The 144,179-nt window shown below is 43.6% G+C and overlaps 1 protein-coding gene, 1 non-coding gene and 2 pseudogenes across 2 annotated transcripts; 1 reads left to right on the forward strand and 3 right to left on the reverse strand.

The window, feature by feature from the left end:
- Positions 1 to 9,250: 9,250 nt before the first annotated feature.
- On the reverse strand, positions 9,251 to 9,376 carry LOC123456984. Its single transcript, XR_006634838.1, has one exon. It is a non-coding gene; the product is annotated as a small nucleolar RNA SNORA26 (small nucleolar RNA).
- A 10,388-nt stretch (positions 9,377 to 19,764) lies between these two features.
- LOC101594281 lies at positions 19,765 to 20,528 on the forward strand (annotated as a pseudogene).
- A 25,301-nt stretch (positions 20,529 to 45,829) lies between these two features.
- Positions 45,830 to 48,239, reverse strand: Cxcr3 (C-X-C motif chemokine receptor 3). Its single transcript, XM_004660914.2, has 2 exons — positions 48,228 to 48,239; positions 45,830 to 46,960 (listed from the first exon to the last, which is right to left on the reverse strand). The coding sequence occupies exons 1-2, from the start codon at positions 48,237 to 48,239 to the stop codon at positions 45,830 to 45,832; spliced, it is 1,143 nt and encodes a 380-aa protein (XP_004660971.1).
- Positions 48,240 to 50,889: 2,650 nt separating this feature from the next.
- LOC101599666 lies at positions 50,890 to 110,853 on the reverse strand (annotated as a pseudogene).
- Positions 110,854 to 144,179: the final 33,326 nt, after the last annotated feature.

The raw sequence follows: 144,179 nt of genomic DNA on the forward strand, positions 1-144,179 counted from the left end.
GGAAGTTACACGGGAGTGGGGGACTGGAGGCTTGGGTGGGGTGAGCTATGGTGGATCCCCGGCCCAACGGTTGGTTAAGTCGGGGGCCTTGGGCTGACCGGAGCTGGCACACCGGGTAAGGAAGCCATAAGTGCGGTAAGGTCGAAGTTAGCGGTTTGGGGCTGGCTGGAGCTGGTGGGGGGGGGGGCGGTCAAGGAAGCCAGAAGTATTAGGGGGTTTTGGCTGGCTGGAACTGGTGTGGGCCAGGTGTGTGTGGGGGGGGCAAGGACCCAGTTATGGTACGGTCGAAATTGGGGGTTTTGGGCTGGCTGGAGCTGCTGTCTGGGGGGAGGGGGCGGGCAAGGAAGCTAGAAGTATGGTACGGTCGAAGTTAGGGGCTTTGGGCTGGCTGGAATTGGTGTGGGCTGGGCTGGTGGGGCAAGGAACCAGATATGGTACGGTCGAAGTTGGGGGTTTTGGGCTGGCTGGAGCTGCTGTCTGGGGGGAGGGGGCGGGCAAGGAGGCCAGAAGTATGGTGCGGTCGAAGTTAGGGGTTTTGGGCTGGCTGGAGCTGGTGTTTGTGTGCTGGGGGGGGGGGAGGTTGCAAAGAAGCTAGAAGTGTGGTGCGTTTAAAGTTAGGGGTTTTGGCTGACTGGAACTGGTGTGGGTATAGGGGGGGAGTGGCAAGGAAACCCAAATTGTGGTAAGGTTCAAGTTAGGGGGTTTGGGCTTGCTGGAGCTGGTACGTGTGGGGGGTAAGGAAGCCAGAAGTGTGGTGCGGTCGAAGTTAGTGGTTTTAGGCTGGCTGGAGCTGCTGTGTATGGGGGTGGGGTGCAGGAAGCCAGATGTGGTACGGTCGAAGTTAGGGGTCTTTGGGCTGGCTGGAGCTGGTGTGTGTGTGTGTGTGTGTGTGTGTGTGTGTGTGTGTGTGTGTGTGGCGGGGGGTCAAGGAAGCCCGAAGTGTGGTATGGTTGAAGTTTGGGGGTTTGAGCTGATTGGAGCTGTTGTGTGTGTGGGAGGGGGCTAGGAAGCTCCAAGTGTGGTATGGTTGAAGTTAGGGGGTTTTGGCTAACTGGAACAGGTGTGTGTGTGGGGGGGGCAAGGAACCAGATGTGGTATGGTCTAAGTTAGGGATATAAGCTGGCTGGAGCTGGTGTGTGTGTGTGGGGGGGGCAAGGAATCCCGAAGTGTGCTGCTGTCAAAGTTAGGGGATTTGGGCCGACTGGAACTGGTGTGTGTCTGTGGGGGTGACAATGAAGCCCGAAGTTGGTACTGTCGAAGTTAGGGTGTTTGGGGTGACTGGAACTGGTGTGTGTGGGGTGCATGGAAGCCAGATGGGGTACAGTCAAAGTTTAGGGGGTTTCGGGTGGCTGGAGCTGGTGTGGGGGAGGCAAGTAAGCCCGAAGTGTGGTATGGTCATAGTTAGGAGATTTGGGCTGGCTGGAGCTGGTGTGTGTGGTGGTGGGGGGAAGTCAAGGAAGCCCAGAGTGTGGTATGGTCAAAAGTTAGGGGTGGGTTTTGGGGTGACTGGAACTTGTGTGTATGTGGTGGGGGCAATGAAGGCCGAAGCGTGATACGGTCGAAGTTAAGGGGTTTGGACTGAGTGGTGTGTGGAGGGGTGCATGGAAGCTGCATGTGGTATGGTCTAAGTTAGGGATTTTCGGTGGGCTGGAGATGGTGTGGGGGAGGCAAGGAAGCCAGAAGTGTGGTGTGGTAGACGTTAGGGGTTTGGCCTGGCTGGAGCTGGTGTTTGTGTGCGGGGGGGGGGGGGGGGTTCCAAGGAAGATAGAATTGTGGTGCGTTCAAAGTTAGGGGATTTGGGCTGGCTGGAGCTGGTGTGTGTGGTGGTGGGGGGAAGTCAAGGAAGCCCAAAGTGTGGTAAGGTCGAAGTTAGGGGGTTTGGGCTGATTGGAGCTGGTGTGTGTTGGGCGGCCAAGGAAGCCCTATGTGTGGTGCAGTCAAAGTTAGGGGTGGGTTTTGGGCTGACTGGAACTTGTGTGTGTGGGGTGGGGGCAATGAAGCCCCAATTGGGTTTGGTACAGTCGAAGTTAGGGGGTTTGGGCTGAGTGGAACTGGTGTGTGGAGGGGTTCATGGAAGCCACAGGTGGTATGGCCTAAGTTAGGGGTTTTCGGTTGGCTGGAGCTGGGGTACAGGAGGCAGGTAAGCCCAAGTGTGGAATGGTTGAAGTTAGGGGGTTTGGGCTGGCTGGAGCTGTTGTGTTTGGGGGGGGGCAAGGAAGCCAGAAGTGTGGTGCGGTCAAAGTTAGGGGTTTGGGGTTGACTGGAACTGGTATGTTGGGGGGGGCAAGGAACCAGATGTGGTACGGTTGAAGTTAGGGGTTTTGGGCTGGCTGGAGCTGGTGTGTGTGTTTGGGGGGGGGGGGTCAAGGAAGCCAAAAGTGTGGTGCAGCCAAAGTTAGGGGTTTTGGGCTGGCTGGAGCTGGTGTGGGAGGGGCAAGGATGCCCGAAGTGTCTTACCATCATAGTTAGGTGTTTTGGGCTGGCTGGAACTGGAATTGGGGGGGGGGCCAAGCAAGCCAGAAGTGTGATACAGTCCAAGTTAGGGGGTTTGGGCTGGCTGGAGCTGGTGTGTGTGTGGGCAAGGAAGCCCGAAGTGTGGTATGGTTGAAGTTAGGGATTTTGGCTGACTGGAACAGGTGTGGGTGTGTGTGAGGGGTACAAGGAAGCCCGAATTGTGGTAAGGTCGAAGTTAGGGGGTTTGGGCTTGCTGGAGCTGGTATGTGGAGGGGGTGAGGGCGTAAGGAAGCCAGAAGTGTGGTGCAGTCAAAGTTAGGGGTTTTGGGCTGGCTGGAGCTGGTGTGTGTGTGTGGGGGGTGGTCAAGGAAGGCAGAAGTGTGGTATGGTTGAAGTTAGGGGGCTTGGGTTGACTGGAACTAGTGCATGTGGGGGGGGCAAGGAAGTCAGATGTGTGGTTGGTCGAAGTTAGGGGTTTGGGTTGACTGGAACTGGTGAATGTGTGTGTATGGGGTCATGGAAGGCAGACGTGTGGTATGGTAGAAGTTAGGGGGTTTGGGTTGACGAACTGGTGTGTGTAGGGGAGGGGGTCAAGGAAGCCAGAAGTATGGTGCGGTCGAAGTTAGGGGTTTTGAGCTGGCTGGAGCTGGTGTGTGTGTGTGGGGGGGTCATGGAAGGCAGAAGTGTGGTATGGTTGAAGTTAGGGGTTTGGGTTGACTTTAACTAGTGAATGTGTGTGTGTGGGGGGGGGGCAAGGAAGCCAGATGTGTGGTTGGTCGAAGTTAGGCGGTTTGGGTTGACTAGAACTGGTGAATGTGTGTATATGGGGGTCATGGAAGGCAGAAGTGTGGTATGGTAGAAGTTAGGGGGTTTGGGTTGACTGGAACTGGTGTTGTAGGGGAGGGCATCAAGGAAGCCAGAAGTATGGTGCGGTCGAAGTTAGGGGTTTTGAGCTGGCTGGAGCCGGTGTGTGCGTGGGGGCCAAGGAAGTCATGACTGTGGTGGGGTTGAAGTTATGGGGTTTGGGCTGGCTGGAACTGGTGTGTGTGTTTGGGGGGGCAAGGAACCAGATGTTGTATGGTCGAAGTTAGGGATATAAGCTGGCTGGAGCTGGTGTGTGTGGGTGGGGGCAAGGAAGCCCGAAGTGTGGTGCGGTCAAAGTTAGGGGGTTTGGGCCGACTGGAACTGGTGTGTGTGTCTGTGGGGGTGGCAGTGAAGCCCGAAGTTGGTACGGTCGAAGTTAGGGTGTTTGGGCTGAGTGGAACTGGTGGGGTGCATGGAAGCCACATGTGGTATGGTCTAAGTTAGGGGTTTTCATCTGGCTGGAGATGGTGTGGGGTGGCAGGTAAGCCTGAAGTGTGGAATGGTCAAAGTTAGGGGGTTTGGGCTGGCTGGAGCTGGTGTGTTTTGGGGGGCCAAGGAAGCCAGAAATGTGGTGTGGTCAAAGTTAGGGGTTTTGGGCTGACTGGAACTAGTTGTGTGTGTGTGGGGGGGGCAAGGAACCAGATGTGGTGTGGTTGAAGTTAGGGGTTTTGGGCTGGCTGGAGCTGGTGGGGGGGGTGCAAGGAAGTCTGAACTGTGGTAGTTAAAGTTAGGGGTTTTGGGCTGGCTGGAACTGGGATTCCGGGGGGGGGGGTGGCAATAAAGCCAGAAGTGTGGTACGGTCATAGTTAGGGGGTTTGGGCTCACTGGAACTAGTGTGTGTTTGGGGAGAAGCAAGGAAGCCAGAAGCGTAGTATGGTCGAAGTTAAGGGTTTTGGGGCTGACAGGAACTGGTGTGTGCTTTTGGGGGGAGCAAGAAAGCCCAAAGTGTGGTACAAAGTTAGGGGATTTTGGCTGAGTAGAACTGGTGTGTGTGTGTGGGGGGCATGGAAGACAGATTTGGTATGGTCGAAGTTAGCGGGTTTCGGCTGGCTGGAGCTGGTGTGGGGGGGTGGGGGCAAGGAAACCATAAGTGTGGTATGTTCAAAATTAGGGGTTTTGGGCTGGCTGGAACTGGGATTTGGGGGGTGGCAAGAAAGCCAGAAGTATGGTAAGGTTGAAGTTAGGGGGTTTGGGCTGACTGGAACTTGTGTGTGTGGGGGGGGTGTAAGGAAGCCAAATATGTGTTGTGGTCAATGTTAGGGCTTTGGGGATGGCTGGAGCTGGTGTTTGTGTGTGTGTGTGGGGGGGTGTGCAAGGAAGCCCAAAGTGTATGGTCGAAGTTAGGGGATTTGGTGCTGACTGGTACTGGTGTGCGGGGAGGGGGCAGGGAAGGCAGAAGTGTGGTATGGTCGAATTAGGGGTTTTGGGCTCTTGGAGCTGGTGTGTATATGGGGGGGGGAATGAAGCCAGAAGTGTGGTACCATCAAAGTTAGGGGTTTTGGGCTGGCTAGAGCTGGTGTTTGTGTGCCGGAGGGGGTGGGGGCAAGGAAGCTAGAAGTGTAATGCGTTCGAACTTAGGGGTTTTAGGCTGGCTAGAGCTGGTATGTGTGTGGGGGGGGTTAAGGAAGCTAGAAGTGTGGTGTGGTCGAATTTAGGGGTTTGGGGCTGGCTGGAGCTGGTGTGCGTGGGGGGCAAGGAAGCTTGAGGTGTGGTATGGTCGAAGTTAGGGGTTTTGGCCTGGATGGAGCTGGTGTGAGTGTGTGCGGGGGGGGGGGGCAATGAAGCCAGAAGTGTGGTACGGTCGAAGTTAGGGGGATTGGGCTGGCTGGAGCTGGTGGGGGTGGGACAAGGAAGCCAGATGTGGTAAGGACAAAGTTGGGGGCTTGCGCTGACTTGAGGTGGTGTTTGGTAGTGGGGAGGAAGTTTGAAGTGCTGTAAGGTCGAAGTTAGGGTGTTTGTGCTGGCTGGAACTGTTGTGTGTGGGGGGTGGTAAGGAAACCAGAAGTGTGGTACATTTTAGGTTGGAGGGGGTTAGGCTGACTGGAGCTTGTGTGGTAGTGAGGAAGCCAGAAGTTGTAAGGTAGAAGTTGGCGGGAGTAGACAGCAGCAGGCTGGCTGACTTGTGTAGTACTGAGAAGGCTCGAAGCCTGACTGGTGAAAGCTAAGAAGGCAGGAATGGTGGCAGGTTTAGGTTTTGGCGAGAATCCTCTTAGGAGACAGAGGCGGGTCTAATGAGGTGGGGGGGGGAGGAAGAGGGGCGGGCATGGCTTGTAGACTGGAGCCAATGGAGAACTAGAGTGAGTGAGTGATGGGGTGGGGGCGGGGCCCGGAAGGTGGGCGGGGTCAGAGCCATGTGCTGGCACTGGAAGGCCGGAGGCCTACAGCCTGATGAGGGTGAAAGGCCGCCACTTTACAGAAGCAGCATTTCTTTGGGGTGTGACCCATCAATGGCAGATCAGCAGGGTGAGGGGATGAGAACCATTTGAGGGGATAATGAATAGGGGGTTAGAGTTGGTGGGGAAAATGTATATCTCCGTTGTCTTTTGGGGGGTAAGGATGGGGGTGTTGACAGTTCTGCTCTAGCACAGGCTTTGCTCGGGTGTGTGTGTGTTTGGGATGGCCTTGAACTCCTGCCTCAGCTTTTTAAGTGTTGTGATTTATAGGAATGCTGGTAGCTCAGCCTTCTTTTTTTCTTTCTTTTATTAAAATCTGCTTTTAGAAATTAAAGGAAAAAATTTTCCCCCTTAGGAGAAGACCTTACTAGATTAGGCTGGTGTGGAACTCAGTGATCTTTCTGTCTCCAAATGTTGGGATTACACAAGTGTGCCACTGCACCCATCCTTTTTGCCACACTGTTTTTTTGCTTTTTTTTTTTTTTTAATTGAGGCAGGATCTGGCCTGGAACTTGACAGCCTCCTGCCTAAGCCTTCTTGCCTCAGCTTTATGGTTGCCGAAATTAAGAGGCATGCATATCTGTAGCCTGGCCTTTTAGTTGTGTGTGTGTGTGTGTTTTCTAGGTAGGGTTTTGCTGTAGGCCAGGCTGACCTGGAATTCACATGTAGTTTCAGGGTGGCCTTATGCTCACTGCAATTCTCCTACCTTTGCCTCCCAATTACTGGGATTAAAGTCTTGGCCACCATGCCCAGTTTTGTTTTTTTTTTTTTTAATTTGTTTGAGAGAGAGGAAGAGGCAGATAGAAAGAGAGAATGGGCATGCCATTCTCTGCAGGGCCTTTAGCCACTGCAAATGATCTCCAGGTACTACGTGCCACTTGTGCATCTGGTTTACGTGGGTCTTGGGGAATCAAACCAGGGTACTTAGGCTTCAAAGGCAAATGCCTTAACTGCTAAACCATTTCCTCAGCCTGTTTTTTTTTTAATTTAATTTTTTTCTTTAGTGACAGAGCCTTGCTATATTGCTCAGACAGAAAATCCTGGGCTCCATCTATCTAGAACTACATAGACTGGCTACTGAACCCATTGCTTCTAGAGTTTTCATCCAAGAAAAAAATAAATAAATAAAACTTAAATGTCTTTGAACATCATACCAAGTTGTTCATCTGAAGTATTTTCCTGTAAAATTTGGAGATACAGTAAAATTAGTTCTTAAATCAAAAAAATAAGGTCATGTAGCTATCCAAAGATAACCACAGAATCTGGAAATGTTGCCTTGGTTCCGAATTCTGTTTTTTTTTTTTTTAAAGTTTATCTTTATCTTGACTATAGACATGGACAAGTCCGAAGAAAAGCCCAGCCAGTCTGGCCAGGCAACCCCCGGAGATGATGATGATTGGTAAGGTTTTAAAAGTTCGTTCTTCTTAGTTTAGTCTTATTCTCTCAAACAATTTTTTTTGAGAATAATATATGCATTTATTCAGATAACAGCAGGATTTCTACTGCTAATGCTCATGACCACCTTCAAACAATTTTTTAAAGTATATGATTATTTCATTTAGGATCTTCATAGTATACATACTATGCAGATATGTTATAACATGGCTAATATTTCTGTTTTTCTGAGATGATGTCTTGCTCTGTAGCCCAGACTGGCCTTGAATTTGAGATTTTACTACATCGACTTCCCAAGTACTGGCACTTCAGGCCTAGGCCACCATGCTCAGCTAACATGGTTAATCATAAATGGAGAATTGTAAAGAAAGAAGGATCTTAGGGATGTAGGATTTCAGCCTCCTACACAGTATATAGTCTGTGTAACAACTCTGTTATACAGGAGTAATTTCTAGAAAGTTAATCTAAAGAAATTCCAGCCTATTATAGTTGTGTAACTCCTACTCCACTGTTGATAGTGTTGCCCCTCACAGAGACCCAGATGAAGTATTTGTCACCATGAAAGGAAATACTTTAAAATACTTGTGTCTTCAGAGTTACTTATTTGCACATGTGTGTGTACAGGCACACTTGAACTTCTTGCTGCAGATGAGCAACAGAAGCTTGTGCCATTTTTTGTTTGTTTGTTTGTTTTTTGAGGTGGGTCTCCCTTTAAGTCAGGTTGACATGGAATTCACTGTGTAGTTTCAGGTTGGCCTTGAGCTCACAGCAATCAGCAGTACTCCTACCTCTGCCTCTCAAGTGCTGGGATTAAAGGTGTACACCACCACACTTGGCTTGTGCCAATCTTTTGTATCTGGCTTACATGGGTGGCTTGGGAATTGAACTTGGGCCAGCAGGGTTTTCAGTCAAGCACTTTTAACTGCCGCGTCATCTTCCTAGTCCCTATATTTCTCTTTTGAAACATTGAAATACTTTTCTCCTTTATAATATAGTGTATTGTGTATAAGAAGGTACAGATTTAAGGACGGAAGGTTGGGAATAGGATACAGAAAACTTAGTTCATGATAAAAATGACATTTGAAATGAGTAGGGGGAAATGGACTCTCTCTCTTGGTGCCAATCTCTCTCTCTTTCTACCCCCCCCTGCCATTTTCTCTCTCAAATAAATATTTTTTTAAAAAGTGTTGTATTCTTTCTTGATCACTCCTTATGCCAAAATAAGGTTCACACAGATTTAAAAATAGACAAAGTAAATGTGGGCTGGAGAGATGGCTTAGCGATTAAGGCATTTGCCTGCAAAATCAAAGGACCCAGGTTTGATTCCTCAGAACCCATATAAGCTGTATGCACAAGATGGCATATGCATCTGGAGTTTGCAGTGACTAGAGGCCCTGGCATGCCCATTAAAAAATAAGAAAAAATAAATGTAACTACTGAAGATGAAAGAAAATAAGGCAGCTATGGTGGCTCACACCCTTAATCCCAGCTAAGGGAGTCTACATCAGGATTGCCAAGCAGTTGAGGCCACCTGGCCTACATAGATAGTTACAGGCTAGCCTGACCTACAGTATGAGACTCTGTCTTAAGTATTTTTTTAATAGTTTTTTCTCATTTTTCCAATTTGTAGTTTATTATTATTATTGTTTTTTATGAGGTAGAGTCTCACTGTAGCCCAGGCTGACCTGGAACTCACTCTGCAGTCCAAGACTGGCTTCAAACTCACAGAGATCCTCTTGCCTTTTCTTCCTGAGTGCTAGTATTGAAGGCGTGTAACATCATGTCTGGCTTATTTTATTATTGTTATTATTTTGGGGTTTTGAGGTAGGGTCTTGCATTAGCCCAGGCTGACCTGGAATTCACTGTGGAGTCTCACAGTGGCCTTGAACTCATGGTGATCCTCCTATCTCTGCCTCCCAAGTGCTGGAATTAAAGGAGTCTGCCACCACACCCAACTTGCTTATTTTTCTGACTTTGTTTTGTTTTGTTTTTGAGGTAGGGTCTTACTCTGGCCTAGGCTGACCTGGGATTCACTATGTAGTCTTAGGGTGGCCTCGAACTCACAGTGATTCCCCTACCTCTGCCTCCCCAGTGCTGGGATTAAAGGTGTGCACCACCACGCCTGGCTCTGACTTATTTTTTTAACCTGTGACTCCAGGCAGGATACAAAGAGGAGTTGGTTTGCCATCTCTTCTCTGGGTTTTCTGGAGATTTATTTCCTTTACCCTTTTGTGTTAGCCTCTTAAAGTACTTGTACCTTAAAAGGGCACAGGAAAGGCTGTTTTTTTTTTTAAATTTTTATTAGATATGGACATTTTGTATATAAACAACACATGTTGGTCCCATCCTTTCCCTCTGTCTCTGTGCAAAATGTCCCAACTTGTGGCTCTAACAATCTTTCTGCCCCCTCTTCCTCAAAATTCTCTGAGACATGCTGGGAGCATTTTAAGTCTACTTTGGTGTGGGCACTTAGGAGCCTATGGATCTCTGGTAGGTGTTGAGTGTCCTCATTGTCTATCTCCATCACCCTTGTACTGATATTCGATTCACTAAAAAAGCAGCACTCTTGCTCATCTCCCCAGTTCCTCTGGTTTCAGCTGGGGCCAGGGTGGAGTGCACTGGGTTGTTTATCTCCTCGAGTCCAGCTCCCATCTGAAAAAGAGAAGCAGATTCTCCAACAGAGAATGAAGTCAGCACCAGTTAAATGGGATAACCATTATTATTATTTTTTCAAGGTAGAGTCTCACTCTAGCTCAGGCTGACCTGGAATTCACTATGTACTCTTAGGGTGGCCTTGAACTCATAGCAATCCTCCTACCTCTGCCTCCCAAGTGCTGGGATTAAAGGCGTGTGCCACCATGCCCGGTCATAACCATTATTAATGTAGAGAGAATTTAAAGGTGTAGACTTGATTATAGCCCAAGGTTAGTGGAAGCTTGGCAGTGGAAAGCAGAATCATTATCTGGATATGATTCTGATTTGTTTCACAGTTAAAGGTGGGTGCTATCACACCTGGATTTTCCCAATAATTACTGAAGTATAAGTTTGAATTTAATATTAGAAGATATAAGGGTGGGCTGAAGAGATGGTTTAGCAGTGAAGGCACTTGGCCTGGGAAGCCTAAGGTCCCGGGTTTGGTTCTCCAGGTCCCAGGTAAGCCAGATGCACATGTGGCATATGCGTCTGGAGTTCATTTGCAGTGGCTAGAGGCCCTGGCACACCCATTCTCTCTCTCTATCACTCTCTCTCTCTCTGTCTCTAATAAATAAACAAAAATAAATCTTTAAATTAAAAGGTATAGAGTTGGGCATAGTGGTGCATGCCTTTAATATCAGCACTAAGTGGGTGGATTGCTATGAGTTCAAGGCCACCTTGAGACTACATAGTGAATTCCAGGACAGCCTGGGCTAGAGCAAGACTCTGCCTTGAGAAAAAAAAAAAAGGCAGAAGGGTAGCAAATAAAAGTTGGAAAATATTTACATTGTGTATAATAATGGGCTATTTTTTTCTCAATCTACAAAGAACTTTTACAGTTAACTTTCTTTGTAGAAAGTCTTATCTGTAGCCCAGTTTGACCTGGAGCTCACTGTTGTAGACATATACCACCATGCTGGGCTACAAGTCAATACTTTTATTTGAAAAGGCCAGGTGTGGTGGTGCATGCTTTTAATCCCAGCACCTTGGAGGTAGAAGCAGGGGAATCAGGAGTTAAAAGTCATCCTGAGCCCCTATCTCAAAAAGGGGGCAGTGGAGAAATGGCTTAGCAGTTAAAGCATTTGTCCACAAAGCCAAAGTACAAAGGTTCAATTCCCCAGGACCCATGTAAGCCAGATGCAGAAGGTGGTGCATGCATCTGGAATTCATCTGCAGTGGCTGGAGGCCCTGGTGTGCCCATTCTCTCCCTCTCTCTCTAGCTCTACCGCTTCTCTCTCTCTCATAAATAAATAAATAAAAATAAAAATGTCTTAAGGGGAGGGGGACTGGAGAGATGGCTCAGCCATTAAGGCTGTTGCCTGCAAAGCCTAAGAACCCAGATTTTATTCCCCAGAGATAATGGGCACATCAGGGCTTCTAACCACTGCAAACAAACTCCAGACGCATCTGTCACCTTGTGCATCTGGCTTATGTGGGTCCTGGGGAATGGAACCTGGGTCCTTTAGGGCTTTTAGGTAAGCACCATAACCACTAAGCCATTTTTCCAGCTCTCAATTTTTTTAAAGGCAAAAATGTGGTGGACATGGTGGCACAAGGCTTTAGTCTGAGCATTCTAGAAGCTGAGGTAGGAGAATTGCCATTATTTTGAGGCCTACCTGGAGCTGGGGCTGGGGCGAGTGAGTTTCATGCCAGCCTGTGCTAGAGTGAGACCCTGCCCTGAAAAAAAATTAGAAAAAAGGCAAAAAAGCTGGATGCAGTGGTTCACACCTGAAATTCCAGCACCTGGGAGGCTGAGGTAAGATCACTTGTGAGTTCAGAGCCAGCCTTAGGAGAACAGGACCTTGCCTCAAAGAACAATGAGAACAATAAACAAACTGCAAACAAGTAATGGGCAAAGGATTGTTAGAAGTTAGCTTAGTGAAAAGAGGGAAATGGCCCATAGTGGTTTATTGTTTCTAATTACAGGTGAATAGTTTTGTTATTGAAACAAGTTCTTGCTTTATAGCCCTGGCTGGCCTCAAACTCTCAGCCAAGCCTCCTGCCTCAGCTTCCTGAGGGCTGACATTACAAAAGTGTTCCATCATGCCTGGCTTTCTTTTTTTTTAATTTTTTTTTGTTCATTTTTATTTACTTATTTGAGTGTGACAGAGAGAGAAAGAGACAGCGAGAGAGAGAGAGAGAGAATGGGCGCGCCAGGGCTTCCAGCCACTGCTAATGAACTCCAGACGCATGCTCCCCTTGTGCATCTGGCTAATGTGGGTCCTGGGGAATCAAGCATGTATGTGCATGTATGTATGTAATGTGTGTCCCCATGTGGCACCTCATCAATTTAATCTGTGGCAGGATGTGCTTGTTGTATGTAGTCTCAGGTGACCTCAAACTTGCAGTGATCTGCCTACCTCTTCCTCCCAAGTGCTGGGATTAAAGACTAATAGGTCTTAATTTAAAATGGGGAGAATAGGGCTGGTGACATGATTTAGTGGTTAAGGTGCTTGTCTGTGAAGCCTAAGGACTCAAGTTGGGCTTTCCAGGTCCCATGTAAGCCAGATGCACAGTGATGCAAGGTTGCATATGTGCACAAGGGGTTGCACATGTCTGAGTTTGATTGTAGTGGCTGGAGGCCAGTTTGTTGGGCTTGCCCCCAAAAAGTGGGGGAGGTGGATAATAGGCCAGGCGTGGCACTTGGGAGGCAGAGGCAGGAGGATTGCTGAGTTCAAGGCCACCCTGAGACTATATAGTAAGTTCAGGTCAGCCTGGGCCAGAGTGAGACCCTACCTTGAAAAACCAAAAAAATAAAATAAAATAAAATAAAATGGGGAGAATGGGTTGGAAAGATGGCTTAGTGGCTAAGGTGCTTGCCTGTGAAGTTTAAGGACTCAATCTGGACATAGTAAATTTCTGGTCAGCCTGGGGTAAAGTGAGACACTAGCTCAAAAACAAAATCTAGGCCTGGTAGTTCATTCCTGCAATTCAAGCATTTGGAAGGTTGAATGAGGAAGATTGTTGTGAATTTGATGTCAGCCTGGGCTACAGTGTGAAGTTCTGTTAAAAAAAAAAAAAGTAAGTTCAATTTTTTTCTGTTAAAATAGCAAAGTTAAAGCATTTATTTTTATTATAGAAATCCTGTTGGCAATCTTTTTAGAAGTGACTAAATTGTACCAAGAACTAAAAATGGTAGCATACTGATTTTTAAAATGTTTTATTTGAGAGAGAGAGAGAGAGAGAATGCGCATACCAGGGCCTCTAGCCACTGCAAGTAAACTCCAGGTGCATGTACCATCTTGTGCATCTGGCTCCCCCCCCCCCTGTAAGCCAACCTGTAATTCACCATGTAGTCTCAGGCTGGCTTCAAACTCACGTGATCTTCCTATCTCTGCCTCTGTAGTGCTGGGCTTAAAGGTGTGCTCCACCACACCCAGCCTAGCTGTTTTTTGTTTTTTTTTTCTTTTTGTTGTTTTTTTTTGCCTTCATGTTTTGAGATCTGGTCTTTATAGCCCAGGCTGGCCTCAAACTCAAGATTCTGCTTCCCTTGATTATGGAATTATAGGCATGAAGCACTACCACACCCAGCTGGATGTACTTTTGTTGTTACTTGGGGGTTTGTCCCAGAGTGTCACTCATGGTAGGCAGCATTTTACCACTGAGCTACATTTTGTGACTTTTAAAATTTATTTTCAAGCAGAGAGAGAATGGACACACAATGTCTGCATAGCCCAAGTTACTTATTTGTGTATATCTATGTGTATATGGACAGACAAGGGTTTCCTGCTACTTCATACCAACTCCAAATGCATGTGCCACTTCGTACATCTGACTTTATGTGGGTACAAGAGAACTGAATCCAAACCAGCAGGCTTTGCATGCAAGTGGCTTTCGTAGCTTAGCCATCTCCCCAGCCTCATGCATAAGTTCTTAATGCCCTACAGACCTTTTTGCATTCCAGAAAGTGATTACATAGAGACTACATAGTGAATTACACATCAGCCCTGTACTAAAGCTAGACCCTACCTGGAAAAAAATTAGAAATAAACTAATTAGGTTCTTTGCATTTATTTGAATTTTTAAAAATATATTTTTATTTATTTATTTTTGGTTTTCTGAGATAGGGTCTCTAGCTCAGGTTGACCTCAAATTCATTATGTAGTCTCAGGGTGGCCTTGAACTCACAACAATCCTCCTAACTCTGCCTCCCAAGTGCTGGGATTAAAGGTATGCACCACTATGCCTGGCTATTTTTATTTTATTTATTGAGAAAGAGAGAAAGAAAGAAAGAAAAAAGGAAAGAAAATGGGTGTCCAGGGCCTCCAGCCACTGTAAACTCCAGTTGCTTGCACCTCCTTGTGCATCTGGCTTACATGGTCCTGTAGAGTCCAACTGGGATCCTTTGGCTTTGCAGACAAATTCCTTAATTGCTAAGCCATCTCTCCAGCCCTTATTTGAAATTTTTGACATTTGGGTGCTTACGTTGTTGGAGATCTTACTTTGAGACCTTATTTTTAAAAAATCTTATCTTTTCTTCAGTTACATTCTTACTTTGGATACAAGCAGTAGTGAAGAGTCATGTAAGTAGAGTCCTGTTACAACAACAATGTTGAAGTGTCTTTGGGACATTTGACATAAACTGGTACTAGGTTTGCCTCCTCTAGTGCTCTCTCTGGGCTAGAAATGAAGTTTTATTTCCCCAGTGTCAAAAACAGAGAAAAAGACCATTGAGCTTCATTTCCAGTTTGTTTACCCCCCCCCCCACACCCCCCTTTGTTTTGGCCTGTGGTTCTCTTTTCTTATTTCCTCTGTGGTCTTTCCTGAGGTGTAAATACTCTCCCCCTTTCACTTCCTTTACTATTGGAGATGGAAATGGAATCGAGGGCCTTAGTATGCTAGGCAATGCCCCTAAGCTACAACTTGTTTTAGGTAAATGCAAAGTTTATTTGTCCTAATCAGTGGACTGGGTTTTGGAAGGTCATGCCTCAGGCTGCCAGATTTTATCATGCTTACTACTTAATAGTCTCCTTTTCTCTGATTTAGTTACATCTGATAAGGAAGCATTGAAGAGACCTTCCAGGTAAATAGAATTATTAAAATGATTTCTTTTAAAAAGGAATCTCTTCATTGTTCTGATTAAGAAGATATAAAAATAAATATATTTCTTCTATGAACTTTGTGGTACTCAGTAGGATCATAGTGGTTATTTGGCTTTATAACCAATTTCTGAATATTAGATGCCTTTTCCTGGCTCATTGTCTGTTTTAGTTTCTTCTTCCTTTTTCCTTTAAAAATTTTTGTGCTTTAAAAAATTATTTTAGAGAGAGCGAGAGCAAGACAGAGAATGGGTATGCCAGGGCCTTCAGCCACTGCAAATGAGCTCCAGATGAATGCACCACCTTGTGCATCTGGCTTACATGGGTCCTGTAGAATCTAACCTGGGTTTTTATTAAATTTTGAAAGAGTCTCACTATGAAGCTCTGAGTGGCCTGGAACTAGCTGTGTAGACCAGGCTGGCCTTGAACTTGGAGCAGTACTCCTGCCTTTGCCTCCTGAGTGCTAGGGTCACAGGCATGCATCACCATGCCTGACTAATTTGTTCTTCAAAATGTGTTTGAACTGTATCTTAGTTTTCAGTCTCCACTGGTCAAAAAAAGTGTATACCTTGCCTGATCTTATCCTGTTCTGACCCAGTTTACACACCACCTCTAGGTAAATCTCCTGAGGCACTGCTTTGGCTGCCCAACTCAAATAGACTTCATTGTATAAAAAATCAAGCTGTTTGGCCTCATATTTAACTTTTTTATTATTTACTTATTTGAGAGAGAGGGAATGAAAATGAGTGGACCAGGGCCTTTAGCTACTGCAAGCGAACTTCAGACACATTGCACCACCTTGTGCATCTGGCTTATGTGGGTCCTGGGGAATTGAACCCGGTTCCTTTGGGTTTGCAGGCAAGCACCTTAACCACTAAGCCATATCTCCAGCCCTGATCTAATACTTACATCTTTCAGTGATCTGACCTTAAGCTATCTTCTAGCCATAATTCCTAAGCTACCTTCTACATTGCCCCCCCCCCCGCCCCCCACAGGCCGATTCTCACTCTAGCTCAGGCTGACCTAAGTCTCACTCTGTAGCTCCAGGCTGGCCTTAAAGTCACTGTGATCCTCCTACCTCATCTGAACCCTAGGTGGTCCAGGTTACTGCTGGGCATGACCCATGGCAGAGCAGTTTGTCCATTAGAATTGAGTGCTGGCTTCAGGCTGCACAGTGGTGCTGAGGAAAAGCCTCTGCCCTAAGGTTGCCTCTCAGTGGCTCTTTCCACCTGCTCAGATAAGCATCTCAATGTTGAGGAAGAATGATAATCATTTATACTGTTGTCTCCCCTTGCAGCAAAATTATTTTAGTATATGCAATCTGACAGAGCCCAGTTCACTTAGTATATTACAAGAGCCTCCTTTTGAAAGGTTGTGCGATTGAGGGATAGATTTATAGAAGGATAGAAAGTCAGGAATAATGGAACAACTGAGTAGTTCCAATGATGGGGAACATAATTAGAGCAGGAAACAGTCTAAAAATTGACAAGTGATTATGTTTATTATAGAAAAGATCCAAAGAGCCATGAAGAGAAGAATGCTGTATTCATGTTTCTTTTTAATTTTTTCCCTTTTTATCACTCAGCTGCGTGGTAATTGATTCAGACTCTGAAGATGAGTCTGGCCCTGAGAAAAAGAAAGCGAAGATATGGGAAGTTAGCAGCGAAGGCAAGTATACTTACTACTTACTAGCCCCTGCAAATGAACTCCAGATTCTGGCTTTATATGGGTCCCGGGGAATCAAGTCTGAATCCTTTGGCTTTGTAGGCACGTGTGTTAACTATTAAGCCATCTCTCCAGCCCAGTAACTGTTTCTTAGCTGTGATTTGTGATGTTTAATTTGTGCCTCATAACCTGCTGATGTTCAGTGTATAAGGAAGAAATAGAGTATATCTATGAATCATTCTTTCTCTTGAATTTCAGATGAGGCTTTGGAAGAGAATCTTGACACTGAAGAGCAGCCCACCACCGTGAAGCCTCAGGAAGTTATTGTTATTGATGATAATGGCAAAAGCAAGATCGGTGTGAAGGGTTCTAAAGTTAAAGAAGGGAAATCCAGTGATAAAGGTCTCATTTTAAAAATTAAACAAGAGGTAGAGGAATGTGCTATTTCTCAATATGGTTCACCTGATGATGATGACAAGGAAGGGGATCTTGATCCTGAGGCTGAGCTAGAAATCTCAGCTAAAACGTCATCTGGTGGAGAGGCTGTGTCTGAGGTGGAACAACCAGTGAAAAGGGATGGAAAAATCAGAGATGTATATGTGTGTCCTGATATGCCAGATATGCCACATGCGTCCAGCCCACCAAGTGAGCCTGATGTGCCAGTCTTTCCAATTAGTCCTGAGAGATTACTGAAAACTCCTAGGGGCAAAAAGAAACATCCACCCAAGTAAAAAGGATATTTTTGTAAATGAAAGCACTCATATTTTTCAGGCTAGCATTTGTCATCAGTTCCTCCCCCTTGAAGTGCTTTCTTTATGAACCTGTTAGGATGATAATCCTGTTTTTTCTTAGGGCCCTAGTTAATTCCTGTGTGCTGTCATAACTTAGGGTGGCTCCTTTTCTGAGACTCCCCAAATTTCAAAAATTTATTTTGTTAAGCACCAGTTACACTGTATTGTAAAATGTTGTAATCTGTCCACTAAGTAGTCTGTTCATAGGAGGTCTCTTTATTTATTATTTAAGGGTCTAGCCTCATGATTACCATGTAACAGATATTTAATAAATTTGTTAAATAAAGGAGTAACACTAACTATTGGTTCCTAAGTCTCCAGAATTATTGGCAATGTGGGTCCTAGGTGAAGGTACTTGCAAAATGGGTGGTGTTACTAGGAAAATGGGATACACTATATCATTTCTTAGACTGCACTCACATCAGTTGTTCATGCAACCTGACTTCTAACAATATACTCATGGACCCACATGACAGTCCTCCATACCTGTGACAGAATCTTTTTTAAAAATTTTTATTAGCATTTTCCATGATTATATTTAAAAAAATCCCATGGTAATTCCCCCCACACACACTTTCCCCTTTGAAATTCCATTCTCCATCATGTGACAGAATCTTACCCACCTTACTCTGCTGGTGGCTAGTGGTTTTCCTAGATGGAGTCACTCAGAAGACAGCAGTCTAGCCTTCCAGGGCTTCCCTTTGTCAGCTGCTGATGGTACCAGCAATTTTCAGGGTACAACTCAACTATTATCCTTTCAGCTCCTAGTGGACGACAAAAGCGGGAGCTTTCCCAGAAGAAGCCCATTACTGAACAATGCAAGATTGGGTATGTACTGCTTGTACTCAGTAGAACTGGAATTCATCACACACCTGTTGCATGTTTGCCAGTCCACTAGGCACTGGAGGGAGGGCTTCAAGGGCATGAAGGAGTTTTGAGAGGCACAAAGTTTCTGATCTTGAATGGTAGAGCACATGAAGGGTAAGGAGGCCATCTGCTGGTTTCTCTCCAGCCAACTACCAAGCCTGGGTACTTAAATAAAGAGCTCAGCAGCAGTCCCCACAGCAGTTCTGGCCTCTAAAATTTCCCTTGTTCTTAAACTCAGGTCAAAGAAATACATGTAGCCAAACAAGACACTTGTTTTAAGCCAGCAGTTTGTACCCAAACAAGGTGTAAACTGCTGGGCATGGTGTCACATGCCTGTAATTCCAGAACTTGGGAGGTGGAGGTAGGAAAATTGGGAGTTCAAACCCAGCCTCAACTACATAATGAGTTCAAGGATGGCTTAGGATACATGAGACTCCATCTCACAAAACAATAGCATGAAAGACAAATAGTGGGTATGGTGAGAAGGCAGAGCTAATATGTTCTGATCTGCTAGAATTGGTGGGGGAGTGGTCAAGAAGGCCTTCCAGGTTTTTCTAGTGCTTTGAGTGTAATTCCTTTTACTGTGTATATTGTCTGGTGTTGGGCAATGTTAGGTATAGAACCTTGGGCCTTGGGCATACTGTCCTATGAATTTTCAAAACTTAAATGCTAGGATGAAACCCTATTTTAAAAGTGTTAGGATGAAATGGATTGCTTGGAGTTATCTTAGTTTTATTAGGTTGTATATAGTTAATACCAAAACATCAAGTAATCACTTAGGCCAAAGACATGTTAATTCTTTTTTTAAATTTTTTTTGTTTATTCTTATTTATTTGAGAGCGACAGAGAGAGAAAGAGGCGGCGGGGGGGGGGGGGTGGGGAGAGAATGGATGTGCCAGGGCCTTCAGCCACTGCAAACAAGCTCCAGACCCATGTGCCCCCTTGTGCATCAGGCTAATGTGGGTCCTGGGGAATCGAGCCTCGAACAGGGGTCACAGGTAAGCGCTTAACCACTAAGCCATCTCTTCAGCTCCAACATGTTAATTCTTAAAGCACAATATCAACACATTTTCTCATGTGGATTCTAACAACATCCTATCATGTGTGGTGGCCAATCCCAGCACTCAGGAGGTAGGAGGATTGCTGTGAGTTTGAGGCCAGCCTGAGACTACATAGTGAATTCCAAGTAATACTGTACTAGAGCAAGACTCTACCTTGAAAAACAAAAACAAAATGAAATATATAAGCATAATTTTCTGTTTCTACATTCATTTATATCTGAACTGTCTTACAGAAGGAAATCTATTTGAAGAACCATATTTTATGTGTGAATAAACATGTTTTTTATTTTCTTTTTAAAAATTCTTTTTATTATTTATTTGCAAACATAGAGATAGAAAAGAGACAGAATGAATGGATGCACCAGGGCCTCTAGCTGTTGCAAAAGTACTCCAAACCTTGTGTATCTTGCTTTACATGGGTATTGGGAAATGGAGCCTTTGCAAGCAAGCATCTTAACCGCTGAGCCATCTCACCAGACCTTCATTTTATCTTTTTTCTTTTGTATTTTTTTTTTTAAATTATTGGCCGCCTCAGCCCAACATGGCGATGCACAACAAGACGGCGCCGCCGCAGATCTCCGACACCCGGCCGGAGCTGGCGGAGCTGGTGAAACGGAAGCAAGAGCTGGCGGAAACACTTGCAAACTTGGAGAGACAGATCTATGCTTTTGAAGGAAGCTACCTGAAAGACAGATGTATGGCAATATTATTCGTGGCTGGGATCGTTATCTGACCAACCAAAAAAACTCCAATAGCAAAAACGATAGGAGAAACCGGAAGTTTAAGGAAGCTGAACTACTCTTTAGCAAATCTTCTGTTACTTCGGCAGCTGCAGTTAAGTGCATTGGCAGGAGTTCAGGACCAGTTCATTGAAAAGAGGGAGCCAGGCAGTGGCACCGAAAGCGACACTTCTCCAGACTTCCATAATCAGGAGAACGAGCCTACCCAGGAGGACCCTGAGGATCTGGACGGGTCTGTGCAGGGAGTGAAACCTCAGAAGGCTGCCTCCTCTACCTCCTCAGGAAGTCATCACAGCAGCCACAAAAAACGGAAGAATAAAAACCGGCACAGGTATGTATATTAGGTTAGGCTGGGAAGTTTTTTAAAAAAACAGAAAAACGTGATGGAGGATTGATTTGAAGTTAAACAAAAAGCCCCGAGCTGACTATTAGAAGACTCAGTAGCAGAAGTTTCCAGGCTGTAGAGCTCTGCCTCCCCTCTCTGACCTCACAGAGATAATGTCCCTCACCTGACTGTGTGGCCATCCTCCTCTGCTCTCCCAGACCCGGTGCCTGTGACTTTGAGTAGTTTGTTCTAAGTGTGGTGACAAACACGTTATTTCTGTAAGATATCAAATCACTTGTTCTGTGCCATTGTTAAGAACTGCAGGAAGACCAGTACACGGTCGCAATCCCTCCAGCCCTCTTTTGTATTTTTTAAGTTTATTTTTATTTTTTATTTTGTTTTCAAGGTGTAGGATCTTGTTCTAGCCCCAGCTGACCTGGAATTCATTGTGTAGTCTCTGGGTGACCTTGAACTCACAGTGATCCTCCTACCTCTGCCTCCTGAGTGCTGAAACTAAAGGCGTGCACCTCCATACCCAGCTTTTAAAAATTCTTATTTTTTTTTCTTTTTCTTTCTTTCTTTTCTTTTTTCTTTTTGAGGTAGGATCTTGCTCTAGCCCAAGTGGACATGGATTTCACTAGGCATAGGTTGGCCTTGAATTTACAAATGATAATTCTACCTCAGCCTCTTGAGTGTGGGATTAAAGGCTTCTGCTGGGGTGGCACAAGGTGCCAAGACAAATCTCAGTTTATCAGAAATTTGTGGATCAATATCAACGAATACTTCTCTCCATCCTTGTGGTGTTTTCTTCTGGAACATCCTGTAGATCGGTACCAGGAGATTGTAATCCCAGACTTAGTAACACCTTTCATGTATTCCAAGTACTCAGCATCTTTTTTTTTTTAATTTTTTTTATTTATTTATTTGAGAGCGACAGACACAGAGAGAAAGACAGATAGAGGAAGAGAGAGAATGGGCGCACCAGGGCTTCCAGCCTCTGCAAAGGAACTCCAGACGCGTGCGCCCCCTTGTGCGTCTGGCTAACGTGGGACCTGGGGAACCGAGCCTCAAACCGGGGTCCTTAGGCTTCACAGGCAAGCGCTTAACCGCTACGCCATCTCTCCAGCCCCTCAGCATCTTTTTCCAAAGGAATCTTCTCCTTAGTCAGAGTCAGTACTTGGATCTCACTTAATTTTTGGCTCACCTCTACTAGACGAATTGAAATGTCAAAAATTTTCAGCACAGATCCAAGCTGACTGAACACCCTCAAAATATCTCCAGTGAGAGTTCCCTGGCCTGGGCCCAGTTTCACCAGCTGAAAAGCTGCACTTTTTCTAGAGGCTATCCATTCACTTATAAACCATATCCCTAAGTAGCTCCCCAAAGATCTGACTGATTTCAGGTGAGGTAATGAAATTTTTTCTCCTAGCATGTCACGGTGCACATAATATCCTGGCGCGCGCCGCCTGGCTCAGCAGCCTCGCGGACGACCGCACCACAACGTCCACGCAGAATGTCCAGTGCAGCCGCGCGATCGGCCCTCGCGGGGAGGGAGGTGCGGGACTGCCGCCACTTCCGGGAGACTGCTCCGGGCCAGTCCAAGATCTTTTAACTGAACCATAATACCAAAAAGTACCACCCCCAAACCCATAATGGCATAGAATAAACATTCACACTGCGAGAGTTTGAGAGGTTGAGATATCAGATTGTCTGGAGGAGGTGTGGCTCCTGCTTCTTTTTATTATTTTGTTTATTTTTATTAATTTAATTTAATTTAATTTATTTGCAAGCAAAGAGATAGAGAATGAGTGTGCCAGGGCCTCCAGATGCATGCACCACTTTGTGCATCTGGCTTTATGTGGGTGCTGGGAACTGAAACCTGGGTCCTTAGGCTTTGTAGGCAAGCACCTTAACTGCAAAGACATCTTGTTATCTTGCTGCTTTTTTTAAATTCATTTTTATTTATTTATTTGAGAGTGACAGAGAGAGAAAGAGGCAGATAGAGAGAGAAAGAGAGAGAATGGGCACACCAGGGCCTCCAGCCACTGTAAATGAAATCCAGATGTGTGCGCCCCCTTGTGCATCTGGCTAACATGGGCCCTGGGGAAGTGAGCCTTAAACCAGGGACCTTAGGCTTTACAGGCTAACCGCTTAACCGCTAAGCCATTTCTCCAGCCCCTTTTTGTTGTTTTTTTTAAAGAGAGAGTGGGCATGCCAGGGCCTCAGCCACTGCAATTGAACTCCAAATGCTTGTGCCACCTACTGCTCATGTGTGACTTTGCACTTGTGTTACCTTTGTGTGTCTGACTTATGTGGGGTCTGGAGAGAGATTGAACATGGGTCTTTAGGTTTTTCAGGAAAGTGCCTCAACTGCTAAGCTATCTCTTCAGCTTGCATCCTGCTTTTTTTTCCCCCTTTTGTTTGGTTTTTTGAAGTAGGGTCTCACACTAGCCCAGGCTGACCTGGAATTCATTGTGTAGTCTCAGAGTGGCCTTGAACTCACAGCGATCCTCCTACCCCTGCCTCCTGGGTGCTGGGATTAAAGGCATGCGCCACCACACCCAGCTCAGACAAATTTCTTAACCTCATTGCCTGTTTCTTCATCTGTAAAATGGAGCCAATTATAATAGTACAGTCATCTGTCTATATCTACAAGGAACTGGCTCTAGTATTGCCCTCTCACCCCCCACCATAAATGATCAAAGCCTAAAGATGCTCACATCCTGAGAGAAAATGGAATGGTGTAGTATTTGCTTACAACTTAAAACCTTCTATATGCTTTAGATCACCTCTTTCATCCATGATACTGACTACAATAGAAATATTATGTAAATGGTTATATTACATAGAGAATAATGGAAAAAATCTGGACATATTTCAAATATTTTCATTTTTTTTGGTTTGGCTTTTTTTTTTAATTTTTTTTTGATTTTTTTATTTATTTATTTGAGAGCAACAGACAGAGAAGGAGGCAGAGAGAGAGAGAGAGAGAGAGAGACAGACAATGGGCACGCCAGGGCTACCAGCCACTGCAAATGAACTCCAGACGCGTGCGCCCCCTTGTGCATCTGGTGCATCTGGCTAACATGGGACCTGGGGAACCGAGCCTCGAACCGGGGTCCTTAGGCTTCACAGGCAAGCGCTTAACCGCTAAGCCATCTCTCCAGCCCGGCTTTTTTTTTTTTTTTTTTTTTTTGAGGTAGGGTCTCACTCTAGTCCAGGCTGACCTGGAATTCACTATGGAGTCTCAGGGTGGCCTCGAACTCATGGCAATCCTCCTACCTCTGCCTCCCGAGTGATGGGATTAAAGGCATGCGCCATCCTGCCCGGCTGCTCAAATATTTTCTATTCTCATTACAGAACCCATGGATACAGGGACACATGTACTTAATTTCCTCAGAATTATTTTTAGGGCTACAAAAGTTAAAATTCATAAAGTATTTTGAACAGGGCCTAAGGCATAGAACACTATTATTTGTGGTAATAGATGGCTTTGGGAGTCAGACTGAAGGAAGTTAAATTTAAATCAGCAGACACAACTACACAGGAATATGATGTGACATGAAGTGACTGCTGGAAAAAGTTAAGCTGACAGTAGCATGGCTGTGTAGCTTGGATTGGAAAGAATCTACAGGCAGCATTCTGTTCATTCTTTTTGTTTGTTATACTGGGATTAAGCCCAGGCCTTCCTGCTTGTTAGGCAAGTGCTCTACCACTGAGCTCACACCTTCAGCCCTAGGTCATGGGTTTTCTGTTTATCAGATTTTATAGTCCCTGGTGACAAGACTTACCAGAAGGAAGTTCTAATATCCTAAAGGTTCTCAAGCCTTTGGGGTCCTTCCTGCTGACAGTGATGTTATATCAGATGAGCAGAGCCTCAGAGTATTCTGAGTTGCATTTCCAGTGCTTCCTGGTCAGTCATGTACACAGGTTTCTGGCTTGCCCACCTCAACAGGCTTATGCTTTTCACTTTGGCTGCCCTAAACTTGGCTCCCTATGTTTGAACACAAAAAAGGCCTATATTCATGTGGTCTCAACAATCTTCTTTGTGTTCTGATTACCTATTAATTGTGTTTAAACTTCTATGTGGCTTTCATGTTCTGTAGAATGTTTAGATTTGCATACTGCCTAACTAGATTGCTCCCCAGTGTACTCTGAGTCAAAAACCTAGGGGAGAAAGTTCCTCTTGCTTTTTTACTAGAGGGAGAATAGCTCTTATTTTCTGATCTGCTTAGAGTTTCCTTTGGAGTAAAAAATAAAAAGAATTGATTTCTAATTCTTTCTGTTTGCTTTTCATTCTCAGTTGCCAGAGAAAATAGAAGTAAGTTGGAATAAAAGGATATGGCAAACTGCTGGTGTCTGCATCACTGTTGAGAGAATTGAACCGAAAAGGAAGTGCTATGCCAAAATTGAAATTTCTCCGAGAGTCTGTGATTCTGCAGGTAATTACAAGAGTATGAAGTTTTTCCTGAGTACACTAGCCTTCTAATGTACCTGTGAAATTACTCTTAGCTGGCAGACTGTGTCACAACTTGAATTGTCATTTCCAGGTGGCCAGGTTTACTTAGAAGGTATTACTATTGGATATCTCACCATTCTAGGAATCCAACATGTCAGATTCTCCCACTAGGTCTTTCTGCATGTTACCCTTTCCAGAGCCAGCATCTCCATTCCCAGTAGCTGAGGGTCGAAAATCCCCTGATGAGTCATCAAACCTTCTTTCTCTATCTTTGTCTTCAACCAAGTATGGACCGTTATCCACTCCTTTGCCTGGCTGTCTGTGCTCAGTCGTAAGACTTAAGTCTTACCTCTGCCTCCAAAGTGCTGGGATTAAAGGCATGTACCACCACGCCCGGCCGTATTGTCTTTTTGCTAAGAAACCTATCTCAATGCTGAGAGCCTGGCTTCACTTGACTCATCTTGCTTCTTACAATTCCACTGCTAGCATAAGCTTCAACTAAATTCTCCTCACACTGGCCCTCAAAATTCTCCCCATGCTTTCCTAGCACCATTCCTTACTTGGCTCACATTTTTCACTTTCTCCCACCCATATTGGGTATTAAACCCAGGGCTCTGCACAGGCTACAGAAGTGTTTATCATTGAATTATGCCACTAGCCCTCATTAACTCTTAAGAAATCAATACTTTTTCTTTTTTTAATTGACGGCATCCATAATTATAGACAATAAACCATGATAATTCCCTCCCCCCTTCACCTTCACCTTTGCAACTCCACTCTCCATCATATCCCCTCCCCCTCTCAATTAGTCTCTTTTATTTTGATGTCATCATATTTTCCTCCTATTGTACTGGTCTTGTGTAGGTAGTGCCAAGCACAGGTCATGGATATCCAGGCCATTTTGTGTCTGGATGAGTGCACTGTAAGGAGTCCTAGCCTCCCTTTGGCTCTTACATTCTTTCCGCCACCTCTTCTGCAATGGACCCTGAGCCTTGAAAGGTGTGATAGAGATGTTTCAGTGCTGAGCACTCCTCTGTTACTTCTTCTCAGGACTGTGGTGCTTTTGAATCATCCCAGAGGTCACCGCTATCTGAAAAGAGAAGTTTCTATAACCAAAAATGAGAGTAGCATTAATATATGGGTATCAACATTAGGAAAAGTGCTTACCAGGCAGTTTGGTGAACATAATATATTCATTTAGCCAGACACCAGCATGTGTTACACCCCTAGGGCTCATGACTTCCCCTATCATAGGTTTTCAGTATTAGGCATGTATTCCCTCCCATGGGGGTGAGCCTGCAGTCCAATAAGAGAGCAATTGGTTTCCCCCATAACAGACATGCCACTACTGCACCCATTGGTTCATTTCGCCTGGCTGGCCAAACTTAAGGCTTGCAGTGTCCACTGTTATTTATCTTCACTGATGATATCTCTCTCTCCTATAGAGCTGCATGCAATAGATTTTTTTCCAGCTTTCTGTCCACTGGTCTCCAGGGAGCAGGTTTTCAGCTTAGCTCCAGCAGGATTTCTTCGTGACCTTGCAGCCCAAGCCTGTGGAGTCTTCAGCAATAGGGTCTTACCAACTATTCCTGGTGGGAAACCAAGAGGATTGGCAATGGCTTGTAATATTTTGGGGGCATCAGGGACCTCCCTAGCCAACAACTCACAGGAAGGTATCCCATCCCTGACACTGAAAATTTTCTAACAATCTATGGCTTCTGGGTGTGCCATTGTCTAAAAGAGTAGGTTACCAAACTGCTTATTCATAGTCTCTTAGGATACTCCCTGGTGCTCACTGGTTAGGATTTGGCACTCTCTCATAGCCTCTTAGATTTTTATTTAACCTCCCCCTACCCTTCCTTTACTCAGTCTCTTCCCCTGGCCTTTTTATCTATAGTAATTTGTTTATCTACTTACATATATATACAATATCATCCTCTTATGTTCTCCTCTCTCTTCCCTGCTTTCTAGCTTACTGGCCTCTGCTGTTGAGTTTTATTCTAACTCACAAGTCCAAACATTTGTAGCTAGTATCCACATGAGAGAGAGAACATATGGTGCTTAGCTTTCTGGGCTTGGGTTACCTCACTAAGTATAATCCTTTCCAGGTTCATCCATTTCCCTGCAGATTTCATAATTTTGTTTTTCTTTACCACTGAATAGAACTCCATTGTGTAAATGTACCATTCATCAGTTGAGGGACATCCAGGCTGGTTCCATTTCCTAGCTATTGTGAATAGAGCAGCAATAAACATGGATATGCAGGTATCTCTAAGGTAGTGTGATGAGTCCTTAGGATATATGCCTAGGAGTGGTAGAGCTGGGTTATATGGTAAATCCATTTTTAGCTGTCTCAGGGGCCTCCACACTGATTTCCACAATGGCTACATTCAGTTTACAGTTTACATTCCCACTAATGGTGTAGAAAGGTTCTTCCTCTTTTCCCACATCATAGCCAGCATTTATTGTCATTTAAAAATATTTTTAAATTTTTATTTATTTATTCATTTGATAGAGAAAGAGGGAGAGGGAAAGAGAGAGGGAGAAAGGGCACACTAGGGCATCCATCCACTGTAAACGAACTCCAGATGCATGTTCCACCTTGTGCATCTGGCTTATGTGGGTCCTGAGGAATCAAACCTGAGTCCTTTGGCTTTGCAGAGAAGTACCTTAACTGCTAAGCCATCTCTCCAGGCTTGTCATGTATTTTCTTGATGATAACCATTCTGACAGGAATGAGATAGAATTTCATTGTAATTTTTTTGTTTTTGTTTTTAGAGGGAGGGTCTTGCTCTAGCCCAGGCTGATGTGGAATTCACTGTGTAGTCTCAGCATGGCCCCAAACTCATGGTGATCCTCCTACCTCTGCCTCCCAAATGTGCCACCATGCCCAGCTTCAAGGTAGTTTTGTTTGCATTTCTCTGATGGCTAAGGATGCAGAACATTTTTTTAGATGTTTGTAGGCCATCTGTATTTCTTCCTTTAAGAACTCTCTATTTAGTTCCATAGCCCATTGTTTTTTTTTCTTTTATTTATTTATTTATTTGAGAGCGACAGACACAAAGAGAAAGACAGATAGAGGGAGAGAGAGAGAATGGGCGCGCCAGGGCTTCCAGCCTCTGCAAACAAACTCCAGACGCGTGCACCCCCTTGTGCATCTGGCTAATGTGGGACCTGGGGAACCGAGCCTCGAACCGGGGTCCTTAGGCTTCACAGGCAAGTGCTTAACCGCTAAGCCATCTCTCCAGCCCAGCCCATTGTTTTAATTGGGTTTTTTGAGTTCTTTGTATGTCCTAGATATTAATCCTCTGTCAGATGCATAGGTGGCAAAGATTTTCTCCCATTCTGTAGTTTGTTTCTTTGCTCTATTCATGGTGTCCTTTGCTGTACAAAAGCTTTGCAATTTCATGAGGTCCCAGTGGTTGATTAGTGGTTTTACTTCCTGAACAACTGGGGTTATATTAAGAAAGTCGGTACCAAAAAACAAATTGTAAAGGCCGGACATGGTGGTGCACACCTTTAATCCCAGCACTTGGAAGCCAGAGGTAGGAAGATTGCTGTGAGTTCGAGGCCACCCTGAGACTCCATAGTGAATTCTAGGTCAGTGTAGGCTAGAGTAAGACCCTACCTCGAACCTCCCCCCCAAAAAAAAACAAAGCCATTGCCAATGCCAGTATGTTGCAGGGTTTTCTGTATTTTTTCCTCTAGCAGTAACAGAGTTTTGGGTCTGATATTAAGGTGTTTTATCCATTTGGACTTAATTCTTGTGTGTGGAGTGAGATAAGGATCAATTTTTATCTTTATACAACATATATATGCAGTTTTCCCAAAACCATTTGTTAAAGAAGCTATCTTTTCTCCAATGAATATTTTTGTCAAAGATCAGGTGGCTGTAGCTGCTTGGACTTAATATCTGGGTCCTCTGTTCTGTTCTGTTGATCTATGTGTTTGTTTTTGTGCTAGTACCATACTGTTTTTGTTACCATGGCTCTGTAATATAGGTTAAAATCAGGTATGGTGATACCACCAGCCTTCTTTTTATTGCTCAAAATTGTTTTTGGTATTCAAGGTTTTTTGTGCTTCCAAATGAATTTTAGGATTGTTTTTTCCATTTCTGCGAAGAATGCCAATGGAATATTGATGGGGGTTGTACTAAAAGTGTAGATTGCTTATAGTAAGATTGACATTTTCACAATATTGATTCTTCCAATTCAAGAACAAGGGATGTCTTTCCATTTCTTAGTGTCTTCTGCAATTTCTGTCTTGAGTGTTTTAAAGTTTTCATTGTAGAGATCCTTCACTTCCTTAGTTAGGTTTATTCCAAGATACTTCATTTATTTTTCATTTATTTATTTTGGTTTGTTTTGTTTTTCTTTTTTTTAATATTTTTTGTTCATTTATTTATTTATTTATTTGAGAGTGTCAGACACAGAGAGAAAGATAGATAGAGGGAGAGAGAGAGAATGGGCGCGCCAGGGCTTCCAGCCACTGCAAACGAACTCCAGACGCGTGCGCCCTCTTGCGCATCTGGCTAACGTGGGACCTGGGGAATTCAGCCTTGAACCTGGGTCCTTAGGCCTCACAGGCAAGCGCTTAACTGCTAAGCCATCTCTCCAGCCCTGTTTTGTTTTTCAAGGTAGGGTCTCACTTTAGCATAGGCTGACCTCGAATTCACTGTGTAGTCTCAGGGTGGCCTGGAACTCACGGTGATCCTCCTACCTCTGCCTTCCGAGTGCTGGGATTAAAGGCATGTGCCACCTGCCTGGCTTCCAACATACTTTATTTTTTTTGAGGCAATTGTGAATGGGAGTGATTCCCTGATTTCATGTTTTGTTGTTAGTATATAGGAAAGCTACTGATTTCTGTGTGTTCATTTTGTATCCTACTATGTTGCTAAAAGTGTTTATCAGCTCTAACAGTTTTCTGGTAGAGTCTTTAGGGTTGTTTATGTATAGAATCATATCATCTGCAAATAATGATAATTTGATCTTTTTCTTTCCAATTTGTGTCCCTTCTATGTATATCTTTTGCCTTATTGCTATAGTTAAGACTTCCAGTACTTTATTAAATAAAAGTAGGGCCAGGTGTGCTGGCACACACCTTTAATCTCAGCACTCGGGAGACAGAGGTAGGAGGATCACCATGAGTTCCAGGATACACTGAGACTACATAGTGAATTCCAGGTCAGCCTGAGCTAGAGTGAGGCCCTACCTCAGAAAAACTAAAATAATAATAATAATAAAAAAATAAATAAATAAAAGTAGGGACAGTGGAACCCTTGTCTTGTTCCTGATTTTATTGGAAAAGCTTCAAGTTTTGGCTGTAGGTTTGTCATAAATAGCCTTTACTATGTTGAGATATGTTCCTTCTATTCCCAGTTTCTGTAGGTGTTTTACCATGAAGGGATGTTGGATTTTGTTAAATGCCTTTTCTGCATCTGTTGAGATAATCATATGATTTTTGTCCTTCAGTCCATTTATATTGTGTATTACATTTATTATTTTGTATTTGTTTATTTATTTAATTAATTTATTTGAGAGCAATAGACAGAGAGAAAGGCAGATAGAGAATAGGCGCACCAGGGCCTCTAGCCACTGCAAACGAACTCCAGATGCATGTGCCCCCTGTACATCTGGATAGCATGGGTCCTGGGGAATCGAGCCTTGAACCGGGGTCCTTAGGCTCCCCAGGCAAGTGCTTAACCGCTAAGCCATCTCTCCAGCCCTTATTTTGTATTTGTTAAACCATCCCTACATCTCTGGGATAAGACTTACTTGGTTGGGGTGAATGATCTTCTTGATATATTCTTGTATTGTATTCTTCTGTGAAGATCTGGTGAAATTCAGCAGTAGATCCATCTGGGCCTAGACTTTTTATAAAATTTTTATTTATTTATTTGAGAGAGGAAGAGAGAATGGGAGCATCAAGGCTTTAGCTGTTGTAAATGAACTCCAGATGCATGTGCCAATTTATGCATCTGTCTTACGTGGGTCCTGAGGAATCGAACCTGGGTCCTTTGGCTTTGCAGGCAAGCACCTTAATCACTAAGCCAGCTTTCCAACTTTGCACCTAGATTTTTTTTTTTTTTTGTTAGGAGATTATTTTTTCTTTTTGGCTTTTTGAGGTAAGGTCTCACTCTAGCTGAGGCTGACCTAGAATTCATTATGTCGTCTCAGGCTGGCTTAGAACTCATGGTGAGCCTCCTACCTCTGCCTCCCAAGTGATGGGATTAAAGGTGTATACCACCATACCTGGCAGGGGATTTTTAAACTTTTTTTTTTTATTGACAACTTCCATGATTGTAAACAATATCCCATGGTAATTCCCTCCCCCCCAACTTTCCTCTTTGAAACTCCATTCTCCTTCATTTCCCCTTCCCCTCTCAATTACCCTCTCTCTTTTATTTATTTATTTATTTATTATTAATATTTTCTATGATTATAAAAAAATATCCCATGGTAATACCCTCCCCCCACTTTCCCCTTTGAAATTCCATTCTCCATCATATTACCTCCCCATCTCAATCACTGTACTTACATATATACAATAACAACCTATTAAGTACCCTCTTCCCTTCCTTTCTCTTCCCTTTATATCTCCTTTTTAACTTACTGGCCTCTGCTACTAAGTATTTTCCTTCTCACGCAGAAGCCCAATCATCTGTACCTAGGATCCACATATGAGAGAACATGTGATGTTTGGTTTTCTGGGCCTGGGTTACCTCACTTAGTATAATCCTTTCCAGGTCCATCCATTTTTCTGCAAACTTCATAACTTCATTTTTCTTTACTGCTGAGTAGAACTCCATTGTATAAATGTGCCACATCTAGCTGGGCGTGGTGGCGCACGCCTTTAATCCCAGCACTTGGGAGGCAGAGGTAGGAGGATTGCCATGAGTTCAAGGCCACCCTGAGATGACAGAGTTAATTCCAGGTCAGCCTGGACCAGAGTGAGACCCTACATCGAAAAACCAAAAAAAAAAAAAAAAAAAGTGCCACATCTTCATTATCCACTCATCAGTTGAGGGACATTTAGGCTGGTTCCATTTCCCAGCTATTATAAATTGAGCAGCAATAAAACATGGTTGAGCACGTACTTCTAAGGAAATGAGATGAGTCCTTCGGATATATGCCTAGGAGTGCTATAGCTGGGTCATACGGTAGATCAATCTTTAGCTGTTTTAAGGACCTCCACACTGATTTCCACAATGGCTGGACCAGATTGCATTCCCACCAGCAGTGTAGAAGGGTTCCTGTTTTTCCACATCCCCGCCAACATTTATGATCATTTGTTTTCATGATGGTGGCCAATCTGACAGGAGTGAGATGGAATCTCAATGTAGTTTTCATGGGCATTTCCCTGATGACTAGTGACGTAGAACATGTTTTTAGATGCTTATATGCCCTTCGTATTTCTTCCTTTCAGAACTCTCTACTTAGCTCCGTAGCCCATTTTTTTTTTAATTTTTAAAGTTTTTATTAGCATTTTCCATGATTAAAAAAAAAAATCCCATGATAATTCCCTCCCTCCCCACCCCCCACACTTTCCCCTTTGAAATTCCATTCTCCATCATATTACCTCCCCATCACAATCATTGTACTTACATATATACAATATCAACCTTTAAGTACCCTCCTCCCTTCCTTTCTCTTCCCTTTATGTCTCCTTTTTAACTTACTGGCCTCTGCTACTAAGTATTTTCATTCTCACGCAGAAGCCCAGTCATCTGTAGCTAGTAGCCACATATGAGAGAGAACATGTGGTACTTGGCTTTCTGGGCTTGGGTTACCTCAGTATGATCCTTTCCAGGTCCATCCATTTTTCTGCAAATTTCATAACTTCATTTTTCTTTACCGCTGAGTAGAACTCCATTGTATAAATGTGCCACATCTTCATTATCCACTCATTAGTTGAGGGACATTTAGGCTGGTTCCATTTCCCAGCTATTATAAATTGAGCAGCAATAAACATGGTTGAGCACGTATTTCTAAGGAAATGAGATGAATCCTTTGGATATATGCCTAGGAGTGCTCTAGCTGGGTCATATGGTAGATCAATCTTTAGCTGTTTTAGGAACCTCCACACTGTTTTCCACAATGGCTGGACCAGATTGCATTCCCACCAGCAGTGCAGAAGGGTTCCTTTTTTCCACATCCCCGCCAACATTTATGATCATTTGTTTTCATGATGGTGGCCAATTTGACAGGAGAGAGATGGTATCTCAATGTAGTTTTAATCTGCATTTCCCTGATGACTAGTGACGTGGAACATTTTTTTAGATGCTTATATGCCATTTGTATTTCTTCCTTTGAGAATGCTCTATTTAGCTCCATAGCCCATTTTTTGATTGGCTTGTTTGATTCCTTATTATTTAACTTTTTGAGTTCTTTGTATATCCTAGATATTAATCCTCTATCAGATATATAGCTGGCGAAGATTTTTTCCCATTCTGTAGGTTGCCTCTTTGCTTTTTTCACTGTGTCTTTTGCAGAGCAAAACCTTTGTAATTTCATGAGGTCCCAGTGATTAATCTGTGGTTTTATTGCCTGAGCAATTGGGGTTGTATTTAGAAAGTCTTTGCCAAGACCAATTTGTTGAAGGGTTTCCCCTACTTTTTCCTCTAGCAGTTTCAGAGTTTCAGGTCTGATGTTAAGGTCTTTAATCCATTTGGACTTAATTCTTGTACATGGCGAGAGAGAAGAATCTATTTTCATCCTTCTACAGATATATATCCAGTTTTCCCAACACCATTTGCTGAAGAGGCTATCTTTTCTCCAATGAGTATTTCGGGCATTTTTATCGAATATCAGGTGGCTATAGCTACTTGGGCTTACATCTGGGTCCTCGATTCTGTTCCACTGATCTACATGTCTGTTTTTGTGCCAGTACCACACTGTTTTTGTTACTATGGCTCTGTAGTATAGGTTTAAATCAAGTATGGTGATACCATCAGCCTCATTTTTGTTCCTCAGTATTATTTTAGATATTCAAGGTTTTTTTGTGATTCCAAATGAATTTTTGGATTGTTTTTTCTATTTTCATGAAGAATGCCTTTGGAATTTTGATAGGGATTGCATTAAATGTGTAGATTGCTTTTGGTAAGATTGCCATTTTCACAATATTGATTCTCTCAATCCAGGAACAATGGATGTTCCTCCACTTTCTAGTGTCTTCTGCAATTTCTCGCTTGAGTGTTTTAAAGTTCTCATTGTAGAGATTCTTTACTTCCTTGGTTAGGTTTATTCCAAGGTACTTAATTTTTTTTGGATGCAATTGTGAATGGGAGTGATTCTCTGATTTCATCCTCTGTGTGTTTGTTGTTAGCATATATGAAGGCTACTGATTTCTGTGTATTTGTTTTGTATCCTGCTACATGGCTATAGGTTTTTATCAGCTCTAACAGTTTGCTAGTAGAGTCTTTAGGGTCCTTTATGTATAGAATCATGTCATCTGCAAATAATGATAATATGCTCTCTTCCTTTCCCATTTGTATCCCTTTTATGTGTGTCTCTTGCCTTATTGCTATGGCTAAGACTTCCAAAACTATATTAAATAAAAGTGGGGACAGTGGACACCCTTGTCTTGTTCCTGATTTTAGTGGAAAAGCTTCCAGTTTTTCCCCATTTAGTAATGTTGGCTGTAGGCTTGTCATAAATAGCTTTTATTATATTGAGATATGTTCTTTCTATTCCCAGTCTCTGTAGGACTTTTATCATGAAGGGATGTTGGATTTTGTCAAATGCTTTCCCTGTGTCTAATGAGATGATCATGTGATTTTTGTCCTTCAACCCATTTATATAATGTATTACATTTATAGATTTGCATATATTGAACCATCCCTGAATCTCTGGGATAAAGCCTACTTGGTCAGAGTGAATGATCTTTCTGATATATTCTTGTATTCTGTTTGCCAATATTTTGTTGAGAATTTTTACATCTATGTTCATGAGGGAGATTGGTTTGTAATTTTCTTTTTATTGTTCTATGTTTGCCTGGTTTTGGTATCAGGGCGATGCTGGCCTCATAGAAGGAGTTTTGTGGAATTCCTTCTTTTTCCATTTCCTGGAAAATCTTAAGAAGCAATGGTGTTAGCTCTTCCTTGAAGGTCTGGTAAAATTCAGCAGTGACTCCATCTGGGCCTGGGCTTTTTTTAGTTGGGAGATTATTGATAACTGTTAGGAACTCTATATTTGTTATAGGTCTATTTAAGTGATTAATCTCATTTTGATTTAACCTAGGTAGGTCATATAAATCAAGGAAATCATCCATTTCTTTCAGATTTCCATACTTTGTGGAGTATATGCTTTTATAGTATGTCCCTGTGATTTTTTCAATTTCTCTGGAATATGTTGTGATGTTACCTTTTTCATCTCTGATTTTATTAATTTGTGTCTCTTCTCTCTTTCTTTTGGTCAGATTTGCTAAGGGTTTATCAATCTTGTTTATCCTTTCAAAGAACCAACTCTTTGTTTCATTAATTCTTTGGATTTTTTTTTTGTTTCTATTTAATTAATTTCTGCCCTAATCTTTATTATTTCTTCCCATCTCTTGATTTTGGTTTGCCTTGTTTTTCTTTTTCCAAGGCTTTAAGGTAAAGCATTAGATCATTTACTTGAAACCTTTCTAAGTTCTTAATATAGGCAGTTAAGACTATAAATTTAACTCTTATAACTGCCTTCATTGTATCCCAGAGATTTTGGTATGTTGTGTTCTCATTATTATTTGACTCTATAAATTTTTTGATTTCCTTCTTGATTTCTTCATTGACCCATTCATCATTTAGTAGTGTATTGTTTACTTTCCATGATTTTGTGTATGCTCTATAGCCTTTCTTGCTACTGATTTGTAGTTTAATTCCATTGTGGTCAGATAGAATGCAAGGAATTATTTCAATTTTCCTGAATTTGTTAAGATTTGCTTTGTGTCCTAATATATGGTCTATTTTAGAGAATGTTCCATGTGCTGCTGAAAAGAATGTATATTCTGCAGCCTTTGGATGAAATGTCCTGTATATATCTGTTAGGTCCATTCCTTCTATGACCTCATTTAGTCCAGATGCCTCTCTGTTTATTCTTTCCCTGGATGACCTGTCAATTGATGAGAGTGGGGTGTTAAAGTCACCCACCACCACTATGTTTGGTGTTATCTGTGACCTTAGTTCTGATAGTGTTTGTTTGATGTATTTGGGAGCCCCCATGTTAGGTGCATATATGTTTAGGATTGTAATGTCCTCCTGTTGGAATGTGCCCCTAATCAATATAAAGTGACCTTCCTTATCTTTCATGACCAATGTTGGACTGAAGTCTACCTTATCAGATATTAGGATAGCAACCCCTGCTTGTTTTCTAGGCCCATTTGCTTGAAACACCGTTTTCCAACCTTTCACCCTAAGATAATGTCTATCCTTTGTAGTAAGGTGAGTTTCTTGGAGGCAACAAATTGTAGGATCCTGCTTTTTAACCCAGTCTGCAAACCTATGTCTTTTGGTTGGGGCATTGAGGCCGTTGATATTAAGAGATATTATTGAAAGGTGTGTATTTATGTTTGCCATTTTTTTTGTGTGTGTGTGGTTCCGGTTCTAACTTTGCTTTCTTGTGTTAACTAGTATTTGAGTATTGCTTGTTTTTTTTCCAGGTTCCTTATATATGTGCTTTTCCTTTCCTTCAGCATGGAGGATCCTATCCGGTATTTTCTGTAGAGCTGGTTGTGTCTTCAAATTACTCCTTTAACCTGCTTTTGTCATGGAATGTCCTTATTTCTCCGTCTATTTGAATGGATAGCTTTTCAGGATAAAGTAACCTTGGTTGACAGTTGTTATCTTTCAGAACTTGGAATACATCACTCCAAACCCTTCTGGCTTTTAAAGTTTTAAAGTTTGTGTTGAATAATCTGCTGTAATCCTGATGGGTTTACCTTTGTAGGTAACTTGATTTTTCTCTCTAACTGCTTTCAATATTTTTTCCTTGGTTTGTGTGTTTGGTAGTTTGATTATAATATGACGAGGAGAGGTTCTTTCTAGGTTTTGTCTGTCTGTGATTCTAAAAGCTTCCTGTATCTGCATTGGCACCTCTTTCCCAATTTGGGGGAAGTTTTCTTCTATGATTTTTCGAGGCTCAATTCCCCAGGACCTATGTTAGCCAGATGCACAAGGGGGTGCGTGTGTCTGGAGTTCCCTTGCAGTGGCTAGAGACCCTGGTGTGCCCATTCTCTCTTTGCCTCTTTCTCCCTCTGTTGCTCTCAAATAAATGGAAATAAACAAATTAATAAAAATAAAAAATAATAATACTGAAAGTGGTTATGTTTTAAAAGGTAGCACTTCATGACCAAAGTTTAACTTGGTGTGTTAGTCAGGGTTCTCTATTGGAACAGAACCAACAGAATGAATTATATTAACAGGGAATTTATTGGATTAGCAGTTGTATGCTGGGAGAATCAAGGAACCTAGTAACTGCTCAGTCCACATGGCTAGATGCCTCAGCAGTCCCAATCCAGCACTGAAGGTCTGTAGGCTTCCTACGGAGCCACTGGTCTTCAGTCTGCACTGATCTTCAGTCCACTCTGGAAGGTAGCAAGCAGCTCAGGCAGCCAAGTGGAAGGAAGGGGCTCCTTTCACCCAGATCTTTCTTATATAAAGTTCCCCTCTGAGAGAGGCCACCCACTCTGGGGGAAGGACTTCCTCCTTTAGTTAATCCTTCTTGGAAGCAACCTTGGAGACCCACCCAAAAGGGATGTCTGTGGATTACTAAACAGGTCAAGTTGACAACCATCACAAGTCTACCCCCTGTCAACTTGACACAAAACCATATCTCCTTACACCACTTTTAATTTCCAAATGAAAACAATAACATGCTCATAATTCTGCCTAACATGGCATAACTATCCATGTACAACCAGAAATACACAATCCCCCCTCCAACACAAAGCAAGGTTCCTTGAGGAATGCTTAGTCTCTAATATAATAGGTCAAATATAAATTCAACAATGGTTAGCTAGTGATGTAATCTTAATATTGGTATAGATATGTAAAAACATTCCTTATCAAGGTAGGACAGAAGCACTCATGGCAATTACAGTCTTATTTGTGTAACTAGTCACATGGTAGCTGGTATTTGTAACTATCATCTTCTACTACTCGTTCTGTATTTCCTTCACCTTCAGCAAGCACCTCAGCAGGTCTTGGTTCTTTACCTGGAGGGGTGACTCAAACCTTCATTCCTGAAGGATCTGGGCCATGTATCACGCTGCCTTGATTGGGTTGTTACAGTTGTCCATTGACTTTAATAACAGGGTATGGTAACACTAAGAGATACCCTAAAGGATCTCTTGCAGTCCAGACATACTCTTCCTTACCTCCATTGTGGAGGAGCAGTCTGATTTCCCCCTGGTAGTCTGGATCAATCACCCCTTCTAACACTGTTACTCAGCCTGTTGACTAGAGGGCATCAGGAGCCCAAAGTGGCCAGGGGGAAGTCTTAGCTTCCAGTTCAGTGGAATGTTCTTTGTGTTTCCTGGCAAAAGCCCTCCCCTCTCTGGGACCAAGACCTCTAGGCCAGCAGAGCATAAGGTTGTGGGAATAGGAAGCAAAAATTTGGCTAATGGGTCACTGGGGTGATGGTAAGTGGGTCCATTCCCATTTCCACCCCTTGATTCCTGAACCCATGAATCTGGGCTATAAGAGAAAACGTGCCCTATGTAGGATGCTGATTCAGAGCATATACAGCCTGCTGGAGGACACTCCCCCAGCCCTTCAAACTATTGCTACCTAGTTGGCACTGTAGCTTTTTCTTTAAAAGGCCATTCCACCGTTCTGTCAAGCCAGTTGCTTCAGGGTGGTGGGGCACATGGTAAAATCAGTGAATTCCATGATCATGAGCCCACTGCCGTACATCTTTGGCTGTGAAGTGAGTTCCTTGGTCAGAAGCAATGCTGTGTGCAATACAATGATGGTGGATAAGGTACTCCGTAAGCCCATGGGTGGTAGTTTTGGTAGAGTACTACATGTAGGAAAGGCAGATGCATACCCAGACTAAGTATTCCAATAAGGACAAAGCGCTGCCCTTTCCATGATGGAAGTGGCCCAATGTAGTCAACCTGCCACCAAGTTGCTGGCTGGTCACCCCAAGAAATGCTACTGTTGTTATAATTCAAAGTGGCCTTTTGTTCCTTTGCTCTGGCACTTTTCTGCTTATACAGATCAAGCAAGAACTCAGTAGGTGGGCTGGAGAGATGGCTTAGCGGTTAAGGCATTTTCCTGCAAAGCCAAAGGACCAGGTTCAATTCCCCAGGACCCACGTTAGCCAGATGCACAAAGGGGCGCACATGTCTGGAGTTTGTCTGCAGTGTCTATAGGCACTGGTGTGCCCATTTTCTCTCCCTCTTTTCCTGTCAAATAAATAAAATTTTTAATCTAAAATGAACCCCACAACTCAGTAGACTTCTTATCTATTTGACTTCTGAGAACACCATGATAAATCATTCAGTACCAATGATCCATGTGAGTCATACCTTTATGTGCATTGTTTGACCTATACTTTCCATTACGGTAAACACACTCACCTTACCTTTGGCAATTCAGTGCTGCCACTTGGCCCTTGTTACCCCGAGATCCTGTTAGACCCATTGCATTTAAGTCACCTAATGCAGCAACTGCAGCTCCCAGTGTGACGTCTTCTTTACATAATATGGCAACTACTGGCAAACTTAAGCATGGTGGTGATCCCTTCACAAATCTGTTAAAATCTTAGTGATGGGCACATCTTCTGGATGCTCCCACTGTGGGGGCAAAGATGAGTTTACATGGCAAGTCTACTCTAGTATTCCAAGTTCTCTGAGCTCTTTAATCCCTTCATTAACATTAAACCAAGGGATATCAGGCAGCTGGAGCTCATTCACAGTAAGCCATCTTTGGATCCATACTTTTAAATTTTTTTTATTTCTTATTTTTTTATATTTTAATTTTTATTAACATTTTCCATGATTATAAAAAAATATCCCATGGTAATTCCCCCCACCCATGGATCCATACTTTAGCCAACTAATCAAATAAACTCTTGGCACCTCTTCCAACTGCATGAGAGCTGCAGTGTTAAATCTAAAATCTCTGCTCAGTGAGCCATTTTACTTTTTTTTTTTTTTTTTTTTTTGGTTCTTCAAGGTAGGGTCTCACTTTTTCTATAGAGTCTCAGGGTGGCCTTGAATTCACAGCAATCCTCCTACCTCTGCCTCCTGAGTGCTGGGATTAAAGGTGTGTGCCACCACACAGTGGGCCCATTTTAATAAATTCATCCTGATCTTATATTCCTTCCTCCATCATCCCATGCCCTTAAAATCTGTTCCCACACATATTCCCCCTGCTTCTGCCTGTACAAGTTAGAAAACTGAAGTTCTTTAGGGGTGTACCTCACCTCCTGTTGAGTCACACTTTCTACTTCACCTTTAGGGGCCTCCCTAGCCTTACGCCTGGTTATAGGCCTAGCGGCAAAGATGGGTAGGCACTGAGGAGCATCAGCACCTCCTGCTGATTCCTCAGACAAGGGTAGAGAGAGCAATACTTCAGGGTGTGGGGGTGAGGATGCAACTGCCCCTAAAGGAAGGGAGGTCACATTCTTATGCAAAACAATTCAGAATCTGAGAGTTCAATGTCCCCAGAGTCTTCAGGATCTTCTCACATATCCCCACCCCAAGTCCTAGGATCCCACTTTTTTTGTTTTTTTTCTGAGGAAGGGTCTCACTCTAGCTCAGGCTGACCTGAAATTCATTATGTAATCTCAGGGTGGCCTCAAACTCACAGCAATCCTCCTACCTCTTCCTCCCTAGTGCTGGGGTTAAAGGTGTGCATCACCATGCCCAAGTGGGATCTCACTTTTTTCTAATCAGTGCTCTCTCTTTAACTTCTGATAGTCTGTGAGGCTGGGATTTGAGCATTCATTGTAAGTTAGCCAATCTTACAATGAGAGCTTGGGTTTGGTTTTCGGCAATCTGGGCCCTGTTCTGGCTATAGAGGAGACTCTCCTCCATGTCACCCTTAGAAGCCTTCAGGTCATGTATGTGGGTCTTAAACTTGGAATTTTCCTGTCTGAGCTTTTCCCTTAATAGTTTATCCAGAGATGCTAGAAGCAACCAACCAGCATCATCACTCATCTTACTTTTTCACAAATATTCAAAAGTTTAAGATACAGAGTCAATAAATTCCTCACTATTTTTTTTTCTTCTTTCCTCACTCTTCATAAGATATGATTCAGGATCACCAAATACATCTATCTCAGAGTTCTTTAAAAAGTTCACACCATGGATTATTAGCACCTTCCTTATTACCAGTAAAAGCCCTCGCCTTATTACCAGTAGGGCCTTTAGTAGCACTGAAGTTAGAGAGCCAACCCCAGATAGCACCAAGCCCACTAGAGAAATCCATCCTTATAATTCTGTTTCCCTAGAACCACTCCTGGTACCACAATCTGTAGTAGTCAGGGTTCTCTAGAGGAACAGAACTGCTAGAATTAATTATATTAAAAGGGAATTTCTTGGATTAGCTCACAGCACTCCAGTAGCATTTGCAGGCCTGAGAAATCAAGGAACCCAGTAATTGTTCAGTCCACATGACCAGATGCCTCAGCAGTTCCAATCTGGCACTGAGGGCCTGTAGGCTTCCTGAGGAGCCGCTGGTTTTCAGTCCATGCTGGTCTTCAATCCATGCTGGAAAGCAGCAAGCAGCTTCAGTAGCCAAGTAGAAGGAAAGGGTTCTTTTCACCCAGAGCTTCCTTATATAAAGTCCTCCTCTGAGAGGGGCCACCTACTTTGAGAGAAGGGCTCACTCTGGGGGAAGGACTTCCTCCTTCCGTTAATCCTTCCTGGAAGCATCCTCACAGACCCACCCAAAAGGGATGTCTGTGGATCACTAAACAGATAAAGTTGACAACAATTTAAACATCACACTTGGTATACCTATGAAAAGCCAACCTGTTTCATGTAGGCCACTTGCTCATGACACTAGTGAAGCTTCTAAGCTATATATGTTATCCAGAAATATCAATCTTTTATTTACTTTATGCTTCTCTTGTTTTTTAAATTATTAAAAAAATATTTTATTTCTAGCCTGGCATGGTGGCACATGCCTTTAATTCCAGCACTTGGGAGGCAGAGGTAGGAGGACTGCCGTGAGTTCGAGGCCACCCTGAGACTACATAGTGAATTCCAGGCCAGCCTGGGCTAGAGTGAGGCCCTACCTCAAACAACAACAAAAAAAAATTATTTCTTTAAGAGAGAGAGGCAGAGAGAATGGGCATACCAGGGCCTCTAGCCATTGAAAATGAATACCAGATGCATGTGCCACCTTGCATACCTGGCTTTTACATGGCCTGGGTACTTTGGCTTTACTGGCAAGTGCCTTAACCATTAAATCATCTCTCCAGCCCCTTCTCTTGTTTTTGTGGCTCCCATATAGTGCTTTAGCGGACTCTGTCTTTCTGGGAAATATCCAGGATGTGGATTAGACTTGACATTGTATTTGTTTCCTCTGGCAGCCACAACATTACCACAAACATAGTGGCTTACAACAGCATAGATTTATTATCTTACAGTTCTGGAAATTAGAAGTCTTAAGATGAATCACCTGGGGCTGTGATTTAGGTGGCAACAGGGCAGCATTCCTTTCTGGAGATTTCATTTATTGTCTTTTCAAGTTCCTAGAGGTCTCCCACAGACCTTGGTTCATGACTTCTTAGTACAGCTTGAAAGTTAGCCACATCTTCTGTGTCTGTCTTCTGCTGTCAATTTTAAAAACTATTGTGATGACATTGGGTCCACTTACATAACACAGGAGAGTTTTTCTTAATATTTTTATCATTTATCTATTTGAAAAAGACAGAGAGAAAGAAGCAGATAGACAAACTGGGCATGCCCAGGCCTTCAACCACTGCAAACGAACTCTAGATGCATGTGCCACCTTGTGCATCTGGCTTACATGGGTACTGGGGAATTGAACCAGCATCCTTAGGCTTCACAGACAAGTTCCTTAACCACTAAGCAATTTCTCCAGCCCTACCCCCCCTTTTTTACTTTTTTTATTTTTTTAAGGTACGAACTCACTCTAGGCCAGGCTGACCTGGAATTCACTATGTAGTCTCAGGGTGGCCTCGAACTCACAGCAATCCTCCTACCTCTGCCTCCCAAATGCTGGGATTAAGGGCATGCACCACCATGCCCAGCTCCACCCCCTTTTCTTGAGGAAAGTTTTCACTGTAGCCTAGTTGACTTGGAACTTACAAACTCTAGCCCAGGCTGGCCTCAAACCCATGGCAATCCTCCCACGCCAGTCTTTCAAATGCTGGGATTAAAGGTGTGAGCCAACATACCCAACTTAAACAAAAAAAAAATTTTGAGACTAGGTCTCCTATAGCCCAGGCAAGTTTTGAATACTGATCCTCCTGCCTTCCAAATGCTGGGGATTATAGGCATGCACCACCACACTGCACCAAACTTATGTTAGAAGTCATCTGCTTCATAGCAACTTCGATTCTCAATTTTCTTTTCTTTCTCTCTTTTTAAAATTTTTCAAGATAGGATCTCCACTCTAGCCCAAACTGACCTGACACTCACTCTTTAGTCCGAGGCTGACCTTGAACTCACAGAGATTATTCTATCTCTGCCTCAGGAGTTCTGGGATTAAAGTTGTGCGCCACCACGCCTGCCTAGCATTTAACTTTTTGTTGTTGACACCTTCTATAATTATAGACAATAAATCATGATAATTCCCTCCCCTCCCCCACTTTTGTGGTTTTTTTTTTTTTTTAGACCTGCCACAAATCATGCCTATCATTAGCAGTCTAACATTGGTGATAGTTTTTTTTTTTTTTAAATAGCTAGATGTGTTGGCACACACCTTTTTTTTTAAATTTTTTTTTTTTTATTTATTTGAGAGCGACAGACACAGAGAGAAAGACAGATAGAGGGAGAGAGAGAGAATGGGCGCGCCAGGGCTTCCAGCCTCTGCAAACAAACTCCAGACGCCTGTGCCCCCTTGTGCATCTGGCTAACGTGGGACCTGGGGAACCGAGCCTCGAACCGGGGTCCTTAGGCTTCACAGGCAAGCACTTAACCGCTAAGCCATCTCTCCAGCCCGGTGATAGTTTTTATAGGCAGATCATGTTACTCTGATAATTTCTTCTTGTCTCTCAGTTTGCAGGAGCTTGGAATATCTTTGAGTAGCCACACCTGAGATTAGGTGCACTTGGAGATATATACAGAGTTAGTTACACAACTTCCCCATCTAGCTGCTTGCAATCCTTTTCCTCTCTACTTCCAGCATAGCTGATGCCTCAGTAAGGGTCCAGCCTGTGAAACTTGAGTTATGGCACATCTGTGACTTCACTGGGAGGAACTGGCAGTGCAGTGGACCTGTGTCTACCTTCTGCCTTAACTCAATAGCCCTGTCACTAACTTTCTGCCCCCAGTGCTAGCTATGGAAAAATGCTGAGTGTTTGCAGTCATTAGGCCTTGCTACTGTTTTCAAGCCCATGAGAGCCTCCATCACCCGAATAACCAACACAGACAGCCTGACTGGTCTATGATCCCACCACCTTGTTCCAGACTACCTTTCAATCTCATTTTCAACCCTTACCTTAGTCTAATCCTTGGCTCCAATTGGGACCACTTATAATTCTCAAAAAAGCATTGCCAAACCAGGCGTGGGAGTGGTTAATCCCAGCACTTGGGAGGCAGAGGTAGGAGGATCACCATGAGTTTGAGGCCACCCTGAGGCTACATAGTGAATTACAGGTCAGCCTGAGCTAGAGTGAGACCCTACCTTGGAAAACAACAGCAACAACAAAAAGGCTTTGCCAGGCTGGAGAAATAATTTAGTGGTTAAGGTGCTTGCCTGTAAAGCCTAAAGACTGAGGTTCAATCCCCTAGTACCCATGTAAGCCAGATGCACAAGGTGGCACATGCATCTGGAGTACGTTTGTAGTGGCTGGAGGCCCTGGCACACCCATTATCTTTTTTTAATTAAAAATATATATTTATTTGAGAGAGAGAAAGAGGCAGAGAGAGAGAGAGAGAGAGAAAGAAAGAGAGAGAGAATGGGTACTCAGGGCCTCCAGTCACTGCAAACGGACTCCAGATGCATGCACCTCCTTGTGCATCTGGCTTACGTGGGTCCTGGAGAATGGAACCGGGATCCTTTGGCTTTGCAGGCAAACTCCTTAACCACTAAGCCATCTCTCCAGCCCAAGACCATTCTCTATCTGTCCCCCTCTCAAAATAAATGAATAAGTAAATAGATAAATAAATAAATAAATAATTTTTTGTTATTGCCATTTTAAGCCTTCCCATCTCTGCTAATGCCTTTCCTTTTTTCCTGGAAATAAAGTATACTTCCCCTTCCTGGCTGACTCCTGCCTTCTTGCTCAGCTCTTGACTCAGCATGGCATAGATAGCTTTGTATTTGCTAGTTCTTACCACATCTTCTATACTGGTCAGAGCTGCTGGAACACAGCAGCTAGTTTATCCATCTAGTGGCTCCTTCCCCAAACTGTGTCCAGACAGCCAGCTGCCGAAGTGCTCACTGCCACCATCCAAGCCCACGACAGTGTCCATTAGCTTCACTAGGGTTTCAGCAGAGGAGTACCCAGGGCCATGCAAGAAGTAGAAAGTGCACTTCTAAGCCAACCAGAATGATGACTACTAACACCCTTTGGTCCTAATTATCTTGTTTATTAAGTTTAAGCTGGATTTTAGAGAAAAAAGTGAGCAAATATTGCAATGTTGGGGACTACAACCATCGTTACTGCTGAGTGGGAGGCCTGTATATCTATGCTGTTTGCATCACACTCCCTGTACATGAGGAAGGCTGAGTTCAACTTGCCATATTGGAGGGGCAGTAGGTAGGGCAGGTAGGGTGGGCAGCTAAGGCGCTTTGATTATGCAGCCTCCAGTGCTAGGAGTGTGGTTCTTAGGAGACTCAGGCTCTTAGGTGCTGGGGCTGCTAGTGAGTCAGGGGCAAGGTTGTCAAAGGGTCAGCCCCAGCCCAGCAGCAAGGAGGAACCTGGAATGTGAGGAGAATCAGGCTGCAGGAACCAAAACGGAATCATAAGCCCAAGTAGGAGGCCTCTGTGGTCTCAGACCAGGATGAATCTCTGCGGGAAGATGATGGCTGCCGTTGGAGCCCTCTCTGATCAGGGCAGCCCAGGCGAATGAACAGCATCCACATTTGTTCTCTGAACTTGACCCCCACAAAGGCATAGAGCAGTGGGTTGAGGCAGCAGTGCATGTAGCCCATGCCTGAGGTGACTGACTTGGCCACATCCACATGGCTTTCTTGACCACAGTTGCGAGCCAAGAACCCCAGGTCCATGAAGATGTCTACCAGCACCACCAGGTGATAGGGGGTCCAACAGACAGCAAAGGCCACCACCACCACCACCACCAGTCGCATAGCTCGCAACCGTCGCTGACCTCTGGAAACCAGCAGCACAGCCAGGATGCGGGCATAGCAGTAGGCCATGACCAGCAGGGGCAGCAGAAAACCAGCCACCAGCTGTAGTATACGCAGTGCTGTGCGGCCCACCTGTGGGAAGTTGTACTGGCAAAGGGTGGCATTGAGGCGATCATCATGGTTGGCCGAAAGGAAGATTAAATCTGGGAGGGCAAAGAGCAGACAGAATCCCCAGACAACTATGCAAGTGAGGGTCACACGGGCCCGAGGCCCCCGGCGGTAGAGCTGGGTGGCATGTACTATGCTCAGATAGCGATCAAAGCTGATGCAGGCCAGCAGGAGGGCCCCCGCATAGAAGTTGATGTTGAAGAGGGCCCCTGCCACTTTGCAGAGACCAGAGCCAAAGACCCACTGGAGAGCAGCGTCCACTGCCCACAGTGGGAGTGTCAGCACCAGCAATGCATCAGCCATGGCAAGATGGAGCAGGAAAGTGTCGGTGCTACACAGGGCTGACCGCTGGCTCAGCAGCACGGCCACTACGGTGCCATTGCCCAGCAGCCCCAGCAGAAAGAGGAGGCTATAGAGTACTGGCAGGAAGGTCCGGTCAAAGTTCAGGCTGAAGTCCTGTGGGCAGGGTGGGGAGGCACAGCAGAAGTTGTTCTGACTTTCCCCATAGTCGTAGGAAGTATAGTTTTCCAGAAGGAAGGCAAAATCCGAGGCATCTAGCACTTGAACTTCACTTATCTGCCAAAGGAGGGAGGAAAGAGGGAAGGGAGACCATCTCTATAAAGGCCTGGCAGCTGTCCCACCCCTTTATGACTTGTTGCTTGTCTGATGAGTGTTTCTCTGAGCCACTCCTCTAGATCAAATCCTGTGTGGACACTACCTTTCTTCCTAGCCCACCACTCCTGAACTCCATCTGCCTGGAATGGTGAAGTGCCTTTCTTTCTTTCTTCCTTTCTTTCTTTCTTCCTTCTTTCTTTCTTTCCTTCCCTCCTTCCTTCCTTTCTTCCTTCCTTTTTTTCCCCCAAGGTAGGGTCTCACTGTAGCTCAGCTGTCCTGGAACTCTCTCTGTAGTCCCAGGCTGGCCTCAAACCCACAGCAATCCTCCTCCCTCTGCCTCCCGCGTCTGGGATTAAATGCGTGTGCCACCACGCCCAGCTTTAACTTTCTTAAAGGGTGCTTTCTGCTCAGTCTTTTGTGCCATCTCTGGGCCCAGGGATTCTAAACAGAAGGAAGAGCTTCCCACTGGGGTCCACAGTCTCCTAGAAACTGTCTTCTCTCTTCCTTTACCTCCCCAACCCTTCACTGTTTGTTGACCTCAGTGTTTTGGTCACATCTGGATCAACGACATGATACCCCATCATACCATCTTCCAGCCACTGGCTGTAGCCTTCCCTCTTCAGCCCTGTCTGGGAACCCTAAGTGCCTACCCCCTCATGAGGCCTCTCTACAAATGACTGAGCATTCCCCATGCACCATGTTTGCTTCAGAACCTCCCCTACCCAGAGGCGTGTGCAACTACCTAGGTGCTCACTGAGCTCCCTGCCCAAGGTCTAGCAGAACTTTTTTTTTTTTTTTTGAGATGAGATTACGGTGGCTAAGCTGGTCTCAAAGTGTTGGGCTCAAGTGATCCTTCTTCTCTGCCTCCTAAGTGGCTTGGACTATGGAGGCATGCTGCACCCTCACCCTCACCCTGAACCACCCAGAACTTCAGACCTCCCCACTGTCAATTCAATCTGGCAAACAAGGGCCAAGGTTCCAAGTCAGAACTAATGGGAGCCTCAGCGATTACCAATGCTAAGCCTCCACACTGCCCTCCTGCATTTGGCAGATGAGATATGCAAGCCACAGAGAGAGGAGACATGCCTGTGGTCCATCAGGCTTCCTAATTCCTTCTAGTGCTCTTATCACCACCACCCCTACAACCTCAGGCTACTTATCCAGTCCTCTGGTGCCCCTGGGCTGTTGGTCAGATCTGACCTATCCCTGGTGCCCTAAACTAGCCACTCAGAGCTATAGTTTGTCTGGACTGGGCAGAAGAACTTACCTCAAGGACCATTCTGGGCTGGTATTCTGGCTGCCGAGATGGTATGCTGCCTGTTTCTCTGCTTTAACACTTGTGGTTGGAGACTTGAAGTACACAGAGGAAGTTAGGGTTTCAGGGTTCTCAACACAGCCTTTTCCAGGGGGTTTTCTATAGTAGATCTCTCCTACTCAGGAGGGTGAGTTCCTACCCTAGCCATTCTTGTGACCAAGTGAAGCCACTTTGGCAGAGCTGACCATAAGCCTTGAACTGTGACAAATCTGAGGTTCTTTTCATAAAGAACCAAACAGTTCTAGGAGCAGGCAGGACATTTTATTTGATGGAAATGCCTGAAGGTACGCTGAAGGTGCCTCCCCCTCACCCAGCACTCTGGGATTAGATTTGTATTAGAACTGGGTTATGGTAGGGTATGGTATCAATCAGAACTTTTCATGGGGAAGGAAGATTTCTCCCCTAATTTGATCTGTCTTAACACTGGTGGATATTTTATCATTATAATGAGATTATAATTTACCCAAGGTTATCTGGAGTGTCCATATTGCATTCAGACCGGATGGAGCTGGTCTAGGGCACCCTCCCCCCACCAGCAACTGGGAGTATGATGATTCACTGGTTGGCAGCTGGAAACATGTGTGTAAATAATCAGTATAGCTGACAGGACAATAAGCTATTGGTAATATTGAGGTTCAGTCTGGTAACAGGACCCTGAAGGCTGGGCCCTGGGCAAGATCCTGGAGTGACTGGGTGAGGACAAGTTCTTTGAGGGAAGGGGTCAGAAAGAGAAGCCATATGGTAGGGAAGTAGAGGGCAATCCTGCTGTCAGGTGCAAGAAATACTTCTGTAATACACTGCTCATGCTTAGGGAGATAGAATGATGTGTTCTGCTGTCATGGGGCTATGCCTACTTGTACTGACCCACCTCAAAGTGTGCGATCTGGAAAGGAGATCAACCCACTTAAAATTATTATTATTATTATTATTATTATTATTATTATTATTTTGTTTTTCAAGGTAGGGGCTTGCTCTAGCTCAGGCTGACCTGGAATTAGTTCCAGGCTGGCCTCAAACTCATGGCAATCCTCTTACCTTTGCCTCCCAAGTGCTGATATTAAAGGTGTGTGCCACCACGCCTGCTTATTATTATTGTTTTGATTCTTTATGACAGGGTCTCCTCATTCAATAGCCCAGCCTGGCCAGCAATTCACTCTGTAATCCAGGCTGGTGCCAAGTTTATAGCAATCCCCCTGTTTCAGTCTTCCAAGTATTGGGATTACATGCATGAGCCATTACATGCATCAGCACAAAAATTCTAATATTTTAAGGAAATCCTTCAAATTCAAATTAGTTCTTCGGGGCTGAAGAAGATGGCTCAGTGGCTAAAAGGTGCTTGCTTGCTTGTAAAATCAATTCTTTGGGGACTGGGAAGATGGTTCAGCAATTAAAGGCACTTGTTTGCAAAACTTGCCCACTGAGGTTCAATTCCCAAACCACCCACATGAAACAGATGAAAAAAATCATGCAGGGAATTATGTCAATCTTCCTAAATATATGGAGGTAGTCTTTGTGACCTAGTATATGGTCTATTTTAGAGAATGTTCCATGGGCTGCTGAGAAGAATGTGTAGTCTGTGGATTTGGGATGGGAAGTTCTGTAGATGTCCGTTAGGTCTAAGTGTTCTATGGTTTTGTTGAGCTCTCTTACTTCCCTGTTGAGTTTCTGTTTGGATGATCTGTCTATTACTGATAATGGTGTGTTGAAGTCCCCAGCAATGATGGTGTTGGTGGTAATTTCTGTTTTATTGTCAAGTAGGTTTTGTTTTATGAACTGTGGTGCCCCTGTGTTTGGTACATACCGATTTATGATTGTAATATCCTCTTGATGGATTGTTCCCTTGATAAGTAGGAAGTAGCCTTCTTTGTCTTTTTTGATTATTTTTGGTTTGAAGTCAATTTTGTCCAATATTAATATAGCTACAGCTGCTTGTTTCTTATTCCCATTCGCTTGGAATATTGTTTTCCACCCTTTCACCCTAAGGAGGTTTCTGTCTTTAGTGGTAAGGTAGGTTTCTTGAAGGCAGCAGATTGAGGGGTCTAAGTTTTTGATCCACCCTGTTAGCTTGTGTCTCTTGATGGGTGAATTAAGGCCATTAATATTTAGGGTAATGACTGTGAGATTTGATTTGATCCCTGCCATGTTGTGGTGGTAGAGGTGTGTTGGTGTTTTCATGGAATTTGAAATTTTTTGTGTCTACTCTGGGTTTGGTTGTTGTGATCTGCTTCTTGTAGGCATTTGTGTTTGGTTATTTGTTTCTTCTCTCAAATCGATGCCAGGAGTGGTGGCGCACACCTTTAATCCCAGCACATCTGTGACCATAGCTTCCTCAAGCCTGTCTGAAGAGGTTTGAGGTCTCTGGACTTCTGCATATGAGGAAAAACAATTTCAAAAGTCTGTATTTGTTCATTTTAAAGGACTTAGATTGCAACTATGTTCATTAAACTTTTTTGGTCATTTTTTCCTTTTTTTTAAACTTTCTTTTGGCTGTGTACATTGGATGCTTTATTCTCCATAGAGTGATTGATACATGCTAATGTGGGTTGGGCTTGGGCTAATGTCCTCATATGTATGGAACTGAATAAAGTGGGTCTCTGAGTAATCTGATTTGCCTTCATGTGGAGATGGAGATGGGTGTTACAGCCAGAGATCTGTTCAGTACTGAGCTGGTTTTGGCCTGGAATGTAAAGGAGTTAAGGCAGCTTTCACTGTCCTGCTGGGCTTGGAGGGCTTTCTATACCATGTCTTCCCACTGGGTATCCAATATCTCCTGAGCCTAGGCAGGAACCCTTGGTTCAGACAGGCTTATTCCAGCCATCGTCCTTTTCACCAGCTCTACATTTCTGGGTCCATGGGAACAGAGATGTGGCTGCTCAGTGCTGCAGCCCCCTCCTCCTTTTCATCCTCAGTCTCTAATGGTGGGTCTGTCAGGTGAAGCCCCAGGGCCTGGATCAGATCCTGGATGTCAGCAACTACATTTTCTCCCTCAGCCACTGGTGCTAATTACACTTGCTCCTGTTCAGGATGTTGACTGAGGGGCTGGTAGGAGAACCCCCTGGGGCCTACCCCTGTTTCTTCCTGCTCTTCCTCAGGTTCTTTGCTGCTCCAATCCCCAGTTCTTTTTGTAGGGCCCTGATGTGGTCCCAGTTCCTCAGTGTGGTTGGGGAAGATCCGTTCAGGGCCCATGGTATCTCCCCTAGAACTACTGTTGCCATCCGGGCATGGGCCTCTGCAAGCCCTACGGCCAGACCCTTTTTAAACTTTTTAAAATTGACATCTTCTATAATTATAGATAATAAACCATGATAATACCCTCCCTTCCCCCACTTTGTCCTTCACAAATCCACTCTCCACCATATCCCCTCCACTTTACAATTAGTCTCTCTTTATTTTGATGCCATCATCTTTTCCTCCTATTATGAGTCTTGTGTAGGTAGTACTAGGCACTGTGAGGTCATGGATATCAAAGCCAAGTTGTGTCTGGAAGATTGCATTGTAAGCCTTCTTACGCTTCTTTTGGATCTTACATTCTTTTTTCCACCTCTTCCACAATGGACCCTGAGCCTTGGAGGGTGTGATAGAGTTGTTTCAGTGATGAACACTGCTGTCACTTCTCAGCACTGTTATGCCTTCTGAGACATCCCAGTGGTCACCGCCGTCTGAAAAGAGAAGTTTCTCTAACCAAAAGTGAGAGTAGCATTAATATATGGGTATGAACGTTAAGAAAAGTGCTTATAGCTGGGTATGGTGATGCACACCTTTAATCCCAGTACTTGGGAGGCAGAGGTAGGCAGATCACCGTGAGTTCAAGGCTACCTTGAGACTACATAGTGAATTCTGGCTTGGCCTGGGCTAGAGCAAGACCCTAACTTGAAAAACCAAAAACAAACAAACAAAACAAAACAAAAAAACACCCCCAAAAGAAAAGTGCTTTATAGGGCAGTTTGGGCATAATATATGCATTTAGCTAGAGAACAGTAGGCATTATACCCCTGGGGCTCATGGGCTCATGACCTCCCTCACCATGGGCTTTTGACTAGGTTTCCAGTACCAAGCATGTATTTCCTTCCATGGATCAGGCCTCCAGTCCAATTAGAGAGTGGTTGTTTTCCCCCCCATAACAGATCTGCCACTATTTCACCCATTGGCTCATTTGGCCTAGCTGGCCAAACTTAAGGCTTGCAGTATCCACTGTTGTTTATCACCACTGCTGACTTCTCTCCCCCATAGGTCTGCATGCAGCATAGCTTTTTCCAGCTTTCTGTCAGCTGATCTACAGGGAGGAGGTTTTCAGCTCAGCTCCAGCAGGATTTCTCAGTGACCTTGCAGTCCAAGTATGTGGAGTCTTCAGCAATAGAGTCTTACCATCTACTTCTGGTAGGAAACCAAGAGCCTTGGCAATGGCATGTAATGTTAAACATTTTCAGTTACTTATTTGAAAGACAGAGACACAGAGAAAGAGGCAGACAGAGAGAATGAGTTTACCAGGGTCTCCTGCTGCTACAAGCAAACTCCAGACACATGTACCACTTTGTGCATCTGGCTTTACATGGTTACTGGGGAATTGAATCTGGGCTGTTAGGCTTTGTGAGTAAGTACCTTTAACCAATAAGCCATCTCTCCAGTCCCTCTACTCTGAATTCTGCATCTCCAAAACTAGGACTACCTTTTTTTGTTGTTGTTGTTCTTTTAGCTAATATATCAGGGTATAGAGCTGGAGGGGGGCGATGAATTGTGTTAATAAACAAGACACACTCTATTTTATTTCATTTTACTTTTGGTTTTTCATCTTTTTGGCTGTAAAATGTTTTTTATTGTATTTTATTTACTTATTTTAAATAGCAACCCTGAGAAGAGCACGCAGGTCCCCCTTTTTTCTTATCTTTTTTTTTTTAAATATTTATTTATTTGAGACCGACAGACAGATAGATAGATAGAGAATGGATGTACCAGGGCCTCCAGCCACTGCAAATGAGCTCCAGACGCAGGCCCCCCCTTGTGCATCTGGCTTACGTGGGTTCTGGGAAATCGAGCCTCGAGGTCCTTAGGCTTCACAGGCAAGCGCTTAACTGCTAAGCCATCTCTCCAGCCCTTATTGTATTTTATTTATTTGAGAGAGAGAGAAAGGGCGGGGGAGAGAGAGAATATGGACACACCAGGTCCTCTAGACACTGCAAATGAACTCCAAACGCATGCGCCATCTTATGCATCTGGCTTACATGGTTCCTGGAGAATAGAAACTGGGTCCTTTTTTTTTTTTTTTTTTTGGTGGTGTTGTTTCTTTTCTTTTTTTTTTTAATTTTATTTATTTATTTATTTGAGAGCGACAGACACAGAGAGAAAGACAGATAGATAGAGGGAGAGAGAGAGAATGGGCGCGCCAGGGCCTCCAGCCTCTGCAAACGAACTCCAGACACGTGCGCCCCCTTGTGCATCTGGCTAACGTGGGACCTGGGGAACCGAGCCTCGAACCGGGGTCCTTAGGCTTCACAGGCAAGCGCTTAACCGCTAAGCCATCTCTCCAGCCCTGTTGTGGTTTTTCAAGGTAGGGTTTCACTCTAGCTCAGGCTGACCTGAAATTCACTCCATAGTCTCAGGTGGCCACAAACTCATGGTGATCCTACTACCTATGTCTCCCAAGTGCTGGGATTAAAGGTGTGTGCCACCACGCCTGGCATGGCCTTTTTGTTTGTTTGTTTGTTTTTCGAGGTAGGGTCTCACTCTAGCCCAGGCTGACCTGGAATTCATTATGGAGTCTCAGGGTAGCCTTGAACTCACGGTGATCCTCCTATCTCTGCCTCCTGAGTGCTGGGATTAAAGGTGTGCACCACCACACCTGGCCTGTTTTTTTTTTTATGCAAGAGTCCAAGAATGAGAGAAAGAAGGAGGGAGAGAATTGGTGCAGCAGGGCCTCCAGTCACCGTAATTGAACTCTAAACCTATGTACTACCTTGTGTGCATGTGCAATCTTGCATGCTTCTGTCACTTTGTGTGTCTGGCTTATGTGGGATCTGAAGAGTTGAATGTGAGTCCTTAGGTTTTTTAGGCAAGCGCCTTAAATGCTAAGTCATTTCTCCAGCCCGTTTTTCTTTTTTGGTTTCTTCGATGTAGGTTCTCACTCTAGCCTAGGCTGACCTGGAATTCACTATGTAGTCTCAGGGTGGCCTTGAACTCTTGGTGATCTTCCTACCTCTGCCTCACTGGTGCTGGGATTAAAGGCGTGTGCCACCACACCCTGCTCCAAAATATTTTTTTTAATATTTCTATTTATTACTTATTTTCAAACAGAGAGACATAAAGAGAGAGAAAATGGGCATGCCAGGGCCTCTTGCCACGGCAAACAAACTCTAGATGCAAGTGCCATTTTGTGTATCTGCCTTTGCATGTGTACTGTGGAACTGAACCTGGCCATCAGGCTTTGCAAGAAAGCTCCTTTAACCACTGAGCAATTTCTTCAGCAAAATAAAAAAAAATTCTTTTGGTTTTTCAAGGTAAAAAAAAAATGTACATATTAAATTATATATATTAAATAAATTTAATTATATATATATATAATTTATTTGAGAGAGAAAGTCAAAGAGAGAGAGAGCATGGGAACACCAGGGCCTCTAGCCATTGCAAACAAATTCCAGACACGAGCCAGTGTGTGCATCTGGCTTTATGTGGGTACTGGAGGATTGAACCTGGGTACTTTGGTTTTGCAGGCAAGTGCCTTAACTGCTAAACCATCTCTCCAGCCCCATAAAAATATTTTTTTAAGAGCTAAGCATGTTTTTTTTTTTTGTTTGTTTGTTTGGGTAGGGTCTTGCTGTAGCCTATACTGTCCTGGAACTTACTGTAGTCCTCTCTAGGTCTGAACTCCCAGTGATCCTCCTACGTCAGCCTCCCAAGTGTTAGTATTAAAGGCGTATGCCACCATCTCTGGCTTTTTATTATTTTATTATGATTTTTTTTTTTCTGGTTACAGGCTGACCTGGAATTCACTATGTAGTCTCAGGGTGGCCTCAAACTTGTGGCAACCCTCCTTCCTCTGCCTCCAAAGTGCTGGGATTCTGGCCTATTATTTTTTAAAGATTTTTTTAAACTTTATTTTTATTTATTTATTTGAGAGAAAGAGGGAGAGAGAGAATGGGTGTGCCTGGGCCTGCAGCCACTGCAAACAAACTCCGGACACATGAGCCCCCTTGTGCATCTGGCTTATGTGGGTCCTGGGGAATCAAACAGAGGTCGTTTGGCTTTGCAGGTAAACATGCTAACTGCTAAGCTTCAGCCCTATTATTTAAGCACAATTCTTACTGATGTAAAACAAAAAACCTTCAGGAAGTAATAAAATTTATAAGGCTCTGAAAGTAAGTCCTGGGAAGTTCCTGAAATTTAAAAGATTCAGAAGGTCCCTCCTCAAGGTTATGTAAGCAGTAACAATTGCTGGGGAGTAAATTCTCAAACCAGCTGAGCTACCTGCAAGTTGTGCGCGGAATACCAGGGATGCAGCTTTTGTGAGTCCCCCATGCTAGGGTGCACTTTTTGGTGATGTAGCTGCTTTGAGTCATCCATATTCTTGTAAGCAACCCCAATAGACTTGGGCTAGACTTGGGTGGAATTGCTTTGGCCTGTCATCTGTGCCCTATCTTGGGTAAACATGTGTTTACATCTCCTCAGAAAAAAGGGCTGGAGAGATAGCTCAGCAGTTAAGGCACTTGCCCACAAAGCCTAAGAATCTGAGTTCAGTTCCTCAGTACCTACTTAAAGTCAGATGCATAAGGTAGTGCATATGCCTGGCAACAAACACCTCTTTTTAAAGTATTTTTTTGTTTATTTTTATTTATTTGAGAGCGACAGAGAGAGAGAGAGAAAGAGGGAGAGAGAGTGGGCGCACCAGGGCTTCCAGCCACTGCAAACTAACTCCAGACACGTGCATCTGGCTAACGTGGGTCCTGGGGAATTGAACCTTGAACCAGGGTCCTTAGGCCTCACAGGCGAGTGCTTAACCACTAAGCCATCTCTCCAGCCTAAACACCTCTTTATAAAATGGAGTGTGAAGCCAGGTGTGGTGGTGCACGCCTTTCATCCCAGCACTTGGGAGGCAGAGGTAGGAGGATTACTGCGAGTTTGAGGCCAACCTGAGGCTCCATAATGAATTCCAGGACAGCCTGGGCTAGAGTGAAACCCTACTTCAATGCAAAACCTTGAAGGTCTTCTCAGCCTGAGGATGATGGCTTTTGTCAGAATGAATCAATGCTGCCAGTTCCTCAAAATTCATTATCTCAGACCAGAGAGAGATGGCTTAGCAGTTAAGGTACTTGCCTGCAAAACCAAAGCACCCAGGTTCAATTCCCCAGGACTCATGTAAGCCAGATGCACAGGTAGTACATGTGTCTGGGGATTGTTTGCAGTGGCTGGAGGCCCCAGTGCATCCATTCTCTGTCCCTCTTTCTCTCTGCCTCTTTCTCTCTCTCATAAATAAATAAATTATTAAAAAATAACAAATTTACCTTTAAAAAATTCATTTTCTAATGCTGTAACTTCAACCCCAAGCACATGGTCACAACTCAAGCCACTTTCTCTTCCAACTGTCAGTAGCACTAGCTACAAGTACATTACTCTGCTTGTTAGTCCACTGCTGTAACCAAGGCCACTTCAGCCAACTCCGCTGAACTGAAATTACTGCTGCTGCCATGGTCTGCTACATCTCTCAGCAGAGTTGACCAATACTGCAAAGTTGGAGAGTCCCCATAAGAGAAGAGCCAAGTGGACCCATTCCTTCAGCCTAACCAGTTATCCAGTCCCACCAGAAACCTCCAACTCAACTGTAGACAATCCTAAAAGATGGCCAGAGCCCAGAGTCTAGGAGTCTCAGAACTATTTCCTTTCTTCTGTCTCCCTCTCATCTTCCTCAACCCCAAACTGTCCATGTTTTAATTATGCCCGGGATTCTGAACCCACCTCCTGTTATGGTCATTGAGAGTTGTCTTTCCCCCCTCCCTGTCTGCCCACACCGGGTCTGAGATCTTAGAAGCCCTAACTACTATTCTAGTGATTGACTAAGCCTTTCTGTACCTAAGCTGAGAGGAGAAACAACTTCTTCCCAGCCACCATCTGTTGACTCTGGATAGAGAAATTCAAAGTCTCACTTCCCCCCAAAATTTCAACAGAGGGTTCAGCCAACCTGGCTTCTGTAGGTTTGAGTCAATCCTCCTCCCCTACCCACGTCCCAAATACCCCAAGCAGCTGTAGTGCAAGATATACCTTCTTCCTAGGAAAAGTCTTAAAAATGACTCTTCTTGGGCTGGAGAGATGGCTTAGCGGTTAAGCGCTTGCCTGTGAAGCCTAAGGACCCCGGTTCGAGGCTCGGTTCCCCAGGTCCCACGTTAGCCAGATGCACAAGGGAGCGCACGCGTCTGGAGTTCGTTTGCAGAGGCTGGAAGCCCTGGCGCGCCCATTCTCTCTCTCTTCCTCTGTCTTTCTTTCTGTGTCTGTCGCTCTCAAATAAATAAATAAAATTTAAAAAAAAATGACTCTTCTTCTACTAGGTGGTTCAGAGTCCTTTTCTACAGCTCAGAAGCCTGGTACTTTCTTTCCTGGCATTAAAATAAAACTTTGGGTCAACCCCCCCCCAAAAAACCCAAAAACTATTGGTCTCATGGTCGTCTATTTCCTATTCCAAACTGACAAGAAGCACCTAGTAGCCTAAGAAAATGGGTAAATTGGGCTGGAGAGATGGCTTAGCGGTTAAGGCACTTGCCTACAAAGCCAAAGGACCCAGGTTCAATTCCCCAGGACCCATGTAAGCCAGATGCACAAGGGGCACATGCATCTGTAGTTCGCCTGCAGCTGCTGGAGGATTTGTGCGCCCATTCTCTATCTGCCTCTCTCCTCTCTCTCTCTCTCTCTCTCAAATAAATAAATAAAAATATATTTGAAAAAACAACAAAAAGAAGAAAATGGGTAAATTACCCCCACCCCCATGAAAGCCCTGACTAAGAAACTGAAACATCACCAGGGACCAATTCCCTCACTCTCCCCGCCCAGGCACCCACTCTGGAAACTAGAAAAAGATCTGCCTTTCAGCTGCGGGCCTGCATAAATGAGCTGGCCATGTTTCCCCATATTCTTCCATAGACACCAGCTGTTCAATGGTCAGTTTGGATAGATATTACTACCTGTCCAAGCTCACATAGTTCCTCTGCATTCAACTGCCTGACTTCCTTTGTGGCCCAGTTAATGTCAACCAGGGAACCTGGATCTTTTAAGTCCATTCTTTGGAGTATCTTCTTTATGATATGAGAATTTGGGGTATCTTTAAGAGTGCTAGAGACTTTCTCAGCTCTTTTGTTTGTTTTCTGAGGTAGGGTCTTGCTCTGTCCCATGCTGACCTGGCATTTACTCTGTATTCTCAGGGTGGTCTCAAACTCATGGCCATCCTTCTACCTCTACCTCCCAAGTGCTTGAAGCCTCCATACCTGGCTTCCTTCTTTCTGGGAAGGGAAACTCCTTTCTAGGGAAGGACTCAGGTTGAGTTTAAGGAAAAGCAGATGTAGGGAGGGAACTTCTTCTTTGTTGTTGTTCATTTTTATTTATTTGAGAGTGACAGAGAGAGAAAGAGGCAGATAGGGAGAGAGAGAATGGGCGTGCCAGGGCTTCCAGCCACTGCAAACGAATTCCAGACGCATGCGCCCCCTTGTGCATCTGGCTAACGTGGGTCCTGGAGAATCCAGCCTCGAACCGGGGTCCTTAGGCTTCACAGGCAAGTGCTTAACCGCTAAGCCATCTCTCCAGCCTTGGAGGGAACTCCTTTAGGGAGAAACCACTGAGCCATCTCTCCAGCTTCATGGTAAGTTTTGATGCCACAGTGGTAGTTACTCCTTACCCTCAAACAGTTGGGCCTGGGGCCAGGGGAAACTACCAGCCTTATCTGACCTTCTAGATTGTTTTTTTCTGGTCCCAAGCAGCTCCCGACCAGATCAGAGCCATGCCCTGCTTATGTGGGAGGACTGCCTAGCCAAAACCCTACAACCTGAGTTCTGGTCTAAGGGTCTGTCTGCTTCTGCCAGCAGGGAAGGATGAGGAGGAAGTTAGTCAGAGCGAAGCTGCTAGGGCCCCACCTGTGGTCAAGGTGTGAAATGTGCACCTGGTTCTTCTTTGCCACTAGTCCTCCTGTTGTTTTTCATTCTTTCACACCTCTGGGCTGTGGTTTGAAGAGATGGGAGGCTCAGTCTTTGGGCCCAGTCTCTCACAGGAAAGAGGGGCCCTGATCAGGGACAAGAGCTATTTCCTCCTCTCCCCCAGTCTGCTGCTTCTCAGCCTCTCCAGCTCTTCCGAATGCTGTCCCCTCCCTGCTTCCAAGCCCTGTTCCAAAAGCTCCTAGACTCAGCCGACAGGCAGCCCCCAGTCATCAAGAGAGCAGGCCTAGGCAGGCCAAAGGCTCAGGAAACCAAGAAGATTCCCAGCCTTGCGTATCGGCCTCTCACTATGCTAGGACTCCGGGCTTCCTCTTTTTTGTTGGCCCTGAATTTCCCAGGGGAAGGAGGACTCAAGTTACAAAGAGGCCCAGGCCCTGGGGAAAACACATTCCCTTCCTCTGCCCCCTCATTGCGCACCTCTGAGCCTCCTGGGACTCAAACCCTTTCAAAAGGCTGGGAACATGTGCTAGGACCCAGGGAGTTGATAGGGTGGGACAAGCCCTTGCCTTTGGGGTAGGGCCAGGTCTAGCAGGGTGAAAGTAACACCTGACATTTATGGGTTACTTTTTCTCAGGTGCTGTTCTAAGTGGTTTGCAGTTCTTATTTTGTTAGGTTTGAGCGAAGGTCTATGTAGCCCAGGCTGGTCTCAAATTGCTGGTATTACATGACCTAAGCTGTTTCAAGGCATATATTTTATTCAAAAACATCGTGGTTTATAATCGCAAGTTTGAGATTTTTTTTTTTGTTTTGTTTTCTCAGTAGTAGAGGTGAGGGGCCCGTTTTCCTTCCCATGTCCCCTTAAATGCCCTGTTAAATTTCCATCTTGCCTCACCTGAACTCTCTGACCTTCTGGAAAATTCCTCAACCAGCCAAAACTAATTTTCTACAATCACCACAGAGCATGGTATTAGCCTTAGGGCACTTTGTGCACGCACACTATATGGAATGCCATGGCCCAAGCTCTGCCTCCTATTAGAGTTGAGTTCTACATACCTCTTGCCCTCTGTTTATTTTTTAATACTTTGTTTGTTTATGTTTTTTTTCTTTGAGAGGGAGAGAGAGAGGAAGAGGCAGATAGAAAGAGAATGGGCACACCAGGGCCTCCAGCCACTGCAAACAAACTCCAGATGCATGGGTCACCTTGTGCATCTGGCTATGTGGGTCCTGGGAAATAGAACCTGAGTCCTTACACTTTGCAAGCAAATGCCTTAACCACTAAGCCATCCTTCCAGCCCTCTTGCCCTCTATTTAAACATAAACCTCATGTTAATGAACCTCTTTGTTCATCTTTGCTTTTCACAAATATTTGTCTGTTAAATTAGTTTATTGAGGACAGTAGCTGAGCCTTGGTTGTTAGGGCTGACAGGACTCAGGCTCTGACCCTGATAACTCTGGCACCAATTTTGATGAGCCTTTGCTAGGAGAAAAGACACATTTTGGGTTAGGCACTCCCAGCAAGTTCATCCCAGATTGAGACAAAAGATTGAACAGTCCCATGCAGCTGTGGAGTCACTTTATTCCAGAGACTTCTTTGAGCTTCTCACTTCCACTGCCACCAGAGGCTTTCTACCTCTACTGGTGCAGCAGAGAAATCAGTATCTGGGTGGCATCCATGTTCTGTTCGGCCTGTGCCTCTGACTACTGGCAAAGGAAGGTTACCTTGCTCCTAACATCTATCAGTGAGGAATTGAACACAGGCTGCCTTTTATCACTGAACCATTTCCCCAGCCTCCCATTGGAGTTTTATTGAACCATTTGGGGCAAAGAGAAGCTAGGATGTCCAGGAAATCTTTATTGTAATTTGTGTAACCATGGACAATATTAAGTTTGAACTATTTTGGTAACCCCTAGGGAGAACTCAGCTGACTAATATTTTATAAATTTATGATGTTTTTTTTTAAATTTTTATTAACATTCTCCATGATTATAAAATATATCCCATGGTAATTCCCTCCCTCCCCACCCCCACACTTTCCCATTTGAAATGACGGTTTTTAAAGTAGTATGGGGCAAAATGCATCTGCCCCTAGAGTTCTGAAAATAAATGAATCGCAAACACGTGGTCACTTCAGTTTTATATTTCTCTTTTGATTATGTGCACTGAATGTGAGTGTTTGGGGATGACTTTTGGACTACATTAATATATGAGCTTCTGTCTATTTTTCTCTCTTCCTTTGAAAAATGATTAGCTGAAATGCAGAGATTTAATAGTTAACCATAAGTGTGAGACTGAAGATAAGCTCATGTTTTTTTATTTTATTTTAATTAATTAATTTATTTGACAGAGAGAGAGGGAGAGAGAAAGAGAGAGAATGGGCGTGCCAGGGCCTCCAGCCACTGTAAATTCACTCCAGATGTGTGTACCCCCTTGTGCATCTGGCTAATGTGGATCCTGGGGAATAGAACCTGGGTCCTTTGGCTTTGCAGGCAAACGCCTTAATCGCTAAGCCATCCCTCCAGCCCAAGATACGCTCATAATACAGGATTTTACCTCAATCAGACCTAATTTAAATGATAGCTAATTGAAATGTTAATTTTGAGCTTCCCTCCTAGCAGATTGGTTTGGCTCTGGCTCTGGCTCTTTCTTTCTTTGTTCTCACTTTTCCTCTGTTTTGACAGGGTCTCCTGTATTCCAGGCTGGGCTAGAACTTACTATATAGTGTTCAGGATGCACTTTGACATCTGATCCTACTGCTTCCATCTTTGGAGTGCTGGGACTAGAGGTGTGCACCATCATGCCATTTTAAAAAAAATCTATTATTTATTTATTAGAGAAGGGGGGGAGAGACTGGTCATGCCTGGGCCTCCAGCCATTGCAACAAACTCCAGATGCATGTGCCACCTTGTGCATCTGGATTATGTGGGTCCTGGGGAATTGAACCTGGGTCCTTAGGCTTCACAGGCAAGCACCTTAACCACTAAGCCACCTCTCCAGCTCCCCATCATGCCATTTATATGGCAGAAATACTTTTAAAAAATCATGTGTGTGTGTATGTTTGTGGGCACTCATGTACCAGAGCACATGTGTCAGAGGACAATCTCTAGTGTCAGTCCTTGCCTTCTAACTTGTTTGAGACAGGGTCTCTGTTGTTCATCACTGCATACAGCAAGCTGGGCAGCGTGAGAGCTTCTGGGAATTCTTGTGTCTCCACTTCCCACCTTGCTGGAGGCATGCTGGGTTTAGATGTTCACCCTACTATAGCTTTAAGTGGGTTCTTGGGATCCAAACTGAAGTCATGCTTGCCAAGCAAAAACTTTACCCACTGAGCCATCTCTGAAGCCCTGGACTTTGCTTTATCCACATGAAATACATATATATTTTGTTCATGTTGAGATGGGCTAATTTTGCTACTAGGAGAATCAATTTTTCACATAACAATCATTACTAGATGATACATTTTGTTACAAATAATGTTTTAAGTTTGGTGGATATTTGAATATCTAATTTGCTATGTAGGTATGGTATAAAATTATTGAAATTTTATGTTTTATTAAGATAATTGGGATTGGAGAGATGGTTCAGTGGTTAAGGTGCTTGCCTGCAAAACCTAATGGTCTGGGTTTAATCATCCAGTACCCAAGTAAAGCCAGATGCCCAAAGTGGCACATACATGTGGAGTTTGGGTACAGTGGCTAGAGGCCCTGCCATGCCCATTCTCTCTCCTTGCAAACAAATTATTTTTTCTTTTTGTTTTTCAAGGTAGGATCTTGCTATAGCCCAGGTTGACCTGGAATTCACTATGTAGTCTCAGGCTAGCCTCAAACTTATAGTGATCCTCCTACCTCTGTCTCCTGAGTGCTGATATCAGAGACAAGGCCTGGCTTAAATTTTTATTTTATTTTATTTTTTTGGCTTTTTGAGGTAGGGTCTTGCTGTAGCCTAAGCTGACATGGAATTCACTATGTAGTCTCAGGCTAGCCTCAAACTCATATTGATCCTCTGTGGTGGTTTGAGTCAGGTGTCCTCCATAAACTTAGGTGTTCTGAATGCTAGGTTCCCAACTGATGGAAATGTGGGAATTAATGCCTCCTGGAGGCAGTGTATTGTTGGGGGTGGGTTTATGGGTGTTATAGCCAGTTTACCCTTGCCAGTGTTTGGCACACTCTCCTGTTGCTATTATCCACCTTATGTTGGTGAGGGGGGTGATGTCCACCCTCTGCTCATGTAGTCGTTGCCCCTGCCATGATGGAGCTTCTCCCTCAAGCCTGTAAGCCAAAATTAACCTTTTTATTTCCCACAAGCTGCTCTTGGTTGGCTGATTTATACCAGCAATGCAAACCTGACTGCAACATCCTCCTACCTCTGCCTCCTGAGTGCTGGGATTAAAGGCATGTACCACCATGCCCAGTTTAATTTTTTTTAAAAGATAATTGCTTATGTTTTCTGGTGATTTTATTAGGCTCTGGACTAAACTGTCTTGTCATGGCTCACTTAAGTATTTGTTTATGTTCAAGTCATTTAAATGAACACTATACACAGCTATTTTAAGTTAATTTTAGTACATTTAAATATCCTACATAACTGGGAATGATGGTAGATGCCATTAGTCCTAGCACACAGGAGGCAGAGGTAGGAGGATTGCTGTGAGTTCAAAGCCAGCCTGGGACTACAGAGTGCATTCCAGGTCAGCCTGGGCTAGAGTGAGACCCTACCTTGAAAAAAAAACTACCCTATGTATTTGTGACAAAAAGGGTATACAATTGTATGTCTACACTTTATGTACATACCATGCCAAAGTTTGTGGAGTGAAAGGCATGCAAGTTTGACATATAAAAAGTGACCAATATGGGGCTGGAGAGATGGCTTAGCAGTTGAGGTGTTTGCCTGTGAAGCCTAAGGACCCATGTTCTACTTTCCAGATCCCATGTTAGTCAGACTCACAAAGGTGAGGCAAGCACAAGATCACACATGCCCACTAGGCAGTGAAAGCATCTAGAGTTTGATTTCAGTGGCTGAGGCCCTGGCACACCAATTCTCTCTCTCCCTCTCGTTTTTATTTCTCTCTGTGTCTTGCTTTCCCTAAAATTAAAAAAGTGAGCAATATGTGCTCTCTTTTATACAAAATGCATATAGCAGTTACCTTCTTATTGCTGAGACAAATCACCTGACCAGAAGCAGCTTACAGAAGGGTTTATTTTGGTTTATAGTTTCCAGGGTAAGTTCATTATGGTGGGAAAAGCATGGCACAGCAGACAGATGTGGCATCACATCTTCTCTCAGCAGCAGGAAAGAAGTAATCTGACTGAGCTAGCACTGGAAAGTGAGCTGGATTTATAAACCTCAAGGTTCACCCCTAGTGACACACCTCCTCCCACAAGGCTCCAACTCCCCAAATTTCCACCAGCGAGGACTAAATAGGAGGTTTACTTGTGAACACTGTAGGCTACAAGGGACTTTTTACATTCAAACCATCAAAATACATTATGGCCAGTGAAATTCTTTTGGCATTTCTGCTATTTTGTTAGGCATATTTGTACTTTTGCTGTTTTCTTCAGGGCCTTTTAAATATTTTTATTTATTTTTTTACAAGGAGGGTATGTGTGAGAGAGAGAGAGAGAGAGAGAGAGAGAGAGAGAGAGAGAAAGAGAAAGAGGGGGGAGGGAGAGAGAGGGAGGGAGGGAGGGAGGGAGGGAGAGAGAGAATGGGCACACCAGGGCCTCTTGCCACAGCAAACTCTAGATGCATGTGCCACTTTGTGCCTCTGGCTTATGTGGGTACTGGGGAATAGAACCCAGGCTGTCAGGCCTTGCAAGCAAGTGCCTTAACCACTAAGCCATCTCTCCAGCCCAATTTTTTGCCTTGTTTTTTTCTTTGTTTTTAATTTTTAAATTTATTGACAACTTCCATAATTATAAACAATATCCCATGGTAATTATCTCCCTCCCCCCGACTTTCCCCCTTGAAACTCCACTCTCCATCATATCCCCTACCCCTCTCAATCAGTCTCTCTTTTATTTTGATGTCATCATCTTTTCCTCCTATTATCATGGTCTTGTGTAGGTAGTGTCAGGCACTGTGAGGTCATGGATATCCAGGCCATTTAGTGCCTGGAGATGCATGTTGTAAGGAGCCCTACCCTTCCTTCGCCTCTTAAATTCTTTCCGCCATGGACCCTGAGTCTTGGAAGATGTGATAGAGATATTGCAGTGCTGAGTACTCCTCTGTCACTTCTTCTCAGCACCATGGTCATCCCAAGGTCACTGGCATCTGAAAAGTGAAGCTCTCTAACCAAAAGTGAGAGTAGCATTAATATATGGGTATGAACATTAAGAGAAGTGCTTACTGGGCAGTTTGGTCAGCATAGTATATGCATTTAGACAGATACCAGCAGACATTACACCCCTAGGGCTCATGATTACCCCTGTTGCAGGCTTTCAGTATCAGGGATGTATTCCCTCCCATGGAGCAGGCCTCCAGTCCAATTAGAGGGCGGTTGGTTTCTCCCATAATATATGTGCCACTATTACACCTGTTGGCTCATTTGGCCTGTTTGGCCAAATATAAAGCTTGCAGTGTCCACTGCGGAGTATCTTAACTTGTGATTTCTCTCTCTCCCATTGAATTGCATGCAGTATGGCTTTTTCTAGCTTTCTGTCAGCTGGTCTATATGGAGGAGATTTTCAGCTTAGCTCCAGCAGGATTTCTCAGTGACCTTGCAGCTCAAGTATGTGGAGTCTTCAGCAATAGGGTCTTACCATCTATTCCTGGTGGGAAACCAAGGGCCTTGGCAATGGCCTATAATGTTTTGGGAGCATTGGGGACCTCCCTGACCAACAACTCACTGGAAGGTATCCTATCCCTGGCACTGAAAATTTTCTAGTAGCAATCTATGGATTCTGAGTGTTCCATTGTCCAAAAAAGTAGGCTCATTTTTGCTGTTTTTAATCAATACCAGTCAAATAATAATAAAAAAAACCTGCCATTTAAAACCCTGATCTGTGTCTCTTTTTGTCTCAACAAAATAGGTATTTTGTTATTGTATATATGACATGAATTTACACATCAGAAAATAGTCCCAGGTGCTCTTTACTAAATTTGTAAGTGGTCCAAAATTTTTATTTTTATGTATTTTAAGATATTTAATTAATTTATTTGAGAGATGAGAGATAATGGGTGCACCAAGATCTCTTGGCACTGCAAGCAAACTCCAGAAACATATGCCACTATGCAGATGCCACTGAGCCATCTCTCCAGCACCTAAAGATTTTATTTAAAAAAAATATTTTATTTTTATTTAATTATTTGAGAGAGAGTAAAAGGCAGCAAGAGGGAGAGAGAGAGAGAGAGAGAGAGAGAGAATGGGTGCACCAGGACATTCAGCCACTACAAACAAAGTCCAGATGCATGCACCTCTTTGTGCATCTGGGTTATGTGGGTCCTGGGGAATTGAATCTGGGTCCTTTGGCTTCACAGGCAAGCACCTTGACTGCTAAGCCATCTCTCCAGCCCTATTATTTAATTTTTTTTATGAGAGAGAGAGAGAGAGCATGAGAATTGGTGCGCCAGGGCCTCCCACCACTGCAATCAATCTCCAGACACATTCTCTGCCTTGTGTGCCTGTCACCTTGCATGTCTGGCTTACATGGGATCTGGGGAGTCAACTATGAGTTCTTAGGCTTCCCTGGCAAGTGCCTTAACTGCTAAGCCATATTTCCAACCTTATTATTATTTTTTTTTTGTCAGTGCTGTAGGCCTATTATCCTACTGCACCAAAAATTCTCAAATTTGTTTAAAAAGTAGAAGCTGGAGCCGGGCGTGGTGGCGCACGCCTTTAATCCCAGCACTCGGGAGGCAGAGGGAGGAGGATCGCTGTGAGTTCGAGGCCACCCTGAGATTACATAGTGAATTCCAGGTCAGCCTGGGCTAGAGTGAGACCCTACCTCGAAAAACCAAAAAAAAAAAAAAAAAAAAAAAAAGGAGAAGCTGGGCTGGGTGTGGTAGTGCATGAGTTTAATCCCAGCACTCGGGAGGCAGAGGTAGGAGGAGCACCATGAGTTTGAGGCCACCTTGAGACTACATAGTGAATTCCAGGTCAGCCTGAGCTAGAGTGAGACCCTCAAAAAACCAAAAAAAAAAAAAAAAAAAAAAAAAAAAAAAGTAGAAGCTGAATTGATATATGAAGGACATCTTGGCTGGGGAGATGGCTAAATGGCTTAAGGCTCTTGCTTACAAAGCCTGACTGCCTGGGTTTGATTCCCCAGTACCCAGGTAAAGCCAGAGGTACAAGGTGGTGCATATGTCTGGAGTTCATTTGCAGTGGCAGGAGGGTATTAGCACACCCATACACTCACATTGTCTCTCTTTTATTTTTAAATATTTTATTTATTTATTTATTTGAGAGAGAGCAAGAGAGAATGGGCATGCCCTGACCTCTAGCCACTGCAAACAAACTCCAGATGCATGCAAAACCTTGTGCATATGGCTTACATGGGTCCTGGGGAATTGAATCTGGGTCCTTTGGCTTTGGCTTTGCAGGCAAGCACCTTAACTATTAAGCTTCTCCCAAGCCTCTCTCTCTTTTAAACAAACAAACAAATAAATGAAAGCATTAAAGGACATCTGTGTAATTCTTCTGTACAATGATGTTAAATGTTACTGGCCAAATTATTTATATCCCTGCTTTATTATATAAGTCTTCTAAGATACAAAGCTTAGGTGAAAATTTTACCAGGCTGGCATCCTCCATATTGGAATTGTTAGTATTCCTAACTTTTCCCAGGTTTGTGTTTATGTGTTTATATTTTCCCAATTATATCATGGCTGATCCCCTGAAGCAAAAATAATTGGACATGCTCTAATGCTGGGATCTTCATCCAGTGTCCCCTAAAAGTTAAAATGCATTGAATGTTGGTCACCTAGGCAGTACATGTATAAACGGTACTTAATTTTCAAAGTAGTTGTAAATATTTGCTCTTTTTGGTTGTAGTTTTGTAGAGTTTATAATTGTTGTCTATTAACATTCTGCAGAAGTATATCTTCTGACAAAAATAATCTGAGAAGTATTATTATTTGAAGTATTATTATTTTGAGGCAGAGTATCATTCTAGACCAGGCTCACTTGGAACTCACTTTGTAGCCCAAGTTAGCTTTCAACTCATGGTAATATTCCTATCTTAACCTTCCAACTGCTTGGATTAAAGGCATGAGCCACCATGTCTAGCTTCTAAGCAGTATTTTTGAGATGCTAGGCCATCACCCACAGCAAAAATTCAAAACTGAACTCCAGGTAGGCATAGCCTAAGAGCCATTTCTATACCTCTCTTGCTTAAAATTGGCCATAAAGGTTTTTTATTGGCACTAACTTCTTGATATCTGGCACTTAGCTCCCCAATGTGGGACCAGATCAGATCAATCCAAGCCAAACCACCAGATGGTTAATCAGTGATATCTTCAGAGATTGTTGTTCAGAGTCAAGGAGGCAAGTTGTAAGAACCAAAATGAAGTCATGATGGGCATGGTGGAGCTTGCCTGAAATTTTAGCACTTGGGAGACTGCAGCAGGAGCATCATAAATTTTTTCAAGGTAGGGTCTCGCTCTAGCCCAGGCTGACCTGGAATTCACTATGAGGTCTCAGAGTGGCCTTGAACTCACAATGAACCTCCTACCTCTGCCCAAGTGCTGGGATTAAAGGTCCGTGCCACCACGTCCAGTTAGGAGTATCATAAATTTGAGGATAACTTTGGCTTCATAGTGTGAGACCCTGTCCTAAAGCCAACAACAAAATGGAGTCACTTGTGCCAGCCCTTTTGTATGTAACAAGAGGTTACTGAGAAATGGTTCTTGTACATGGTTACCTAACATTAACTAGATGTGTCCTAACTTTGGCTCCAACTTATATTCTGTTTCTAATACTTCTTTCAGATACAACCATATTTCACCTTGAGACTGAGGTGTGAAAACAGTGAAGGGCTGGGGAGATGGTTCAGGGGTTAAAAGTGCTTGCTTGCAAAACCTGCCAGTGGGTGCATTCCCCAGTACCCACATAAAGCCAGATGTACAACATGGCACATGTGTCTGGAGTTCATTTGCAGTGGCTAGAGGCCCTGGCACACTCATAGTCTTATCTGTCTGTCAGTGTCTCTCTAAGTTAAAAAAAAAAAATCTAACAAGGTGAGGAATTTGTAGCCATACTGGCAGGGATGAAGAAATTCTAAAGAGATATCTCTGCTTTTCCTTTTAGTTGTCAGACTATAGAAATAATGTCCCCCTAGTAGGAATTTCCCCAGGAATCTCATGCTGGCAGAAGCAACTGGCTGAAGCCTGGTGCCAGCCAGGGGAGGACTTTGTCTCCCAGGAAGAGATTTCATACAGTGCCCAACTTACCAGACCACCTTTCAGGAGAGACCTAGAGTCCAACCAAGGATGGAGGGGACCACACTTTTTCTAGGACTGCTTAGTCTGTATACTCTTATGTTCTATTTATTTATTTACTTTTTTTTTAAGAGGTAGGTTCTCACTCTAGCCCAGGATGACCTGGAACTCACTCTGTAGTTACAGGCTGTCCCTAAATGCATGACAATCCTCCTGAGTGCTAAGATTAAAGGCGTGTGCCACCATGCCTGGTTATTTATTTATTTATTATTTGAGAGAGAGAGAGAGAGAGAGAGAGAGAGAGAGAGAGAGAGAGATTGAGAATTGGGAACACCAGGGCCTGTAGTCACTGCAAATAGATGCCACTTTGTATCTAGTTTTATGTGGAAGTTGAGGAATCAAATCTGGACTGGAAGGCTTTTCAAGCAAATGCCTTTAAGCACTGAACCATCTCCCTAAATCAAACTTTTTTTTTTTTTTGAGTTATAGCCCAGGATGACCTGGAACTCACTCTGTAGCTCCAGGCTAGCCTCAAATTCACAGCCATCCTCCTACCTCAGCCTCCTGTGTGCTGGGATTAAAGGCATGTGTCACCAAACCCAGCCCAAATGGAACTTTTTAGATGTCAGATAGGCTTGGGTTTCCATCTCCATGTTCAAAGCTGCATGGTCATATTCCTCATTTGCAAAGTACACATTAATGTAGGTAAAGTACGTCATCTATGAAATGTCTGATCATGAAATTCTCTGACCAGCCACTTTGCAGTACTCATCCCTAACCCCATAGCCTGTTTTCTATTCCTCATAGTGTTCACAATCACCTGTCATTTATGTTTTTATTTATTTTTTGAGACAGAGTTCTTTTGTTGTGCCAAGACCTCTGACCAGGAGCCAAGTCCCCCGGTCACCCAGGAGTCACCCAGAGAACCGCCACAGAAGCCGAGACACTCGAATGCAAAAGCAACAAGTTTCTTTATTGCAAGCCTAGGCCTGGGCTCCGTCCCCACAGTCCAGCACAGTGGTAGTGAGGGAGAGAGCCCCTTTCTTTTGGGGGAAGGGGTTCATATAGGAATTCGAACAAAGAAGTAGGGGATAGATACATGATTGGTTGATTTAAACAGTTCTGATTGTCTTGGGGTTTCAGTGGGCAAAGTTGGGGGCAGGAGCTAGGGGTACTCCAGGCAGATGAAGTCATCTTCATTGTCCTTGAAGTGGAGATTCCTCAGTTTCTTATCTAAGCAGGTGGCCGGAGGCCCGAGGGTCCCCCACAGTAGAGTATTTCTGCAATGTCGTTGAAGTGGAGATTCCTCAGAAACGTTAGGGGGAAAGGCAGCAATTAAGCAAGTAAAGTTTACAGAAGCAAAAGGTCAGCACATTGGCTGGCTAGTTCTCTATCTAAGTCAGGCCTGGGCCTTTTTTTTTTTTTTTTAAAAAAAAAGGTTATATTTGGTTTCACACTGTAAATACAGAGCTACCAAACTCCTTTGCTCATAGTGTTAGCTTTCCAAGGTTGTCATAACAAACTAACCACAAACAAGGCAGCTTAAAACAACAGAAATTTGGCCTTGGGGGCATGCCTTAGTGGGAGTAGAGAGCCTTTCTAGTAGACACAGAACCTTGAATTTTATCCTCAGTGCCCCATAAACCGGACATTGTGGCACATGCCTGTAATCCCAGTGCTCAGGAGGTGGAGGCAGGACGATTAGTAGTTCAAGGTCATCCTTGGCTACATAGTGAGTTTGGAGCCAGACTGGACTACATAACACCCTGTCTGCCCCCACCCCCCCCAAAGAAAAACACCCACAGAAATTCAAAATCCAAAAGTCCAAAATCAAGGTGTTGGAAGGTTCATACTCCCTTCCCAGGTCCTAAGGGAAATTCATTCTGTCAGCTCTTGGCTTTATCACTATTTCTGCCTTTGTCTTCATGAGGTCTCTCCCTCCTATCCTACTCTCTCAGTAGTATTTAAGGCTCATCCAGAAAATTCAGGAGAGGCTCATCATCTCCAAATCTTTTTTTCCCCCAAATTTTTATTAACAACTTCCATGATTATAAAAAATATCCCATGGTAATGCCCTCCCTCCCCCCACTTTCCCCTTTGAAACTCCACTCTTCATCATATCCCCTCCCCTTCTCAATCAGTCTCTTGTATTTGGATGTCATGATTTTTTTCAAAATCTTTAAGTTAATTACTCCTGTAAATGCCCCCCCCCCCCTTTTGTTTTTCCAATAAAGTAACATTCACAGATTCTGGGCCTTAGGACTGAACTTGTGTTTGGGAACCATCATCAGTCAAGCGCATCACTGGCTGCTCTATTTTTCACAGCTCTGTTTTGAGAAATGATGACTTGAGGATAATGGGCTCGGAGGAAAAATGGTGGTGGAGATGGGAGCAGAGAGCACAGGAATGAATAACTTCATGAAAATTCATTCTATAATTGTGTGGCTGGCTGCAGAACAGGAGAGATGAAATTGGATATTGACTGAGCTCTCTGGGTGAATCAAGGACTGGGACCACAGCATACAAAGACATGGAGAGGCAATTATGTGTAATAGAGAGTGGTGATTACATTGGGCCTCTCCAGTCTTCAGGCCAGAGGGCGCCTGGGTTTGGGTGGGTTTCAAGAGCTCTCCAGGTAATTGAGTGGAAAACTACTAGACAATAGCATGTAAAGCAATGAGAATTTCAAAACAGCTGTTAATGCACATTATCTTTAAGAGTAGTAGCAAGGTTCATAATGTTGACATCAATAATTAACCCTCTTGACCTTCTCAGTGAGATAATAATGAATGTGAAAGATGTAGAAACAAATGGTAGCTGCTAATGGGAGAAGGTGCTCAGCCAGCACGAGATGCTGCAAAAGGCATAGAAGGGAAAGCATGGCGGTGTGCCTGCAATCAGAACCTTAGCAAAAGAGACCCAGACACAGGACTTGGTAAAGGGAAATTGAAGCATAGGAAATAGAAATTAGCTAGACAGCTTAGGGTAATAGGACCCCAAAGTGAACAGCTTTCTCCTTGACTAAATATGCCTAGCTACACCCTCAGGCCTCTGATACTCCTTACAGCTAGAAGAACACGTGTGTTCTTTTCTGTGTCTGGCTTAGTTCTCTTCATGTCCTTCAGGCTCATCCACACTGCAGTACATCACAACTTCCTTCCCAGATAATGCTCCCTTGTGTGGACATACACTTTTTTTGTTTGTTTTGCTTTTTCAGAGAATGGAATGAACCCAGGGCCTTGTCCATGCTAGCCATGTACTCTAGCTCTACTACTGAGCTACATCCCCAGAAATATGTAAATGTTATTTAACCATTTACCCACGGACACTTTGGTTGTCTCTACCTTTGGCTATTATGATAATGATGGGGACAGGAATGTAGCTCAGTGTTCTTTGCCTAGCATGTGTGAGGCCCTGGGTTCAATTCCTAGCATTAGCTAGGTGTGGTGGTGCATGCCTATAATTCTAGCATGCAGGAAGCTGAGGCAGAAGGATCACCATGAGCTTTAGGCCAGCCTGAGCTAAATAGCAAGAGCCTGTATCAAAAAAAAAAGACAAAAAACAACAAGGGACTGGAGAGATGGCTTAGTGGTTAAGGTATTTGCCTGAAAAGCCAAAGGATCCTGGTTTGATTCTCCAGGACCCACGTAAGCCAGATGCTCAAGGGGGGCTCATGCATCTGGAGTTTGTTTGCAGTGGCTGGAGGCCCTGGTGCACCCATTCTCTCTTTCTCTTTCAAATAAATAAAATATATTTAAAAAATAGCAACGAAAGTTCTAGTATGGTGGTGCACACATATAATCCTAGCACTCAGGAGCATTGGCATGATTTTGAGACCAGCCTTCTCAGAAGGAGCTAGTGTAGGCAAGATTTGCATGGAACAGGGTCTGAGTGTCTGCTTGGGTGCCATTTGTGTCTGTTTTTTTTTTTTTTTTTTTTTTTGGGGGGAAGTGCCATGATGGCAGGGGAAAATGATGGCATGAGCAGAGGGTGGACATCACCCCTTGGCAACATAAGGTGTACCATAGCAACAGGAGAATATGCCAGACACTGGCAAGGGAAAACTGGCTATAACACCCATAAGCCCACCCCCAACAACATTGTGTCTGTTTTTTACTAAAGCAAGAACCAAAGGAAGATGCTACATGCTCACTCTTCTCCTAGTCTGTATTGGGCCTCTTGGTGTTTCCAGACACTCTAGCTCATGATAAGACAGGCCTATGTCAATGAGCATCTTCACTACTGTCCCTAGGATGTAGTGGGAGATACAGGCAAGTTTTTACTTGGAATTATTTTTTTACCTTTTATTGATAAATTCTATACATGTAGAAAATATACAATACTCACAATCCCCTCCTACCACACCCATTTTCTCCTCCCCAATACCCCCCTCCATTGAATCCCTTCTTTCTTCTCAAAAAACCTCCCTCCCTTTCTTTCTTTCTTTCTTTCTTTCTTTCTTTCTTTCTTTCTTTCTTTCTTTCTTTCTTTCTTTCTTTCTCTCTCTCTCTCTCTCTCTCTCTCTCTCTCTCTCTCTCTCTTTCTGCCTGCCTTCCTTCCTTCCTTCCTTCCTTCTTTCCTTCCTTCCTTCCTTTCTCTCTCTCTCTCTCTCTTTTGGTTTTTCAAGATAGGGTCTCCCTCAAGCCCAGGCTGATCTGGATCTTACACTGTAGTCTCAGGGTGTTCTCACATTCATGGTGATCCTCCTACCTCTGCCTCTTGAGTGCTGGGATTAAAGGCCTGCACCACCACGCCTGGCATCTCTTCTCTTTTTTTCTCTCGTTTTATGCAAGTCTTGTATAAGTAGTGCCTGCCATTGTGAGGATTTTAATATCATGGCCACTTGAGGTGTGAAAGAGAGTAAGCACTCCTCCCCTTCCTTTGGCTCTTACATTCTTTCCACCACTTTTTTTTTTTTTTGGAGGTAGGGTATCCCTCTAGCCCAGGCTGACCTGGAATTCACTATGTAGTCTCAGGGTGGTCTCAAACTCACAGTAATCCTCCTACCTATGCCTCCCAAGTGCTGGGATTAAAGGTATGCACCACCATACCCAGCCTTTCTACCATTTATTTTTTTCTTTTTGCTTTTTCAAGGTAAGGACTCACTCTAGCCCAGGCTGATCTGGAATTCACTATAGTCTCAGGGTGGCCTCAGGGTGGCCTTGAACTCACAGCAATCCTCCTACCTCTGCCTTTGGAGTGCTAGGACTAAAGGGGTGTGCCACCATGCTGGGCTCAACCACTTTAAAAAAAATAGGTGCAAGAGCCATTTTCTGCATCTGGCTTTAGGTGGGTACTAGGGAATCAAACTGGTAGGCTTTGTAGGCAAGCACCTTTACTGCTGAGCCATCTCTCCAGTCCTTTTTCTGCCACTTCTTCTGTAATGGTTTCTGAGCCTTGGAGGATGTGATAGAGATGTCTCACTTATTGCTGAACACTCCACTATCACTTCTGAAAACTTTGGTGAGTTTTGGGTCTCCAATGCAGTCACAACTATCTGACAAGAGAAGCTTCACTAATTAAAAGTGAGAGTAGCATTGATATATGGGCATAAATGTAAGTATCTAGAGGGAAGTTTTGTGGCCACAATATATCCATTTAGCTAGACAACACTACTAGTTAGTTAATCCCCTAGGATTTATGATCCCCCAGCCATAGGTTTTTGATTAGGTTTTCAGTACAAAGCAGGAATTCCCACCCATGGAGTGGACCTCAAATCCAATCAGAGAGCAGTTGGTTTCCCCAGTAATAGACACACCACTATTTTACCAGTTGGTATATTTGGTCTGGATGGCCAGCAACAGAACTTGCACTGCTGGTTAACACTGTCGGTGACTTCTGTCTCCCAAAAGGCTGCATGCTGCATAGCTCTTTGCACTATTCAGATATCTAGTCAACAGGGAGGAGGCTTCCAACTCAGGTCCAGCTTAATTTCTCAGTGACCTACAACCCAGGCATGTTGAATCTTCAGCATTAGTTTTGGTGATAGCCAAGAGACTTGGCAAAAGCCTGTAGATTTTTGGGGGCATCCCTGACCAACAGGCAACTGTGACCATAAAAAGCAAAGTTAGCCGGGCGTGGTGGCGCACGCCTTTAATCCCAGCACTCGGGAGGCAGAGGTAGGAGGATCTCCGAGAGTTCGAGGCCACCCTGAGACTACATAGTGAATTCCAGGTCAGCCTGAGCCAGAGTGAGACCCTACCTCGAAAAACCAAAAAAAAAAAAAAAAAAAAAAAAAAAGCAAAGTCACTGAAAAATAGGACTGCTATATCTTCCTTTCCCTCCTGGATCTTATCCAGGGTTTTCCTAGCTAATGTCTCCCTATGTCTACTGGTTGCCTAACAAGGTAAGCCAGACAGACTGAAAAAACAAAAGAAAACACATATATATTTAAGACAGAAAGAAGGAGAAAGAGAGAGAGAGAGAATGGGCATGCCAGGGCCTCTAGTCACTACAAATGAACTCCAGACACATGGGCCACCTTGTGCATCTGGCTTATGTGGGACCTGGAGAATCAAACCTGGGTCCTTAAGCTTTGCAGCCATGTGCCTTAACCACTAAGCCATCTCTCCAGCCAGGTAGACATTTTTTTTTTCTCATTTTAAAAACCAATTATTTGAGAAAGAGGAAGAGATGGGGAGAGAGAGAGAGAGAGAGTGAGAGAGAGAGAGAGCGAGAGCATACCAGGGCCTCCAGCTACTGTAGCAAACTCCAGATGCATGTGTCACTTTATGCATCTGGCTTATGTGGGTCCTGGGGAGTCTAACCTTGGTCCTTTGGCTTTTCAGGCAAGCAACTTAACCACTAAGCCATCCCTTTTTTCCCATTAAAATATTTTTTATTTATGTATTACAAGGAGACAGAGTGAGAAAGAGAGAGAGAGAGAGAGAGAGAATGAACACTCTAGGTTCTTCTGCCACTCTAAATGAACTCCAGATGCATGAACCAGCCTATGTATCTGGCTTCACATAGGTACTTGGGAATTGAAACTGGGCCCTTAGTCTTTATAAGCAAGCATGCAAGCATCTAATCACCAAGCCATCTCTTCAGCCCTTCTTATTTTTTTAGGTTTTTTTTTTTGGTGAGAGGGTCTCCCTCTAGCCCAGGCTGAACTGGAACTCAATCTATAGTCCTGGGCTGGCCTTAAATTCACAGCCATCCTCCTAATGCTGCCTCCCAAGTGCTGGTACTAAAAACATGAGCTACCATGCCTAACCCTTCTTTTTTACTGTCATAAAATATTAAATTAAAATAAAATAAAATTAAAACTTACTCTTTAAAAAAAAGAAAAAAAACCTTACTCTTTTCATAGATTTTTGGACAGGAAGTGGAAGATACATTTTCATGATAAGCAATAAATTCTGTCCATTTAGAATATTACATTGACCATAGAGTCTCATATCAAACCATTCCAGTATATTGAAAAGATAACTTAGGTTTAGAAGTGCCATTTTTAAACTTTAAAATTCTGGATTATTTGAAATAATTATAAATATCAGGAAGAATATACTTTGCAATTTTATATCTTTAAAAAATTTATTTATGAGAGAGAGAGAGAGAGAGAGAGAGAGAGAGAGAGAGAGAGAGAATGGACATGCCAGGGCCTCCGGCCACTGCAAACGAATTCCAGATGCATGCACCTCTTGTGCACCTGGTTTACGTGGATCCTGGGGAATCAAACCGGGATCCTTTGGCTTTGCAGGCAAATGCCTTAACCGCTAAGCCATCTCACCAACTCCCAGAAATTTTATATCTTTTTTTGAGGTAGGGTCTTACTCTAGCCCAGACTGACCTGAAACTCAGTCTGTAGCTCCAGGCTGGGCTCAAACTCACAGTGATCCTCCTATGTCTGCCTACTAAGTGCTGGGATTAAAGGTGTAAACCGCTGGGCGTGGTGGCGCACGCCTTTAATCCCAGCACTCAGGAGGCAGAGGTAGGAGGATCACCGTGAGTTCAAGGCTACCCTGAGACTACAGAGTTAATTCCAGGTCAGCCTGGACCAGAGTGAGACCCTACCTTGAAAAACAAAACAAAACAAAACAAAACAAAACAAAACAAAAAAAACAAAAAATAAAGGTGTAAACCACCATACCCAGCTAAATCTTGTAACTTATTCTTTGCCAAAATTATGGAGTGGGACAAAGAATGAAACTAAAATGAAATTTTTTTTTAATTTTCAAAAATGGATTTATTTATTTGAGAGAAATAGGGAGGGAGGGAGGGAGAGAGAGAGAGAGAGAGAGAGAGAGAGAGAGAGAGGGAGGGAGGGAATAGGCATGCTAGGGCCTCCAGCCACTGTATATGAACTTCAGATACATGCATCCCTTTGTGCATCTGGCTTACTTGGGTCCTGAGGAATGGAACCTGGGTCCTCTGGCTTTGTAGGCAAGTGCCTGAACCTCTAAGCCATCTCTCTGACCTTGTTTTTTTTTTTAATCCTTATGCAAAGCTCTTGCCAATTCCGTTTTCTTTTTTTAAAAAAATATTTATTTATTTATTTATGAGAGAAAAAGAGAGAGAGAGACAGGTAGAGAGAGAGAATGGGCACACCAGGTCCTCTAGCCACTGAAAATGAACTCCAGATGCCTGTGCCACCTTGTGCATCTGGCTTTATGTGGGTACTGGGGAATCAAACCTGGGTCCTTAAGTTTTGTAGGCAAGCACCTTAATTGCTAAGCCATCTCTCCAGCCCCTAGAGATTATGTTTTGTGTCCTTTTTTTGAGGTAAGGTCTTTCTCTAGTCCAGGCTGACCTGGAATTCACTATGTACTATCAAATTGGCCTCAAACTCATAGCAATCCTCCTATCATTTCTGCCCAAGTGCTGGGATTAAAGGTGTGTGCCACCACATCTGGTTTGAATTACTTTTTAATATGTTATTTATTGTTTATTCGCAAGAAAAGATATAGAGATAGCTAGATAGATAGATAGAAAGATAGATAGAAAGAAAGAAATGGGCATGTCAGGGCCTCCTGCCACTGCAAAGAAACTCGTGATGCATGTTCCACCCTGTGTATCTGGCTTTATGTGGGGTTTGGGGAATAGAACCCAGGTAGTCAGACTTTGCAAGCAAGTGCATTTAACCACTGTTGCAGTCAGGTTCGCATTGCTGGCAGAAATCACCTGACCAAGAGCAGCCTGTGGGACAAAAGGTTTATCTTGGCTTACAGACTCGAGGAGAAGCTCCATAATGGCAAGGGGAAATGATGGCATGAGCAGAGGGTGGACATCACATCCTGGCCAACATCAGGTGGTCAACAGCAATAGAAGAGTGTGCCAAAGAGTGTGGCAAGGGGAAGCTGGCTATAATACCCATAAGCCTTCCCCCAATACACTACCTGCAGGAGGCATTAATTCCCAAATTGCCATCAGCTTGGGACCTAGTATTCAGAGCACCTAAGTTTGTGGGGGACACCTGAGTCAAACCACCACAACTACTGAACAGCTCTGTTTCGAGTTATTTAATTTAGAGATCCTGTTCTTCACATAGGGTCTCACTCTGTTGTAGGTGAGGCTGGCCTCAAAATCACAGTGATCCTCCTGCTTCAGCTTCTCAAAAGCTGGGATTACAAGTGTGTGTCACCATGCTCAGCAATGCTTATTCATTTATTATTTATAGATAGGCAGGGTCTGATGTAACCCAAACTAGTCTCAAACTTGCTATGTAGCTGAGAATGACTGAACTTTTGATCCTCCTGCCTCCACCTCCCATGTGGATTACAGGAAAGCACTCCCACAGCTGGCCAACAAGCACATTTCTTTCTTTTTGTTCAAATATCTCCTTTTTTTTTTTTTCTCTTTTTGGTTTTTCAAGGCAGGGTCTCACTCTAGCTCAGGCTGACCTGGAAATCACTATCTAGTCTCAGGGTGGCCTTGAACTCATGGCGATCCTCCTACCTCTGCCTCCCTAGTGCTGGGATTAAAGGCATGTGATACCACGCCTGGCTTTTGTGTGTGTGTGTGGGGGGGCATATGTATATGTATGTGCGAGTATATGAAGGCTAGAGGTTGACATCAGAGGTCTTCCCTGATATCATAATGACCTTCATAAGGTCATTTAATACCTTATATTTTCTTTTGAGGTAGAGTGTCCCTATAGCCCAGGCTGACCTGGAACTTTCTCTGTAGTTCCTGGCTGGCCTTGAACTCACAGTGACCCTAGAGCTCACCAATTCAGCTAGACTACCTGGTCAGCAAGCCCTAGGGAATCCTTCTGTTCCATCTTCCCAGTGCTGAGATTACAGGTGTGTGTCACAATGCCTGACATTTTACTTGCTCGCTGGGGATTCAAACTGAGATTTCTCCTCATGCTGGCATCACCTCATCTCCTCAGGCCCAATGACAAATATTTAAGAATTGTGTTAGGGATGAGAACATTTCTCAGTGGTTAAAGGCAGTTGCTTGAAAAGCCTTATGGCCCTGGTACAATTCCCAAGGCTTGTCAGTAGGAAGAAGGTTTCTCTTGATTTCTCCGTGACCTGCACTCCAAGCATGTGGAATCTTTATCAGTAGGGTCTTACCATCTAGTTCTGTTGGCAACAGAAACCTTGGCAATAGCCTGTAGTGTTTGAAGGACACCAGGGGCCTCCCTTGACCAATAACTCACTGGAAGGCATCCAAGCCCTGGCAGAAATCCTGACCTCACACACCTCACCCCTGCACTGACTAGCTCATCTGCCCAACTAGGAGAACCACATAAAAGACACTCTCAAATGTCTCAGGGTGGGCTCGTCCATTTTCTGGATTCCCCCTCTTGCTACCTGGGGCAAGAGTTGTGCTTTCCTTCTCTTAAATTCTATCTATAATCTAATAAAACCTGAAATCTTTGCCTTCTGGTCTCTAGATTTCAAATCTTTGAATTCATAAAACTTAGTGAAAGTTTTTTGTGACTGTTGAGTTTTTAAAAATTTATTTATTATTAGAGAGAGAGAGCCAGATAGAGAGAGACAAAGAGTGGGTACACCAGGGCCTTCAGTAACTGCCAACAAACTGAAGATGCATGTGCTACCTTGTGCATCTGGCTTACATAGGTCCTGGGGAATTGAATCTGAGTCATTTGGCTTTGCATGCAAGCACCTTAACTTGTTAAGCCATTTATTCAGCCTCTTTTGTTTGTTTGTTTGTTTTTTGTTTTTTGAGGTAGGGTTTTACTCTAGTCCAAGCTGACCTGGATTCAGTATGTAGTCTCAGGGTGGCTTCCAACTTATGGCGATCCTCTTACCTCTGCCTCCTGAGTGCTGGGATTAAAGGCGTGCGCCACCATGCCCAGCTTCTCTGTTTTTTTTTTTTTTTTTTTTTTTTTTTTTGAGAAAGGGTACTCTGTAGCCCAGCCTGGCCTGCAGGAAATCATGATCTTCCTGTCTCAGTTTCCTAAGTTTTTTATTTATTTATTTATTTTTATTTTTTAAAGATTTTTATTTATTTATTTGAGAGTAACAGAGAGAGAAAGAGGCAGAGAGTGAGAGAGAGAATGGGCGCGTCAGGGCTTCCAGCCACTGCAAACGAAGTCCAGACATGTGCGCCCCCTTGTGCATCTGGCTAACGTGGGTCTTGGGGAATTGAGCCTCGAGCCGGGGTCCTTAGGCTTCACAGGCAAGTGCTTAACCACTACGCCATCTCTCCAGCCCCCTAAGTTTTGCATTTACAGGCATGTGCTATGACACGGCCTTTTTTCTCTTTTGCATGTTATAAGAGTTCACTTTGCTAAGGCAAAACACTGGACCAAAAGCAGCTAATTAGAGGAAATTTCCACTTTGGCTTACAGTCTTTGAGGGGAAGCTTCATGATGGCAGGAGAAAGCACAGCATGAGCAGAGGCTGCTCATCACTTCTGCCATAAAAGGTGGAAAACAACAACAAGAGAGTGAGCCAAGATCTGGAGTTCACTCTGTAGTTTCAGGGTGACATGGAAGTCATGGTGATCCTTCTACCTCTGCCTCCCGAGTGTTGAGATTAATGGTATGTGCCACCATGCCTGGCTCAAAGTAAAATTAAAGAGAGAGAGAGAGAGAGAGAGAGAGAGAGAGAACCAAGTGCTAGCAAGGGAGGGCTGGCCATAACACCTCTAAGCCCACCCCCAACATAAAAACCTCTCCCAGCAAGAGTCCACCCCCAGGGATGGAGAGATGGCTTAGCGGTTAAAGAACTTGCCTGCGAAGCCTAAGGACCCAGGTTCAATTTTCCAGGTCCTATGTTATCCAGATGCACATAATGGCACATGTGTCTGGAGTTTGTTTGCGGTGGCTAGAGGCCCTGGGTGCCCCTTCTCTCTCTCTCTCCCTCTGTATCTAATAAATAAATAAATGATAAAAATGATTAAGAAAATTTAAAAAAAACAGTCCATCCCCCAAACTGCCATCAGCTGGGGACCAATCATTCAAAACACATGATTTCATGGTGGACATCTGATTTAACCCACTGCACATGTGTGTATGTGTGCACATATGAATGTGGGTGCACATGTGTGTGAGTAGATGCATGTAGAGGCCAGATAACACCATTTCTTTGTCTTTCACATTCTGTCTTATTTTAAAAAAATTTTTAAAATTATTTTTATTTATTTATTTGAGAGTGATAGAGAGAGAAAGAGGCAGATAGAGAGAGAGAATGGGCGCGCCAGGGCCTCCAGCCACTGTAGACGAACTCCAGATGCGTGCACCCCCTTGTGCATCTGGCTAACGTGGGTCCTGGGAATCGAGCCTCGAACCGGGGTCCTTAGGCTTCACAGGCAAGTGCTTAACCGCTAAGCCATCTCTCCAGCCCCTGTCTTATTTTTTTTGAGACAGAGTTTTTAACTGAACCTGTGGAGGACATTATTAAATGAAATAGCCTGGTCTGGTGGCTCAGGTCTGCAACTCCAGCAGCTTGGGAGGTTGAGGTAGGAGGATTTTTGGGAGTTCAAGGCCAGTCTGGGCTACAGAGTAATAAATAATAACAGCAATAATAGTAATGATACTAAGAAAATAAAAGCTAGCACTACAATAACATGACAGTTGTTCTGATAGCCACATTTGTACTAAGGGACCCTCACACATGCAGTGAATACAGCATGAACTCACAAGGGATGAATCATGTGCTGGCAGGAAGGTGGAATGGCAGACATCACCACTCTGAATGGACACGGTTGAGAACTTTTGAATTAACTCTGGAATTTTCCATTGAATATTTTCAAACTAAGGTAAATCACAGGTAGCTGAAATCAGAAAAAGCAAAGTCATTGAAAAGTAGCAACTGATATATATATATACCTTCCTTTCTCTCCTGAATCTTATGGCTTTCCTAGCCAAGCCACTGTCTCCTGGAGTCCCTGAGTCTCCCAGTTGCCTAGCAAGGGAAGGCTGGCAGACTTTTTCTTCTTTAAATTTTTTTGTTTGTTTTTATTTATTTGAGAGCAACAGACAGAGAGAGATAGAGGCAGAAAGAGAGAGAGAGAGAGAGAGGGAGAGGGAGAATGGGCACACCAGGGCCTCCAGCCACTGCAAACGAACTCCAGATGCATGTGTCCCTTGTGCATCTGGCTAACATGGGTACTGGAGAATCGAGCCTTGAACTGAGGTCCTTAGGCTTCACAGGCAAGCACTTAACCGCCAAGCCATTTCTCCATCCCCCATTTTTTTTTTTTAGTAATTATTTATTTGTAAGCAGAGAGATAGACAGAATAGAGAGAGAGAATGGGCATGCCAGGGCCTCCTCTGCTGCAAATGAACTCCAGATGCCTGTTCCACTCTGTGCATCTGGCTTTACATGGATTTTGGAGAATAGAACCCTGGCTTTTTGCAAGTAAGTGTCTAAAACACTGAGAAATCTCTCCAGTCCTGCTTTTTGTCTTGTTTTGTTTTTTGGAGGTATGGTCTCATTCTAGCCCAGGCTGATGTTGAAATCACCCTGTTGTGTCAGGGTGGCCTCTAACTCACAGTGATCCCCCTACCTCTGCCTCTTGAGTTCTAGGATTAAAGGTGTGCATCACCACACCTGGCCTATTATTATTTTCTTAAAAATATTTTATTTCTTTATTTATTTATTGGAGAGAGAGAGAGAGAGAGAGAGAGAGAGAGAGAGAGAGAGAGAAGGAGAGGATGAGAATGGGTATGCCATGGCCTCTAGCCAATGAAAATGAACTCCAGACCCATGTGCCACTTTGTGCATCTGGCTTATGTGGGTACTGGGGAATCCAACCTGGGTCCTTAGGCTTCACAGGCAAGCACCTTAACTGCTAAGCCATCTCTCCAGCCCTTTAAAAATATTTTATTTGTTCTTATTTTTCAATTTTCATAAAATATATAAAACTTGCTGTTTCCATAGATTTTTGGACAGGGAGCAGCAGATACATTTTCATGATAGGCAATAAATTCTGTCCATGTAAACCAGGCATGGTGGTGCATGTCTTTAATCCCAGCACTGGGGAAGCAGAGGTAGGAGCATTGTTATGAGTTTGAGACCACCCTGAGAATACATAGTGAATTCCAGCTCCGCCTGAGCTAGAGTGAAACCCTACCTGGAAAAACAAAACAAAAAAATCTGTCCATGTAGAATATCATCACATTGACCACAGGCTTCACAGGCAAGTGCTTAACTGCTAAGCTATCTCTCTAGCCCTCTAGCCATATGTTTAAAAGAATAGTTTTATTTTTATTTTTTTATTTGAGAGTGAGAAAGGCAGATAGAGAGAAAGAATGGACATGCTATGGCCTCCAGCTGATGCAAACAAACTCCAGACACATGTGCCACCTCATGCATCTGGCTTATGTGGGTCCTGGGGAATTGGACCTGAACCTGGATCCTTTGGCTTTGCAGGCAAGTGCCTTAACCACTAAGCCATCTCTCCAGTCCTCCAGCCATAAACACACACATACACACACACACACACACACACACACACACACATTGGTTTTTCAAGGTAGGGTTTCACTCTAGCTCAGGCTGACCTGGAACTCACTATTGTAGTCTTGGGGTGGCCTCGAACTCACAGTGATATTCCTACATCTACCTCCAGAGTTCCGGGATTAAAGGCATATGCCACCATGCCCAGCTCCTCCAGCCATATTTTTAAATGTTATTTATTATTTATTTGCAAAGGGAGAGAGAGAGAGAGAGAGAGAGAGAGAGAGAGAGAGAGAGAGAGAGAGAGAGAGAGAGAATGAATATGGGTGTACCAGGGCCAATTTCCACGAATGAACTCCAAGTGCCACTCTGTGCATCTGGATTTACATGGACACCAAAGAATAGAACCAGGGTTGTCAAGCTTTGCAAGCAAGTGCCTTTAACCACTGAGCAATAACATCTCCAGTCCTCTTTTGAATTATATAATTTAGAGACTTTTTTTCTTTTTTACTTTCTTCTTCTTCCTCCTCCTCCTCCTCCTCTTCTTCTTTTTTCTGTTTTTTTGAGGTAGAGTCTCACTCTAGTCCAGACTGAATTCCAATTCACTATGTAGTCTCAGGGTGTCCTCAAACTCACAGCAATCCTCCTACCTCTGCCTCCCGAGTGCTGGGATTAAAGGCGTGTGCCACCATGCCCAGCGAGACCCTTTTTTTCTTTTCTTTTTCTTTCGAGGAAGGGTTTTACTCTAGCCCAGGCTTACTTGGAATTCACTATGTAGTCTCAGGCTGGCCTCAAACTCATGGCAATCCTCCTACTTCTGCCTCCCGAGTGCTGGGATTAAAAGCATGTGTCACCAAGCCTGGCTGAGACCCTTTGTTACATATAGGGTCTCACTCTGTTGTAGCTGAGGCTGATCTTATACTCAAAGTGGTCCTCCTGCTTCACTTACACAAAAGATTACAAGTGTGTGCCACCATGCTCAGCACACACACACACACACACACACACACACACACACACACACACATATACACACACACACACATTATTTACAGATAAGGTCTCATGTAACCCAGACAGGCCTCAAACTTGCTATGTGGCTGAGAAAGACTGAACTCTTAATCTTCCTGCCTCCACATCCCAAGTAGATTACTTCCACACCTAGCCAACAAGCAACATTTCTTTCTCTTATTATTTTTTTTTCTCTCTTTTTTTTTTAATTTTTATTTATTTATTTGAGAGTGACAGACACAGAGAGAAGGACAGATAGAGGGAGAGACAGAGAATGGGCACGGCAGGGCTTCCAGCCTCTGCAAACGAACTCCAGACGCGTGCGCCCCCTTGTGCATATGGCTAACGTGGGACCTGGGGAACCGAGCCTCGAACCGGGGTCCTTAGGCTTCACAGGCAAGCATTTAACCACTAAGCCATCTCTCCAGCCCTCTTTCTCTTATTTTTCCACTCACTGTTTTCTTTTTCTTTTCTTATTTTCTGTCTTTTTGCTTTTTTTGTGTGTGTTCATATGTGTGACAGCTAGTCAACAGGTGGGAGGCTTCCAACTCAGGTCCAGTTTGATTTCTCAGTGACCTGCAGCCCAAGAATGTGGAATTTTCAGCAGTAGGGTTTTACCATCTAGTTCTGGTGACAACCAAGAACCTTGGCAATAGCCTGTAGTGTTTGGGGAGCATCAAGTGCCTCCCTCACCAACCCCTGGCAGAAATCCTGACCTCAGATACCGCAGGACTGCACTGACTAGCCCATCCACCCATCCAGAGGAGCCACCTAAAAGACACTCTCAAAGGTGTCAGGGTGGGCTTGTCCATTCTAGATCCCGCCTTTGTTACCTAGGGCAAGAGCTATGCCTCCCTTCTCTAAAGTTCTATATATAATCTAATAAAATCTGAAATTTTTACCTTCTGGTCTCTAGATTTAAATTCTTTGAATTCATAAGGCTTAGTGGAGATTTTGTGTAACTGTTGAGTTTTCCAACACCATACCTCCAGGGTTATTGTCCACCCAAGAGCCAAAAAAAGGCTCTGATGCTCTTAAGATACCCCAAAATTCTCAAAGTCATTTGACTTTGTAGGCAAGTGTCTTAACCACTAAGTCATCTCTCCAGCCTCAAGCTCTCTGTCTCTCTCTGTCTCTCTCTCTCTCAGTGGGAGGGAATTCATGCCTGGTACTGAGAAGTTAGTCAAAAGCCTGTGGCAGGCCTAAGTGTTAAGGTGTTTACCTGCAAAGCCTAACAACTCAGGTTCAATTCCCCAGTACCCATGTAAAGCCAGATGCACAGAGTGGAGCATGCATTTGGAATTTGCAGCAGCTAGAGCCCCTGGTGCAACCATTCTCATAGTGTCTCTGTGCTTATAAATAAATAAAACATATTTTTAATTTTTTTTTATTTTTTAGAGTTAGAGAGAGAATTGGCATGGCAGGGCTTCAGCCCCTGCAATCAAACTCCAGACACTTGAACCACCTAGTGGGAATATGCCAACTTGTGCTTGCTTCGCCTTTGTGGGTCTGGCTAATGTGGGATCTGGAGAGTAGAACATAGGTCCTTAGGCTTTGTAGGAAAGACCTTAACCAATAAGCCATCTCTCAAGCCCTAAATAAAATATTTTTTAAAGCGCATGGATTGATTGGTATAGACACTGCAGGGAAGCTTCCACTGTTCTTTGGTTGAATGGAGACATTAGGCCCATAAAAGCCTGGAGACTCTAGAGAATATTTCCTTGTCTTCCATAGTTTGGGTGCCTTCTGTATTTCTTGGCCCATGGCTCCCTCCTCCATCTTCAAATCTGACAATGTCAGGCCATCTGATTAGCAACTGTGATTCTCCTCTGCCATGCCATATATTCAAATATTCTGGGTTAGGCAGTGGACCTCTTTGGTGATAAGTGGAAGGGATAATTCTGCCTATCACACAGGACTAGGAAGAAAAGGTCTTCATCCTGGGAGGAACAGTGGTAACATTACCTGGGATATGCTCTGTGAATATACAAAGTAGGCTAGAGCCCCAGTCAAATGTTTTGTTTTTTTGCTTCTTTTTGTTTTGTTTTTTGAAGTAGAGTTTCACTGTAGCCCAGGCTGACCTGGAATTCACTATGTAGTCTTAGGCTGGCCTCAAACTCACAGTGATCCTCCTACCTCTGTCTCCCAAGAGCTGGATTAAAGGCATGTGCCACCATGCCTGGCCCCAGTTAAATATTTTAAAATTAGATTGGAGCCAGTCATGTTGATTCATGCCTGTAGTCCTAGCACTTGGGATGTATAGGCAGGAGGATTAGGAGTTCAAGATCATCCCCTGCCCTATATCAAGTTTGAGGCTAGCCTGAGCTACAGGAGACCCTCTCAAAATAACAAGAGTATAAGCGCCAATATTGCTGTATTCTGGCACTATATCCATATTTTATTTTCATTTTTCTGTGTCAGTCTTAATTATTCCACTCAGCAGCCAATCAGCTCATCTCTTCAGCTGTCATAGCTAAGGCCTGTATTTTCCCATTTCCCCCTACATTGTGCCAAAATGAACTATAACTACCTGGGGAGGGAGGATACAACCTAGCTGGAAGGAGGAGAGAGAACACTAAGTTAGTCTCTGGGCCCTGCATTCTACTAGCATTCCCAAGGAGGAGTGGTTTAAGGAGGAGGGAGAGTGGGCTTGTTTAAGGAGATGGCTGGAAACTGCAGGCTATCTAGCAGATTTCCTCAGCTCCCCACAGAAACAGCAATGAAAGACAATGACCAGTTTAGCAGAAATTTATATATAGCCATAACAATGACTCAAGTTGAATTTTTCCACACTGCTGAGACAAGTGCAGAATCCAAATTATGTTGATTTAGAAAAACAATAAATAAAAATAGCTAAATTGATGGCCTGGGACTAATTATGCAAAAGGAGCACAGCTACCTTTGGGTGTACTGAGGAGCTTGGGCATAGATAGAACAGAAGGTAGAATGACTGTGTGCAGGACACGGGAAGTCACAGTTTTAAAGAAGCATTGGATGTTCTTACTCCACATCAGAGAATAAGGTCTCCCACAAAGAGGAATTTATAGATCACAGCATTCTAAGAAGAGTGAGAGAAATTATAGTTGGTGTGCTCTTTTTAAAACAAATTATTTATGCTGGGCATGATGGTGCACGCCTTTAATCCCAGCACTTGGGAGGCAGAGGTAGGAGGATTGTCGTGAGTTCGAGGCCACCCTGAGCCTACATAGTGAATTCCAGGTCAGCCTGGGACACAGTGAGACCCTACCTTAACCCCCGCAAATTTATATATTTGAGAGAGACAGAGAGAGAGACAGAGAGAGAGAGAGAGAGAGAGAGAGAATGAGAATGGGCACACCATGGCCTCTAACCACTGCAAACGAATTGCAGATGCATGTATCACCTTCTGCATCTGGCTTAAGTGGGATCTGGGAAATGAAACCTTGGTCCTTAGGCTTCTCAGGCAAGTGCCTTAACCACTACACCATTTCTCTACCCGTTGTGCTCTTAAGAATGGTTTTAGCACAAGAGAGTGTAGTGGTGTGAATGTAAAATGTCCCCACAGACTCATGGGTTTGAACAGTTAGTGTCCAGCTAGTGGGCTGTTTGAGAAAGTTGTGGAACCTTTGGAAGATGGAGCCTTGCTGGAGGAAGTGGATGTCTGGGGGTGGGCCTTGTGTGGTGAGCCCTAGACCCCAACTGTTGGTTGTGCTCTCTGATTCCTCCCTGCCAATGTGACAGTGTGATGAGGTGGCACTTGCTCCTGTCTTCCCTGCCACGATGGACTCTACCCTCCAAAACTGTAAGTAGAATTAAACTCCATAAATTGCTTCTGTTCAGGTCAGTCCCAGCAATGAAAAAATAAGTGATACGGGGGTAATGGGGAGGTGAATATGATCAAATACATTCTATACCCATAGGAAATTGTGCTTTTGTGCAAAAAATTGTGCAAAAAAATTTAAGGCCAGACATGGTGGCACACTACTTTAATCCCAGCACTTGGGAGGCAGAGGTAGGAGGATTGCTTTGAGTTCGAGGCCACCCTGAGACTACATAGTGAATTCCAGGTCAACCTGGGCTAAATGGAGACCCTACCTTGAAAAACCAAAAACAAACAAGCTAAAAGAGCTTGGCCTGGTGTGGTGGTACACGCCTTTAATCCCAGCACTTGGGAGGCAGAAGCAGTAGGTTTGCTGTAAATTGGAGGCCAGCCTGGGACTACAGTGTGAGTTCCAAGTCAGCCTGGACTAGAGACCCTACCTTGGAAAAACAATAAATAAATAAATATTAAATATTTTTTTTTTTAAAGAAGAGCTTTGGCCAGGTGTGATGGTACACACTGATAATACCAGTTCTTAAGGAGGACCATGGTCAAGGTTCAAGGTCAATTTGGGCTGCCTAGTGGGGGGGGGGATCTTTGTTTCCAAAAAAAAAAAACAAAAAAAAACAACAACACCTCCTACATAAGTCCATCAAAGTAATAACTAGGAAATATGTGTACCTGCTATGGCTCAGCCTCTTCACAAGCACAGGTGCTCAGAAACATACCACAAGCATGTTTTTAGACAGACTGTCTCCTCTTTAGCCCTCTTTCCATGGCTCAAGCCAAATTCTCTCTTGGGTCCCACTGGGCAGCCTCTCTTATCTGATTTTCCTATGCCTTGTTGTGGCTTGCTAGGGAAGATTGCTCACAACTGAGGTCTAGTCACCACAGTGTTCTGGTGGAAATTCTACAGTATTTTCCACTGCCCTTTGGAGACAGGGTTCCTCTTTCCAAGTGTGCTGCCAAGTTTGTTCACCAATATATTCTACTCAGTGCCTCTGTGCGTGCTGTTCACACCTGCAAGACGCTACCCACTAGAATTTTTCCTTTCAGACATTGACCTTAAACTCTCAATGTGGTAGTAGTTGCTTCTCTTTTGGATCCTATAGGACAGCATGTACTAGAATAAAGTAGAAGAAATTGGCATAGCATCTTGTTATTTATTTATTTATCTTTGTGTACGTGTATGATGTGTGTGTGAGCATTCCATGTCATGCATGTGGAAGTTAGAGGACAGCCTCAGGTGCTGGTGCTTTTCTTCTAACTTTTTTTTTTAAATTTTATTTATTTATTTGAGAGAGAGGAAGAGGCAGAGAGAAAGACAGAATGGGCATGCCAGGGCCTCCAGCCACTGCAAATGAATTCCAGATGCATGCACCCCCTTGTGTCTCTGGCTTATATGGGTCCTGGGGAATCAAACCGGGGTCCTTAGGCTTTGCAGTTGTCTTCTAACTTGTTTGAGGCAGAGTCTCTTCTTCCACTGTATAGGTCAGGCTGGCTGGCCTGTGAGCTTCTAGGGATTCTCTTGTCTCCACCTCCCATGTCATTGTAGGTGCTCTGGGATTGCAGATGCACACTACTGTACCTACTTCATGTGGGTTTGGGGGATCTAAACTCAGGTTGTCACACTTGCACAGCAAGTACTTTCACCCACTGAGCCATCTCCCAGACCTATTTTGTACTTTTTTAGATTTTATCTTTAGCCCAGGCTGACCTGGAATTCACTGTGCAGCCTCAGGCTGGCCTCAAACTCACAGCAATCTTTCTATCTCTGCTTTCCAAGCGCTGAGATTAAAGGTGTGCACCACCACGCCTGGCTATTTTGTAATTAACTTTTATTTATTGGGCTGGAGAGATTGCTCAGTGGTTAAGGTGCTTACTTGCAAAGCCTAAGGATCCTGGTTTGATTCCCCAGTACCCACGTAAAGCCAGATGCACAAGGTGGCACATGCATCTGGAGTTCATTTGCAGAGGCTAGAAACCCTGGTAAGTCCAGTCTATCTGCCTCTCTCAAATATATAAATAAAAAATTTTAAAGTTTTAGTTATCCATTTGATGGAGGGAGGGAGGAAAGGAGGAAGAGAGAGAGAGAGAGAAAAAAAAAGAGAGAGAGAGAGAGTATGGTTGTACTAAGGCTTCTTGCCTTTGCAAACAAACTCCAGATGCATATGCAACTTTGTGCATCTGGCTTGATGTGGGTCCTGGGGAATCCAACCCAGGCTGGCAGGCTTTGCAAGCAAGAACCTTTAACTATTGAGCCATTTCCTCTGCACCTCCCCATTTTGTAATTTTTTGCGCAGTACTTTCACCTCCACTTAACGAATTCCTTAAAGGTATAGCTTTTGCCTGGTATCTGTCTTTCTGCCATCTTGTAAGAGTCTTAGGTCTCAGTGGGGACTGGGGATGTAGTTAAGTGGTAAACAGCTTGCCTAGAAAGCATGAAGCCCTGGGTTCCATCCCAGAACTACACACATGCAAAAAGTATTCTCTAAAGATACTGTCTCAGAACCCTGGAGGTCCTTAGAGTCCCAAACTACCCCCTTTTGGTCTCAGGCACCTCTGGCTGAAGATACTGAACTAGAGACTATAACTTCAATACTAGAGATAAGGTTGAGGGTCAGTCAATCCTACTTCGCTCAGATGGCTCAACAATATCATATAGTATGTGGACTGCATACTCATGTCTGTCACTCCATGTGACCATGTGCAAATAACTGTCTTTTTGTTTTGTTTGTTTGAGACAGGATCCTATATAGCCTACACTTGCCTCAAACTTGCTATGTATTTGACAATAACCTTGAACTTCTAATTCCTCCTGCCTCTATCTCCCAGGTGCCATGGTAACAAGTGTGTGCCACCATGTCCAGCCAAATGACCACCTTTGAGTGTCTGTTTCTTCCTGTTTAAAATGTGCAAAATAACAGCCACCCTCAGAGTCTGTTGTGAAGCTAGGAGAGATGAAGTGAAAGTACACTTTGAGTTACCTCACTGCTCACTAATAACCCCAAATAACCATTTGAGTTAAAAGTGACTCTGAGCCGGGCGTGGTGGTACACACCTTTAAACCCAGCACTTGGGAGGCAGAGGTTTTGAGGCCAGCCTGAGACTACATAGTGGATTCCAGATCAGTCTGGATTAGAGTGAAATCCTACTTCCAAAAACAAAACAACAAAAAAAGTGACTCTGAGGGATATGTTGATAGCTCAGTGGTTAAGGCAATTGCTTGTAATGCCTAATTACCCTGGTTGGATTCCCCAGTACCTACATAAAAGCCAGATATCCAAAGTGGCACATGCATCTGGAATTCATTTGCAGCTACCAGAGGCCTTGGTGCTTGCATTCTCTCTCTCTCTCTTCTATCTGTCTCCAGCTATTTGTAAATAAATAAAAAATATTTTTAAAAAAGTGACTCTGAGAAAGAGATTTAAAAAATTAAATCCCAGCCAAACATGGTGGTGACCACCTGTGATCCTAGCAACGTAGAACCAGAGGAAGGAGAACCATAAATTCAAGGCCAGCTTAAACTACATAGCAAAACCCTATACAAAAAAATTAAGCTCTTAGAGCTGGAAAGATTGCTTAGTGGTTAAGGTGCTTGCCTGCAAAGCCTGAGGACCCAGGATTGATTCCCTAGTACTTACATAAACCAGATGCACAAGGTGGCATATGTGGCTAGAGGCCCTGATGTACCTATTCTCTCCCTTTGTCTCTTCCCCCCTCCAATAAATGAATAAATTTTAAAAATTAAGCCCTTAATTTAGGAACCCAGTTCATACAGATTAAATCTTCCTTATTCCTTTCCCATCTTCTGTTTAAACTAATTTTAGGCTTTATTCTGCCTCCACCTACAGGATGCTGTTGTCTCTGCATGCCATTGTTTTTACTCAACGATGGCATAGCACCATGTTCCTTCCATGACACAATCAACTGGATATTAGAGTCACAGATCTGGATTCAAATCTCAACTGCCCCCTTTCCCAGCTTTGTGACTTTGAACTCATTGCTTAACTCTCAGAGCTATTTCTTAGGTATGCAATTATCTATTTGTCAGAGAGAAAGAGAGAGAGAAGGAGAAAAAATGGGCATGCCAGGGTCTCCTGCCACTGCAAACAAATTCCAGATGCATAGATGCATATGCCACTTTGTGTCTGGCTTTACTTGGATACTGGGAATCAAACCCCAGCCATCAAGCTTTACAAGCAAGTGCCTTTAACCACTGAGCAATATCTACTCTCAACTGTTCTTTTTGATTTCAGTAACTTCCATTTGTATGCACATTCAGCCCCTTACATGTTTAATTGCCTAGGATGTTGCCCCCTTCACTTAACCATAGTTTCAATTTCAAGACTTTATAGTTGGAAATCCTCTTTTCTGATTTTAACCTCCGGTTCTTTCACTTCTCTTTCTTCCAAGTTCACTCTGCCTTCAAGCCTCACAAGCCATCTATGTTCTCTTTAACAGAATTGTCTAGTCTTTGTCTCTCCTTGGCCAGCAGTTTCACCATATGCTTGCTGTTTTCTGGCATGTCTACATGCCTTTTTCTGGTTGTTCCCCAGGCCTGGGTAGCCTTCTGATTACTGTTTTTCCTTCCAAATTTTCAGGAGAAAAAGTCCTTCCCTTGTAGGCTATGGGAAGCCCTCATTACCATTGTCTTTCCTCAGCCTGCCTCCTCCTGCCACTGCTGACTGGGGACCTGGTTCCTTGCCCAGCCAGGACTTACTCCAAAGTGGTCCTCCTTTATCTTTTGCCTCTTGCATTTCCCCCTGAGGGAGAATCAGCCAGGTAGCTTTATTTTCAGGCAGTCAGCTAGGGATGGGCCTAAAGAAAATTTAGTGTTTGATCCAGTCTAGTCTCATCTTTTAACAGTGCCCTTGTTCAAGTGTACTGGCCTTTTCTTCTCTTTTTTCTTTTTCTTTTTTGTTTTTTGAGGTAGGGTCTCACTGTAGCCCAGGCTGACCTGGAATTTACTATGTAATCTCAGGGTGGCCTCGAACTCACAGTGATCCACCTACCTCTGCATCCCAAGTGCTGGGATTAAAGGCGTGTGCCACCATGCCCGGCTTCTACTGGCCTTTTCTTGAGCCAGCCCCCTGAGTCCAGATCAATCAGATCTCTCTCAGAACTCACCTGAGCTTGAGAGTGAAGCCCATCGGGATAGAATATAAATAGGGGCTTACCAGGTAGGTAAGGCCTCTACTTCTTTGCTGCTCATCAATCCTTGCCTGAACCTCGGGGTCCCAGTACCAGTAAGACCTCCCTCATTCTGGCAGGCTGCCAGAATGCAGAAGAGGTATTTTTTTCTCTACTCTCTTACTACCTTTTAATTTTTAAAAAATATTTTATTTATTTATTTGAGAGAGGCTCAGAGAGGCAGATAGAGAGAGAATGGGCACACCAAGAGCCTCCAGCCACTGCAAATGGACTCCAGACACATGCACCACCTTGTTCATCTGGCTTACATGGGTACTGGGGAATCGAACCTGACTCCTTAGGCTTTGAAGAGCAAGCACCTTATCTACTAAGCCATCTCTCCAGTCCCTACCTTTTAATTTTTTTTTTAATTTTTATTAACATTTTCCATGATTATAAAATATATCCCATGGTAATTCCCTCTACCTTTTAATTTTTAAAGCACTGGCTCTTTTTCAATTTCCCTGAAAACCCCTTTCATGATTTCCTCCAATCCTGTGCTCAGATGCACTCCCCAGGTCTTGCCACCATGTGGATCCATATCCCCATCCCAAACCCTCCCTAGAAACTCCCCTGAATAAGCACAATGATTTACAATCTATCTTTCTCAGTCTGTTTATTTCAATTCTTTGTTAGAAACAGATAAAATCCCAGAGGTTTGGAGTTCATAAACTTTTCCTAAGCTCCAAGCCCCTTTTCACATCTTCTTCCCCTCTGCATAGAATATACTCAGGTCTCTTCCATGGTAAAAGTATCTTCTCAGTCCTCCACTCCAGATACCATCCTGATTCACACCTCCAGTAAACTTCAAAGAATAGTCTTAGGCTGGAGAGATGGCTTAGTGGTTAAGGTATTTGCCTGAAAATCCTAAGAACCCGGGGTTCGATTCCCCAGAGCCCATGTAAGCCAGATGCACATGGTGACATGCCCCGGCCAGTGGGGAGTTAAGCAAGGACCTGAGGGGAAATTAACCTGGATGGTAGACAAGAGACACAAAGAAGGAGACCAAGTCTATATTCTGATCAAGGTCTCAGATTTATTCAGGCACACACAAGCTTATATACAGAAAATAAAACTTTCTAGACACTGCCTACGTGCCTAAAGTCTGCTCCACAGAAGCCTCTGTGTCTGAAGACTGTTTGCCAAGGCCATACGATAAGGCCTCTGTGCCCGGAGATCCAAAAACAGCTTCAGTTCTCATGGTCAAAGAGCAGCTACAGCTCCCAACAGTGACACACGTGTCTGGAGTTCATTTGCAGTGGCTAGAGGCCCTGGAACACCCCTTCTTTCTTTATCGTTCCCCCGCCTCTCTCTGTAATAAATTAAAAAAGAATAGTCTCTGAACCGGGTACCAGCACAAGGGTGAAGGAGATCAACACAGAGAAAAATCAACTCCTACCAAATCAGAGAGCCAGAGACCCAGAGGCCCCCAACACCTCATCACTGAAGCAGACCAAAAATGAACCCAACATGGCTCAGGGAAATTTTACAGAAGAGGGGGCGGAAAGAATGTCAGAGCCACATGTTGGGTCATGATATGCAGAGACATTTATCCTACCCATAACTGTGGGCTAACTCCACAATGCATGACCCATGTATCTCAACAAGGAGGGACCAAGGGGAGGGGGTAGATCACAGATGAGCCTAATAATGGTACCAAACTGACTGTATTTGCTGAATACAAAACTAATTAATAAAAAAATAGTCTCCAGGCACACTGAACTGCTCACTGCCTACTAGCTTGGTTTATTGTTGTTGTTGTTTGTTTTGAGACAGAGTCTTACGTCTCCCAGGGAACTCTCTAGGTAGCCAAGAATGACCTTTGACTCCAGATCCTCCTGCTTCCGCCTCCTGAGTACTAGGATTTCAGGTGTGAGCTGCCTCACTAAGCTTCTTTACTTAATCCCTGACACTCTGACTTCTGCTCCCATCACTCTACTTGATCACCAACCTAATGACCTGTGAGCTGCCAAACGAGCATGACTGCCCTTATCTTATGCCATGCACCTGGCCTTCTGGCTGTCTGTTTCTCCTGAAACACTCTCCCCACCCCTTATCTCTGCTGCTTCTTCATGATGATTTTGCCCCAGTCTGCTCTCTTCCTTAACCATGTGCTGTTTCCTCAGCATCACCTTCTAGGTGCACCTCTGTATGTTAATGCTTTCCAACCAGGGTTAACAGACTTTTCTTAGCAGTCAGAGTGAATCTCCTTAGCTCTGTAGGCCAAGCAGCAAAATTAGAACAATTACATAACTACTTATGAAAGCATTTGAGATGTTAAGAAAGGGTTTTTTTTAGCTAGCAAGTTATTCAAAGACAGGTGGTGGATTTGCTTTGGTTTATGGACTGTAGTTTGTCAACTCCTGGTTTCAACCAGCTCTAAACAGAAAATGTATCAACTGTTGCCTTCAGCTCCCACCTTTTCCCAGAGTTCCTGACCTCTGTTGCCAGTTGCCTACTGGACATTCATAACACACTATTTCTAGCACCTTAAACTCAGCATACTCAAAACAAAATTCACCCTTCCCTGAATCACTTCCTTTCCCTGAATTCCCTATTTTTGCTAATAGTCTCATAAGTCATCAAAGTTCAAACTCTGAGTCACTTCTGATTTCTTCCCTCCTCTCTAAAGTACTGGCAATGTCAATTCCTAACAACCTTTTCAGCACCTCACTTCATTTCCATCCCATAGTCTTTCATTGGGCCCCAGCATCTCTTGATTGGACATTATGACAACCTCCCTCCACCCCATTAGTCTTCCTGCCTGCAGTCTGTGCCCCTATCAAACCCATACTGTATGCTATACTACACTCAGAGATTTCACCATTGCCCCCTCTCCCTTCCTCTTCCTCCCTCTCTCCTTCCCTCCTTTTCTCCTCCCAACAGGGTCTCATGTATAGCATAGGCTGGCCTCAAACTTGTGGCAGTCCTCCTGCCTCAGCCTTTCCAGTGTTGGGGTTACAGGTGTGCACCACCATCCTTGGCTTCGTTCTCTTCATGACTTAATTTTGGTAGGTTGTGTGTTTCTTCTAGGTCATCCCGTTTATTGACATATAATTGTTGATCAGCTTCTCTTACAATCCTTTCTGTTTTGATGCCATAAATTATAATGCCCCCTCTTTAATTTCCCATTTTAGACACTTCTGTCTTTTTTGTGGTTTTATGAGGTCGGGTCTTGCTCTAGCCCAGGCTGACCTGGAATTCACTATGTAGTTAGGGTGGTTTCGAACTCATGGCAACCCTCCTACCTCTGTTTCCAATTTGCTGGAATTAAAGGCATGTGTCACCATGCCTGGCCTGGCTCAATTTTTAAAAAAAACTTATGTATTTAATTTCTTTTTGAGACAGAGTCTCCTGTAGCCCAGACTGACCTTAAGTTCTTTATCTTCCTGCCTCCACCTACCTGACTCCTTTCTTCTTTTTAATTTTTTTTTTCTGTTTTTTAAAGGTAGGGTCTCACTCTTGCCCAGGCTGACCTGGAATTCACTATGTAGTCTCAGGGTGGTCTTGAGCTCATGGTGATCCTCCTACCTCTGCCTCCTGAGCGCTGGGATTAAAGGTGTGTGCCAGCACACCAGCTTTTCTTCTTTTTAATAATATATACTAATAGCTATAAACTTTCTCGTTTGTATTGATTTTGCTGTGTTTTACAAGCTGTGGTATGTTGTCTTTTCATTTTCATTTCCTCAAGATGCTTTATAATTTTCCTTATGACTTCTTTGACCCATTAGTATATTGCTAAATTTCTGTATAATTGTTTTCTTTGTGCTATTGGCTTCTACTTATATTCCATTGTGATTGCAAAAGAAATTTTGTGTGATTTATATTTTCTTGAATTTGTTAAGACTTGTTTTGTAGAGCTGGATGTAGTGGTGAACATCTGTATTCCAATATCTGGAGGCTGAGTCGGGCGTATCATGAATTAGAGACCTGCTTGGGCCATATAGTGAGACCTTGTTCCTAAAACAAATAAATAGGGCTGGAGAGATGGATTGGTGGTTAAAGGTGTTAGCTTGCAAAGCCTGATGGCTTGACTTTGACTCCCCAGTGTCCACATAAAGCCAGATGTACAGAATGGTACAATGTGATTAGAGTTTGTATGCTGTGGCAGGAGGCTCTGGTTGTACCCATACTCACTCCCGTTCTGTACCCTCTTCAAATAATAAATAAATACAAAACAAAATAATAAATCAAAACTTGTTTGTGGTCCTAGGGTGTGACTTATTCTCTCTCTCTCTCTCTCTCTCTCTCTCTCTCTTTCTTTTTTGAGGTAGGGTCTTACTCTAGCCCAGGCTGACCTGGAATTCACTATGTAATCTCAGGGTGGCCTCGAATTCTTGGTGATCCTTCCACCTCTACTTCTGGAGTGCTGAGATTAAAGGCATGCACCACACCTGGCCTAGGTGTGGCTTAGTTTCAAGACTGTTGCATGCACACCTGAGAAGAACTTATATTGGGCTGTTGTTGAGTAGAGTGTTCTGTATATGTTTGTTAGGTCCAGTTATTCACATTCTCTATTTTTAAAAATTATTTATTTATTTATTTGAGAGTGACAGACAGAGAAAGAGGCAGATAGAGATAGATAGAGAATGGGCACGCCAGGGCCTCCAGCCACTGCAAATGAACTTCAGACGCATGCAATCCCTTGTGCATCTGGCTAATGTAGGTCCTGGGGAGTCGAGCCTTGAAACAGGGTCCTTAGGCTTCACAGGCAAGCGCTTAACCACTAAGCCATCTTTCCAGACCCACATCCTCTATTTTTACATTAGCGTTTCATCATTTCGACCAAAATACGTGACAGAAACAACTTATAAAGGAGGATAGAATTATTTGGGCCCATAGTTTTGAAGGCCTCAGGACATGGTTACTTGGCCCAATATGCCTCTGCCGCACATCATGGGGGTGGGAGTGTGTGGCAGAGAAGTTTCTTCACCTTAATGGTGGACAGGAAGCAGAGACAGAGACAGAAAGGGACCAGGGACAAGTTAATTATAAGGCCTCACCTTCAAATGATCTATTTCCTCCAGCTAGATTTCCTATTCTAAGTTTTTAGAGCCTCTCCAAATAGTACCACTAACTAGGGGTTTAGGCTTTACTACAGTGAGCCAGTGGAGGACCTTTCATATTCAGACAATAACAATTTCTTTGTTCATTTTTCTTTCTGGTCATTATCTCTATTATTTAAAATGGGATATTAAAGTCTTCTGTTAGTGTGATGGTTTGATTCAGGTGTCCCCCATAAACTTAGGTGTTCCAGATGCTAGGTTCACAGCTGATGGAGATTTGGGAATTAATGCCTCCTGGAGGGAGTGTATTGTTGGGGGTGGACTTATGGGTGTTATAGCCAGTTTCCCCATGCCAGTGTTTGGCACACTCTCCTGTTGCTATGGTCCACCTGATGTTGGCCAGGGGTTGATGTCCACCCTCTGATCACGCCAAAATAAACCTATTTTTTTTCCCCAGAAGCTGCTCTTGGTTGGGTGATTTCTACCAGCAATGTGAACCTGACTGCAACAGTTAGTGTGCTGAAGTTTGTTTCTCCCTTCAGTTTATTTTGTTTCATTTATTTATTTGCAAGGAGAGAGATAGAGAGAAGAGACAGACAGAGAGAAAGACAATGGGTGTGCCAAGGCCTCCAGCCACTGCCAAGAAACTCCAGGGGCATGTATCACCTTGTGCATCTAGCTTACACTGGTACTGGGGAATTGAACCCATGTCCTTAGGCTTCATGAGCAAGTGCCTTAACAGCTAAGCCATCTCTTCAGCTCCCCCCCCCGTTTTTATTTTATTTTAGAGAAACAGAGAAAGAGAGAGAGAGAGAGAGAGAGAGAGAGAGAGAGAGAGAGAGAGAGAATTTGCACACCAGGCCTCAATGGTGGCAATTGAACTTCAGATACTTGCAACACCTAGTGAGCATGTGTGACCTTGCACTTGCCTCACCTTTATGCATCTGGCTTATGTGGGATCTGAAGAGTAGAACATGGGTCCTTAAGCTTCGCAGACAAGCACCTTAAGTGCTAAATCATCTCCCCACCCCATTATTTATTATTATTTTTTTTTTTTTTTTTTTTAGTTTTTCAAGGTAGGGTCTCACTCTAGCTCAGGCTGACCTGGAATTCATTATGTAGTCTCAGGGTGGTCTTGAACTTAGAGCAATTCTCCTACCTCTGCCTCCCGAGTGCTGGGATTAAAGGCATGTGCCACCATGCCCAGCTATTTTTTTTTATTGACAGCTTTCATATTACAGACAATAAACCATGATAATTCTCTCCCCTCCCCCATTTTTTTCTTCACAAATCCACACTCCATCATATCCCCTCCTTCTCTCCATTAGTTTATCTTTAATTTTGATGTCATCATCTTTTCCTCCTATTACCCTTCCTTTGGCTCTTATATTCTTTCTACCACCTCTTCCATAATGGACCCTGAGCCTTGGAAGGTGTGATAGAGATGTTTCAGTGCTGAACACTCCTCCATCACTTTTTTCTCAGCACTATGGTGCCTTTTGGGTCATCCTAGTGGTCACCACCATCTGAAAAGAGAAGCTTCTCTAACCAAAACTGAGAGAAGCATTAATATATGGGTATGACTGTTAAGTAAATTGTTTACAGGGCAGTTTGGTGAGTATAACATATGCATTTAGCTAGACACCTGCAGACATTACACTCCTAGGGCTCATGACCTCCCCCATCATAGGCTTTTGATTAGATTTTCAGTACTAGACATGTATTCCCTCCCATAGAGTGCAGCCCTTTTTAAAAAATATTTTATTTAAACCAGGCGTGGTGGTACATGCTTTTAATCGCAGCACCAGGGAGGCAGAGGTAGGAGGATCACCTGAGTTCAAGGCCACCCTGTGACTACATAGTGAATTCCAGGTCAGCTTGAGCTAGAATGAGACCCTACCTCAAAAATAAAAAAAAGAAAAGAAATTATTTATTTATTTGAGAGAAGGAGGGAGAGAGAGAGAGAGCGAGCGAGCATGGGCATGCCAGGGCCTCTAGCCACTGCAATTGAACTCCATATGCATGTACCATACGTTTGTGCATCAGGCTTATGTGGATCCTGGGGATATGAACTTATGACTTTAGGCTTTGCATGTGAGCACCTTAACCACTAAGCAATCTTTCCAGCCCAAGCCTTTTTATTTAAAATTCATTTGCAAGTAGAGAGAGAGAGACATATAGAGGAGATAGACCGAAAATTGGCATGCCAGACCCTCTAGCCACTGCAAATGAACTCAAGATGCACATGCCACTTGTGTATCTGGCTTATGTGGGTACTGGGGAATTGAACCTGGGTCCTTTGGCTTTGCAGGCAAGCACCTTAACTACTAAGCCATCTCTCCAGCCCAAATGTGTGAGGCTGGCCTCAAACTCCTGATTCTCTTGCCTCCTCCTCCTCTTACCGGCATGCACACAACCGGCAAACCTTTTTTAAAATTTATTTATTTATTATTATTTTTTTGTTTTTTCGAGGTAGGGTCTTGCTCTAGCCCAGGCTGACCTGGAATTCACTATGGAGTCTCAGGGTGTCCTTGAATACATGGAGATCCTCCTACCTCTGCCTCCCAAGTGCTGGGATTAAAGGCATGTGTCACCACACCTGGCTTTTAAAAATTATTTATTTATTTATTTACTTTAGTTTTTCAAGGTAGGGTTTTACTCTGGTCCAGGATAACCTGGAATTCACTACATAATCTCAGGGTGACCTCAAATTTATGGCAATCCTCCTACCTCTGCCTCCCAAGTGCTGTGATTAAAGGTATGTGCCACCATGCTCAGCTTTACTTTTTATTTGAGAGAGAGAGAGATTTGGCATGCTAGGGCCTCAGCCACCTAAATCGAACTCCAGATACTTGCACTGCCTAGTGGGCATGTGCAACATTGCACTTACCTTACCTTGTGTGTCTGATTTACATGAGATCTGGAGAGTTGAACATGGGTCCTTAGGCTTCACAGGCAAGCGTGCCTTAACCACTAAGCCATCTCTCCAGATCCCAAGCCTTTTTTAAAAAAATATTTTTTGAGGCAAGCCCAACAGACTGGAAATTTTTTTTATGAGAGAGAGAAAGAGGGGGGGGGGGGAGAGAGAGAGAGAGAGAGGGAGGGAGGGAGAGAGGGATTGAGAGAGAATTGATGTGCTGGGGCCTGCAGCCATTATAATCGAACTCCAGATGTGTGCACCTCCTTGTGCCCATGTATGACATTGCATGCTTTCTTCATTGTGTGTCTGGCTTATGTGGTATCTATGGAGAGTTGAACATAAGTCCTTAGTCTTTGCAGATAAGTGCCTTAACCACTAAGCAATCTTTCTAAGAGAGATGTCTTAGCAGTTAAGGCATTTACCTATGAAGCCAAATGACCCAGGTTTCATTCTGCAGTCCCTATGTAAAGCCAGATGCACAAGGTGTTGCACATGTCTGGAGTTCATTTGCAGCAGCTAGAGGCCCTGACATATCTATTCTCTTTCTGTCTTTCTCTCATAAATAAATAAAATATTTTTAAAATTATTTATTTATTTGCCAGAAGAGAGAGATAGAAGAGAGATAGAATAGGCATGCTGGTGTTTCCAGCTGCTGTAAATGGACTCCTGGCACGTCACTACTTTGTGCATCTGGCTTTAAGTGAATACTGGGTAATCAAACTCAGGTTGTTAGGCTTTGCAGGAAAGCACTTTAAACACTGAGCAATCTCTCTAGCCCAAGGTTTTTTTTTTTTTTTTTTTTTTTTTTTTTTTTTTGAGGTAGGATCTCACTCTAGTCCAGTGTGAACAGGAATTCACTCCGCAGTCTTAGTCTGGCCTTGAACTCACAGCTATCCTACCTCTGCTTCCCAAGTGCTAGGATTAAAGATGTGTGCCACCATACCAGGCTCCCTTAAGTTTTGTCAGTTTGCTTCATGTACTTGCGAGCATGGAGGTTTTTGTTTGCTTGCTTGCTTTTAAATATTTTAATTATTTATAAGTAAGAGGGAGAAAAAATGAGAGAACATGCATGGTTACACCAGGGTCTCTTGACATTGCTAACAAATTCCTGATGCATGTGTCACTCTGTGTATCTGCTTTTGCATTGGTACTGGGAAATTGAAACCAAGTCAACAGGCTTTATAAGCAAGAGTCTTTAACCACTGAGCAATTTCCCCAGCTCAAGAATGTGTATCCTGTAGCTGGGCACGGTGGCACACACCTTTAATCCCAGCATTTGGGAGGCAGAGGTAGGATTGCCATGAGTGTGAGGCCACCCTGAGACTCCATAGTGAATTCCAGGTCAGCCTGGGCTAGAGTGAGACCCTACCTTGAAAAACCAAAAAAAGAATGTGTATCTCATGCTACCCTGTCCTCTTTTTATATTACTGAAAATTTCCACAATTATAGACAATAAACCATGATACTTCCCTCCCCCTGAGTTTCCCCATCACAACTCCACTCTCCATCATATACCCTCCCCATCTCAATCAGTCTCTGTTGTATTTTGATGTCATCAACTTTTCCTCCTATTATGATGGTCTTGTGTAGGTAGTGTCAGGCCCTGGGAGGTCATGGATATCCAGGCCATTTTGTGTCTGGAAGAGTGCATTGTAAGGTCTACCCTTCCTGTGGTGTTTGCATTCTTTCCACCACCTCTTCTGCAATGGACCCTGAGCCTTGGAAAGTGTGATAGAGATGTTTCAGTGATGAGCACTCCTCTGTCACTTCTTCTCAGCACAATGGTGCCTTTTGAGTCATCCTAGTGGTCACCACCATCTGGAAAGAGAAGCTTCTCTAACCAAAAGTAAGAGTAGCTTTAATATAAGGGTAATGAACATTAAGAGAAGTGCTTACTGGGCAGTTTGGTGGGCATAATATATGCATTTAGCCAGACACATGGGGCTCATGACTTCCCCTATCAGCATCAGGCATGTATTCCTTCCAGTGGGGCAGGCCTCCAGTCCAATTAGAGAGTAGTTAGTTCCCCTACAACAGACATGCCACTGTTGTATCTGTTGGCTCATTTGGCCTGGCTGGCCAAACTTAAGGCTTGCAGTGCCCACTATTGTTTATTTCTACTGATGACTCCTCTCTTCCCATGGAGCTGCATGCAGCATAGCTTTTTGCAGCTTTCTGTCCACTGGTCTCCAGGGAGGAGGTTTTCAGCTCAGCTTCAGAAAGATTTCTCAGTGGCTTGCAGCCCAAGCATGTGGAGTCTTCATCAATAGGGTCTTACCACCTATTCTTGGTGGGAAACCAAGAGCCTCAGCAGTGGCCTGTAATTTTGGGGGGGTCATCAGAGTTCTCCTGGCTAACAACTCACTGGAAGGTATTCCCATCCCTGACACTGAAATTTTTCTAGTAATAATCTATGGCTTTTGGATGTTCCATTGTCTAAAAAAGTAGCTTTGCATATGACTTACTCATACCCTCTTAGATTTTGATTAACCCTGCCCCCTGCAAGGTCACAGGTTTTGGTACTAGATGACTAGACCAGGCAAGACTGCTCTGAAACAAAGTAAAAGTTTTATTTGGGAAAGACACGAGCTGCCAGGCTGTCTCCTGAGAAGAACACACCACCTTGAGTTTGTGAAGGTTAGGTTTTATAAGGCCTATCTGCTGGGTGGGGGATAGGGAAATGGGAAACTTCTTTGTGAAGTTAGGTAGGGGAGTTTCTTCAGGGAATTTTCCTATTAATCACAAGATTATGGTCAGGCAGTTAGGATGTATAACCAAAACAGATGCTCTTGAGATAAGGTAAATAGAAAACTGTACCCTAGGGGCAAGGAGAAAGAATGGGTGGGGTGGATTCTGAGGAATGTAGTCAGCTTGGTTCTTGAATTTTCTTGTAAAATCAAGTCTCATCCCCATTTTGTCATCTGTAGCAACTCCATTTTGGTACTTGGTCTGACCTAACACCCCCACCCTTCCTTTATTCAATCTCTTGCCCAACCTCTCTTAGGCCTGTCCACCCCCAATAATCTGTTTTTCTACTTACATATATACAATGCCATCCTCTTAAGTCCTCCCCAATCCTCCCTCCCTTATAGCCCCTTTCTAGCTTACTGGCCTCTGCTGTTGAGTTTTATTCCAACTCACATATAAGTCTGAACATCTGTAGCTAGGATCCACATATGAGAAAGAACATGTGACACTTAGCTTTCTGGGCCTGGGTTATCTCACTAAGTATAATCCTTTCCAGGTCCATTCATTTCCCTGCAACTTTCATAATTTCATCTTTCTTTACTGATGAATAGAACTCCATTATATAAATGTACCATATCTTCATTATCCACTCATCATTTGAGGGACATCTAGGCTGGTTCCATTTCCTAGCTATTGTGAATAGAGTGGCAATAAACATGGATGTGCAAGTATCTCTAAGGTATTGCAATGAATCCTTAGGATATATGCCTAGAAGCATTAGAGCTGTAACTCTACCCTTTTGTTACTTAGTAGTAATCACTGGTTTGATTATTTTTGTTTGGTGTATGTATGTGTATTCACATGTGTGTTGAGAAATGGAATGTAAATGGACACAATAGACCTGTTTAAACATGTAGCCCTTACCTTTGGCATGCATAATGGGCACCACCACCCAAGTTGATCTTCCTGACAGATAAAGGAGAAGTTCCAGGAATCATTACCACAGGCCTTATTGCAAAATTCAGGTGTTTTCTGTTATCTAAGGAATGGGATGACCCCTCTGTCCACTGTTCCATGACCTTCCTATACCTCTCTGTTTCTAAATACCTTTGTGATTACATAGCATAGAATGTTTCTTGCCTCAGTTCCACCTATGTGACCTATGTAATGAATACGTTGTGACTTATTTTTGTAATGAACCCCCTTGCTTAACAGTAACTGAATGTAGCTGTATTTTAACTTCCATTCTGTTTTTACAATGAAAAACTTGTGGTTTTCTCCTATAAAAGCTGACCAGCAGTTCGGGGCTGTATCCTGGAATCCTGACCTCTGGGTGCAGTCCTGGTGCACAAGTCTTTCTTCTTTTTTCTTTTATTTCTTTTTTATCCAATAAATTCATCTCATATTCTGTGAGATGATGGTTTTACTTGTGGGACACTTGACCACATAACATCTTGGGGGCTCGCCCTGGATCCATATTTCAAGACCTCCCTCCCTGACTCTGGGGCAACTGAACCAGGGAAGGACCCCTAATCTCAGCCCAAGAACCAGATCTCCATCTGTCTGCATGTTCCTGGTTTTGGAGTTGGTAGCAAGCCATTGATGGGGAACTTTTGCCTAGGACTACCATCCCCCTCCTTTATTGGGTAAGAAACTTCCAGAAGTGTTTTTCCCACTCTTTTTGTTTTTCTTTATTTTTCTGGCTTTCTGGTTTTGTGCTTGTTTCTGGGTCCAAGAGGGAAGCTGGATGCAGCATTAATTCTCCTGGATGAGGGATCGAGGGGTCACCCTTGACCCTCTCTGGCTCCATTTGGAAATTTCCAATGGAGGTCTGTTTCTTCTTCAGTTTTGATTTGGTAGCTGTGCGGCAGTGTCAGGAGAGCCGTTATTGCTAGCATGTTTGTGTCTTGTGTTGTGTTCATTTGTCTTGTCCTTGTCTTTGAAGATATGGGTCACAATCATTCTGTTGAAAAATCTCCTTTAAAACTGGTTAAAAAACACTTTAAAGATCTTCAGAAAAAAAAGATAAACGATAAAGAGAGCTAGGCTTACTATCGTAGCTAGATGGGAAGCTGAGACAGGATCTCCCATTCAAGGTTCCAATGTGATAGTCTGACTCCATTTTAAACCATGTGACTTTTAAATTGCTTGCTAAAAATAAGTACATAACTTTAATTTGAACTGTGCCTGATATTTCCTCTTTTGTTTGGGCTTTAAACAAATAAGGCATTGTTTATAGACAACTTTTGGTTTCTTTATTAATCCAAATAGTCCAACAGGTCTGTACTAAAGTTTTTGTTGGCAAAGCGTATGGTGAGCTAAAATTTTATGTAAATAAAGCCATGTTTTGTTATATGACCTCATAAATATAATTACTGAGTTTATGTCCTAGGTCAATTTCAATTTACATAAAGGATTATTAAAAACAACAAAGTTCTCTCTGAGGTGGTGACTCATAATTTGCCAGGTATTTTATTTATTTATTTATTTATTTATTTATTTAATTTATATATTTTTTAATATTGGTCACATATTTATTCATTCATCACTGATCAAGGACACAAACTGTTAAGGGAAAACTCAATGTATTTTATAACAATGCACTTGATCACAATGGTTTCAGAAACTCAGTTGCCAGGTATTTTAAAAGATTGTAATGCCTTGTTACTTAAAAGGAGGAGGCAAGTGGTCTGAGTTCTAGGCCAGCCTGCCTCAAAATAGAAACAAAAATTTGCCTTAGTTACTCCTAATGAAAGCATTTCCAAGTGTGTTAGAGATATTGATAAAGATTTCCCCAAAATGGTTGTCATGTTTTACCTGTATTCATAGAAAGTACATTTCATAGTGTTTAATAATAGGAGCTATCTCAAATCAATGGGTTATAGAAAATCTGAAGATAAATATACTGGTATTATAAAGCAAGTCTGGTTGTCAGGTAGAGATTTTTTGGCGACCTAAATACTAAGAGAGGCTTTTCCTCTACAGATTTCCAATAGTAAAATGTTTAATTCTTTGAAGCCACACTGCTTGCTTCTTTGTCAGTGGGTGATAAGATTAATAAATTTGGTGTAGTTTCTCTTAATAGTCTTATAAAAGATGGTTAATTATGGGTTGAGATGAGATCATTGAAAGAACTGGGAAGGTATTTTTCAAAGTTGGACACTGAATGCTTGTTAAAAATGCTTTTTGACCTGGGTGTGGTGGCACACACCTTTAATCCCAGCACTTGGGAAGCACAGGTAGGAGGATCGCCATGAGTTTGAGGCCACCCTGAGACTACATAATAAATTCTAGGTCAGCTTGGACTAGTGCAAGACCCTACCCTGAAAAACCAAAAAATAAAAATGCTTTTTGAGTGGAACTTAGAATGGTAAAGTAAGTGCATGAAGATGTGCATATGTAGAAAGGATGTAAGAGATTTAAAAAGACCAAATTTTGCTTAAAATTAATTTCCTCTTAGAAGGAATAGAAAGCTAATTTTCAGGCTAAACTTAAACACCATGCCTAAAGTTAAAGATTTTTCAACTGTTTACACACTTTGAAGGATGCTCTAAAAGTGTTAAGGGAGTACAGCAGGTCTTCAATAGGACAAAAGTCAGGAGATTAACCCAGTTAATCACCAGTTAACCACCAGTTTCAAGGATAAATTTAGTTAGTTTCCTTCAATGTTCTATTCATCTTCCCTACTTTTCCTGAGCTCTGAGAATGGTACATACAGCACAGTTTCCAATTTATTTTAAGAGCCTTTGAAATTAATTAAGATAATTTAGCCATGAATTCTGGGTCATTGTTGGACCCCAAAGTCAAGGGAAGGCCAAATCTGGGAATAATCTCTGTTATCAATTTCTTAGCTATTATCTGAGCTGTTTCTGTCCAGGTTGGAAAGGCTTTTATCCAGCCTGAAACAATGTTGACAAAAACCAGCAAGTATTTATATCCATATAGTTCTGGTTTCATTTCAGTAAAGTCCAGTTCCCAAAATTCACCAGGTACAGTACCTTGACTTCTGCTTCCCTGTAGAAGTAGTCTCTTCTTGGCATTTACCTGTTCATAGGTCATACAATAGTCTGAGATGTCTTGGAGTACCTCTCAGGCCCTGGGAGCCAGATATGGGGTGAGATGAGTTCTGAAGTCTTCTTGGGGGATAAATGCATTGCTTGATGAAGGTCAGTTAACCATTTTCTCCCCAATAGTTTTGACATGCAAATTTTCCCACCTGGCAGAGTCTATCAGCCATGACGGTTTTGTTGTGCTCCTATTCAGGAGTCTCCATCTCTTCTGGAGTGTATATGGGAAAACTTTCTCATCTAGTTGGACCAGGAATTTGGGCTGAGCTGGTAGTTCTAGGATAGTTTGGGGTCTTGGATCTCTGAGGGCTATATTCCTGGCCATTTGGTCAGCCAAGTTGTTACCTTGAGTCTGGGGACTATTATCTTTATGGTGTCTGGGCCAGTGTATAATGGCCAATTTATCTGGTAGCCAGGTAGCCTCTAGCAATTGAATGATTTCCTGTTTATTTTTGATGGTCTTCCCATCGGAAGTTAAAAGTCCTCTCAGTTTGTATATCTGTCCATGTACATGCACTGTAGCAAAAGCATAGTCACTGTCTGTGTAAATGTTCACCTATTTTCCTTCTGCCCACCTTAATGCTTGAGTCAGGGCAATGATCTCTGTTTTTAGGCTGATGAACTCCTGGGCAGTGCCTGCATCCAAATAATTTCTTTCTGGCCTGAAACTACTGCTGCCCCTACCTACCTTATTACATCCTGGACAAAACTGCTGCCATTTGTGTAAAGGTCTGCATCTCGGATAGTGAGAAGAATGCCTGTCTGGTCTGGTCAGGTACGTTGGGTGATGTCCAACATCTCCAAGCAGTCATGGACTGGTTCTTCAGGCTTGTCACCAGGCGGCAAAGTGGCAGGGTTGATTGCCATGAATTTGTCAAAGGTCAGCCTGTCCTTGTCTAGAAGTGGAACCTGGTATTGGGTGAGATGGGCATTTGAGAGCCAGCAGTTGGTGACATCCCTTAGTAGGGCCTCCACTGCATGATGGGTGGTTATGGCTAAAGTCTGCCCCAAAGTAAGCTTGTCTGCTTCTTTTACTAGAATTGCAGCAGCAGCTATGGCCCATAAGCAGGGGGACATTCATCTTTCCAGTGTCCCAATTCCCTGCAGTAAGCACACTTATTTGGTAGCATGGGCTTCCTCTTTTTGTTGTATGTGGCATATGTTTACCCAGAATTGGAAATGCCAGGAGTATGCAGTACAGCATCACTAGATCAACTTTGCTGTCTCTATCTTTGCTGTCAAACACTTTTTGGGCTATCTCTAATAATTCTGATCTATTTTTCCTGCAAATCCATCCATCCTTTGGATTTTCTTATGTATATCTGGGGATGACTGAGCTACAAAAGCCAGTTTAATTTACTTGAGGTTTGCTGGGTCCTCTGGGTCTATAGAAGTATATAGATGGTATGCCTCCAGGAGGTGCTCGAGAAATGCTGAAGGCAATATGAGCTCTGTTTCACATTAACTACTTTAGATAGATCAGTAGGCTTGCAAGCTGACTGCTTAAGACCCTCTAATAGAGCCTGGTGGTACTCATCGAGTGACCTCTTACCTTCCTCCATCTCATAGTCCCATAGTCCCATTCTGTTACCCTTTTGTGTAAAACTTGGTTACTGTGGTGGTTTGATTCAGGTGCCCCCCATAAACTTAGGTGTTCTGAACACTAGGTTCCAAGCTGATGGAGATTTGGGAATTAACACCTCCTGGAGGCAGTGTATTGTTGGGGGTGGGCTTATGGATGCTATAGCCAGTGTCCCCTTGCTAGTGTTTGGCACATTTTCCTGTTCCTGTTGTCCACCTGGCGTTGGCCGTTATTTTCCCCTGCCATTATGGAGCTCCCCCTTGAGTCTGTAAGCCAACATTTTTTCCCACAAGCTGCTCTTGGTTGGGTGATTTCTGCCAGTAATATGAACCTGACTGCGACAGTAATGTTGGTACTGAGGAGTGGGATTGCTGCTAGATATCTGACTATGTGGCTTTGGCTTTTTGGAGCTTATTTTCAAGAAGTATGTGGAAGGATTTGAAATCTTGGCCTAAGAGACACTTTGCAGTGTTGTAAGTACAGGTAGATGAACTATTCTGGTCAGAGGTGAAAGACCTAAATGCAGTAAAAACTATGGACTGTGAGGTTTGGCTTATGAGAATGAGAAAGAACTTTGTGTGGACTGGGCTAGAAGCAGTTTGTGTGAGAGGTTTGCTGTTATGCCCATGTCCTGAGAACTTGTGCAGGGTTGCAGTGCATAGAAATGGACTGGTGTGTGCAGAGGGATATGGCACAGAAAGAAATCTTTGGGCCAAAACTGCTGCCCATTCAGCTGCAATTGAGAGATTACAGCCTTTGAGATTGGGCCAGCTGACCTGCACTGGAGCAACAGGAAGAATGTAGACTCTTTTGAAGGTGCCTGTGTGCTCAAAGACTTTCCTGTTCTTTAAAGTTGGCTTTATTCCCCCTCTGGATAAACAAATTTTCACCCTACCTGGTATTGTGGAGTATAAGAAATGCAGGAAAGATATGGTCATTGAGTTTGCAACATGGTCTTGTGTTTCGGAAATGACCATGGGCAGTGTGAAGCAGGTTTGCTGGATGCTTGCATGGAGACCCAATGGAGCCATGAGGATGAACCATGGATTGCAGTGGAAACCCAGTAGAGATGCTGGGACCACGAGATAGCTACTAAGAAAAGCTGCCAGCCCCAGATGAAGTTTTCCAGGACGGTGAGTAGCCTAGCTGGAGGAGTGGAATTGGAACTCCAGAGACTTGTTGCTTGTTAGAATTATCAGACTTGGAGACTTGTCACTGAGTTGTTGGACTTGGACCTACAGAGTTTGATGTTTGCCCTGTTTAAATCTTGTATTGGTTGAATGTTTCTTTGCTATGCCCAATGCCATCTTTTGCAGTGTGAGTGTTCTGTGCCATTATGGGTTTTGGGGAATTTTTTTTGGCATTATGGCTCAGTTAAAAGACCTTAGATTATGGGGATGCTTGAACATCATTAGGATTGATCAAAACTATGGGGACTTTTAAAGTCGGACTAAATGCATTGCATTTTATATCATTTATGGATATCAGTTTATGGGGTCCAGGGGCAGAATGTAGTGGTTTGATTCAGGTGTCCCCCATAAACTTAGGTGTTCTGAATGCTAGGTTCCAAGCTGATGGAGTTTTGGGAATTAATGCCTCCTGGAGGGAGTGTATTGTTGGGGGCGGGCTTGTGGGTGTTAGATCCAGTTTCCCCATGCCAGTGTTTGGCACACTGTCCTGTTGCTATGTCTACCTTATGTTGGCCAGGGGGTGATATCCACCCTCTGCTCATGCCATAATTTTCCCTTGCTGTCGTGGAGCTTCCCCTCAAGTCTGCATGCCAAAGTAAACTTTTTCCCCCGACAAGCTATTCTTGGTTGGATGATTTCTGCCAGCAATGCTAACCTGACTGCAACAATTACCATTTGCATGGTATAACTTTTTATATTCTTTACAAGTTTGTATGACTTTATATCTAAAGCAAATTTCAGGCTGGGAATGTAGCTCAGTTGGTAGAGTGACCTAGCATACATGAAGCCCTGAGTTTGATCCTCAACACTACCTAAACTGGATGTGATGGTTCACATCTGCAGTCCCAACACTTAGGAAGTAGAGGCAGGATGATCAGGAGTTCATGTTCATCTTTGGCTGCATAACCACTTTGAGGCTATCTTGGGCAACATCAAGACCCTGTTTCAAAAAAAAGTCTCTTGAGGTGGAGAGATGGCTTAGCGGTTAAGCGCTTGCCTGTGAAGCCTAAGGACCCCGGTTCGAGGCTTGGTTCCCCAGGTCCCACGTTAGCCAGATGCACAAGGGGGCGCACGCATCTGGAGTTCGTTAGCAGAGGCTGGAAGCCCTGGCGTGCCCATTCTCTCTCTCCCTCTATCTGTCTTTCTCACTGTGTCTGTCGCTCTCAAATAAATAAATTAAAAAAAATTAAAAAAAAAGTCTCTTGTAGACAGAAAACAGATCTTTTGACTTGGAATTTAATCCATTTCTATGTGAATTAATTACTGATATGAAGGACTTCCTACTATCATCTTCTTACTTGTTTTATCATATTATTATTTTTTTGAGATAGGGTCTTATTCTAGCCCAGGCTGTCCTGGTATTTACTATGTAGTCTCAGGTTGGCTTTGAACTCACAGCAATTCTCCTACCTCTGCCCCCAGAGTGCTGGGGTTAAAGGTGTGCACCACTATGTCCAGCTTATAATAATATTCTGTGTGTGCCATGTAGCTTTAAAATTTTTTTATTTATTTGCAATGAGAGAGAGAGAGAGAGAGAGAGAGAGAGAGAGAGAGAGAGAGAAAGAAAGAAAATGGGCATGCCAGTCCCTCTAGCCACTGCAAACAAACTCCAGACACATGCATCACTTTGTACATCTGGCTTTATATGGGTATTGAGGAATCAAACCCAGGTCATTAGGTTTTGCAGGTATGCTCCTTAACCACTGAGCAAACTCTCCAGTCCATCACATAGCTTTTTAAAATCTCTCCTTTCTTCTCTTACTGCATATGTGTTTTATTAATACATTTGGGGTGACATGCTTTGGTTCTCCTCATTTCTGTTTCTGTGTATCTATAGATATTTTCCTTGATGTTATCACTGCCATATGCAGTTCTATGGAAACACTTTATTTGAGTCAGGTTTTCGCTATGTGGTAGCACACACCTGTAATTTTAGCACTTAGGAGGTAGAGGCAGGGTGATTAAGAGTTCAAGCTTAGCTGGGCATGGTGGCACATACCTTTAATCCCAGCACTTGGGAGGCCGAGGTAGGAGGATCACCATGAGTTCAAGGCCACCCTGAGACTACCTAGTTAATTCCAGGTCAGCCTGGGTCAGAGTGAGGTCCTTCCTTGAAAAACCAAAACCCAAAGCCAAACCAAGCCAAACCAAACCAAACAAAAAACCCCACAACAACAAAAACAACAAAGAGTTCAAGCTTATTCTTGGTTTAAGATCAGCTTGGGATACATGATACCTGGCAATAATAATAATTTAAAGCTTCAGCAGATGTGGTGGCTCACGCCTATAACCAGAGCATTTGGGAGACAGAGGCAGGAGGATTCCCATGAATTTGAGGCCATCCTGGGCTACAGAGTGAGTTTCACACCATCCAGTGTTACACAGAGAGACACTATCTCAAAAAACAAACAAACAAACAAAAAGCAAGAAGACAGGGCTGGAGATATGGCTTAGTGGTTAAGGTGCTTGCCTGCAAACCAAAGGACCCAGGTTTGATTTACTATAACCCATATAAGCCAGATACAGAATGTGACACATGTATCTGGAGGTAGTTTACAGTGGCTGGAGACCCTGGCTCACCCACCCACCCATTCTCTCTTTCTATCTCTCTTTCTGCCTCTCACTCTCAAATAAATAAATAAATAAATAATTAATTAAAAAACACAAGAAGACAAAAACAAAACAGAAAAAAGATGAAGAAAAACATTAATTTCTGAGAATATTGAAAAGGATATAGGACAAACAAGAGGAAAATTAGCATTTATTGAATTATAAATGTGGATTTAAAAAATAAATTTATTTATTTGACAGAGAAAGAGGGAGAGAGAGAGAGAGAGAGAGAGAGAGAGAGAGAGAGAGAGAGAGAGAGAGAATGGGCATACCAGGGTCTCCACCCACTGCAAATGAACTCCAGACGCATGTGCCCCCTTGTGCATCTGGCTAACATGGGTCCTGGGGAATCAAACCTGGGTTCTTTGGGTTTGCAGGCAAACGCCTTAACCACTAAGCCATTCCTCCAGCCCATAAATGTGTATTTTTAATAAGGCAGATGCTAATTATTATTCTGTAGAAGACCTAATACAAAATAGAACCCATGTCCATAATTTGAAATTTACTTGCAATAAAGAGATGGCACTAGACTCAGGTTCTCAGTCAAATATTTTCTCCAGTAATGTTATTTATGGAAGTACTTGGCCAATATGTACCCATCAGTTCTGTGTGCATGCTGAATGGGGTCCAGGTAAATTATGCCATGAATAAAACTATGGAGAGACCTGGAGAGATGGCTTAGCAGTTAAGGCGCTTTCCTGCAAAGCCAAAGGACCCAGATTCCATTCCCCAGGACCCACATAAGCCAGATGTACAAGGTGGCACATGTGTCTGGAGATCACTTCTACCAGTGGGAGGCCCAGGTGTGCCCATTATCCTTCTCTCTCTCTCTCTCTCTCAAATAAATAATAAATAGTTAAAAAATAAACATGGAGAGCCAGAAAACATCCTACACCTCCAAGGGACTTGTTAGTAAACAGCTAGAGGCCAGCTTTTACTTATAATAGCCTTGTCATATTTCAAATGCATCCTAGGTCCTATTTCTGAAGATACTGTCCTTTGAATATGTACTCAATAATTATAATTAGCAACAATAAGGAAATTAAATTCTAGCTATGGGGCTGGAGAGATTGCTTAGTGGTTAAGGCTCTTGCCTGAGAAGTCTAAGGACCCAGGTTCGATTCTCCAGCACATGGTGGCTCATGCATCTTGAGTTCGTTTGCAGTGGCTAGAGGCCCTGGCATGCCCATTTTCTCTCTCTCTCTCTCTCTGTCTCTAATAAATAAAAATAAATTTAAAAAAAGAAAGAAAAGAAATTCTAGCTGTGAGGAGGTGACACATATCATCTCAGCTGAGGGACACATTGAAGTCAGCTTACCTCCTGTGAAATTATCCCCAAAGCCCCATGGCACCAACTTTTGCTTGCATCTCACTGACAAGAATTTAGTTATATGACATGTGAAAATGCCATATGGAAACTTACTTCTTTGGCAGTGAATTAAAAATTATTTAAAAGACCATTTGTGCATGAGTACCCTCTGTGGGTGAATAATGTTGCTCCTAGAAGCCAGTGGCTGTTATAAGAAAATCCCAGTGCCAGGGGTGAGATACTTCCCAATGAGTTGTTGGTCAGGGAGGCCCCTGAGGCTCCTAAAACAATACAGGCTATTCCTACTGCTTTTGGTTGTCCACCAGAACTAAATGGTAGGACCTGACTGCTGGAGATACCACGTGCTTTGCAAGACACTATGAAAACAAGTTGGAGCTGGAACTGGAGCTGGGCTGGAAGCCTCCTTCCTCCTGCTAGCTGTCATAGTGCCAGAAGATGCTGCACAGACTGCTGGTGGAGAAACGGCATTAACAATCATACCCAGCAGTGGACCTTGCGAGGTACATGACTGCCCAGCCAGACAAGATGCGCCCACCAGTGCAATAGTGGGATGACTGCTGTGGGTGTAACTAATTGCTCTCTGATTGGAGTTGATACCTGCTCACAGGAGGAAATTCATGCTTATTTCTGAACACCTAGTCAAAAGCCTATGGCTGGGAAACTACTACTGGTATTTGGCTAAGTTAATATGTTGTGCCCATCAAATCGCCCTCTAAATATTTATGTTTATCCCCATAGATTGGTGCTGCTCTTATCTTTGGTCAGAGAAGCTTTGTTTGTTTGTATGTTTTCGAGGTAGAGTCTTGCTCTAGTCTGGGCTGACCTGGAATTCACTATGTAGTCTCTGGGTGGCCTTGAACTCACAGCTGTCCTCCTACCTCTGCCTCCTGAGTGCTGGGATCAAAGGCGTGCACCACCATACCCAACTCAGAAGCTTCTTCTTTGATTTTTTCTTTTCAATTTTTTTATTAACAACTTCCATGATTGTAAACAATATCCTGTGGTAATGCCCTCCCTCCCCCCACTTTCCCCTTTGAGACTCTATTCTCCCCATCTCAATCAGTCTCTCTTTTATTTTGATGTCATCATCTTTTCCTCCTATTATGATGGTCTATGTAGGTAGTATCAGGCACTGTGAGGTCATGGATATCCAGGCCATTTTGTGTCTGGGGGGAGCATGTTGTAAGGTGTCCTACCCTTCCTTTGGCTCTTACATTCTTTCCACCACTTCTTTTGCAATAGACCCTGAGCCTTTGAAGGTGTGATAGAGATATTGCAGTGCTGAGCACTCCTGTCACTTCTTTCCAGCACCATGATGCCTCAAAAGCTTCTTTATGTAGTTGGCAGTAGTTGACATAAGAGGCTCAAAACTCATTAAGGCATGGAGAATAAGTGACTGTTAAGTGCTCAGTGCTAAATGAGACATGTACATTACCCTCTCCAAGGCTCAAGGAACATTATGAATGAGGATGTAGACAGAATGTAAGAGCCAGAGGAAGGGAAGAAGTGCTGTCAAATGCTGATATGACATTCACCCAGGCTCATCACGTCAGAAAGTTAAATGCCCCATGTTCTCTCTCATATGCAGATCCTAGCTTCAAATATTTAGATATCTATGTGAGTTGGAGTAAAAGTCAGTAGTAGAGACCAGGAAGTTAGAAATGGGCTATGAGGGATTGTGGAGAGAGGAGAGCTTAAGGGGAGGGTATAGTAGATATGTAAATAGAGAGCCAGAATACTGGGGATAAAATGTTCTATGTGGGGTCAGGGGAGGGGATGAAAGAGAGGAGGGGTGGGAGGAGGGTTCATCACAATTTAAGATGTTATAAATAAGCTATACGGAAACCCACTTCTTTGCTAGCTAATAATAAATATATTAAACAGAAACATTTGGAAGCTGGGCGTGGTGGTGCACGCCTTTAATCCCAGCACTCGGGAGGCAGAGGTAGGAGGATCATCATGAGCTCAAGGCCACCCTGAGACTACATAGTGAATTCCAGGTCAGCCTGAGCCAGAAAAACAACAAAAACAAAATTATTTGGGCAGAAGTATCCTGTGGTGGAGGATGATGTTGTGCTCTGAAGCCATATATTGTTAGTAGAAAATTTCATTGCCAGGGGTGGGATACTTTCCAGTGAGTTGTTGGTCAGGGAAACCCCTGATGCCCCAAAATACTACAGACTATTGCTAAGGCTCTTGGCTGCTCAGCATAACTATATGGTAAGACCCTGTTGCTGAAGATACCACATGCTTTGGCTGCCGATCACTGAGAAATCAAGCTGGAGGTGAGCTGGAAGCCTCCTCCCTGTTAACTAGCTGTCAGGATGCTGGAAAGAGCTATGCAGCCTGTTGGGGGAGAAAAGTCATCAATGGCTAGGTGTGGTGGTACACACCTTTGATCCCAGTGCTTAGGAGGATTGCCTTAAGTTTGAGGCCAGTTTGGAACTATAGAGTAAATTCCAGGTCAGCCTGGGCTAGAGTGAGGCCATGCCTTGAAAAAAAAAAAAATACAAAAACTCCTCAATGGTCTTAACCAGCAGTGGACCCTGCAAGCTTTAGGGCTGACCATCCAGGCCAAATATACCAGTTGGGGAAATGGTGGCATTTCTGTTATGGGGGAAGCCAGCTGCTCTCTGATTGGACTAGAGACCCACTCCATGGGAGGGAATTCCTGCCTGGTACAGAAAACGTAATCAAAAGCCTAAAAAACCAAATTGCCCTTTAAATAAATAAATTAAATATTTATGCTCACTTATGCCCATATAATAATGCTACTCCCACTTTTGATTAGAGAAGCTTCTCTCTCTCCTTCCTTTTTGGTTTTTTGAGGTAGGGTCTCCCTCTAGCTCAGGCTGATCTGGAATTCACTATATAGTCTCAGGGTGGCCTCGAACTCATGGCGATCCTCCTACCCCTGCATCCTGAGTGCTGGGATTAAAGGTGTGTGCCACCATGCCTGGCTTAGAAGCTTCTATTTTCAGAGGATGGTGACCACTGGGATGACTCAGAAACCACCATATTGCTGAGAAGAAGTGAAAGTTTAGGTTTCACCACTAAATGAGACATCTCTATCACATACTCCAAAGCTCAGGGACCATTGCAGAAGAGGTGGCAGGAAGAATATAAGAACCAAAGTAAGGTGAGAAGTACTACCTTGCAGACACAAAGCGGCTTTGATATTCATGGCCTCACAGTGGCTGACACTATCTACTCAAAACCTGCATAATAGGAAGAAAAAATTATGACATCAAAATAGACCAGAGACTAGTTGGAAAGAAGAAGCAAATCCCAGGAGGTGAGGTTCGGGAAGGAGAAAGGCAGGATGGTGGGAGGGAGAAAGGGAGAGTTGTGGTAGAAGAAATTTAACAAGGAAACCAGGCCCATATGATCCATTAAAACACAGTTTCTATTATACAAGTTTTACCAGGGAGACAGTAAGACTCAGTAGCTGCACCCTGCTTGTGTGTTATCTGGTTAGTGTAACTGTAGGCACAAACACTCCAGAACAAACAGCTTTCTGATCTACATTCGTACTTTCTTTTTATTTTATTTTATTTTTTTTTGAGGTAGGATCTTACTGTAGCTCAGGCTGACCTGGAATTAGTCTTGGTCTGGCCTCAAACTCACAGCAATCCTCCTACCTCAGCCTCTTGTGTGCTAGGATTAAAGGCATGTGCCACCATGCCCGGCTGTACTTTCTTATCACTGATTTATTGCTAAGGTATTTTCTGTTTGTGCTCCAAAATCATGTAGCCTTAGAAACTGGTAACACCCCAATAGCATAACAAATTCAAGATGATGTCAGACTGCCTGTGATATTGTCTATAAAACCCCTGAACGATCAGAGCTCAATACTTAGGCTTTGGAAGTCATTCCCCTGAGTCCATGTCAGTATGGATAAATTTTCTCATTCCCCACTTTCTATCTGTGGTGCTGCTTCTGTGTGAGCCAGTTTCCCATAACAATACGTAGTCTATATGTATGGAAGTTGTTGATAAAAAGTTTTAAAAAATACATTCATGACTTCATAGCTACTGTGGTTATCTGCACAAGACCTGTCCAATATTGGGAGCATCAACATTCGGTCATGGATGATGGAGGAGGGCATGAGGCCTCCTCTCTGAGGAGTTGTTGGCAGTTAATGGTTTCTAGAGGACTGGGAGACAATTTCTTCAGTGGTGAAGCCACTGGTCAACTGAATGTGATGTGGTAAATAACTCCCCTCACACACTCATACTCATGCAGGCCACCCTAATTGAACTCAGTGAGTCACACAAATGCACAAGAGAAAAAGAAAAAGCAGAAAAGGGACTAGTTAGAAAGAAGAAATTCAATGGAAGGAGGGGTAAGAGAAGGTAATAAGAAGGACATAAACATTCGCAATAGTTTTTTTAAAAATTTTAATCTAACCCACATTTATTTTAATTTATTTATTTGAGAGAGAAAGATACAGGGGGAGAGACAGATGCATGTGTCACCTTATGCATCTGTCTTACGTGGGTCCTGGGCATTGAACTGAGGTCCTTTGGCTTTACTGCTAAGCCATTTCTCCAGCTCTGCAATAAAGTTTTTTTTTTAATTTTAAAATATTTTTAAAATTTTTTTGTTTGTTTATTTTTATTTATTTATTTGAGAGAGACAGAGAGAAGGAGGGAGAGAGAGAGGGAGAGAGAGAGAGAGAGAGAGAAAGAGAGAGAGAGAGAGAGAGAATGGGTGTGCCAGGGCTTCCAGCCACTACAAGCGAACTCCAGACGCGTGCGCCCCTTGGGCATCTGGCTAACGTGGGTCCTGGGGAATCGAGCCTCGAACCGGGGTCCTTAGGCTTCACAGGCAAGCGCTTAACCACTAAGCCAGCTCTCCAGCCCTTATTTTAAAATGTTTTATTTTTATTTATTTGAGAGAGAGAGAGAGAGAGAGAGAGAATGGGTGTGCCAGGGCTTCCAGCCAGTGCAAACGAACTCCAGATGCGTGTGCCCCCTTGTGCATCTGGCTAACGTGGGTCCTGGGGAATCGAACCTGGGTCCTTTGGCTTTGCAGGCAAACACCTTAACCGCTAAGCCATCCCTCCAGCCCTGCAATAAAGTTTTTAAAAAGGGTACTTGGCAGATGGCTCAGTGGTTAAATGTGCTTGTTTGCAAAGCATGCCAGCCTGAGCTTGATAACCCTAGCACCCATGTAAAGCTGAATTTAAAGATGTACATCCATCTAGCATCGTTTGCAGTCATAAGAGACCCTGGTATATGTACATGCACACATATAAATAAATAAACAAATAAATAAAATTTAAAGCCATAGAAAAGAGTTTGGTTACATGGTTAATCCTTGCTTTGAGGGAGTCAAGGAAATGTCCTGTCTTTCAGCTGACACATATTGCTGCTCCCAAGAAAATCAGAGTTCTATTAACAAGGAAGGAAGAAAAAAGATCAGAGGCAGGCAGTTTTGCTTTTTGACATATAGAGGAATGTAATTCAGGCTGGCCTCAAATTTGACATGTAGGCTGAGAATTACCTTTAACTTCTGATCTTCCTGCCTCCACCTCCCAAGTCCTGGGATTATAGGTGTGTGCTACTGCAGTGAACTTGAAATTATTGGTGCTTGTTTTGTGGAGCTAGACATGGTGGTGCGCGTATCTAACTATAGCACTCAGGAGGCAGAGGCAGAGGCAGGAATATTGGCAGTTTCGAGGCCAGCCTGGGCAACACAGTGAGACCTTACCTCAAAATGTTAATTTGTTTGCTCATTTGAGTGAGGACAAAATAACACTTCTTCTTTAGGAAAACACCAAATGGTGGATGATGACGGGGCAGCTTCTGCAGATGTTTTGGCAGCAGCATCTGAGGCTGAGGTCATGGTCAGGGCAGGCGGAGGCAGGTAAGAAGTGGATCCCTGTCACCAAGCTGGGTTTCCTGGTCAAGAACATGAAGATCAAGTCCCTGGAGATCTGTCTGTCCCCTCTGCCCACCAAGGAATCTGAGACTGTGGATTTCTTTCTGGGAGGTATCCCTCAAGAATGAGGTTCCAAAGACTATGCCAGTGTAGAGGCTGACTCACACTGTCCAGTGGATCAGATTCAAGCTTTTTGTCACTACTGAGGACTACAATGGTCATGGGTCTGTGTTGTTCATTGCTCCCAAGAGGTGGCCACTGCCACCATCTTGGCAAAGCTGTCATTGTCGTTTGTGAAGAGCTAGTGGAGGAAGTTGATCAGCAAGCCTGACATTGTCCCATGCCCCCAAGGCACTGGAATCCTCTCTGTTCCTGTGCCTAGAAGCTGCTGCTGCTGGCCAGTTTTAACGGCTGCTATACTTCAGCCAGGGGCTGCACTGCCAGCATGGACAACTTCTTCCAGGTCACTTTGATGCCATTTTCAATGTGCAGCTGCCTGACCTCAACCTCTGGAAAAAGATTGTGTTCACCAAGTCTTCCTATCTGGAATTTACTGATCATCCTATGAAAACTCATATCATAGTCTCTGTGACAGGATTCAGGCTTTAGCTCTGATTACCACATGGGCATTTTATATAAGAAAAATAAAATGAATTAAAGCCTTAAGCAAAGAACAAAATATCAACTCAAGTTTTAAAAATTATTTGCCCATGTGTACATATGTATGGGTGCACCAGGGACTCTTGCTGTGGTCATCTGGCTTTATGTGCCTATTTGGGGAATTGAACCCAGCCTGGCAGGCTTTGCAAGCAAGTGCCTTTAACCACTGTGGCATATCCCCAGCCCCTTAACATAAATTTTTTAATTGAGATTTTTTTAAATGTATTTATTAGAGAGAGAGAGAGAGAGAATGGGCATACCAGGGCCTCTAGCCACTGTAAATGAACTCCAAATGCATGTGTGATCTTGTTCATCTGGTTTATATGGGACCTAGAGAATGGAACCTGGGTTCTTAGGTTTTGCAGGCAATTGCTGAAGCCTTCTCTCCAGCCCTCAACTTTGTGTGTGTGTGTGTGTGTGTTTTGAGGCAGGGTCTCACTCTCGCTCAGGCTGACCTGGAATTCACTATGTAGTCTCAGAGTGGCCTCGAACTCACAGTGATCCTCCTACTTCTGCTTCCCAAGTGCTGGGATTAAAGGCGTGCACCACCACACCTGGATTGAACTTAAAATTTTAAGGAAAAAAAATATGTCAGATGTGTTGGTCTATAACTATAGTCATAGTTCTTGTGAGGAGAGGGTGCGGACAGTGAGTTTAAGGCCAACCTGGGCTGCTGTTGAGATTTTTGTCTCAAAAGTCATCACATTAGGACAATAAAGTTTGCTTGGTGGTTAGGCACATGCCAGCAAAGCCAAAGGACCCAGATTTGATTCCCCAGTACCCACATAAAGCCAGATGCACAAAGTGGCACATACACCTGGAGTTCATTTGCAGTGGCTGGAGGTCTTGGCATGCCCAATTTCTATCTCTCTCTATTTGCCTCTTTCTCTCTTTCAAATAAATAACTAAAATATTTTTTTAAATTAAAAAAGTCACATTACAAGACCCTTGGGGTTTGCAAGACTGTTCAGTGGTTAGAGCAATTTCCATGCAAGTGTGAGTACATGAGTTCAGATCCCCAGAACTCACATAAAATTTGGATGCTGCCATGCATGGTGGTGCATGCCTTTAATCACAGTATTCAGGAGGCTGAGGTAGGAAGACCACTGTGAGTTCAAGGCTACCTTGAGACTATATGGTGAATTCCAGGTCAGCCTAGGGTAGAGCAAGACCCTACCTCAAAAAAAAAAAAAAAAGTTGGGTGCTTCTCTTCAGTGGAGCCCATGTTCCAGTACGTGACTCCCCATCCATGCTCATGTAAATAATACTAGTTAAACTCAGTGGGTCATAAGAAAAGATATCAAAGTAGAAGAGACTACATGGGAGAAACAAAGAGTTTAGTAGGAGTAAGAGGGAGAAAAGAAGGTAATGGGAGTTGAATATGATCAAAATCCATTATTTACATGTATCTATATACTTATATAAAAATGTAGATAAATAAAACAACTTTTTAAAAATATTTTAAAAGTTTTATTTACTTATTTTTATTATTTATGAGAGAGAGAATTGGCACACCAGGGCCTTAACCACTGCAAACAAACTCCAGATGTGTGCTATCTTGTGTACATGTGCAACCTGTGTGCATGCATCACTTTGTGCATCTGGCTTACATGTGTTTTGGGGAGTCAAACCTGGATCCTTAGGCTTTGCAGGCAGGTATCTTAATCGCTAAGCAATCTCTTCAGCCCTAAAATAAATTTTTTTAAAAAATTATTTATTTATTTATTTATTTATTTATTTATTTATTTATTTATTTATTTGAGAGCGATAGACACAGAGAGAAAGATGGATAGAGGGAGAGAGAGAGAATGGGCACGCCAGGGCCTCCAGCCTCTGCAAAGGAACTCCAGTTGCATGCGCCCCCTTGTGCATCTGGCTAATGTGGGACCTGGGGAACCGAGCCTCGAACCAGGGTCCTTAGGCTTCACAGGCAAGCGCTTAACCGCTAAGCCATCTCTCCAGCCCCCTAAAATAAATTTTTGAAAAACTGGACTCTGTGGAAAGTGTCTGTAATCCCAGAAACCTATGATAAGAAGGCAGGCAGAGACAGGAGAATCTCTTGGAAGCTAGCAGGCCAGCTAGACTGGTGAATGAAGCAGGAAATACCAAGAGACTACCTCAAGCAAGGCGGAAGGTGAATACTGACACCTGAAGTTGTCCTCTGACCTCCTCACGTGCCGTGTCACTCCCACACATGAACATACACATACACATACACTTTAAAAAAAAATTCCTGGGGCTGGAGAAATGGCTTAGCAGTTAAGTGCTTGCTTGTGAAGCCTAAGGACCCTGGTTCAAGGCTCAATTCTCCAAGGTCCCACGTAAGCCAGATGCACAAGGGGGAACATGCATCTGGAGTTCGTTTGCAGGAGCTGGAGGCCCTGGCACGCCCATTCTCAATCTCTCTCTTTCTCTGTCTGTCTATTGTTCTCAAATAAATAAATAAAAATAAACAAAAATTTAAAAAAATTCCCTTAACTTAGTTACAATAGTCTAAGGAGTTTAGCCTGAGAAATTCCTTTTAAAAATTCCCAGGACTTTCATGAGTTTTGAGTGGCTTTGATAGTCACTACCATTTGCAAAGAGAACCTTCTCTAATCAAAAGAGGGGCATACACATACACATTTAGAGGACAGTTTGATGGGCAAACAGCATATCTATTTAGTCAAACACAAGACTCACACTGTACTGGGCCCATCACTATTTCATCATGGATGATGAAGCCCCATCCTCCCTGCCTGAAGACTTGTAGGCAGTTAATGGTGGCTAGCGACCAGGAGACATTTTCTTAAGAAGACTAGCCACCTATAGGACCCACATGCTCTAGTAAAATAATTCCCCACCCATGTTCATCAAGGCAATCCCAGATAAACTCACTGGGTCACACCCACACACATGAAGAAAAAAAAAGAGACATCAAAATAGCAGAGGGACTAGTTGGAAAGAAGGGATTTATCAAAAGGAGGATAGGGAGGTTAGTCAAGAAAAGAAAATGGGAGGGGATTATGATCAAAATATATTATATGCGTGTATAAAAATTGTCAATGAATGAAAAAGATTTAAAAAATCTTGAGGTATATGGAAAACAACTTAAATGTTCAAGAATAACAAGAGCTGCAAATATGTATATAATTTCAGAATGTGCTTGGCATTCTGTATATATGTATCTAATTTTATTTGATTCTCATAACAGCCACATTAGGTCAATACTTGTCTTAAAAAAAAAAAAAGAGCTGGATGTGGTGGCACACGCCTTTAATCCCAGCACTCGGGAGGCAGAGGTAGGAGGATCGCTGTGAGTTCTAGGCCACCCTGAGACTCCATAGTGAATTCCAGGTCAGCCTGGACTAGAGTGAGACCCTACCTTGAAAAACCGAAAAAAAAAAAAAAAAGAGTAATTTATTTTTCTTCTGTCACTGTAGCTCAGGTTAGTGCATTTGTTTTTAATTTTGTTTATTTTTGACGATTTCATACATGTAATAATGCTTTTTGATCATATTCACTCCTATTACCTTCTCTTATCCTCTCCCACTAAACGCCTCTTTAAAAACTATTTTATTTGCTGGGCGTGGTGGCGCACACCTTTAATCCCAGCACTCTGAAGGCAGAGGTAGGAAGATAGCCAAGAGTTCGAGGCCATTGTTAATTCCAGGTCAGCCTGGACCAGAGTGAGACCCTACCTTGAAAAACCAAAAAAAAAAAAAAAAAAAATTATCTGTTTCAGAGAGAGAGAGAGACAGAGAGAGAGAGAGAGAGAGAGAGAGAGGGAAGGAGACAGATATATAGAAAGAATGGGCATGCCAGGGCCTCTAGCCACTGCAAACGAACTCTAGATGCATGAGCCACTTTGTGCATCTGGTTTTACATCAGTACTAGGGAATCAAACCAGGGTCCTTAGGCTTTGCAGACAAGCACCTTGAACACTGAACAATTCAGCCCTAAACTCCTTTTTCTTCCCAACTAGTTTCCCTCCCACTTTTGTGTCTTTTTGCTGTACCCCACTGTGTTAAATTAGGGTTGTTTGCATGAGCATGGGTGAGGAGTTATTTACTGGGGTATGGGTGACTTCCCAGTGGCTACATCAATCACTGAAGAACATGACTTCCCCTCCCTCAGCAAACATTAGCTGTCAAGAGCTTCTCTGGGAGGTCGATGCTAATCTTATCCCCATTAGAAAAGCTTTTTATTCCCTTATTTTTAGTTATTTTGTGGTACTGGGAATTTCCCCAAGGTCTAGCACATGCCAGGCAAATGCTCTCCACTGAACTACATCTATTCCCAGCCCTTTTGTTATTTTTATTTTCAGATAGCATCTCAGTAAGTTGCTCAGGTTGACCTTGAACTCACTGTTGTTTAGGCTGGCCTTAACTTGGGATCATCCTGCCTCAGCTTCACAAGTAGCTGAGATCAGAGACCTGTACCATAAGCCCAGGTTGTTTCTATTTTTTTAAAGTAATTTTTAAAATTTATTTACTTTATTTGAGAGGGGGGTATGTATGTATATACATGGAGAAAGAGAGAATGGGCATGCTAGGGCCTTCAGCCTCTGCAAACAAACTCCAGATGCATGTGCCACCTTGTGCATCTGGCTTACGTGGGCACTGGGGAATGAACCTGGGCCCTCTGGCTTTGCAGGCAAGCACCTTAAACACTAAGCCATCTCTTTAGCCCCCAGATTGTTTCTTTAAAAATATAGTTTTTGTGGATTTTTGAGGTAGAGTCTCACTCTAGTCCAGGCTGACCTGGAATTCACTATGTGGTCTCCGAGTGGCCTTGAACTCATGGTGATCGTCCTACCTCTGCCTCCCAAGTGCTGGGATTAAAGGCCTGCACCACTGTCTGGCTCTTTAAAAATATTTTCATAGCCAGTCATGGTGGCTCAGGTCTTTAATTCCAGCACTTGGGAGCCTGGAATTTGTTTGCAGTGACACTAGAGCTTGGTGTGCTTATTCTCATTCTGTTTGCAAATAAAATATTTAAAAAACATTTTTATTTGTTTATTTCCAGAGAGAAGGAGGGAGGGGAGAGAGAGATAAACAGAGAGACAGAGAGAGACACAGAAAATGGACACACCAGGGCTTCTTGCAAAAAACCTCCAGATATGTGCACCATTTTGTGCCTCTGTCTTTATGTGGTACTAGAGAATTGAACCTTGGAAGGCAGGCTTTACAAGAAAGCATTCTTTAGCCACTGAGAAATCTCCCTGGCTCCCAGCTTGTTTTGTTTCTTTGTTTTGTTTTATTTTATTTTTGAGACAGTCTGCTGAAGTCAGGATGGCCTTGACCTTGCTATGTGTAGCTGAGGCTGGCCTTGAATTCCTGCTTCAGCCTCACCCTATATCTCCGCTTGGCCTGGAACGCTCAGTAATTCTGCCTTTATTTTTAGCATATATTAATTGTACAAACTGAAGGGTGTCAATATGACAGTTCCATATATGTATACAATGTACTTAATCATATTCACTTCCTCTGTGCTCTTACTATATTTCCTCCCCCTTTCTTCCTATTCCTTTTCTACATTGCTAGCGTTTCCCCTTTTAGTCTCATGTCACCCCCCCACTTTCCAGATATGAGAGAAAACATGCAATATTTGTCTTTCTGAGTCTGGCTTAATTTCATTTAACATGATAATCTCCAATTCTATCCTTGGCAACATATGACTTACTTTCATTTTTCCTTCTTTCTTTCCTTCTTTCTTTCTTTTTTTTTTTTTGAGGTAGGGTCTCACTCTGGCCCAGGCTGACCTGGAATTCACTATGTAGTCTCAGTGTGGCCTCGAACTCACTGCGATCCTCCTACTTCTGCCTGCGAGTGCTGAGATTAAAGGCATGTGCCACCACACCCGGCTACTTTCATTTTTCTTTATGGCTGAGTAAAACTCCATTGTGCACGCGTGTGTTTGTGTGTAAAATCACATTTTATTTAACCATTCATCTGTTGATGGGCACCTAGGCTGAATTTATAACTTGGCTATTGTGAATGGTGCTACAATACCCATGAGTATGCAGGCATCTCTATAGTAATCTGACTTTGATTCTTTTGTAAACATATTTTTAATTTTATTTTAGAGAGAGAAAGAGAGACAAAGAGAGAACTGGCACGTCAGGGCCTCAGTCACTGAAATTGAATGCCAGACACTTGCACCACCTAGTGGGCATGTGCAACCTTGTTTACCTCACCTTTGTGCATCTGGCTTACTTGGAACCTGGAGAGTCAAACATGGGTCCTTAGGCTTTGCAGGCAAACACCTTAAACACTAAACCATCTTTCTAGCCCTGTGAACATATATATATATTTTAGGTTTTTTTGAGGTAGGGTTTCACTCTGGTCCAGGCTGACCTGGAATTTACTATGGAGTCTCAGGGTGGCCTCGAACTCACGGCGATCCTCCTACCTCTGCTTCCCGAGTGCTGGGATTAAAGGCATGTGCCACCACGCCCAGCCCTCCTGTGAACATATTTTTGTTTATGAGAGAGAGAGAGAGAGAGAGATGGAGAATGGATGTACCAGGGCCTCTTACCATGCACACCATCTCCAGTTGCATGCACCATTTATTTTTTGTGTTTGGCTTTACATGGGTACTGGGGAATTGTACCCAGACCAGCACACTTTACAAGCAAGAGTGACTTTGATTCTTTTGGACATATACTCAGAAGTGATATGGCTGGATCATATAGAAGTTCTATTTTATATTTTTTGAAAAGTCTCCATTCTTGCCTATAGTGGCTAGACTAATTTATATTGCCATCATTAGTGAGTAAGGGTTGTCCCTCCATCCCCTCCTTATCCCAGCTTTTTGGGGGTGTTCTTTTTTTTTTGTTTTTCAAGGTAGGGTCTCACTGTAGTCCAGACTGACCTGGAACTCACTAGGTAGTCTCAGGGTGGCCTCGAACTCACAGTGATTCTCCTACCTCTGCCTCCCAAGTGCTGGGATTAAAGGCGTGTGCCACCGCACCCGGCCTTTGGGGGTGTTCTTATTGGTTTATATATTTTAACTTATTTATTTTTGAAAGTTTTATACATGTATTTATAAATGTTTAATCCATTTTCCATCCCTCATTACTTTACTTTGCTCCCCTTCCACTCCCGCTGAACCCTTTCTTTTTCCCATCTAGTTCCCCTTTGTTGGTTATTATTTTTTTGGGTTTTCGAGTTAGGGTCTCACTCTTGCCTAGGTTGAGCTGGATTTACTATGTAGTCTCAGGGTCTTATGTAGTTTAAGCTGGCCTTGAATTTATGATTCTCCTTCTTCTGGTTCCAGATTGCTAGGATTACAGGAGGTCACCAACATGTATGGTTGGGATTTAATTTTTTTTTTTTTTTGGTCAGATTTATTTATTTGAGAGTGACACCGAGAGAGAGAGAGAGAGAGAGAGAGAGAGAGAGAGAGAGAGAGAGATGGATGGATGGAGGGAGGGAGGGAGGGAGGGAGGGAGGGAGAGAAAGGGTGCGCCAGGGCCTCCAGCCACTGCAAATGAACTCCAGAAGCATGCACCCCCTTGTGCATCTGGCTAACATGGGCCCTGGGGAATTGAGCCTTGAATCAGGTCCGTAGACTTCACAGGCAAGCGCTTAATTGCTAAGCCATCTCTCCAGCCCCTGGGATTTAATTTTTTAAATCTCGTTCTCAGAGTCACCTTTTTTTGTGGTAGGGTCCCGCTCTACCCCAGGCTGACCTGGAATTCACTATGTAATCTCAGGGTGGCCTCCAACTCATAGTGATCCTCCTACCTCTGCCTCCCAAGTGCTGGGATTAAAGGCGTGTGCCACCCCAACTGGCCTCAGTGTAGTTTCTTTTACTTTTTTTTAAACTTTTATTTATTTATTTATTTTATTTTGAGAGAGAGAGAGAGAGAGAGAGAGAGAGAGAGAGAGAGAGAGAGAATGGGTCTGCTAGGGCCTCTTGCCACTCCAAACAGAACTCCAGACCCCCATCAGGCTTTGCCAGTAAGTGCATTTAACTACTGAGCCATCTCTCCAGCCCTCAATGTAGATTTGATTTGCATTTCTGTGAGGGTTAAGGATGGCAAACATATTTTTCATGTATTTATTGGCCATATATATTTCTTCATTTGAAAAGTGTTCATTTACACTGTCCATTTATTGATTAGATTGTTTATTCTTTTATTGTTTAGTTTTTGGAATTATTTATGTTTTTCCTAAGGCCTCATACCTGCTAGGCAACCACTCTCCCTTCGCCCTCTTTTTACTTACTGGTTTGAATCAAGGCCTCACTAAGTTACTCATGCTGGCTTTGAACTAGTTCTGTGGCCCAGACAGACCTTGAACTTGAGATCCTCCTTCCTTAGCCTCCCAAGTAGCTATGATTATAAGTTTCTGCCACCAGGCCTGGATGAATAGATGATAGATAGATAGATAGATAGATAGATAGATAGATAGATAGATAGATAGATAGACAGACAGACAGACATGCAGTGCCTGTCAGGTAAGTATTTGGTGAAGATTTTATTCCATTCTGTAGTTTGTTTTTTCTTCACCTTGTTTTATTTATTTATTTATTTTTTGCTATGCAGAAACTTCAATTTGATGTAGTCTCATTCATCAACTTTGCTTTTACTTTCTGAACTGAGTCCTATTCAGAAAGACTGCTTATTCACACATCTTGAAGTATCCTATGTTTTCCTCTAGTAGTTTCAAAAGTTTCAAGTCTTCAGCTCTTTTATTTGTACTTGGGACTGAACCCAGGGCTTTGTGCATATCAGGTTAGTGCTCTACCTATTTACCTATATCCCTAGACCTCAAATTTCAGGTCTTATATTAACAATTCTGATGCCTTTTGAGTTGATTTTTGTACAGGGTGAGCGGGGGATCAAGTTTCAGTCTTCTACATATGGTTACATTTTTTCCAGTTCAACTTGTTAAAGTTCACCCCCTCTTCCACTGACATACACTGTATATTTCTGGTACCTTTGTCAAAAATCAGGTAGCTGGGGCTAGAGAGATGATTCAGTAGTTAAGCTCCTTGCCTGCAAAGCCTAAGGACCAGAGCTCAATTCCCAAGTACCCATGTAAAGCTGAGGATGACTTTGAACTTCTTTCTAAAATTATTTTTAGCCGGGCATGGTGGTGCATACCTTTAATCCCAGCACTTGAGAGGCACAGGTAGGAGGATCGCCGAGAGTTCAAGGCCACCCTGAGACTACATAGTGAATTCCAAGTCAGCCTGAACTAGAGTGAGACCCTACCTCAAAAAAATCAACACACACACATACACACACACATATGTATAATTTGTTTATTTACATACACACACGCGCGCGCACACACACACACACACACACACACAGAGAAAGAGAGAGAGAGAGAGAGAGAGAGAGAGAATGAGCATGCCAGGTATCTTGCCACTTCAAAGGAACTACAGACAATTGTGCCACTTTGTGCAACAGGCTTTACATGGGTACTGGGGAATCAAATCCAGGCCATCAGGCTTTGCAAGCAAGTGCCTCTAACCACTGAGTAATCTCTCCAGCCCAACTTTGAATTTTTGATCTTCCTGACTCCACTTCCTTAGTAAAGTTCTTGTGGTGCTGGGGATCAAAAAGAGAGCTTCATGCAAGCTAGGCAAGCATTCTATCAACTGATCTACAGCCAGCTCATCTGTAGCATATTTTTGTCAGGTATTATGTAATGTCTCTTGTATTTTTCATTTTGCTCAGGATTGCCTTGAATATTTGTAATTTTATGTATTTTCCTATGAATTATCTTCATGTTATGCACAAGGCATAAATATGTGATCACTTGTTCAAGGTCACACAGGTAGCAGGTGGTAGAATCAAGACTCAAACTGTGAATATGGATTTCCATGTATGAAATGTGTTATGTAACCAAAGCCATGTGCTACATAATAATATTTTGGTCAACAATGTATGACAGTGATTCAATAAGAGTGTATCATTGAATGGTGTAGCTATCTTAGTTTGTGTAAGTACATGCTCTGATGTTTATACAATGCCAAAATTGCTTAATGACACATATGTCAGAAGGTATCCCCATCACAAGCAATGCATGATTATGACTGTATCAGAAAAAAACAGAATGTTGCAATAATAAATATTCTGGAAAATTCTCAGCAGAGAAACGAAAGCAGATTTGCATAACACTATAATGACAACTATGTAAAATATGCTATGAAAGGCTAAGGATCTCAAGAAGTCTGAAACTATCTAGAGACATAGTTCAGTATAACATGAATGCCCAAGCTTGGTTTCTGGGGCCCAGCAGATCAAGATCAAGAAAATTTGGTTTGCAGTGAGATTTTCCTGGCTTGCAGGTGATCATCTTTTCTGTGTGTCCTCATTTCTCTATCCCAAGACAAGGTCTCATGTAGCCCACATTGGCCTTAAACTCTCTTTTCTGTAGCAAGTCTGGCCTTGGACACCTGATCCTTATGCTTCCACCTCTCAAATCTGGAATTATAGGTATGTGTCACTGTGCTTGGATTGGCATCTTTTATTTATTTAGTTTCTTTTTTTTTTTTGAGGCAGTGTCTTACTCTAGCCTAGGCTGATCTGGAACTCATTCTGTAGGCAAGGCTGGCCTTGAACTCATAGCACTTCTCTTACCTGAGCTTCCTGAGGGCTGGAATTATAGGCCTGAACCACTATATCCATCTATCTCTTCTCCTTATGAGGATACCAGTCTTATTGGGTTAGGGTCTCACCCTCATTAATTACCTCTCTAAAGACATTGTCTACAAATAGTCGTGTTGTGGGTAGGGCTTCCCCCCATAAATTCTGGAGGTACATACTTTGTTCATAATAGGAGCCCTTTGAGAATCTGATGAAAGCTCTATGTACTCTTCCCCAGGAGAGCCACACATCACCTCCTCTAACAACACACAATTTCAGGAAGTTCATGGACCTCAGGTTGAGGGCCACCTTCCTCTTTTTACAGATGGAGAAACGAAAATTGAGAAAAGGGAAATGATTTTCAGCAGACCAGAAAAGAAGCAGACCTCCTGATTCCTCATCTGGTGCTGGCCTCCCTTTCCTACCCTGCCATCTGTTAAGTCTATCAAGAACTTCTGGATAGTGTCAGACAACCATCCTGGTGAGCCAGCACACCACAAATCCGGGGTGTGGGCTAAAGCAGACAGCTGCTGCTTCACCTGGGTGAAACCATCTCTACTTGTGACAGAAAACAGGATAGATTTCTGTGCTTAGAAGCAGTTCAGGGGTTGGTTAGGCAGAATCACCATGAAGGTTGTTGTCAGTCCACATGGCCTGAGTGTGCATGGATGTAGCCGTGAAGGCTACACTGAAGTGCAAAACTAATACTCAAGAAGCAAAGCCATAAACTGGTGCCCTGGACATGGTGTTGCCCTGTTAGCTCTTAGAGTCCTTGCTTGCACATTGTCTGGGAGCTGGCCTGTTAGATCTCTCCAAATGTTCTTCTAAGCTCTCATAGTACTTCCAATAGTTCTAGGACAGGAATCATGGAGAAAAACAATTTATTTGAGGTGTTTGGGACCTAGATAAAGAGCACAGTTTTTTTTTTTTTTTCCCAAACAGCTCACATCTGTTATCCTAACACTCAGGAGGCTGAGGCAGGAGGAATTCTGTGAATTCAAGGCTAGCCTGGGCTACATAGTGAGTTCCAGGCTAGCCTGTGCCACACTGTGAGGCCTTGCCTTAAAAATAAAAGCAAGATCCGGGCGTGGTGGTGCACACCTTTAATCCCAGCACTTGGGAGGCAGAGGTAGGAGTATTGCTGTGAGTTCGAGGCCACCCTGAGCCTACAGAGTGAATTCCAGGTCAGCCTGGGCTAGAGCGAGACCCTACCTCAAAAACAAACAAACAAACAAAAAAAAGCACCAATAAATAAATTCCCCAGAGGTCTGAAGGAGATGGCATTTTGTGAAAAAAGGAAGACTGAACATTCATGGCCAAGTGCAGCCAACTTCTCTACATAGACCCTGAGATCAGGAAATTCAGAACTGGATCTGTCTCCTCACCCCCACCACTGCCAGGCTTGGGTTTTTGAGACATAGTCTTACTATGTAGCCCAGCCTGGCCTCAAACTGGAGATCCCCCTGCCCCTTTCTCCCAAGTGCTGAGATTACAGATGTGATACACTGTGCTGGGCATTATTTCTTATTTATTTATGAGAGAGAGAGAGAGAGAGAGAGGCAAATAGAGAGAAAGAGAATGGGTATGCCAGTGCCTCCAGACACTGCAAATGAGCTCCAGACCTATGTGCCACCTTGTGCATCTGGCTTATGTGGGTCCTGGGGAATCAAACCTGGATCCTTTGACTTTGCAGGCAAGTGCCTTAACCACTAAGCCATCTCTCCAGCCTTCCTTTTTCCTGGAAACAAAAGTAAAAATAAGCCAGGAGTGCTGGAGCACACCTTTAATCCCAGCACTCAGGAAGCAGAGGTAGGAGGGTTGCCATGAGTTCGAGGCCACCCTGAGACTACATAGTGAATTCTGGGTCAGCCTGGGCTACAGTGAGACCCTGCCTCAAAAGAAAAGTATCTGGGGAGATGGCTCCTTGTTTAAAGGTGCTTGCTTGCAAAGCCTTCTGGCCCTGGGTTCAATTCCCCAGATATCCACATAAAGCTGGACAGGCATCCGTTTGCAGTAGCAAGAGACCTTAGCATACTTGTACATGTGGAAATAAATACAAATTAAAAATAAAAGAAAAAGCAAATCAGAGCTAAGCATGGTGCCACATGCTTGTACTTACTCCCAGCACTTGGGCTATGGATATAGGAGGATCAGAAGTTCAAAGTTCTCACCTACATGGAGAGTTAGAAGTCAACTTGAACTTACATAAAGACCTGCCTTAAAACAACAGCAACAACAAAAACCTAAAACCAGCTGGGCATGGTGATGCCCGCTTTAAGTCCCAGCACTTGAGAGGCAGAGGCAGGAGGATTGCCATGAGTTTAAGACCTCCCTGAGACTACACAGTGAATTCCAGGTCAGTCTGGGCTCGAGCAAGACCCTGCCTTTGAAACAAAAAAAAAAAAAAAAAAAAAAACAAGAAGCAACAACAACAACAAAATACAAACAAAAAAACAAAACCAAAAACTAACCCAAAACAAACCATGACATGAAAGGAGTTGGGACTAGTTGTGAATACCTGAGTTTGTATCCCCAGACTCTATATGGAAGATGTCATGGGGCTTCTATAATTCCAGAATGCCTCCTGTGCAGAGACAGGAAGACAGACCAGCTAGCTTGGCAAATGCAATGGTAAACAACAAGGAGAATAGTAGACTCTGTCTCATCTGGAAAAGTTGTCTTTCATAATGCACTATGGCATACACACACACACACACACACACACACACACACACACACCAAACAAACCAAAATCAAAAAATATTTAACAAAAATAATTTGTAAATATCTAAGAGGACATAGGCCACCTATTACCTGTATTTGTTTTTACTTCCTCATCTCTAAAATAAATAATAACACCTTTCAAGAAGTTAAAAAAAGAGTGTATAACTTGGGATGTAGCTGAATTGACTAAGTGCTTGTTTAGCAAGCTCAAAGTCATGGGTTTTATCCTCAGTACCTCATAAATGGGGTGGGCATGGTGGCACATATCTTTAATCCCACCACTCAGTGGAGACAGGAAGATCAGGGGTTCAAGGTCATTGTCAGCTACATAGTGAGTTTGAGGCCAGCCTGGGCTACATGAGACCCTGTCTTTAAAAAAAGCACCACAAAGAACAAATCAACTAAACCAACCAACCAACCAACTCTCAACAGGGGCCAGGGAGATGTCTCAGCTGTTACAGGCACTTGGTTTGCAAAAGAATAAAAGAAAGAGGACTAGGGAGATGGTTCAGTGGTTAAAGGCACTGGCTTGCAAAGCCTGCCAGCTCAGGGATCAATTCCCCAGTACCCACATAAAGCCATAAACACAAAGTGGCACATGTGTCTGTAGTGGCAATATTTAAATAAATATATTTTTTCAAAAAGAAAAACAAAGATAAACTACTCAATTTAAAATTTTAAAATATTTTATTTGTTTAATTGCAAGGCAAATGGGAGAGAGAGAATGGGCATGCTAGGGCCTGCAGCCACTACAAATGACTCCAGGTACACGTGCCACCTTACGCATCACGTGAGTACTGGGGAATCGAACCTATGTCACCCAGGTTGTCAGGCTTTGCAGGCAAGTGCCTCAACCACTAAGCCATATCTCCAACCCAGAAAAAGTACTTTAAAGGAGTAAAAACATCTACTAAAAATCTGAAAATACCCTTAAAAAACTTATGTAAATAGTCATTTAATTTTCTACATAAATGGTCCCTTCATTTCTGTTTCATTGTCCGTGATTAGGAGGTGACTTCCAGAAACTTTATTTCTAAAGGATGGGGCCAGAGAATGAAAGCATTCACTATAATAGGAAATGCTCTTCCTTGGTAGGCTGAGAATGTAGCTCCAGAGAATAATAATAATAATAATAATAATAATAATAATTATTATTATTATTATTATTTATTTATTTATTTATTTGAGAGCTACAGACACAGAGAGAAAGACAGATAGAGGGAGAGAGAGAGAATGGGCGCGCCAGGGCTTCCAGCCTCTGCAAACGAACTCCAGACGCGTGCGCCCCCTTGTGCATCTGGCTAACGTGGGACCTGGGGAACCGAGCCTCGAACCGGGGTCCTTAGGCTTCACAGGCAAGCGCTTAACTGCTAAGCCATCTCTCCAGCCCAGAGAATTATTTTTATTTGTCTATGGAATTAATAAAGAATCATTCTTTCTACTTTTCTGTTCCTGTCACAAACCAGTATGGATCCTTCACACACCGCACTTGTAGCAGAAGTGTAAGAGTGACAGAGACTCGCTGTGGGCTTGGTCTGCAGGCTGATTGCTCAGAAAAATTCTGGCTTTGCTCCCCACAATAAAGCCTCGAAGGACTGCACACACACACCTGCTGTTCTCTCCCTGACAGGGCCTCACACCTGGTCCCTCAGTGCTCTCAGTTGATGCCTGGAGAAGAGGAACTGCCCCTGGCAAAGTAGGGGGAGGGGCCAGTGTGTGCAGGAAGTGTCAAGGAGGCAAACAAGATGCAGCAATCCAGCCAGGTATGATGACACACACCTTTAATCTCAGCACTCAGGAGGCCGAGGTAGGAGTATTGCTGAGTTCAAGGCCAGCCTAAGACCACATAGTGTATTTCAGGTCAGCCTGGGCTCGAATGAGACCTTACCTCAAAAAACAAAACAACAACAACAGAATATGCAAAAATCCGAGCAGCAATCACACAAAAGACCAGCTGGAGCTGGATGTGGTGTTGCACACCTTTAATCCCAGCACTTGGGAGGCAGAGGTAGGACCATCACTGTGAGTTCGAGGCCAGCCTGGGACTACATAGTGAATTCCAGGTCAGCCTGGGCTAGAGTGAGACCCTGCCTTGAAAAAAACAAAAAACAAAAAACAAAAAAAAAAAAAAAAAAAACAGAAGAAGGAGGAGGAGGAGGGAGAGGAGGAGGAGGAGGAGAAGAAGTAGTATTAGACGACAACCAATTGAAAAGCAAGAAATCTTCTCATTCCAACCAATAGCCTAGATAGCACTGCCCTCAGTTGGTCAAATAAGAGCATTACAATAGACATTTTTTTCCCTTCTTTTTAAAATTGGCATTGTGTGAACACTGATATTTCATGTGTGATGATCAAATCATGGGAAGCAGCATATTTACCACCATTACATTTTATTTTATTTATTTTCAGGTTTTCGAGGTAGGGTCGCACTCTAGCTCAGGCTGACCTGGAATTCACTATGTAGTCTCAGGGTGGCCTCAGACTCACAGCGATTCTCCTACCTCTGCCTCCCGAGTGCTGGGAGTAAAGGCGTGCGCCACCACATCCGGTTCACTACCACAATATTTTAAAAATATTTTATTTGAGCTGGAGGGATGGCTTAGAGGTTAAGGCATTTGCCTGCAAAGCCAAAGGACCCAGGTTCGATTCCCCAGGACCCACGTTAGCCAGATGCACAAGGCGATTCTGGGAGTCAGTCTCTCACGTCCCGTGCAGCCTCTGAGCATTGATATCCTACATCCCACACAGCCCGCGCGCACCCCTGGGAGTTCCCTACGCCCCGCGCAGCTTCTGAGCGTTCGTTTCCCACGCCGGGCATGGCCCATGCGCACCCCTGCGAGTCCCGCATACCCTGACAAGCGTCTGAACGTTGGTCCCCCACACCTCGCTCAGTCCACGCGCACCCCTGCGAGTCCCGCATGCCCTGAGAAGCGTCTGAACGTTGGTCCCCCACACCTCGCTCCCACGCGCACCCCTGGGAGTCCACCACGCCCCTCGCAGCTCCCGTGCATTAGGCCACCCATACCCAGCGCCACCTGCATGCACCCCTGCAAGGCTCCCACACCCTGTACCGCCCACGAAGGCTGCCCAAACCCTGAGCCTCAACAGATAGTTCTGGCCTTGGTTGTCGCCTTTGATTGCTGGCAGACTTTGCAAACCAACAAGGTTTAGGGCTGGAGAGATTGCTCAGTGGTTAAAGCACTTGAGTGCAAAGCCTAATGATCTGAGTTCGATTCCCTAGTAACCGTGTGAAGTCAATTGCACAAGGTGGTACATAAGTCTGGAGTTTGCTTTGCAGTGGCTGGAGGCCCTGGCCTGCCCATTCTCTCTCCTTCTGTCTCTCCATCCCCACCAGAAGTGGTGGGTCACACCATTAAGCCCAGCACTGAAGAGGCTGAGATAGGAGGATCTTTATGAGTTCAAGTCCAGCTGGAGACTGCATAGTGAATTCCAGGTCAGCCTGGGCTAGAGTGACACCCTACCTTAAAAAACCAAAACACAAACAAACAAACATAAAAAGCAAGGTTTCATAGAAGAAGGGCTACTTGGAAAGAGGCAGGTGCTCAAAGGAATAGGGGTGCAGAAGGGACAAAAATGGGTAATAGGACAGGAATATGATCAAATTGCAATATGTTAATGTGTTAAAATTCTAAGTAAAATGTTAATGAAATAAACTAAATAGAAAAGGCAAGGTTATTTATACATTCGTGTTTATGATAGCATTATTCATGAAGCCAAGAGGGTAAATCAAATCAAATGCTCATGAATGGATGAATAAGCAAAATGTGCTATATAATTTTGCCTAAAATAAATGCTACTTGTACTTAAGAAGGATGCTACAAGATGACTGAACCTTGAAGACATTATGCCAGTGAACTAGTCACTCAACAAAGTCAAATACTGGATGATTCTACTAATATCAAATACCTGAAGGAGTCAAATTCATAGAAACAGAAGATAGAATGGTGGTTGCAGAGGCTACAAACAGGAAAATGGGAGTGATTTTTAATGGTTATACAGTTTAGTTTGATAAAATATAATATTCTGAAGGTTGGATATTCAACAGTGTGAACAAACCTAACACTACTGAATTGAACATTGAAAATTGGTTAAGATGAACTTTATATCATGCCTTAAATTAATTTTTTGGTTAGCATTACTAAGAAATAGGTTTCCTGGGCTGGAGAGATGGCTTAGCAGTTAAGTGCTTGCCTGTGAAGCCTAAGGACCCCGGTTCGAGGCTCGGTTCCCCAGGTCCCACGTTAGCCAGATGCACAAGGGGGCGCATGCGTCTGGAGTTCGTTTGCAGAGGCTGGAAGCCCTGGTGCGCCCATTCTCTCTCTCTCCCTCTATCTGTCTTTCTCTCTGTGTCTGTCGCTCTCAAATAAATAAATAAAAAATTAAAAAAAATAGGTTTCATTATAACATTTTCATGCATTATGTCAGTGTACATTGTTATTATCCATTCTCAATTTCCTATCTGGTCCTCTTATCCCCTTCTTCTTGTCACCTGCCCCCCACTAATCAGTGCTTCCTTCTGCTTCCATCAGGACCCATATTCAGTATCCTTTCTTGTTCCTCCCTCTTCCCTCCCTTATGACATCTTCCTCCCCTCCTGTACTTCTCTCTCTCTCTGTCTCTGTCTCTCGGTCTCTGTCTCTCTCTCTCACACACAAATTTCAATCTAAATTTTTGCTTATGAGAGAAAAATGCAATATTTGTTAAGTCTGGCTTATTTGGCTTAATACCACTATCTATCTACATCCATGTTCCCTCAAGTGACAGTCTGACCTATATAGTGAGCTTCAGGCCAGCCAGGACTACATAGCAAGACTTGGTCTTGAAAGGCAGAAATAAAACTCCAGTGTGTAGATTCTTTATCCATTCATTCCTGGATGGGCATCTAGGCTGGTTACATATCTCGGCTATCATGAAGATTGTGGCCACAAACAGGGATGGTGTAAGTATCTGTGTGGTGTGCTCACTTAGAATCCTTTGGACACGTACCCAGGAGTCTATAACTGGATAGTATTTAATATGTTATTTGTTTATTTATTTGTTTATGCATTTATGGGACAGGCAGGGAGACAGAGAGACAGAGAGAGAGGCAGATAGAGGGAGAGAGAAAGAATGGGAGTGCCAGAGCCTCTAGCCACTACAAACTCCAGATACAAGTTTCATCTTGTACATCTGGCTTATGTGAGTACTGGGGAATTGAACCTGGGTCCTTAGGCTTTGAAGGCAAGCCTCTTAACCAATAATTTAGGCCCACTGTTTAGTTTTTTCATTGAGAAACCTTCACGCTGCTTTTTGTAGTGGCTGCATCGGCTTACACTCCCACCATTAGTGATGAAGGATTACTTATCCCTGGCATCTTCACCACCTGTTGTGTCAACATATCAAAGTAATGATCACACCAGAGTTCAACTTGCTGAAGCAGTTTATGGAGTTTCTTACAGAGCACTGTGAAGGGTTACTTACTGTAGCATGGATGGCTTAGGCAGCTGCATCTCCAGACAGCCACCAGCAGTGACAACTCACAGAAACTGAGTCCCTGGAGCTCACTGCACCACTTGTGGGAAGCATGGTCATCAGAGGGTTTTCTTTTCTATTTTTTTTTTAATTATTTATTTATTTATTTATTTATTTATTTGAGAGTGACAGACACAGAGAGAAAGACAGAGGGAGAGAGAGAGAATGGGCGCGCCAGGGCTTCCAGCCTCTGTAAACGAGCTCCAGACGCGTGCGCCCCCTTGTGCATCTGGCTAACGTGGGACCTGGGGAACCGAGCCTCGAACCGGGGTCCTTAGGCTTCACAGGCAAGCGCTTAACCGCTAAGCCATCTCTCCAGCCCCAGAGGGTTTTCTTGTTTTGTTTGGTTTTGTTTGTTAAAGACAGGAGATCTCTCTAGCCCAGGATGACCTGGATCTCACGCTGCAGCTCCAAGCTGGCTTCGAACTCATGGTGCTCCTCCTACCTCAGCCTCCCAAGTGCCAGGATTAAAGGCCTATACCACCAGTCCTGGCTTAGGTCAGAGAATTTCATCTTGCAATTGTTTACTGCATATGTCCTCTTGGGGAGGAGACTTGTGACTTTTGTAAGTTTCAACTTTATTGCACTTGTTTACTTCTTTTTAATTATTTTTATTTATGAGAGAGAGAGAAAGAGAGAGGGAAAATGGGCACCTCAGGGACTTTGGCCACTACAAACAAACCCCAGACACACGTGCCACCATGTGCATCTGGCTTATGTAGGTTCTGGGGAATTGAACCTGGTTCCTTAGGCTTCACAGGTAGGTGCTTTAACTGCTGAGCCATCTCTCCAGCTCTTGTTTACTTCTTGAGTCTCTTGAGCTCCCTTCTTTCTCCAGGAGGGAATGTTTCAATTTAGAGGAACTTGAAGTACTCCACCAACATTCATTGTTTTCCTTTTCTTTTTTAACAACTGTTCTATAGATATTGCATTCTGGTCATTTTCACCTCAGGATTTTCATTTGCCTCTCCCCCTCTCATTTGTTTTTCTTACAAAGTAGCCCTTCTTCTATCTTGATTTTTTTCAGTCATTCAAGGAGTTTAATGAGGACTGCTTGCATGCACATGGAATGGGGGTGTAATTTACTGAGAATAAGCAACCTTCTAGAGGCTACCACTGAAGAAAATGTCTCACCTTTCCCTGGTAACCATTACCTGCCAATAACTACTCAGGGAGGGGTGGGGGCTTTATATGTTCATCCACCATCCATGATGAAGTGGGAATGGGACCAGTCATGTGCAGGTAACCACACCTGAGGTAAGCACGTGAGTCCACCAGCAGTGTGATGTTCTGAAGGTAGTGTTCCTTTGCACTCCTCCCCATCATTGGCTCTTACATGCTTTCTGTACCCTCTTCAAGAATGTTTCCTGAGCTTCAAATGAACACCAGATACATGTGCCACTTTTTATGTGCTCTTTGGGGAACTGAATCTGGGTCAGTAGGCTTCGCAAACAAGCACTTTTAACCATTGAGCCATCTCCCCAGCCCACAGTCTCCAAATCATGCTATGAAGCAGGAATAACTATGATACAAATCTTGACAAGGCCACGGTGGTGCACGCCTTTAACCCCAGAACTAGGGAGGCTCAGGTAGGAGGCTTAGCATGAGCTTGAGGCCAGCCTGGGTTACTTAGTGAGTGTCAGGTCATTCTGGGCCAGAGTGAGACCTTGCTTCATAAATTGGGGGGGGGGGTCTGGGCAGGTTGCTTAGTGGTTTAAGGTGCTTGCTTGGAAAGCCTACTGGGCTGGGTTTGATTCCCCATGGCCACATAAAGCCAGATGCACAAAGTGGCATATGTATCTGCAGTTTGTTTACAGTGGAATGAGGCCCTGACATGCCCATACTTTCTCTCTCTAATCCATAAATATTTTCATAAAGTTGTAATGATGCAATATTTCTAATCTCAGCAAGATCTATAAGTTCTTTTGACTATAAGTACATAAAATACTTATGTTTACTGGGGTGTTATTTGTATTTGCACTGTATTTCCCCTGTATGATAAAATGTAATACACACAATGGAACCAATATACTATGTATGTGTAATTTCAGAAATAATTGTCTAAGGTCTCTCCAATTCACCTTCTCAGGTCACAGAGAACACTGCCAGCATCCCCACACTCCAGGGTGTCCCTGCCGGGTTTCAGCCTCATTATTCCTCAAATAAAAAATATGTCCTTATTTGTGTGATTGACTTTCTTTTCTCTCTCTTTCTCTCTCTCTCTCTTTTGTTTTTGGTTTCTTGAGGTAGGGTCTCTAGCTCAGGCTGACCTGGAATTCACTATGTAGCAGGCAAGTGACTTAACTATTGAGCCATCTCTCCAGCCCTATATTTTTATTTGTTTATTTATTTACCAAGAGAGGAAAAGAGAGAGAGAGAGAGCGAGAAAGATCATGTATGTGTTTGCCAGGGCCACTTGCTGCTGCAAACATGTGAAGGAGGCATGTACTACTTCGTGCATTTGGCTTTATTTGGGTACTGGGGAATTGAACTTATATCAGCAGGCTTTGCAAGCAAGCGCCTTTAATCACTAAACCATCTCCCCAGATTAGTTTCTCTTTTTAATTATTTCTTTCTCTTTCTTTCTTCTTCTTTCCTTTCTTCCTTTCTTTTTGGCATTTTGAGACTCTGTCCTGGTACCTATGATGTAGCCTGGGCTTGCCTTAAACTTGTGATAATCTTTCTGCCTCAGCCTCCCAAATTCTGGGATGACAGTGATGCACCACCATGTCAGCCTTATTTGCTTTTCTCTATGGTTTTCTTATTCTCATTATATGTCCTTAAGTGGACATTAGTGCTCCTTTTAC

This window comes from Jaculus jaculus, chromosome X, assembly GCF_020740685.1.
Source record: "Jaculus jaculus isolate mJacJac1 chromosome X, mJacJac1.mat.Y.cur, whole genome shotgun sequence".
NCBI classification, from domain to species: Eukaryota; Metazoa; Chordata; class Mammalia; order Rodentia; family Dipodidae; genus Jaculus; species Jaculus jaculus.